Below are 143,483 nucleotides of genomic sequence, written 5' to 3'. Positions count from 1 at the left end.
TGTGTCCCTAGTTAGGTATTGTTCGCCGTTGTCCTTATTAATAGTCAGAAATGTAGCCCTGGCAGGTATACCGCCTGTGACGCGTACACAATGCAGCCACCCTGTGTTTCCGTGTATAATTGCGGAAAGTTCTTGCTTTTATAAAGCAATGACGATCAACACCATGAAAGACAGAACAAGAGCAGGGTGGGAGGGCCTTTATGGTAGGTGAAAGAGGATCTGCTAATGTATCTGAAGACTACAGTTTTCAATCGGTGCGTACGGCCATCTGTGACATGGATCAGAAACATGGACGCCGAATAAGAAAGCGGAACAAAAGCTGCCAGTTGTGCAAAAGAGCGTAGAGAGACGGCAGCTCGGATCGGCACCGAGAGGCACGTGTGGCCCAATGGGCCCGCGGCCGAGACCGGAGTACGCGACAATTGGCGCGTGTGTGCGGGTCACTTCTTCCCGTCGTAGCCTCAATTCTTCACTCTGTTGCTTTTGCTGCATTGACACATTAACGTATTGGCGGTACACCGGTGGGCGGTATTAAAATAAAACTACATTTTTGCAATAATTATTCATTTTTCCGCAATTCGCAACCCGGGTCAGAAAATCTTGCGGAGTTGGTGGTGGTGGGTCAAAATCAGTTCTCGTGATGTCGAAGCAGTCGGAAGACGAACATTACATGAGCAGCCAAACACGAAGCTTCGCAGGCTGTTGGCGTATCGCAGCACCCAGCCTGATGACGGATTGGCTTGCTCTGTGTTCCAAAGGAAGATTTCACTTCTCGTAACCCGAGAGTTGTTCAGACGGTTCCTCGATTCAACGGACCCAAATTAACGGTGAATGTTGACCGTTTTTAGCAAGTCTCAGTAAAATGAATAAACCTTCGAATCGCGTAACACTTGGCGACAGGGTCAATTAAAGACTGTTAAACAGATTTGCTGATTTTTTAGACTTTTCTGAGGACTGGTATGTTATGCTGCACTGGTGTGCTGCCAAATACGTCCACGTGTCAATAGCCCCGATTATAATTATTAAAATATATTTTTGTTAAAGTTATATCCATGATTATTGAGATGTACAAAAACACCCGTTGATATTTCTGAAGTCAGTTAGTATGATGATTAGATAATATTACGACGTTTGATAATTATTGTGTGAATATTAATCACTCAGTCAAATTGCCCTTGGGGTTAATATTTCCAGTTTACCTTTGTACAAGACAATATAATTTGTCTCGTTCTGTGCCCCTAAAGCACTTATTAACGAAATGCACCACCTATGCAATCACCAAACACCGTTGATGTTGACTTTATATGGTTATTAAATGATAATGTGTGGGAGTGTGCAAGCGAAATGCTAAATTAAGCAAGAGATAATAACATTCAAATCTACGTGGAACTTAATTACAAATCGGTACCTAACCGATTTGTAATTTGGTAACAGTAACCTATTAATAACAATTCCACTCATAGTACCATTATAAAACAAACATTCCTGATAACAATTTAGCAATAATAATAGTAACATTTATTTTAACATAACTCACAAATGTGAACAGTAAAATAACTAAAAACATAGTCATATCGTACTGTGATTTGAGTATCATGGTAATCTTTCACGGTTCCGGCACATTGGAGCGGAGGCTGCACCGGGCCTGCACGGTGCGGGCGGTTCTCCACGTCTGCCCGCCGTGCTGATCCGGAGCCAAACCTTGATGCACTGCTGGCCTCACAAGATGGCCGAATCTGTCTGGGGGGGGGGGGCCAAGCAGGGCCAGGACCGGGGCTAATGACACGTTCGTTACACGTGTCCACCAGTCGGTATATCAAGAGGCGTCACAGCGATTCGCAACTTTGCTGCTGCTGAGGCGGTTACCTGGCTTGACTACCTGAATGTGAAATTTGAGTCGTTGCTATGCATCTACATCAACCCTTGTGACGGGAAGAAGTCGGCGTAGGTGAAACACGGCGTCGCCCACGCGCGCGTCTCAACCCGTATATCGCGCTCGGGGCCTTGCAGTGGAAACACAGCTGGACGCCTCGCGAGCCACACCGGGGCTGGCTCGGCGAGGAAAGCCCTCGAGCGCCGTTTTGCCCCCAGTGCGTTTTAACGGCGACGCGGGGCCTCGTTCGCGTCCGAGGACGAGGGGGGGCGAAGTCGCGGAGCGCCCCGGCGCAGACGCCCGCTTGCGGTTTTGAGTTGGAGGCGTTGCCGCAGCTGGCTGCGGCTCGCAATTTTTCACCTTTTTTTCTGTTGCCCCCTCCCAAAACACTGGCTTCTCTGTGCATCTCAGGAGGGTGGCATTCAGGGTCGTGGCATGGTGCCAGTCTCATGTGGAAATTAAGTCACGTTTTAAAGAAAATGTGGCGCGGTCTCACCAGATGATGCTAACTTTACCAACCTTGCAAGAGAATACGAGGAAGATGAAGATGATGGGATGAGTTGACTCTTGCAGGAAATATGATTGCTGTCATGGTTGAGAAGATATGGCTACTAAATGGCAATGGCTGCAACAGTAATAATCGGTGTTTGTATACCGCATAAATGCGTCATTCATGAAAACTGCATCTCGCAACGCTGCACAATCCATAACACACGGAGGCACACACATATACTATATAATGAGCCAAGAATGTGTGTGTCCCGCGCGTGACGTCACTCCACATGAGCCCCCCCCCGCGTGACGTTACTCCACTTGAGGTACACCCACCGTCATTAATATTCATGAGTGGGTGGATTTTTACACTGATGCAGAGAAAGGTCGAACTGAATTCAATAATTTATTTCGCAAAGTCGCTTCAAATATGACGTTTCTTTACAGAAAGCGACGGTGAAAAATAAATCTACGCTACATCCGTGCTTGACATCACTGCAAAAGAGCCCCCCCCCCCATTCATTAATATTCATGCCCGCGTGAAAATTTACACTAACGCACAAGACCATTAGCAGGTGACGTCACTCCACATGGGGCAACCCCCACACCCCCCTCATTAATAATCATGAGCTGAACAATTTTTCTATTTAATATTTCAGATTTACTGCAATATACACCCGTCCTTGGACGGGCAAAAATGCTAGTATTTATTAAGATGCTGTAAACCAATTAGTGATTGTTTATACATGTGAGAGGAAACTAGAGAGAGCACCTGGATAAAAGCCTCATGTGCGAGGAGGAAACACTATATCCCATTGAGATGAACGTTAGTGCACCCTCGCTGTACCACCTTCTGGTGAACCAGGCTATGGTACCTCGGCACCCACGCAAAGGGAGTTTTGCCACGTTTGTGAGATCTAGCAACCTGCGTCTCCACTGTGCTGGATTGCAAGCCACTTGCATCGCAAGATCCGCCGGCATATTGACCGCTTAACCCTGCGTCATGGTGGAGGTAGCGGAGGTAGCACATGTGCATGGGTCGGCAACCAAAGTCACAAGAAGTTAAATTTTTTTTCTGATTCTGTGTAAAAAAAACCTAAATATTTTAAGAGCCGCAATGCACGTGAATATGGGACGGTGGATCCTTAATAAATTACTGTCACAAAGCAGTCCTTAAAGAGCCGCATGCGACCGGAGCCGTAGGTTGCCGACCCCGGCTGTAGTGTAACACAGGTTGGGGTGATGGTCCAACTGGCGTTTCGCAACGTCTGATCTCAGTGCAGTATATTTGATATGATGCTGCCACCAGCCTGTAATACAAAACATCCCCCTTATCAAAACTGTGTGGTCCTTCACCATGAGAGGAACTAGCTCAGCCGAGTGGCTCGGTAAACATGCTGACATCCTCTCCAGCCAAAGAGAATCCCAATCAGCTGCAAAGCATATGTGCAGTCCAGAGACAACATGTGTGCAGGCCAATACAAATAGTCCAGTACAGCGTGTAAGGAGGCCTCTTTAGCGAAGAAGCCTTCCTGGGCAAGATTGAAAAAGCAGTTGGTAGTTGAGTTCTGCGGTGGAGTGCTGGCACGGTGTCAGCGCATTGCACTGTGAACCCATTGACTCGAGTTCAATTGCGGTGAAGTATGGTCAAGCAAACCCCCATGACCGATACGGCGTGGGGGAGGCAATGGACGGTAGGAAATTTAAGTTCGACATTTACACCACCTACAGTGCTCACATTGTGACATTAGGGAGGCAAAAATTAAGTGTTTTTAGTTGTTAAAATATTTTGCCTTAAATCACTTGATAGAACATCCTTTTTACAAGGGTGTGCAGAGTGTCGAGCGGAAGAGAAATAGCAAACGCATAATAACACGAATTCAAACTCCTTTAAATGTACAATGTATACAGGATAAGTAGTTGCCTTAAAATGTAAACCAGGTGCGGTGTGTACATTCCAGCACTGGGGATATAAAGGCGGCCCAGGCGTGGTGCTGGCTAACCTCGTTGGGCTGTGCCGGCCTACGTAGGTGCTCGCTAACAGCCTTTGCCCCATCAGCCTGTCAAAGGCTATATGGGGGGGAACTTTGTGTTTTGGGAAATGTGTGGAGGACGCTTCAGGTTGTTGATGATGATGTGTGGAGGAGGTGGGGGGGATGGGCTACATGTGTTGTTTGTGCTGTCCATGCCCTGGGTCATGGGTCCAGAATACCCAACCCTCTTGTTTTGGGTTTCTGAGTTGTGAGATTAATGAGTCAAACGGGTGCCTTACTGTGGTAGTGTTGTAAGTGACGTTTATCCTAAACAACATTTTACAAAGCAGTTTGCTTGTAGAAATGTGACGGTTCTTCAAGTCGTCTCCTTCTTTGTAACCCGTTCCTGGCTCTCTTACCTCCTGATGATGCTGAGTGACTGAGCCAGCTCAAATTAACCTTTTCTGGCAGAATGTAAGCTATGGGGGAAAAAACCCTTAATATAATAATTAAACGGTGTTTAAAATGTTTGTAAATATTCATTGGTGTCCTTATTTAGCCAGTTGAACTTAAACGCCTGTTTTACTACTTTTCTTAGTGACATGTCCCCCTACTTTATTACCGCATAGTTAATTAAAAACAACTTAGTAAATTTGTTTACAAGTTTCTCGTAAAAAAAACATGTACGCGTGCATTTAGGTGACTCGGCACTTACAAAAGGATTGTTTACAGGGTCCTTTAATATCCGCTTTCTAGCGGGCGGCAACGCTTTGGTAATTTCCCCGTATGTATTTTGGGTCGCTGCAGGAATGAAATCTGTGTGGCTGTGGAAGCCAGCCTCGTCCACTATAAAACCTCTGGGCTGCCCGAAAAGGATAATGACGTTGTTTTGCCCTGCGCCATTTCAAGATGTGTCCTGTTTACCGCGCGTGGGCACGTCCCGGCTGCGGCGCTGGCACACCGACACCGAGCGAGCGCCGTGGTGCTGGTGCTGGTGGTGGTGTTTAAATGCAGACGAGCAGCGGGGTCTCCAGTCTAGCCAGATTGCCGATCCTCAGTCTGCGCAGAAGGTGACTGCAGCTAAGTTGGAATTGAAAGAGTAGTAATGTGCATTTGAAATTATGAAGAAGGGTTTTCTGGTTGTCCACAAACCAATTTTCTTTATATTTTGTACATAGCATAGGTTGTGTGGGAGGGAATATTTTTGGAGGTAGCAAAATCTATATTTTTACTTGTTATTTTATTTCCTTCCACAACTCGCATATCTACAACTCACATCAGGGTCAGCTGATCATGAGTTTATCCGGATGCATATAAAATGCCACACGTTTAGATTCCCGACCCCCAAAAGAATGGCTCTATGGAGGTTTTGATGGCTATCACTTTTGGTTGTTGGGCAGGTTCAGCCTAAAGGTCGCAGTTGGTCCCGTGCAGTGTGACGTTAAAGCCAATATAAAGCGAGCATTAGCAGTGAATGTTGTATTTCTAGCTTGCGTACCCACGTAAATTATACAGTGCACGCTTTGCTGCGATGATCATAAACACTGCCATGTGGCAGAAATGTGAAGCTGGCACTGCAGTTTATCACTCTCTGTTGTAAGGCAGTGTTATAATGATGATGATGATGACGGTGACACGTCTTCAATTTATACCTGTACATCAACTGCCAATTCAGTCTTCACAGTGCGCTTGTACTTTTGTGTTGAACAGGTTTATGTATATGTGTTAAAACGGGAATATGTTCCAGTATAGAACAAATATTGATTCGACCGCTGTTGGCCATGGCGATGTTTTAACGGCAAACTTTCCGTGCCGCCACACTTCAGCGGAGCCCACTGGAGCCCTCGATAAATCGCGGGCATCTTTCACGCGGTGCGTACACGGCGTGTGCTCGCGGGATGCGCAAAGAGACTCTTTGGACTAACGCGCGCCTGCGCGGACGCAAGCACCCGCGTGCTCTCGCCGTCCCTGGGATGCGTGTCACCGGTCACCACCGGGTCACGTGTAACTTGGCTCGCGTCAAAGGGGACAAACAAACCCCAGACGTTTTGTTCGCCCCGTGCCCTGTAATTGCTACGGCTGGCCCCGGGGGGAGGGAGGGGGGTATTGTTGGGGGGGAGGGGCTTGCTGGGAGGGGGGCTTGTTGGGGGGTGGGGGGCTAGCAGGGCGGGGGGGGCTGTTGCTGCTGCTGCTGGGGCCAAGCGGATATGGGGGCCTCCCAGCTCCAACAGCTGTTTTTGTAACCGGAGACGCACGTGGTACATCACGTGCCGGTGTTGTCCCAAAATATCAGCCGGCGCCGCCGCTGCTGCTTCTGCCTCTCCACTGCCTTGGGCAGGCGCACTGACTCACTCACTCGCGAACACTTACTCGATCATTCACTCGGTCAACTCCCAGCCTAACCACTCACTCAACCGTTTGCTCATTGCCTCACACACTGGCTTCACTCGACTCCTGACACAACTACTTTTGTATTCTTGTGTATGTTAATATGTTCAGGAAATAAATGCCAATGTTTGAGGTTTGCTAGCCACGAGAGGGGCTTCAAGAGAGTTTGTAGGATTGCTATTCTGCCCTTGAATGAGCGCAGACGACAGTGGTTTACTATACGGTTCAACCACTCGCTCAATCGTTCACTCATTGGCTCACTCATAGCTCACTAGCTCCCATCGTCACTCAAGCACTCCTCCAATTATTCGGTGCCCATCTCTTCACTCTCTTGCTTGCTCGCTTACTGCATGCTCGCCCAGTTTACAGAGTTTGGGGCACGGTGAAAGAAACTGCTGAGCCATCTAAATCCAGCAGTACTGTGTAGTCCGCGATCAAGCAATATTCGTTTAACTAGGTGAAAATCCTGAGATTCCTTTTCGCTTTTCAATAGAGACCTGTGTAACCTTAATTATGTAGTGTTGTTGTTTTTATTTTTTGTGACATTGAAGTCATAAGCATTGAAAGATTTAAAGCTCAAAATAGACCTTTATTTAGACACACGAGAGAGACTCATTGAGGCCTGAGGACTCGTTTTCCCCGCAGTTCATCAGCAGGTAATTGTGTACACTGTGTGTTGTATGCGCATACCTGTACACGGCGACCTGTGATGTCACGTAGCGTTTATATCCACTTTACGACAGACACAACATACTTTGGTCATTTTCAGCTTTGGTGGCTCGTGGGTTGAAAATTACTAAATTGGCGTTACCCACGCAGCATCAGTCGGCGCCCCCCTACGGGCAGACTAAGGCCCGCGTGGAGGTCAGGTGCTGAGTCACCTTGTGCCGAACAGGGACAACTGCCACTGGGGGTGCCCTTAAAAATGTTTGTGATGATTTAAGGCGCTTGCAAAATTCCCTGTACGTACGTGTTTATTTTGAACTTCTTTCGCACCGTCCGTAGCCAACCGCGCTAATTGTAGGTGCGGGGGAAGGACAATAAACTAAACACAAAAAGCAGTTTTAAAGAAATTGGTTTTCAATCTAGATGTAAAAGTGCACAGCTGCATCCTCTGATACTCCCGGCCGTAAGGAGCGTTCTACAAATATTATTAAACTAGTTCAGGGTAAAAGTTTTCAATAAATACAATAATTAACCTGATATGATTTGTTACAATTTTTATGTAAAAAAACATTGTTGACGACTTGATTCAACTTGTATTTAAAGACGTACCCATCATAAACCACTCAATTTAAAGATTCCGTTATTTTTCTATTATAAAGAACAAAAATTAATTAACGTAATACTCTGTGAAGGGAAGCTCCTGTGTTTGAACGTTTTCGTATTGTTCAGGTTTGGACATTTGAAAATGTGTTTTTTTTTGTTCAAACCCAATTTGATCCGAAATATCTCAAACAATAAAAAATTGAACAATGGTTCTAGTTTTAATTTAATTTGCTGTTTAACGCTCTAACAAACGAAAAGAATGGAATCTTATATTTTGAATGGTTTCTGAATGACACGCACGAACATGTTTATGGGGCACTTAAAATCAATATTTGGGATCCTTAAAATAAAAAATCTCTGATTTTCAGATTTTTCATGTTGTTTGCGTCCTAAAAGCTACCGATGTACCACATTTCAGCTATGTACCTTGTCGGGAAATACCCTAGACGTTACTGGATGTACAGATTAAGGTCTTTCTTTACATCAGGGGTGGGGAACCTTTTTTTTGCCAAGGGCCATTTGGATATATATAACATCATTCGCGGGCCATACAAAATTATCAACTTAAAAATTAGCCTGTTCTATTTGGTCAAACAGTTAATTAACTCACCCCTAATGTGATGGCTGGAACTGCTTCTGTTTGGTGAGGCGTGTGATGTTAGCTGGTATTGATGATGTTGCTACTCGCAGCTGCTTTTCCAGGTTTGCTCCTAGATTTATTGAATTTTGAGTCCCGTCTGCGGTTGCCTTGGCAGAGCCACACCAAATGATTTCGCGGGCCTCATACGGCCCACGGGCCAGACGTTCCCCACCCCTGCTTTATATGGAGAGATTTAGCGGCTATAAAATAGGCGAATCAAAACGCTAATATTGGGTATAATAATAAGTACAGATATCCTTATTGTGCTCCGTTACAACTGTGTGGTGTAAGTGACCACAAAGTGCATCCAACATAATAACCTTGTTCGACAGATTCTATCCATTGGGCACATATTTAGGTAAACAGCTTTCCCCTCTGTGCACGGCCTGAGCAAAACGCCGCGGTACTCCTCCGAGACTTACGCACCAAGCAGACACCACGAGTCACCGAAAATCACCATCAGGTGGAGAAACCTGTGCACAATATCGAAACCCTTAATACAGATCGAATTAAATGATGTGCACACACGCATTACACGCATACACTCACCAAGGCAAACACCTTATTAACTTACAGACTGGGGGAGGTGGGAAGGGACATTTTAATGAGCGCCTATTAAAGGTGACACTGCACCGTGGGGGTGGTGAGCCAGCACTCTGCTGCTGCTGCCCCTTCATCTCCAGAGTGCTGCTGCTGCTGTTTACGCTGGTTTATTTCAAGTATTTTTAAAATATAATTACAACAGTATATTTCGATACAGGCGTCCCTCAGTTGCCATGCCCCCCCCACTCCATAGTGCGAATTTGCAGTTACGCAATTCATCTTTAGGGACATATTCACAGTTTCGCCCTCAAAAAATGTTAGTTAAAAAAATATGACGGTTTTATTTCTATGATTACTGTACGAATGCAGCGTTATTTCCAATTCACTTCAGTGGCGGATTTGTTGTTATCGTCCGGTTTATGATGCCGATTGGCATGCAATCACCATTCTCTCTCTCTCTTTGCCCTGTCCAAACGTGAACCGCTGCAATGTCTTATTGCTTTGTAACTCGCAGATGGCAGTGAGGCGGTCGCGGTCGTGGAGCTGCCAGTTCGCTTTATGAAACGTTTTCTGGCCCCCCTTCCAGACTTTCCTGTTTTCGCGTTGTATGTTTGCACATTGAACTTCTTTCGCACGTTACGTAGCCAACCGTGCTAATCGGAGGCACGGGCTACCACTGTGTGGGCCGTGTGCTCGCCGCTACCGTTTAGAGTTTGTACATTTGGCATTGCAGGGTGTCGTGGTTTGAGTTGTAAAACAACCCGGCACATTCACCAATAACACTGTGGTCGTTAAAATAAAAAAATATACATAATGGGTGACGTTTTGGGCTGTGGCCCTTCTTTATAGCACAAATAGGGCGATCAGAGAAACATTGGATAGTTATATTACTACATGTAGCAATATGTTCATGAGCGAGATGCCAATGTTGAGAGCTTCAGGAGAAAGTTGGTTTAGTTTTGTTGTTCCTCCTCCGTTGAAGGTGCACAGACAGACCACAGTCGGTTACCAAGTGGTCGATTGTGGATAATAATCTGAGTTGGAGACTGCACTCTACACCATGCGGCCTAATGATACAAACATTACTGGATTCATCTTCAGTCATGTGGCATGAAGTCTCAGGTGTGATACCAGTATTACGTGAATTGGTCCCCTGTTAATTGGATTTTTTTGTTTATGTATAAAGGTGTTGCCTGTATTTCATCGTCCTCGTGATACTGTGAATGAAAGATTGTGGATTACGGGGTTTTCTTGGGACAGCAGGCTAACATCGCTGGGTCTGCCCAGGTAACACACTGTGTGTCTGACCTTTATCCAGAGAAGCCTCGCGAGGCTCCTGCATTGTGGCGTTTGACCAAATCCTTTTTAACGAGTGCTTTACACAAAGCAGGAAACCGAGGTAGCTAACCCACATAAAATCCACGCATTCCAGAAGATAACACTTAAGTTCACACAGATGGGTCCCTAACCAACTTCTGTACAGTTGGCTTACCATGGATATATATACCCTAGCTTATTGCAGATAAAAGGAGTTTCATTGCCTGTTCCTCGCGGTTTAAAAAAAAATATTTTAAAATAATGTAAACATTCACAATTACATATAGATGTTAAACACATGCAGTGAATGAGAATTCGTAAAGTCCATGATTAATTTCTCCTTAGTCGACGTGCTTTGTATTGCACCTTGTTGCTTGTGTTACCGGCAGCCGGAATGCAGGTCTGGTGTCCCGTAACCCCGCGGCTGTCGCCATGGGTGACGTGGAGTTAAAGGATTTTAAATAACAACTGTGTTCTGTCAGGAGTGATGGGCGGAGAGGGAGGTAGTGTAGGTAAACCAGAAAACAATGGATCTCGGTGGATATCAGCGTGTAAACACTTGGATCTTTTTGTAAACATGGGCATGGTGCCGATAAGACTTGACACAACATACCAGTCATGTGTGTATAACAAACCATAGCAGCCATGTGTATAACACCATACCAGCCATGTGTGTATAACACAACATACCAGCCATGTGTGTATAACACAACATACCAGCCATGTGTGTATAACACAACATACCAGCCATGGTGTGTATAACAAACCATAGCAGCCATGTGTATAACACCATACCAGCCATGTGTATAACAACATACCAGCCATGTGTGTATAACACCATACAAGCCATGTGTGTATAACACAACATACCAGCCATGCGTGTATAACACAACATACCAGCCATGTGTTTAGCGAGTTCAACTGAGTCGCAGACATACTCTTGGAGGCAACACGTTTATTTAACACCAACACACGGGGTAACTGCCCCTTAGAATGCCAACCTATGGTGGTGACCACCAGGCTAGCTACACTAATTACAACGTAACTATCTACAGGTCCACGTGTTGGAGACTCTGTAGAACGTAGGAAGTAGACGAAGGTTGCTTCAGGATGAACAACAACGCCGGTCCCTCTGTGGGACCCGGCTTATATCCTCTGTGACGTGGCTGCCTCCGCCCTTGGCCACGACCACCTTCCAGAATCCACGAGCAGGATCTGGACCCCGACCATGTGACCACCCCTAGCCCCCACTTGGGGCCCCTTTGTAGACTTAACCGATCGTGTGTCTTCTCGGGTCAACCAGAGTGCACAGCCTCCAGTAACCCCTTTCCATACGGCCGGCACTTCCACACCCTGTCCAGTAGGGCTGGCACTGCGCGCCAAGCGTGGTGCCATGCAGCGCGATCCATCAGCGTTGCCCGAGCCCCTCTAGGGCCGGTACTACACCCACACCACTAAGGTGTCCGCGATGTCGCTACACCGCACGCCGTGCCTCTCTAGGGCCGGCACTACACAGTGACTTCCCGTGATGTCACTACATCTGTGTTAAGCTTGGTAAAACAAGATTGCCAGCTGGGATAGCACAAACATGACGTTATCCCAATAGACACAGAGCAAAGTAATTCGTGTGAGTAATTCCTGTTGAGGCTGACATGTTACAGAGTCGATTCATCTTCATCATCTCTCTCTGCGATGAGTAAAGCGAGTATCACCTGGTGTATGTGTTTCTGTGTGGGGGTGGTGAAGGGGGCAGAGTCAACAGTGGTTGTTATTTGATGGGGCCTGAATCCCCCGTAGGGACACTCAGGTTCCAACATGGGCTCATGAACAACAAGAGAGATCCCCAGTGTTTGAAAACACAAGGCCACTCTGACTTTGACGGAGATCCATATATAGACAAGAGGACTAAAGGCGAGGTTTGTGCTTCAAGTCAGTTGTATGGGACAGAAAGGCCCCACATCTCTGGCAGTCTTGATTTCAACTGTTGAAGGGATGAGATGGTATACAGGAGGTTGTGGGTTCAGATCCCGACCCTGACGCCTGTATATTTTGAGTTTGCGTGTCTCTCCCTGTGGCCATGTGAATTTTTATCCAGGTGCTGCGGTTTTTCCCCTCCACATTTAGAATCAACGTGCGTTTTGGAGTATTTGGCTCCTATAAAAGTTCCACTTGATCAGCCACTCCCATTGAGCTATCATTTGTGATAGCCAGATCGCTTCTGGAAAAAGAGCTGCGCAACTCAGTGGGCCCTTACCCGGTAAAAATAAAAATAGATAGCAGTAGAGTTTCAGAAGAGAGGTTGAACGCCGCTCCATATCATGCGAGCCGTCATGACCTTAAGTGGTGATGACGAGCAGGCGGCGGTGGTGGTGGTTGCAGAGTGGGGAGAGAGTGGTGTGAAGGGCTCGAGCTGGTCATGTTGAGACCAAGGGCAGCGGCACGAGCCAGATTTACCCAGTGCTTTGAGAGAACTCATCCGAAGGCAAAGCGTTGTATACAAGGCGGAGCATCCAGTCTTTTTTTGTTGCAATCTTATAGCATTAAAACCACATGCCCCCAGTTTGCCTTTATATTCTGTGCGTTCGCAAAACATTCCAAGCATAGTCTTTCTGAAAGAGAGTTCCGTGGCTCGATTCAGGCTTTTTTTTGGTAAATCGAGATTCGTTTTTATCATTTATATTTTTAAGATCTGGACTGTCAGAAGGAGCAAGATGGCAAAATAGTGTATCCACTCATGAAAGATGGTTCTCGGGCCTCGGTCATTGAGATGATAATGCTCTGATGGCGAGTGATGGTTTAATAAACGTGATTTACTGCCTTTGCATCGCCATGGCACTGCTGGCTGAGCACCAACTCGGAATTGTAGTCATGAATTCAAATTGCACTCAGGGTTCCACTCAGACAATCATTTTTTCCAGAGCATCGCTTTGTGGTAGACACTAAAACCCAGTCAGGAATGTTGAATATGCTCGCCGTCGAAGAAAGAAGGTGGTCATGGCATCGCACGCTTTCCGGTGGCACTTCTGCGGCCGTCTGGAACGCTCTTCTGATATTAGGAAGCCACTGGAGCTGTGCATTTAGTTTTTCAATCACCTTTTAAAATGCTTTTTGTTTCGATTTAAAGCTTTCGTGACTGCAAGGATTCATCTTCTTTGGTTCTTTCGGTAAAGTCACGTAGAATGAGAATAAAATAAGAAATTGATAAAAAAAAATAACACAATAATATAGTCGTGAGAATATTATTGTGTTATTTTATCAATTTCTTATTTTATTCTCATTCTACGTGACTTTACCGAAACAAATAAAATGCTTTTTGTGTTTAGTTTTGTTGTCCTTCTCCCGCACCTCTGATTAGCGCGGTTGGCTACGTACGGTGCGAAAGAAGTTCAACATACATACATGCGCGTGTACAATATCCATCACTGCCGTTGACGAGTAGCGCCCCATCGCTCGCTGGAGCCGGGGGGCACTTTGACTGAACGTCACTACAACAGAGCTGGATCTGTTCTAGATTAGTAGTTTAAGATGGTTTGTTATTCACCCTTGGGCTTAACGATCGCGTGCTGACCATTAACGCGGCGTTCCCTTGAGCCTCGGAAACTCGAGCGGCGGCACATTTTGTCTCGGGGAACTCTTACGTAACTTTTCGTGGAAAAGCGGGGCCCGCCGACAGCGACACTTATTGCCGTGTTTCGAATCGCATCGGGTAGCCCAAAAATAAATAATATTAATAAAACGTGGTCGTCCCCGTATCGGCGGGGCGGCCCTTACATAAGAGGAGGTGGGGGAGCGTGCTCGCCAGGGAAGGGATGCGGCGGCGGTGAGTGGACGGTGAGCAGACGGTGAGCGGACGTTCGCCGCGCAGCTTTCTGGCAGGCCCGGGCAGGTCTCGGCTGACGTTGGCCCCAATTTTAGCCAGAACGACAACAGCCTCAGGAATTCTGCGCGGGGTGGGTGACACGTGGGGATGGCGGGGTGGGTGACGCAGTGTGGGGGTGGCGGGGTGGGTGACGTGGTATGATGGGTGACGCGGTGTGGGGGCGACGGGGTGCAGGTTACGCGGTGTGGGGGGTCGACGGGCCAAACGGTCTCGCGCTTGCTGCACGGCAGCGCCTGCTGCCGTGTGATCCGAACCTTTGACAGCAGCAGCAATGGTGAGATACTGCGCTTAAATGCTAGGCAGCGTTCTGGGTTAGGTAGGTGGGTGGACGAGTGTGGCTGGGCAGTAGTGGATAGGTCGGTGAATAGAGAGGCAGACATTAGTAAAATAGATAGGTGTGTCGTAGGTAGGTCAGTACATTTATGTATAGGTAGCTAAGTGCATGGGTTGCTAAGTGGGGAGGTGTGTCCAGGCAAGTTCGTTGATCAACTCTGTCTGCAGCACCAATCGGATGTGGAGTGGACACTGCAGCCGTCAGACTTCCGCCTTCCTCCTCAAGGTAGCCTCGGGGGGATATCTCTCGCGCTACGTAGGACATGGAGCCACACAAGTTGACTGTGACAGGCATTTTGGTTCCTTTCTCACGAAGGGTGAGAAACCCTCCTGGAACTCAAGGCAGTTGTTTGGCCTGCTAAGGGAAAGTGTCAGATGACTGCCAGCTTGTAAATCAATTAGCAGCGGGGTTAGAGAAGTGAGTTGTGGGGGTGGGGGGACAGGACCCTCGGGGGTAGAGCGAGGGGGGGGGGGTCCTACATAGCATGTTTAGGGAGAGAATTGCTTCAGTGTTGAATCGTCAATGTCAGCACCCATGCAGGAGCTGATAATGAATAATTAGTTATGACATTTAGTATTTGCACCATTCTTATCGCGCAATGCTCTCAGAGATGCACCGGGTTTCACAGACACGGGCTGCATTATCACAGCAGCGGGGGCAATGCTGCTGCTGTGTAATCCCAATTGAGTAATGTGCTGGTTATTTCTCAAACGTGGCAAATTTGTATCCATGGCGCCGGCATGCGACAGCCTGCTCGTTTCAAACTACGTCAGGGGGTCTTTAGCATCCACCTGGAAGCAAGACGACGCTTAATTTACGACCCGCGGTCGTAACTATGGCTAGATTCGACCTGCGAACATCTGCAAGAAGCGCCTCGATATTCCGAGCAAATAGCATCTTCCCAGGCGGCGGCGGCCGTCTGTCGTGTTTTTGTATCGTTTGTTGTAACTGTTCTTCCCTGCCCCTCCTGGATATCTCTGAAAAAGAGCTTTACAGATTGTCGGATTCCTCCACGATATATAAATATTCTGATTCTGCAATATTCTGATGCTGGCATAAACACGCGCGTAGCAAGTAGCCCCGTCACGTCACCTTGCCGCTACCCCCGTTCATTTTCCTTGTGCTGCTGTGCGTGAGCTGCTAGACAGAGGGGGGCCGGCTCTGCGAGACGGTGAGAGTTGTGCCTCCGTCGTGCGCGGAGATTGCGCTGGATGGGACCGTGTTTTTTCAGTTCCCCGTCGACTCAAGTAGAGCATTCAGACTTTAATCGGCGATAGAAAAACACAACAAAAAGCAGTTCCCTCCGGCTGTCAATTACAAAAGAGTCGATTTATTTTTTGCTCAAGAGCCCCATTTATGTTTTTTTAAATGCGCAGTCTCCAGCAACCTCTCCGTGCACGCCGCTGTCTGCGACCCCCCCTCCTCCGACGGTTATATATCGGGGAAGTGTTGTCCTTCATTTATTTGGACAGCATTTGTAAGTTATTTCAGTCGCAAAGGCGCCCCCCCCCCCCCCACTGGAACGATTGTTTTGGCCAAGTGAAGAGATTTGCGAAGGTAGGGTTTTGTGTGGAACAGTGGCCTACACCTCCTGTTTGCTGCAAAGATCTTTATCACTCTTTATCAGAGCAGGGACTGTGTGCGCGGTTAATACAAACACAACTTAGCCAGCACAAACCTGCAGCTCACCACCGTCATCAATGTACTGGACACGAATAATTAATCCCATCCCCCTCCAAATCCACACACCGATCCCACTCACAAACAACTGCATTGTGTACAAGAATCGCTGGTCAACTCAACTGCCACCAGTCGCTTGCTGAACGTCAGTGGCTCAATTGCGGCTCCAGGCAAAGTGCTAATGTCTGGAGGGAATGTCGGTCATATGTTGTCCGTTTTGTCGAGTGGATGTTAAATAATAATGGCATAATTTCGGAGAGTGTACAATACAGTTTTAATTGCATTTCAAGATGTTAAATCGCAGGGTAAAGCGCACAACCACCCGTTGAGCCAACGGATGGCTTGCGGATTTGAAAGGAGGCATTGATTGCATTAAAAGTGTTGCGTGCCAGTTTTGGAACAGAATACATAATGTCCATGATGGTTACGTGCATCTATTGGTTACCTGCTTAAAACACCATCTATCAATATGAGCAAACCTGCATTCATCTCAATTGGGAGCCTCGGATTCAATCTTGATCTTGGCCATGCCACTATAAACACTTTGAGACGAGCCTTATGGGTCTCCTGCTCCTTTCTTTTCAGATGAATTTGCAGCCCTGGCTTAGTGCCCAGATCGTAAAAATAACACGTTGATGTTGTGGCTCACCACGTGGAAAGCAAAGCAGGTTAAACTACGTCTTTAATATCCCAATGTCATTGACCATGGGCCTGTCTTGGGGTGAAGCAGAGAAAGCTGCTAAAGACCGCCCGGCATGGCGTGAGCTGTTTGCGGCCTTAAGTTCCACAGGGAGCGAAGAGGCGTAAGTAAGTAAGTACCGTCTCCTGTCTGCTTGTCGCAGCTCTTATTGGAGAAGTTGCGAGTGCACTCGTTCATCGTTCCCGCTTGTGGAATGTCCCCAACACTCGGTGTTGTCGGGGGGGGGGGGGGGGCAGTTTATAGCCCCCCCTCCCTCCCTCCCCTTTTCCGTCGTCGTGCTGCACACCGCTATTGATTGTTCCCTCGGCTGTTCAATCAAACGTGTGCGACATTGGGACAAAATGCCTTCCCCTCTGCACGGCGGCGTGACACCATGCAGCAGCTTTCTTGTACGCCGCACTTTGACCCCGTTTTATGTATTCGGTTGCACCAGGCGTGCTTTGCGTCGGTTTCTGCCCCCTGTGTGCGGTGAATGGTGATTGAGTTTTGCCCCGATAATCAAAACAAATCCACCGCTAATCAGCTAATGCACTTCGTCTTCCTGTGAGACCTGACTGTGAGATATATTTTGTCTACACAAGTGGCTCTTAATATCAATGTATTTTTTTCTGGTTTATATTGGTCAGAGGTGGGCTGTCTGATATGGGAATACTCCATTAATTCCTCCACAAGCAGAGCACCCGTTTTTATTCTGCTGAAGGTGACGTCGTCGCTCTTCTTCCAGAATTTTAAGTCGCCCGTCAAAAAAAAATAACTCTTCCGATTTGTCTCTTGAATTCATTCCCACAACCCCCTTGCATTACGCACATTGTGTTAGTCCCGGGTCGCCCTCGCAAAATAGGTGGCACGGTTTCATCGGTCTCATTGAAGATGCTTGAACTTGTGCGACCTGACTTCGGTTCAGAGCTGCGGCTTCCCCCTTCACCGATCCACACTGACCAGCGCGGTGAAGTATGGTCAAACAACCCTCGTGACTGACAGAGCACAGGGAGGCTTCATCCAGCAGTTAATGGACAAAGTATTGTATATCATTATTATTATATATGTATAAAAAATTTAAGTTACAATGTTCTTTGCTGGAGCGTGAAAAATAATTTCCAAATGTGGCTTGACGCAAATCGCCCACTATCTTCCTGCCAGAACGCTCATTGAGCAACATCAACATTTGTCTCAACGCTTGGCTAAGAATTGATGAGTTGATAATGAGGGCCCACCGTGGCAGGCGGCCGATGGGGTTGTCCGAGCGGTCCGTCCCGCATGTGCCACTTGGGCGACTGTCACCGAGACAGTGTCTCGTCCCTCCCCACTGCTGCTCGGGAGTTTTTCAGGGATTTCTGCAGGGCGCTGTTGTTGTTCTGAGACGTTGTCTCGTCCTTCCACATTTAGAAACCTGCGTTCAGAGCGTTTTAGAGTTTTTGGCTGCTATAAATGTCCACCGGATGAAGCCACTTTCGTTGAATTGTCATTTTTGTGGCCAGGTCCCTTCTGAAAATAAGCTATATATCTCAGTGGGCTTTACCTTGTAAATAAGAAATAGTTTTCTGAAGCTGGTGATCTGCCCTGTGATAAACGCAAATAACGCAATGATACTATACGAATCATAATCTTGTTTTATACTAGAGGAATCCGATGAGCTATAAAGCTATTTTCACAGACGTCCAGTACTATGGTCACTCACGAGTGTCGTACAATGTGTGCAGGCGTCACGGCCCAAATATTAACTTCGAACTCTTCCTGCTCTCTTACCCCTCCGTTCCGCGATCGATGCTTTGCACCGCGCTCGTGTTGAGTTGTAATATAAAAAAGATATACATTTAATGTTTAAACTTTATTAATGTGGTGTTGACGCAGACAAGCATTCTTTAGCTCTCTCAGAGTTTTAACAGATGAGTTAACGGGCCTGTCTTCAATTGAGCAAGGTTATAAGAGCTTGGGAAAAGAGCCATGGGAGGGGAAAGACTCCCAAAAATGTTCTGACCGTTGCCACATTTGTTGGAAAGATTGGCACATTCCTCGAGTATATTTGCTAACGGGGGAAGACAAGTCCCCAGGCAGGAGATGGGAAGGCGCTCAAATTCAAAAAGCAGGTTCGTGACTCACCGGACTTGCCCGCGGGCAGCAAATGGCCATTCCAGGGGGCTTCCCGTCATCGATGAAGGCGTGATCTCTGTGTGATCCGCCAATCTCACTGCCCTACGCATTGCTGGGTTATGGGTGTAGCATCGCCACCACACCCAGAGTTTTGCCTTTTTTTTGTCCATGTGTTTTATATTAAATACACGACAAGCATCAAATTATTCTTACCGGCCTAAGGGAAGGTACAACCAAAACACATTTGGAGTTCTTTTACTTATATTAATCCAAGGCAGTGGCAGTTGCAATCCGCTTGTGAAATTTGAAGATGTCCGATTAACGTCTCAAACCTTGGCACCCTGCTACAGGTTGGCGTGCAGCTATTACGATTTTCAGCTGCCCCTCTGTGCGTCGGGTTCCATTGACGAGCATGCATAGAGTGGGGCTCCCAGCGTGCACTGCATGTCGTCATGTGGTCGGGATCTTGTTAAGGCTGTACGGGGGGGGGGGATGTTTGTGTTTGGGATCTTGGGGGTCTCGTGTCATGCGAGGGGGATACCCGTGCAAGGCCACTGGAGGGCGCGGTAAGCGGTACGCCTGGAGGTCACAGGTCAAGAGGAAAAGTCAAAAGTGATTTCTGGCTCTAGTTAGTATAGAGATGGTGGTGTTCATCTCCAGTTTACGGCCCTCAAGCCAGTGGCGGAAATTCCACATTCCAGTGGCGGGGGACGAGGCTATCCATAGGACAGCCGCTGTTTACTTCCCCACACAATGGTAACCCCGGGTGACCCCGGGTGGATGATTGGTTGTCAACACCCAACCGTCCCTCCCGATTATTTAATTTAATGTTAAGTGCCTGATAGGTATGGATCTACCAAAGAATACGTAATTTTTATTATTCGTATGAACAGCCTAATTAAGCTTTGCTGCGGCCGTTTATGTGGAAGTGGTGGTTGTGTGTGTGGTTGTAGTGGTTCTCGCAATGTACTACGACTATTTACTATTATATACTATTTTATTTTAACAGCTGTGTAGCTCTTTTTCAGAAGCGACCTGGCCGCAAATGATAGCGCAACAAAAGTGGCTTATCATGTAGAAAGTTATAGCAGTCAAATATACTTAAGAGATAGAGTTTAGGAATCGGGTTTGGGGTCATAGGTTAGGGTTTTGGTTTACGGTTAGGGTTTAACTTAGAATGTATGGTTTGGCTTTAGCGATTAACATCCAGAGTTAGAACCTGGAGACCTGAGTTTGATTTCCGATCACGGCCACCACCAACGCCAGTGGCGATTATCTGACCTGGACCTGGGCCTCCTCGAGATTGACTCAGGCCCACATGCTGTGTAGTAAACATCGCCACTGGGTGGGACGAAGGCGGCCGAGCGGGCGTGGTGCTGGCCACCCACCACCTTGTGTGCTGTGCTGGCCTTCATAGGCGCTGATGCTATTCGCTCACAGCTCTTGCCCCAACAGTCTGTTAGAGGCTACACGGGGGGATATTTGAAAGCTTTGATGATGAGGGTTGTGTTGATAGTGGTGATGTTCTTAGCTACAATGATGTCATACTGCCATCACTGTTCACCCCGGAGACCAAAGTTCATTTCCCGCTCGCCATCAAAATCGGTGACAGATATCTGAACTGGTCCTGAACTTCCTGTAGGTCAACTCGGCCTTAAATGAGTACCAGGTGTGGTGTGTAAACAGCATTGGGGAGTCGAAGGCAGCCAGGTGTAGTGCTGGCCACCCACCCCCTCGTGCCGTGCTTCCTTAATAGGTGCTCGCTCACAGCACTTGCCCCAACAATTCGTTAGAGGCTATGCTGGGGGATATTTGTCTTTCTATGCACATTCACTGTGGAAGTGGTGGCACATGTGAGTGTGCGTGTCTGTATGCGCTACCACAGCTCGCTTGGTGTAATGCTCCGCTGCGTAGGGCATCCAAAGAGGACGTTTAATATCACGTTCATAACATAATTGGTGATAAAAAAAAAATCTCCTTAAAGTCGCCCATCGCAAAAAATAACTAATTACAGTCACACCACGTTTCCATTACCACCAGATTAACGATCAGATGGTGTGTAATGGTGTAGGTGATCCGAGCGAGCGTTAGCCACATTTTCACGGTGGCAAGCACCGTCCTCCATCCTCTAACGCCGCAACCAGGAATTACCGCAGTTCTGGCTGTTGCGGTTGATGGCGCCGTCGTCGCCGTTAGTTCACCATTGTAGTCGCCCCTTGCATCGTTCGGACTGACGCGCCTCATGGGAGGGCGGCGGGGGTTGCCGCTCTCTCCATTTTCGCCCGGCGCAACGCCAATCAACTGGGGCGACCCCTCGCCGCACTGCCCCGTCCGCGACGTCCGCAGGGCTGCGCGTCTCGTAACGCGGGCCCGAGAGAGCGTGTCCTCACGGCGCGTCTCCCCCACCCTGTGTCTCCTCGCAGGCTGGGATAAGTACTCGTACGGTTACCATGGCGATGACGGGCACAGCTTCTGCTCGTCGGGCTCGGGGCAGCCGTATGGCCCCACGTTCACGACGGGCGACGTCATCGGCTGCTGCGTCAACCTCGTCAACAACACGGCCTTCTACACGAAGAACGGGCACAGCCTGGGTGGGCGTGCATGCGCGCGCACGCACGCACGGTCTGTGGTGATGTGGCCCGCGTGGAAGTGGTGTGTGACGGGTTTGGTAGTTGCGTGGAGGTAATGCGGCCGGAGTAGTGGTAATATCGGACAAACAGCGGTGATGTGACTGACACGGTAATTGTGCAGAGGTAGTTTCAGTCTGGTCTACTTGGCTGAAATTGTTACCAGATATCGGTGTGTGGTTTTTACACAGTGAGGCCTGTTCCTTTAAAGCTATGTTTAGAGTGCCATAGTGTCGTACCACCATTCTGGCGCGTTTATTTCCGTTTCCGTACCAGGTACCGAAACTGGAAAAATCTTCGCGCATTCTGTGGTCCGATTCAATCGTGAGGATGTTGTTTCATTACTGAGGAGAGAGAGTTCGTGATTCCGTAACCCATCCCCGAGATTTCAGTAGAATTGTGTAACCGTTGGAGCGGCAGCAGCGGCGGTGGCGCCGGCGCCGCCTGGGTTTACGCATCGCGCGACAAACCCCATGACCCCGGTTGGTTTCCCAGCCACGGCTGATATTCGCGGCAGGTGATGTCTGAACATTTGTCTGGGCACCCCCCAAACACCCCCTCCCTTCACCAGCCGACACTGCTATGCGTGGACAACAAGGATAACCAGATAACTCCCACTCGAGGCTTTCACCCAGTAGTCGATTGAGCATGGGCAGTAGAAATAAAGTCCGTTTACGTGAATGAGTGATGGCTGTTTTGAGGCTCGGTGTGTCATGTAGTGCGTTTGTTTGTGTTGGTGGAGCGGTGTGTTTGTGTTGGTGGAGCGGTGTGTTTGTGTTGGTGATGCGTTTTGTGTTGGTGATGCGTTTGTGTTGGTTATGCGTTTGTGTTGGTGGAGCGGTGTATTGGTGGTGTGTTTGTTTGTGGAGCGGTGCGTTTGTGTTGGTGGAGCGGTGTGTTTGTGTTGGTGATGCGTTTGTGTTGGTGGAGTGGTGTATTGGTGGTGTGTTTGTGGAGCGGTGTGTTTATGTTGGTGGTGTCTGTGTTGGTGGAGCGGTGTGTTTGTGGAGCGGTGTGTTTGTGTTGGTCATGCGTTTGTGTTGGTGGTGTCTTTGTTGGTGGAGCGGTGTGTTTGTGTTGGTGGTGTGTTTGTGTTGCTGGAGCGAGCGGTGTGCTTGTGTTGGTGGTGTGTTTGTGTTGATGGGGTGGTGCGTTTGTGTTGGTGGAGCTGTGTCTTTGTGTTGGTCTAATAGCTGCTTTGGATCCCATCTGCTCCCGTGTGCTATGTCTTACACGGCACTTGTTCCTCCAGTTATTCTGATAAACAGGGATGAAGTGTGTGTTTGTGTCTGTGTGCGCGCATGTGTGTGTCTACGGTGCGGGAGGGCAGTGGATAGCGCACTAAGCTATGAACCTGGCGACCCGAGTTTGCTTCCCACTCATGGCAAACATCACTGATCAATATCTGAACCAATTATGGGCTTCCCCTACATCAAATCCACTTGAAAATAGCATCTGGTGTGTTGTGTAAACATCAGCACTGGGGAGACAAAGGCGGCCGAGCGTGGTGCTAGCCACACCGCCCCTTCGTGTGCGGTGCCAGCCTTTGTAGGTGCCCACTAACAGTACTTGCCCCAACAGTCTGCAAGGGCTATACTGGGAGTCTTTGCCTTTGTGTGTATGCGGTGGATGCTTGTAAGCCATCTGTGCTGACATTTCTTTGTCTTCCATCCACCTTCTTCCCATCCCTTCCGTAGGAATTGCCTTCACAGACCTTCCGGTGAGCAGCGTTGAACCTCGGCACAACTTTAGTTTAATTTCAGACGCCTTTATTATTGCAAATGGGGCGTTCAGTTAGACTGTAGAATACTGCAGGGTTTGCCACTCGTCTGAATGCGAAAGCCACTCAAAAATGACTCCCTAAAAAAATTCATAGTCGGTTGAAAACAAGCCCTAACTCGGGTAGTTTCCGGCACCATGTATAAATACGGAGCTCGCGATTCCTCAAAGGCCACTACCTAGGCAATGGAAACACCCCACTGATTGGTCGGTATTAAAAAAATGTGTAAGTGTTGAGTCATTGGTGTTAAATGTAATGACGTGTGTATTCGATATACCCTGCGCAGTGCAATGTGCAACTCCACTGCCATGTATGACACTGCTTGCATAACAACGTGTTAGCTCGATTGCCGCTTGTACACATCCCACTGGGAAACATTCATCTGCAAGCCCCATCGGCTAGTCACACCGAATGTGGTTTAATTTCAGCAATTAAATCGACGCCTTTTTACCTCTCGTCGTATATACCCCAAAGGAGCAAAACAAGTGACAGAAAAGTTGTTGAGGAGGCTAAATTGTCACATGTCCGGAACGTGCTTCTCACGGCGCATCTTGCAAATTCTGTCGGAACGTGACGCGGTTGAAGATCACCAGGCGATGGAAGTGGGGGGGGGGAATTGAAGGCCAGAGGGCCGTGGGGCTGATACTGAATCGTGACTTTTCACCGTCAAAGTTGAGGTCCAAACAAAACATGACTCCCATGGATCTTCGGTTAACCTGCCAACATTAACCCCTATTCATAAGAGTTTTTTTTTATTAAATCGCATTTGTTTTTGGGCAATCTTTGGAACTGTACGTGTATAGTGCACTGCAACTTTAATGGGGAGCGTATGTATTATCAGGATAAAAACATCTCTGCGTTTATAAGTTTGCAGGGCATTGCTCATGGAAGTAATAGTTTTGGAGTATAGATTTAAACAACAAAAATGCATATTCTTGGGTCGTTCGGTAAAGTCACGTAGATCGGTTCAAAGAAAATAATAAAAAATAACCAAAAAATTAAGACGACCGCTTGTGTTGCGATGGAAACGTAGTTTTTTGTTATTTTTTGTTATTTTATTTGAACCGATCTACGTGACTTTACCGAAAGACCCAAGAATATGAATTCCTGCAGTCACGAAAGTTTTAAGTCAAAAATAATTGTAGGAAATTGGTATCAACCTTCTCAGAAACTTAATCTGAGCAATTCTTTTAACAAAAAAAAATATCGTTAATGTTTTTCGTGGCAATACCTGCTAAATCCCAAAATCCATATACTGGCAATCTTCCACAACTTGTTAGATTGTTCTGGATCTATTTCTAGTGACATCACTCACAATTTGTGGACTTGTTTTTTGAAAGGTGAGAATAAAGCTTGGGGGGGGGGGGGTATCATCATCTGCTCACCCACAGACACTGGTTCAGTCATAGCCTGCCAGAGATGTTGTTGGGTGAAGCCGAGGGCGGTCGAGGAGTGCCCTGTCTGGCTTGTCCAGCCCAGTTCACTTCCTGAAGCCCAATCTTTTTTCGATTTAAAGCTTTCGTGACTGCAGGGATTCATCTTCTTGGTTCTTTCGGTAAAGTCACCACGTAGGATGGAAATAAAATAATTAAAATAAAACATAATAAAATAAAATTCTCATGACGTTTCGGCCACAACACAAGTAGCCTTCTTCAGGTGAAGGAACAGAACTGTCGGGACTACAGCGCTTCAATGAACACTGCTAAGCTTGGCAGCGTCTTTTAAGCTGGGTGGGAGGAGCAGAGCGCCTTGTTTTAGAGTCGCGGCATCTCTTTAGAAAGGTGAAGAGACTCGTGAAGCGATTAACATGGGGTGAGCTATACAGTACCACCACTGCTATTCATTGGCGTAAAATAAAATAAAATGTTTCGCTCCGGATGACGCTGCAAAGTATCATCTGTATTTTGATTTACCTTGCTGATCTTAAAGGTGCATTGAAAAATTTGATACAGCGACTGATGCTTCTGTTGTTGTGGAGTAACTCATGCAGCCAGCTATGGCTCTAGGATTTGGTGTTACATGTTATTTATGTAGTTTATTGTAAAAATTCGATCACAGTCCCTATGATCACTGTTACGTTGCAATTATGGCTTTATTTTTTGGTGATTTCGAAAAGTTTTTTGGTTTGGACATGTTTGTTTGTTGTAGTACGGAGTTAGACTGATGGCCTTAATCTAAGTTTTATTGTGGTGGTTGTTGTTATTTGACTTGCATCCCACTGGGATTTTTTGCACACAGCGTTGGTGTACGGTGCTTTTTTCAGGAATATTTTGCTGGTTTTTTCATGTATTTTCTGTTTGCACAGTCACATAGTCACATTAAGATGTTTTTCTTGTTCGTGTTTTTGTTTGTTGTTGCGGGTGCACCCGATTCAAGAGCCGAATGGCTCACAGGGCTATACCAAAATAAATAAACTGAACTGAACCACGAACACCTGCGCAGTCACCGTACATGTCTCCAACCTCCGTCTCTTCTCCATTCCTTCCCTTCTCCCCGCCATCCATGCCCTCCCCCTCCCATGCCTCTGTTCCATCCTGGCTTGCCCGGCCCTTGCAGCCCAACCTGTACCCGACGGTGGGGCTGCAGACGCCGGGCGAGGTGGTGGAGGCGAACTTCGGCTCGCGGCCGTTTGTCTTCGACATCGAGGACTACATGCGGGAGTGGCGGTCGCGCATCACGGCCGCCGTGGAGCGCTTCCCCCTCGCGCAGCCGCACGGGACCTGGCAGATGACGCTGCAGACGTACGTCACGCACGGCACGCACGGACAACAATCCCGGGTGTGGTCTGCATGGACTGTAGGTACAAATGCTGTTAGCGAGCAAATCATGAAGGTCGGCACGGTGTGCCGAGGGGGTGGCGTGGCTACTATCAACGCCTGGCCGCCTTTCCCTCCCCAGCGCCTGTATTGGTAGATGCTGACTTGACGCAACCAATGGGAGGCCCAGGACTGGTTCAGATAATCACCGCTGATGTTATCTGTGAATGGGAATCGATCCCAGGTGGCCAGGTTTGTAGTGTAGTGCACAAACTGCTATACCAGCACTTCAACTTGCACACACGTACACGCACTTATGCGCTCTCCTGCATGCACCGCAGCGATCGTAGACCGGCAGTGGTGCCGAGTGAAGCCGAAGTGGTCCTTAAGTGTCCTGGCCAGTTTGCCCAAATCCATTCTGCGCAGGTGGCGATGGGGAGGGAGAGGCGTGTGCGTGGTGCCATGTGTGCGTTGTGGTGCGCGGCCTGCAAGATGGCGCAGTAGTACCCGCACTGTGCTACAACCGCATGAACCTGGCGTGTACGTCGGTGATGAGCGATGTCTGAACCTGCCCTCGGCCTCCTCCCCTTAGTTGAATCGGCCTCAAAAGGGTTGTGCCTGGTGCGGTGTATCAACATTTTTCATTGGGAGACGAGTGACATCTGAAACCTATCTGCCTCCCTTTGCTTGGCTCAACATTAAGCGAGTGCCTAGTGCCGCATTTAAACATTGCCACTGGCCACACGACGGCGGCCAGGTGTGGTATTGGCCACGGATGATGATTGAAGGAGCGTGGAGATCGCAATTTCCCGGTTGTATTGTTTGCCTTGTGCATTTTCAAATGTTCGACGCGAGGTGTAACCTTGGGTGCTTTGAGTTGCCGAAGCGCCACGTAAACGCAACTGTTATTATTATTATTATTGTGTGGGCTGTGCACGGGCTGTGCGGTCCGGTATCGTGGCGCGTGTGCCATTACGCCGTTGGTTTTTCGCCGTGGTGGTGTGGGCGCTCGCGTGGCACAGCATGATGGCCTCCTACCTGGTGCACCACGGCTACTGCACGACAGCGGAGGCGTTCGCCCGCGCGACCGGGCAGGCCTTCCAAGAGGAGCTCTCCTCCATCAAGAATCGGCAACGTGAGTGCCTCCCAGTGCACAGTGCGCAGCACGGGAAATTGGTGGTGCGTGCACAGGGCACGCGTCTCACATGCAGTGTAGCGGTTAGTGCGCTACACCACGAACCCAGTCACCCGGGTTCAATTCTTGCTCAAGGCCAATTGTAAACATCGCCTCGAGGGAGACAAAGGCGGTCGGGCGTGCTGCTGGCAAGCCACACACCCTCATCATGCGTGCCGGCCTTCACCGGTGCTCGTTAACGGCACTTTCCCAAAAAGTCTGTTAGGGCTATACGGGGGATCTTGGTCTTTGTTCGTGTCTCACATGTTGTGTTGAACAGGTAGTGCATCTGCCAGTCATCTCACAGGGTTAACTCCCCCCTCCATGCGTACGTACTAAATGTATGGCCCCTCGCCTCAAAGTGCACCTAGCCTGGCACAAGCGCTGTGGTGATGTCACCACCACTGAGTGGCAAATGGCGGCAGCTTTTGCCTTCTCGAATGCAGCTGGTGCCATCTGTGTTGTGTGTGTCATGCGGATCGTTTGTGTTCTTCAACAAAGACTTTGTGCTGCTGCTGTCTACATGAATTGCACGCATTTTATTACAACACTCGTTGGGATAGCACACAGGCGCTATTGATTTCCGACCCCAGCCGTTTTTCTGTGAACCCCGTTACCCCGTGTACCCCCACCCCTACCGACCTGGGGACCCCGGGCTGGCGTTTCTGCAGGGAGCATGCATTCTGTCCCAGGGTTTATCGTCCACACTACTGCCTCGCTCTTTGGACACAAGATGCCAATCTGCTCGTGCGCGCACACGCACGGTGTATTTTTGGTCGCCTATTAAAAGCGAACGGCCTGGTGGATTATTTTAACGATGCGCGAGTATTCCTCGTTTGAGGTCATGCGGCATGCGTACGGATGAGCCTGCAAATTAGCATCCGTGTTTTGCGTGTGTGTGTATGTGTGTATGTGCTACAAACCTGCCGACCCGAGTTCGATTTCCACTCACGGCCAACATCAGTGACGATTATCTGAACCGGTTCTGGGCCTCCCCTAGGTCGATTCGGCCTCAAATAAGTACCTGGTACGATGCGTAAAAATATCGCCACTCGGGAGAGAATGGCGGCTGGGCGTAGTGCTGGCCCCTCGTGTGCCGTTCTGGCCTTCATAGGTGCTACTCGCTAACAGCACTTACCCCAACAGTCTGTTAAAGCTATACGGGGGATCTTTGTCTTTGTGCATGTGTGTGTGTTAACATTTCATATTCACCAGTTTGCTCTTGGTGGACGTTTGAACAAATAGTATCGTACCCTATACTCCTTGTATTGTGCGCGATCAGCTGATTGTGCCGGTGGCGAGGTCAGGCTGTGGTGGATACCTCAGCACCCTTGTGAGGCTTACACAGTGTTCTGGGTGTTCAGCCTCAGCATTGTTTTTAATCTTGGCATGCAGTGGTTTGCACTGCGTAGCCTTGGAAATGCAGCGTCTCATTCACATGAGACAATTTACCTTATTTAATCCGGAAGACACCGTTTGCTTGTTCTTGTTGTTTATATGTATATACGTTATGCTTGCGTGTTTTTAAATAACAGATTCTTAAGCCAAATGTATCCGCTCCTCTGTGCTCAATTATGGAGAACCCGGGTTCAATTATATTGTTTATTGTTGTAGCTTGCTGACACACACCCACTGCTTCATAGCTCATCGGATTTCTCCTTCAGTCTAAATACTGATTCCGATTCTGAATTCCAGCAGACAACTGATCACCAGCATTGGTTGGGCCTTCCAACCGCTGTGCAAGTGGTAGGCCTCGCATGTCAGCGGGCCAGATGCAACGAAGGCCCGGTCACGGCCTCCGGGTGGTGGGTTCCTCGCCCGCAGTCGGCGAGACTAAAGCGTGAGACGTTGGTCTGCGTGCGTGCGTGCGGGTCACGTGCAGGCATTCAGAAGCTGGTGCTCTGTGGGAGGATGGGAGAGGCCATCGACACGACCCAGCAGTGCTACCCGGGCCTGCTTGACCGCAATCCGGAGCTGCTGTTTCGCCTCAAGTAAGGGGGCACGTTGCGTCTCTCCACCGCGCCGCCAGATCCCGGCCGCGCGCAGGCCATCAACGCTCTTGGTTTATCTGCGGCCTCCCGAGGGTGGAGACTGTTTTCACGAGCTCTCGGCCATGGGACGTTTGGCTTGTGTCCCGCCGAGCGATTTCTCTGTGCGAGCGGCAAGCGTAGCGGGGTTAGTGCGCTGCGCTACGAACTAGGCGACCCGAGTTCGATTCCCTCTCACGGGCCACCCACCGCGTCGTGTGCCGTTCCGACGCTCAGACGAACAGCACTTGCCCCATCAGTCTATTAAAGGCTACACGGAGGATCTTTGTCTTTGTGTGGCAAGTACATCCGGAGGAAAACCCATTCAGAAGTGGCGTTTGCAATATATTCCATGCGGATTGGCTTCTGCTGTCTTCACATTAACCCTGCCCTCATCTTCATCCGATCGTCGCTCCAAAACGCCACTCAAACGTCTCACTGGCTTCCCTCCCCACGGAATCGCGAGTGTTTGTTGCGTAATCCATGCCTATGCTGGGAGGCGTCCGCCGGTTGTTTAACTTACTGTGGATGAGAGGTTTTTCTCATAGCCGAAGGTACATTCTGCAGAAAGATAGGAAGACATTAGGATATTGTGTTGAAACAGATTATACAATTGTGTTGTCAGCCCAATTATTATTGTTGTTGGACGGGTGCTGCAATAATCAATTTCTCATTGTTGTTTGTGCCGTCGTTGCGGTTAGGGGGAGAATCCTACGCCCACACCGGATCCCAGCAGTGTCAACTCATTGCTTAGCATTAGCCTCTTCTGGCCATACAAAAATAATTGTATTTATAGAAGGAGAACTTAATCCTGTCAAATTGTTTTCCTTTTGCCATCATTAGTATTATAGGATAGTTGGTGTAAGTTGTAGACTGGTGTTTTGAGTGAAAAACACAATTTTAGAACCAATAATCCTGGTCTCACAATGGACTCTCCTCTTGTTGATTAGCGCACTGTCCACCAGTCCATGACGGGCCTCCAGGTGGTCTGTGGAACAATGGATATCCAGCTTGATCCCGAAATAATATTTTTGCTTCGGGCATTAATTCATATTTCACTCATTTAATTTAAAAAAAAATTAACTCAGATAAAGTACGCTGATTTCCACCACGGAGGCAACTGTAGAGATCCCGTATAGAGGGTATTTGGCCTATTCTTTCACGCCGGGATACATCTTCCGTCACGTTGGAGCTAATTTAGCAACGGCCTTTCATGTGGGCAGCACTTCCAAGTGATGTCTGCGTCTGCCAAGAGATCCCCGTAGCCTCGGCAAGCCCCCGCGGCTTCGTAACAACCGGTCCCACGCGCCGACCGCCGTGGCTCCAACCACGTGTGTGTGTCCCCATCCCGCGTGCCGTGTCCCCCAGGGTGCGGCAGTTTGTGGAGATGGTGAACGGCACGGACAGCGAGGTGCGCTCCCTGGGCGGCGTGCGCAGCCCGAAGTCGCAGGAGCCCTACCCGGCGAGCCCTCTGCGCTCCTGCCACACGCCGGGCTCGAGCCCCGCGCACGCGCAGGTCGCGCCCGTCACCGCCGCCGCCGCCGCCGCCGTGACGACCGCCGCGGCCGCCGGTGCCGCGCCGGTGCCGCGCCCGGCCACCTCCTCGTCCTCGTCCTCCTCTTCGTCGTCCTCGTCGTCCTCCAACGGGGCCTGCACGCACCCCCTGAGTACGCGCCTTGGCGCGTGGGCCCGGGCGCACGGGGCACGGTGACGTAGGTTTGTGGGGAGCTACGGCGCAGGCCGCGCCGGTGGAGCTCTGAGCTCCGAGCGGGAGTGGTGGCGCAGCGCCAAGCTGTGACCGCCTAGGTTTGATTCCTGGCTATGCGTAACATCGGTGGCAAGTGCGGCCGGGCCTCTCCTGCGTCAAATGGACCTTGAGTAGGTTCATGGCGTGGGTTGTGAACAACAGCACTGGGAGACGATGGTGGCCGGGCATGGCCACACCACTTCCCTTTTTTCCATGTCTGCACTCATAGTTGCCGCCCCCGCTCACAGCGGTTTGACCCTCTTGTCGCTCTTTGACCCTCGTGTGCCGTGCCGACCTTCGTACCGTGCTCGCGAACAGCACTTGCCCCAATAGTCTGTTAAGGCTATACAGAGGATCTATGTCTTTGTGTGATAGGTGAGGGGGCGGGCAGCAGTAACGGTGTGTCGGAGGGAAAGCCGCCCGGCTCTGCCCGGCACGGCAAGCACACAGCCAACCACAACGGCAGCTCCAACACAGACGACAGCAGGTCAGTGTCGCCGGCGTTCGTGTGCGCGCGGTGGCTTGGCTCCTCGGCGCCCTGGCGGGGGGGGGGAGCCGCGTGCCATGGTGACCTGTAGAGCGGAGAAGCGACGTGCGGAAGCCGTCGTGGCAGCCCGCGTGCCCTGTAAGCTGCCAGCGGAGAATTGAGAATTGCCAATGTCTGTGTGAATACGAGCTGATTTCAACCGCAGCGGGTCAGTGTTATTTTTTCGCGATGAAATATAATAGCCACCCGGTCGTTGTCTTGAGTGTCCATCTCGCTAAAGTAGAAGACTCGGGGGCTGGTAAAAGCGTCTTTGGATGTTAACTCTTGTCAGTGATCAGCAGCGACGCCTCCCTTCTTACGTGGCTCACTCCACCTCTCATTTAATGACACGTAGCCAACCCCCCTGTTCTCCCCCGCCGCCGCCCCCCCCCCCCGTGTGCACGCCCGCAGCAACGGGGATGACGACGATGACGAGGAGGACGAAGAAGAGGACGAGGAGGACGACGAGGAGGAGATGGACTACTACAGCAACGGCGTGACGGAGCCCGCCGAGACCAATGGCGTTCTTAACGGCAGCTGTAAGCACGACGGCGTGGTGACAGCGCGCCACGACGAGGAGGAGGAGGACGAGGCCGACATGGGTACGGCGCGTGGGTCTCCCGTCGCCCCCGTAGGGTTTTATTAACATTGCTGTTTAGCTATTTTTATTGTACCAGATAAGGCCTGTTGAGGATGTACAGCTCTTTTTCAGAAGCGACCTGGCCACAAATGATAGCTCAACGAAGTGGAGCTTCGTTACTATTAATGCGTGTTCGTTATAAATTTCGAGGGAAAAACCGGAAGACCCGGAGAAAAACCCACGCTCCCCACAGGGAGAGAGACACCGCAAACTCCAAATATACAGCAGCAGGCGTCAGGGTCGGGATCGAACCCACGACTTCCTGTATACCGGGCGAGGTAGTTAACATCTCACCACTGTTTCCCAGCGTGCGGAACCCCGCGGTGGATTCCGCATCATGTACTCATCCCGAGTGAGTCGTGAGCGTCGGCCGTACTGAGGGTTTCCCACAGAAGGCGATGGCGCCTGCGAGTGTCGCCCGTAGTTTTGTGTTGCCCAGAGTGAGTGTTGTTCCCTTTCGCGAGTCGCACGTAGCGAACATTTCCCGTCGCCAGTGCACCATGCTGTGTTCCCCGCACCAATTGTTTTACATGAGTGTGTTGCGCGTGGGTGCCTTGTGCACGCTGTTTGTGTGTACCTGTGCGTGTGCCGGATGCGGTCTGTGCAGTGTCCGGTCCGCATGATGTGCATTGTAAGTGCGGTGGATGTGTTGTGTCTGTGTGTGTGGTGTTGAACTGCCATTTGTCCGGTGCGTGTGCTTCTTGCGGTTTGGGTAATGTGGCGTGCGCGGTGTGTTCCAGACGTGGACGTGGCTGGCGTGCGGAGGCAGCTGTGCGGGGGGTTCCAGGCGGCCGTGGAGCGAATGATCCAGTTTGGCCGGGAGCTACAGCTCATGTGCGACACGCTAACCCGCGAGGACGGCAAACACACCGCCGACAACGCGCGCACGCTGCAGGCAAGCCCACACACGCACACACAACAAGAAATATCCCCACGTATAGCCTGAACAACGGAATGTTGGGGCAAGTGCTGTTAGCGACCATCATGTATGAAGGCCGGAACGGCACACGAGAGAGAGGGGTGGCCACCATCACGTTCGGATGCCTTTGTCTCCCTAGTGGCGATGTTTACACTCCGCACCAGGTACTCATTTGAGGCCGAGTCGACCTCGGGGAGGCCCAGGACCGGCTTAGATAATTGTCACTTTTGTTGCTGGTGGCCGTGAGCGGGAATCGAACTCGCACCGCCGGGTTCGTAGTGCAGCAGCGCCAACCTACCACACGACGTGCACTACGAGCACGGCGATCCCCGCACTCTTGCCGTTCAAGGCGGCATTCGCACTGGAGAGAAAGCGTCCGGAGACTTGGTCATGAGCGGAGCTTGGAGATCGGGGTGTCGACTGCAACAACTTTTCTGGGATCTTTGCAGAAGGCAGGAAGCGATGGCAGCGTGGTGGCATCACAAGCATTGATCATAATGATTTAGATTTTTTGTTTACTCTTGTGCAGAATGTTTGGCGTCTTCGACTGTGGATTTCATGCAAAACTGCGCGTTATAATATAACTTCCCCAAAAATTATTTTCAATTTCACGGCTAACAAGTCACTTGTGTGTTTACTTTGTTGTCCTTCCACACCTCGAATTATCACGGTTGGCTACGAGCGGGGCGACGGAAGTTCGACGTACATGCACATTTGTTTGCAAAGAGCACGAGCCTCGAGTGCCACTGAGAAGGGGATAGACACCAATGTCACTGCTGAAACACAATTTGCCATTAAACCCACACGGGGTGACGCACATGCAACATCGGGATGGGGAAAACACATCACTTGGTAAACTTTGTTCTTCCATTCGCAACGGTATTCTTTAAGTCGTCAAATTAAAAATATTTCACTTTCTTTTTTGTAGAAATTTTATCCAAATAGAAAAACACAAAACCTTACGATTGCTTTTTTACAGCAGAGAAATGAATAACGGATCAAGACTTTAAATGCCGAATTAGGATTGTACGTGCAAAAGAATAACATGGTGTGATCAATGGTAATTGCGAATGGTGTGAATCAGAATCAGAAAGGGTTTTATTCGCCATGTAAGTTCACACCGACACGGAATTTACTTTGGCAGGATGGTGCATACATTCAACATATAGGAATCTAAAATCTTAAATAAGTTTTAAACAAGTCTTACTATAATAAGGGTTAAAAGTCTAACACCAAGGGGCTGAAGTATATAAAATTAAATAAATATCGAATATAAAACAGCTTTAAGATAAATTTAAAAATAAAAAATACAAAAAATATATATAATATCACGCCCTTTCGTTTTCAGCCGACGCAAGTTTCAATCGGTTGCCTTGGGCATCGTGTGGCGTTCGGGGGGGGGGGGGGGGGGGGAGGCTGGAATTTTTTTGGAGCTGTTGTATTGGCGGGGCGGGGGCTAGGAGCGTTGTGCATATTGCCTCTGTAGACCGAGTGCCATGCGTGGCGTTTGCGTGCGTGCGTTGGTGCAGGACGCGTTCAGCTTGCTGGCGTACGCCGACCCCTGGAACAGCCCTGTGGGCTATCAGCTCGAAGCCACGCAGAGGGAACAGATCTGCAGTGCACTCAACAGCACTATCCTAGGTGCAGCATTCGGACACATGCGTGTGTGGACACAAGTGGCCTTGACATTCCACTGCCAGGATGCGTTATTACAATGTAATTGGTGGAAAAATTTAGCATCCTTTTTTTCGCGTGAGAGTCTTCTGAAGAATAGGTGACCACATTTGCTATGCTTGGTCTAGCCATGTGGCCAGCCATGTGGCCAGCCATGTAGCTGGCCACATGGCTATGTTCGAAATGCTTGGTGCAAAATTGGGAATATTCAAGTTCTCTTCCTTTTAGGGGTCAGTTCATCTCTTCATCTGTTTGTGGTCACCGTGGGCATCGACAGTCAGTAGTCATCCTACGTTGGGGGGTACTAGCCAGTTGCGTAGGAATGTGAAATTTCCATCACCAGCTCAGGGCTGCAAAAGTAAATGTTGAGTACCGGTCCGTTGCCAAATTGATCAGGATTATTACACTGTGGCTTGTCGAATGCGAGACCCGCGGCCGAGTGGCGACGTCTGACCACGTTGCCTGTGTGCTGCTGCTGCTGCTGCTGCCCTTGTCTCTGCAGAGGCTCAGGGCCTTCCCAAGCAGCCGGCGCTGCTGCTGGCCGTGGGGCAGGTGACCGAGTGCCTGCGCCTCATGTCCCGCTCCAGCCTCGGGGCGTGCGCGTTCGCGCGGCTCGAAGACTACCTTTAGTGTCGCACGCAACGCACGGGGGGGCGTGTGCGTCGTGCGCGTGGTGCGTGCGTGCGAGTGTTTTGGAGCGAAGAAGAGCCAATGCATGCGCTCCGGAAAAAATACGACCCAGCCAACCCGACTCACTATTATTTTTGTTTATTTTGTTGCACACGCGCATGATGCACCCGCGCGCTACGGGCAGCCTGCCCCCACCGCCCGGTGGAGCTTCGGGGGTCGCGCACAGAGACAAACGCCACGAGCGCTCGGCTGCGCTCGTGGCGCTCGCCGAGACGCGGGCGATGGGGGACGAGTTGCGCGTCCCGCCGTGCCCCGCCGTGCCCCGCCGTGCCCCGCCGTGCCCCGCCGTGCCCCGCCGTCCACCTCAAGCTGCCCGGCACAAACGGAGCAAGGCTCGCCGGGGTTACAGCGGCGATGTTAACCACCCACGGACTAAGCGTGTGTTTTAAAAGAAGTTTTTATTTCATTGTTGTGTTTATTTTCTCCCCCCCCCCGCCCCTTCCGATATTGTAAACGTTTTGCTTTTGAGTGAAATAGAAAGAGAAAGTGAGAGAGAGAGATGCATACTTAAATATAAAACTAAATATTTGCAGGGCATTTCTTCAACTCGCCGTCGCCTCGTTCGTGACAACTGGGTATGGGGATGGCTCTACACGGGGCGGCTTTAACGAGGGTGTTCATTAAACAAGTGTGTGTGTGTTTTAAAGGAGATGAGATGCCGGTGTTGAGGTAGTGGAAGTGTGGAGATGTGGTGTGCTGGATGGCTTTGCAGTCAAACTGCTCGCCACGCTCGGCCTTTGTGCATTCAATGCGTGACGCCGACCGTCACTGCCCGCTAACGACCCCTCGTATTGGTAACGCCGAGAGCGCAGCGCGAACACCGAAGGTGAACGCCGGCAAACCTGCAGCGCCGGGACTTGGCGATCGGGGAAAGAAGACAACTATTAGGCGACTGAGCGAACATAGCCAGCCAATCATAACGTGTAACCCTGTCTGCAATGCTAACCTCACCAGCCAACCAGACCTGCGCCCTACCCCCGTGTTCTTAACCAAACAGACTAACACGACCCCCCCCCCCTCCCGGCACACGCTCCACTTGGAGCACATCCATCATTGTGACCCAATCCTCGCTGATGCTTCGTGCAACTCCCATTTTACTGTTCGTGGTCTTTCCACTCGTGGTGTTTACAGCGCCCCCTGCTGTCACGTGGAGTTTTTCAATAAGCTCGGCATTCGTGTACCAAGATCGGAGCCCAAATCCCACGTTGACAGTTGCACACTACTTTATTGCCACACCAGACTGCCCGACCCCGCAACGTATCTGTACCAGTTGTCCAAGTCTCCGTTTCAAGAGATCGATGAAAGTCGTTTGACTTTCATCGTACGTGGCCAATTAGTACATGGAAATCGATTTGGTCTGTGTTTGGGGCAGCCCTAATTCAGGCCGTGCTTCCATTTCTTCTGACAGAGGGTTGGGGGGGAACGAGAGCTCCGTGCGTCTCGTCGGGCCTCCTAAAGCCTCCCCCGGTGCCAGCGCGTAGAGGGCAGTGGCAGATGCATTCATTCATGAAGATTTTTTTTTATGATGGGGGAAAATAAAAAGCGCGTACAAGTCGTATTTTAGCAAAAAAACGACTGTGGACTTGCTTCAGTGCACAGAGTATTACTATTGTTGTTAGAGAGGTCGGCGGGTGAAAGAAGACGGGGGTGTTTGATTTTAAGCGAATTTGCGGTTGTGTTTTTAAAGCGAGTGTATTGCCGAGAAAAGTCGCGGCTGAGACGTGCGCGACGAGCAAGCGAGCCGCGTGTGAGCAAGCCCACGAGTGAGACACGCAACGAGCGAGCCGCGTGTGAGCAAGCCCACGAGTGAGACACGCAGCGAGCGAGCCGCGTGTGAGCAAGCCCACGAGTGGGACACGCAGCGAGCGAGCCGCGTGTGAGCAAGCCCACGAGTGGGACACGCAGCGAGCGAGCCGCGTGTGAGCTCGGCCGTGCAGCGCGCCTCCCACCAGTGCTGCGTCGGAAACAACAACGCCTCCCCCCCCCCCTCCACTGTGCGGACCGCGCAGACGTGTGGGACGCTTTGTGTTCGTTCACACGGTGTCATTTATTTTTGTCCATGACCGTATCCATGACGGTATCACCCCCCACCCCAATTAATGGAAACATTAATTCTGAAGCATAAAACTTTAGCTGCAGGAGACCGGGTTTCGCTTAATGGCACACGGGCGACGCGCCAGGAGAGACTGAAAGGAGGCGGCGGCGGCGCATGGTGATGTGACGCGACGTGATGGCGGGCCGTGGGGGTGAGGTTCGTGTAAAAGCGGCGGCGGCGGCAGCGGCTCATCCCATTTGTTCGCGGTGCGTCTTCCTTTCCCATTTGGCTTCTCAATATGAAATTTAACGCCGAGCAAATGAGCGGCACTCCGGTCGGAGCGCTCGCCATCAGTAGGCTGCGATTCGGGACATCAACAGTGGGGTCATCCAATTTGAATACACAGGCCCCTGTCATAGGAATGTGAAATGTAACGCAAAATCAACTGCTTCGCCACCAGTGGAGGTCAGTGCCCACCCCATTGCTGTTGATGCTCAGAAAACAAAAACCTCGTCTGGAGCTGTGCGCGCGTCCTGACAGTGGGTCTCCTGGAGCAGAGGTTCACAGCCACCGATCGCAGTCCCAAAGCTGGACTACAACCCAAGTCCAAACCCTTAAATAACATACACCTCGAGTTGTACTTTTCATGAGTTTTACAAAAGCATTTACCATAGCAATGAAACGGCAAATGTTGTAAACCTCACTCTTTCCTTGTTTTCCTTTCTATGTTGTGCCCAAAATATCTTGCGTTGGTCCTTTATCAATAGTGCTGTGGCCTGGAGAAATTTGCATTTGTAACCTTCGGCGGTGAGAACCAGCGGTGCATCGCTTGGTGTTAAAGAACTGCCTCTCGGAAGAAGATGCCGTAGGACTACTTCTAGGGGCTCTTCACGATGCCTCTTGCACACACTACCACGTGCCCTGCACAAAGAGATGCAATCCGCCAAACGAAATGACAATTCAACCGTTGGCGTGTGGCCGACGCGAGACCGCTTGCCGTAACCCGCGAGATCGGTTTAACCGTGGGGCGGCTGCCTTTGCGTGGTCCCAGGCTCTCGGCAATGCCTCCCTCCTCGGTGCTCTTGACGTGGTGCTGGCTCCCCGATCCGCCTGGGGCCACCTCTACATTTGCCTGTTCCATTTAAATCTCGGATAACGTTTTGAGCGCACGGGGGTCAAAAATCCGACGATTAGCACGGTTGGCTACGTACGGTGCGAAAGAAGTTCAACGTACATATGCATAAAAAAACAACTCAACTGAGGCTGCTCAAGGATGTTGACTGGCTCGCCCGTGGCGTTGCTCGCCGAGTCCATGGGGCTGTGTACGAATCAACTTCTCTTGAAACTGGCAGGGGGCTTGCAATGCCACTGGGCTCCTTGGAGCCTCGCCGTGCTCTGATTGGATAGGCGCGGACACGTGGCTCGTATCTTATGCGAGTGGCGATTGCACATTTGATTTTAAAACTTACACATTTGAAACATTTCAAATTTACTCATCATGAAGTTCGATCAGTTTGAACCATGTTTGGTGCGTTTTGAATATATTTTTTTGCGTGTAATGCACCAAATTGCTTGTGCGCATTATCAAAGCGTGTTGGTATAAAACTCTTTGAACAGCACTATCTCCTTCATTTGTGGGTTTTGGAAATGCGCATGGCCCCGATGTTACTCGCCGCGGCTCCAAGTGGACGTTGCGGCCCTCCGTGGCCATGCTGCCTAAGGTCCCCCGCGCCATGCCGGCTGATGATGCTAGCGGCGGTGACCACACTTTGTAAGCTAAACAATAAGAGGTAAAGTTACGAGCATCAATTAGTCATTTTTATTTTCAATGATTTCATGTTTTTTATATATATAAAAATAAAATATTCAGCGTATAAAAAGTACCAAGTTTTTACGTGCTACGCGACCAACCGCCCTTGTCTCTGTACGCCTGACCACGCCGAGACGCTTTGCCTCTTAAGGGGGGGGACACGTAACCTGGGAGAGCCGTCTAGCGAACGGTCGAGAGAGGTGCGGGAGCCACATCGTCCCAAAGAGAATGGGAATGGTTGTCTGGCTCGGCCAGGCCCAACACCGCACGGAGACACGAGAACATTGCTTTGGTGAACGTTTACCGCGCGACACCACGGCGTTGTGAAGTGTTGCCCGTCGTGTGTGTAACTGCTGCTGCTGCTCCTACGCGTACTTCGTGAAGGACCACCTGCCAATACCGACGTGCTGGCGTTATCCATTGCTAAGTTCCTATTTTCATTTGTGCCTAAAAGGTCCCCTCTGCGTGTAAAGACGCTGTTTTGTTCCAAAGGGATCCTACCTAGGAAGACCGACGGGCATTCATTGATGAGGTCGCTGTTGGTATACGTGGGAGAAATCCAGAGTGGAGAATGAAAATGCACATACAGTACACGTGTAGGTCAGAGACGGGCTCACTCTGCTGCACCATCCCGGCTCGACTTGAATGCCCCAGCGTCTCGGGCGCGTCATATTCACCGCCCTCGTCACGCCCCGACGATTTCAGTCTCCCACAACCCTCCCCCCGGCCCGTGTGCCGCATGGTTGGCCGTGACCGTGCGTGACCCCCGGCAGTCACGACGGCATCGTCAGGTGTGGCCGTGACCCCCCGCCCCCGCCGCCGTGTGTGGTGACGCTCCGCACAATGTTCGCCACCGGGCCCCGCGTCCCCTGGGTGGTGCCGCCTCTCGGCGCCGATTTCTGGGCTGCGCGCAGGGCCCCGATGCAGGTAGCGCAGAGACGGGCGGCCGGTGCAGCTTCGCGGAATCCCATGTCCACGAAACGTGAACCAAACTTTTAATCGATGCAATAAACTCGAACCTGAACCGGTTGAGTTTAGAAAGATCTTTCCCCTTCGGGAGAATTCCGTGACTTGTAAAGTGGACTTTTTTTTCTCCTTTCCTTTCCTTCCAGTGATCAATATATGGATACAAAGTAATCTCACTTGTACTCGGTGTCCGTCCGCCTGCCTGTTGTAAACACTTTTGCACATGTGTTGCGCCATCACATGCTCCACGGTATCCTTCAAGCAAAGCAACCTCTTAATTTCAACAATACCCAGTACACATCGGAGGTTGTAGAAATTGTCCAAAATATATTTTTTTAAAGATTGGGTAGGATATAAATTGAATTTGTTAAACTTATAGATAATTGGAGTAAAGCAAACTTAACTCTGTTTTCATATATTCTACAATGCATGCGTGAAAAAACCGCTCCTGACTTGAGCTGATTGGCCCACGGCATCGCTGCCGTAAAATCCGATCGATTCGTGGCGGGGAATGCGTCTCGCCGTGGCAGTGCCAGCTCAAGCCGAGCGGTGGGCTCCCGTGCGTGGAAGCCGATTCGAGAGCACCGATCCCCCGTTGTGAACCTGAGGTAGCGTTGTGTCGCCGGCGTGGCGTCACCTGGCAGTGAGCATCCTCGAGAACCAGCGCGGACTGGCTTTGCCAGCCGACTTGTTCTTCTCTCCTCCAGGTCCAGTTCAGGTTTTGGTGTTTGCAGCCCCGTGAGTGTAGGGACCGCATCCCGTGTCGGATCTTTTCCAGGGCGTTCAGGCTCTCGTGTGGACTCCTCAATGACCGCCTGTTTTATTTGAACGTCTTCCCTTTCGGTTTTTTTGGCATTCGTTATCACGCGGCTGCTCAGTGTGGTTCCGGTTTCCTTGGCCTGGCCACTTTGTCGCCATTCCCTCCAAGCAAAAGTTGCTCTCGAAGAGTACCGCTGTCGCCCGTCCAAGATAAATTAAATAAGTTCTCGGATTGTGCCGTCGCTGACGATCTGTGCTGCTACGCGTTGTTTTTACGTGGGGCCCGGCGGACCGCTGAGGCATCGACAAATTCACCAATTACGAGTCGCCAATCGCAAAGCATTTCCGACGCTCATGATGATGATAATGCTTGCATTAGAATCTGCTTTGATTTATGCAACAACATATGCTCGTTACATACGCCGGTGTAATGTAGGCTAATGCAGAGAACGACTCCAGTTGAGAGAACAAATGGAAAACGAGACGCAAAATGGACCACTGAATGGCGAGCCCAGATTTGTGACAATCCGCGAGACCGTGGCGACGATGCGAGACGTTGCTAGGGCAGCGTGATGCTCCCTTTGACTACTTACACCCTTCGGGTGCTCGTTCTGCGCTGTTGGTTACGTATGGTGTGGAAGAAGTTCAACATACAGAGCAGAAGTGGGCGGAGGGGGGGGAGGGAGAAGCTCAGCTGGGCCTGAGCAGTGATAAAGTCGGGCAGAACGTGCGCAGCGCTTGCATTTAGGTGTTGTGTGATGCAAGTTCAGGTGGCGAGGTGGCTCGGAGGTCAGTTCGCCGAGCCCGAGACCGTTTGTAGTAAGTTGTTGGCCTCAGCCTGGTGTCACCGATGACTGCACGAAAAAAAAACAGTCATTGTGATGTGGTTCTGAAACTTAATTGGGCTACATTCCATAACATTGGTTTTCAGTTTGACTGTTATTGCTGTCAGTAGCAGGGCAGGTGAGAAAGTGATCTTCCCTTGCATATGGACTAGAGGTCACTCGAAGGGATCTCGAGGTGGTTCTGTGTAATCTGCTTCTGTTGGCTGTTCTCTTAACGCACTGTTCCGTGACAGATCCGAATGAACGCTTTTGTCTCGTGACATGACGTCAATAACACAATTTAGGTAGAAACGATGTTTGAGGTATTTTTAACAAGATTTTTTTTGGGTGAACAACACTCAGCGTACCATCTTTGTCGGCTCAATTTCATGTCGGCCGAAGGGCCCGGTGTAAATCCAGCTGCTGCATCTCGAAGTTCGATTAGTTTAATATTCAGGCCACAGTGGGGAGAGGGCTCATAGCTTCATTGCAGCCAAGCATAGGCGAGGCATTGGTGAGTTTGCGTCTCCATTTGTCGCAATGAGTGAAGCGTGCGGAGCGAAAAGACGCTACCCCAAATTGTGTCAATTCCTTGCAAACTGACGGCGTCAGCCCTGTCGATGATTGAATCTTGGAATGTTGCTGTGCCGCGCGTCTCCCAGTGGTGTTACTGTAAAATCAGACTTTGAGCCATGAAATCGGCCCGAATTCTGGTCTCCCAGAAGCTATGTTTGAAAATGTCGATCCTGACTGAATAAGTGGCCTTGTGTTGTTAAAGGCTTTAGATGTTACTGTGCACGGGTGTGGTGGGGTGAAATGCAGAAAGGCATTCGATGTAACGTTGTAGTGTAATGTCGGTGAGGGCAAGTATATGGCACGTGCCTCTGTCCCGCTTGATGTTACCGCTCTCAATCCGTCTGTCGTCAATAACACGTTTACACTTTAGGTCAATGTGCAATGCTGGGGGAATTTTCACCGCTACAGAGTCGTGAACAGACAAGGTCTAGGGGTGTTTCAAGAGGCGCCGAGTCAGAATTGGGAGGTTAAACGCGGATGGGGTGTCGCGCGCGCTCGGCTGAGAAGGCGCTCGCACGTTCAGCATCAGTTGCCCACGTTCAGCATCAGTTGCCCACGTTCAGCATCAGTTGCCCACGTTCAGCATCCGTTGCCCACGAGCCCCCGCGTGATTTGTACGATCGCAGCTGCCGCTCTGCTCTTGCCCGAGTGGTGGTTGGGGCTGTCTGTCGGGTCACCGTCGGCCCTCTTGTTCGGGTCGCCCATCACTAACTCTGGCGGGTTTTGGGACGCCCTCGTGCGTGCCATGACAGGCACCTCGTGCCGCGAGTTAGACTGCGACGCAAACCATAAACCACATTGCTTCTATGTCGATCATGGACACGATCTATGCGGGGCAATGCGTACATATAAAAGATAATGTGTTTGCACGTTAAACATTCTGCTGCTCCAGGACGGTGCGATGCCCTCGCGGCTATTGAACGCCGCCCGGACGTTCCGAGCGCTGTGGACTCGCTTTGTGCGGCTCCTACTGTGCGTCATGACATCGTTGGGGGGGGGGGGGGTCACAGTGGCCCCAGCGTGTGGCTGCGCTTTCGTCTTCAGCCTGCACGACGCGGAAAGAAGCGTGCCTCGTCGCGAGAGTGCGGTATCCCGTGCTGCGGTGCATGCTGGGCATTCTGAACCCAGTGACGTCGATGGAGGGAGGCAATTGCGGCGGCGGCGGTGCACGTGAATGTCGCGTGGGGTTTTTTTTCCCCCCTCCCATTTTAAAATTAAAATGCACGTGGGACGGCCCCACAATACACAGCTCGCCTACAAGGCAACCCCCGTGTGTGCTCCCTTAACATCAGCGATGATAACGTGCAAAGGTGAAAGGTACCCGTGCTGCAAAGAATCATGGTAAATACCACACAGTCAGTTTGGAGTTCGATTTCCCGCAGCGGCCAGGTAATTTCCGCAGGGCATTATTGGAACCAAAGGTGTTGACCGCTGCCAGGCGGATTCCGACACGGAGCGCTAGACCACGATGTGCCTTCGTCTTAGCTCAAATGTCTCCGTGTGAGACTGCCCACGACTAAATTGTTAAATTATTATATTTGTTCCTACGGAACAACAGTATGTCCAGGTATCCTATGCAGCTAATGATGAATCGGGCTCTCATTCGGTTAAATGGGTCATTGTTGGGCGCCGTTCCCCGCATTTGCCGATCTGCTAAAAAGAAAGTTTGCATTATGAGACCTCCTTTGCCAAAAACAAGATATAGTAATAGGCTTTACCCTTTTAACTGGCACAAAAACTGACACCTTTATTCAAGGCATCATGTTTGCAATAACCACAACACAAGCAGTCAAAATGCATTTTGAATGCTTGTGTTGTGGTTATTGCAAACATTTTGAATGCTTGTGTTGTGGTTATTGCAAACATGATGCCTTGAATAAAGGTGTCAGTTTTTGTGCCAGTTAAAAGGGTAAAACGTATTACTAGAAAGTTTGCAGTTGTCATTTGGAAAAGCTGCGGTGACGGAGAGCACCGCGGGCCGTGCGTCCAGAACCACCCCTCCCCCCGCCGATTGGGGGTCGCACGCAGCCAGCAGAGCACTGCCTCGAACGCCACTCGCTGCAGCGTGCGTGCTCTATCCACCTTTAGCAACCTTCGGTATAACAACAAGAAGTCCTCGTGAACGCCCATTGCACCTGATGATTGCTAAACCCGCACTGTTGCGGTGGTCCCTGGCACCCGGTGTTCGAGAAGCCCTGTGCTGCTGCGTGTTGCCACAGACGGTGGAACTGGAAAGAAGTTTGTCCTCTTTCCTACACGGCTTCAAATTGTAGACAGCCGCAATGTAGCGACAAACATAGCCCGCTATTATAATGGTCGCTTTACAAGAACGGGGCTCGCTATATTTGTTTTTGTCTTGCGAGTCTTGCAGCATTGTGGGTATTTCCCATGATGCCTTTTTAGCTTGCACACCTTTTACCGACAGCAGCGGTTCTTAACCTTTACAACAGCCCTCGTTACAAAAAATTATAGAGGGTTTGATGGAATAAAGTAAGTTGTAATTTATGTGCCCGTGCTTAATTTGTGTTTCGATTATTTACCTTCTAAACAAATCTGGCCATGTCTCGCACCCCCAGGGGGTGCCTGATGCACCCCAGGTCAAGAACCACTGACCTAAAGGAGTCGTACAACATTATCGAACATTGCCGAGAGGGTTCACGGGAAATTAATTTACCACATTTCTCGTAAGAAAACTGTTCTCAGAGAATTCCGGGTTTTTTTTTCCTCTCAACCATTTTGGCGATGTTTAAAAGAGGATTGAACGTCGCCGCACTCACGAACGTTTGGGTATTCTTGTGGTGCACGTTGTTGATGTTAAACAGACCTTTCAGTGTACAAAGTACATTTTTGTTACCGGTTCAAGGGGTTGTTGTTATCTTTGGCGCAGAGAAGGGGTCGTTTCGCCGCCAGTGAAGGAACTCGCGTCGCCGCTTGCGCGTTGTGCAGTTCGGTTCCACGCGAGTTCTGCTGCTGCTGCTCTCGCTTACACCACGGCCCTGTGCTGCTCACCTCCGAACCCACCCAGTGGCGGTGCCGAGTTGTGTGTGGACCGGCACGGCTCGCGTAGTGGACCGGCACGGCTCGCGTAGCGGACCGGCACGGCTCGTGTAGCGGACCGGCACGGCTAAATGCCGTGCGAGCGGTGAGGGTGCTTCGCACGAGGGTTGGGGAGGCAGGGAGAGTTGGGGAGGAGGAGGGGGGGGGGTAGTTTTGCTTGCCGAGTTCCGTTGTGTCCTCCAGGCGCGTCCACCACACCCGGGCGATCCGTTGCGCAATGTGGGTTGCATGCAACCGAATCGCTCGTGCGTGGACGTCTCTGGCGCCATTTGCGAGCAGTTGCACAAAGGTTGCTTAAAGTAGAGAGGCAACGATCCGCTCGGCGATTCGTCGTGACGTTTTACCACCATGTGCACGTTTACAAACTCCGATTGATCGGTCGTTACGATCCACGGCACACCAAACGCTGCCGAGTCTCCAACTCTACTCGATCGGATGTCGACAAAGCGGTTGCAGGGCTGGCGATGGTCGAAGTTGCATGGTTTTCAGAGGAGGCGGTATGGTTGCTGACCGCTCGGGGCACGGAGCCGACGTCACTCGCCTGGTCACATGGTGGAGTCGCAGAGCATTTTCCTGAAGGATGGAACGGCGGGTGGCCTCTCGTTCCCGTTTCGCTTCCGTCCCATCCCAGGATCCACTGGATTTGCCGGTCCATCCACTCCGATTCTGTTCGATGTTTCTTCAGCTGCGAGTTTTTATTTTACTTTTTTTTTAATGGTGAAGTGGGCAATAGAAGCAAGCCTGTACAATGCAGTGTTACTTTGGGTTTCAATTATATATTTTTTAGTTTAAATGAAACAGTTGAAGTCAATTGCATTTTCTATTTTATCTCTGTTACGATTTTCAAATATGGTTTTCGCCGGGATTTTTCGTCCCATGGAAATGTTTGTTTGATGTTGGCTTTCCCCTTGGTATGCAAGTGAAACGTGTGACGTGATTTATGCATTTTTTTTGGGAGACTGCCGAGGTCTGGAAGGAGAGAGCTGCTGAGATGTAGAACTCAATCTCATGAAACCAGACCAAAGTCAGAATTTGACTTTCGCCTTTTAATCTTTTAACCTGAATCCTAAAGCTAATAATTCCTTCTTGGGATTCCAGAACTCACACTAACTACCTAGTAAACTCGAACCCGTGCTATTTCCACTATGAAGAATCCTGTGCTTTTTCGTAATCCATTCGTATTCATAATCCTGCACTCATGCCACACCGATATATGTTCAGGAGTTGTCAGCTTCTGTTGCACCATCTCCCGGGATATCTCGCGCAAAAGTCGCCATCGCACGCGCTGGCTTCCACCGTCTAAGCCAGACGTCACGTCACGTGACGTCAGGCTGAGCACCAAACGTCCATGCAGCATCTCGGGCTTTTGCGGTTTATAATTACAGTCAACTAGCCTACAGCGTGTTTGAGAATTAACAGTTTCAGTTAAACTAACAACTATAAACATTTTTATTTATCCAGGTAAGGCCCACGCTGAGTTATATAGCTCGTTTTTAGAAGCGACCTGACCACAAATGATAGCTCAACGAAGTGGCTTATCGTGTGGACATTTATAGCAGCCAAATACTCTAAATGCATGTTTCTAAATGTGGAAGGGAAAACCGGAGGACCCGGATTTAAAAAAAAAAACATGCGATCACGGGGAGAGAGAGACATGCAAACTCCCAAATATACAGCAGGCGTCGGGGTCGAACCCACGACCTCTTGTATACCAGGCAAGGGAGGTAACATCTCGCCTCCGTGGCGCCCAGTTGGTGGAGCAATGTTGAATCAGAAATCGGGCATTGTCGTTTCGAGAGCTGCGCTATCCGGTTGTGGAGGTAATAGATCGCTTTCGTGATTATGGGAACGGCTACCCGATAATCGAGTAACACAAAATTAGTTTGGGGGTGTGGGGGGAACTCACCTCCGTGTCCAGGTGTGCCGCTGGACGGGAGGTGATGAGCGTGGCTTAGTAATGTCATTGTCATCTTCCATCAGCAGTGTCGCGTGGGTGTGACTTGTAAAGGATTTCCCGCCTTCCTCTTTTTAAGACGGCCCGAGTAATCGACCACAGACAAAAGGAGTATTAATTGACTAAGTGTACCGGCTCTAGTCACGTTCAATGAATGCCACACTCCGGACAGCAGCACCTTCCCTCGCAATCACGTTGCAAACGTCCTTCACTGCGTGCTGCGGGAGTCAGTGTGCGGGATGGTGAAGTGACTGATGACAGCAGCTGCCCACCTGGTGGGAAGGGCTGGCTGTTGAGGGCGTGCTGCCCGCGTGTTCACGCGCCGCACCGCCCACGTGTTCACGCGCCGCACCGCCCGAGTGTTCACGCGCCACACCGCCCGCGTGTTCACGCGCCGCACCGCCCACGTGTTCACGCGCCCCACGTGTTCACGCGCCCCACCGCCCACGTGTTCACGCGCCCCACCGCCCGCGTGTTCACGCGCCGCACCGCTGGCTCTCGTTTGTAAATCGACGCAGCGGCTTCGCACAGGGGAGCAGACAGAAGTCAGGGAGTCCTTCACTGTTCACTTTTGTTCATTATTCGCAATTGCCATTGATCACACGACGTTTATCTTTTCCACGTACAATCCTAATTCGGAATTTTGATGTCCTGATCAGGTATTTATTTCACTGTTGTAACAAAAAAAAACACTCATCAGGTTTTGTGTTTTTCTATTTGGATTAAATTTCTACAAAAAATAAACCTCGATATTTTTCATTTCATTTTACGACTAAAACAATACCGTTGCCAATGAAAGAATAAAGTTTATGAAGGAATGTGTTTTTTTTTTTCCCCATCCCGATGTTACATGTGCGGTCACCCCGTGTGGGTATAATGGCAGAATGTGTTTCAGCAGTGACATTGGTGTCTCTCCCCTTCTCAGTGGCACTCGAGGCTCAGACTATTTGCAAACAAATGTACATGTACGTCGAACTTCTGTCGCACCGCACGCAGCACACCGTGATAATCGGAGGTGCGGACAATAAACTGAACACGAATTCCACAATTTCTATTTAAAACTTTCGTGACTGCAGGAATTCATGTTCTTGGTTCTTTCGGTAAAGTCACGTAGAAGGGAAACAATAAAAATATAAAACAATACATTTTATTGTTTTATATATTTGAATAATCCTGGCTCTCGCAACCTCTCACTTTTTAGAAGATACAAACAAAGCGTAAGCTCGACGATGCACGTTCCTTCAATTACTAGTCCAGAAAAACAAAAAACTGCGCCTAAAAATGTAACTTCGTCGTTTATTTGAAGTAGAACGTAAACGTTGAAAACGCCGCTCTTGATTCGCTGTGGGTAGTCCATTGCGCTTTGTTTTTTTTTTCATGTGGCACAGATTTAACAATCGGACCTCAAATCACACCCAGCAGTTGGCCGACCCAGTAACCCCAGAGGCTTTAGAGTCTAGGCACCCGGAGAACAATCGCACTTTGGGGGGCCAATCATTCCCAATCGGTGGCCCCCTCTTTTCGACGATCGGCCTGGAAAGCGGCGGCCCTCGGCCCGTAGCGCGGAGCAGCAAACACCGTCCCAATTCTAGACGGCGGAGTCATCCTGCCCCGATGGTATATGCACTTATTCGTCAAAATTCTACACACTTTATTTCTATGTATACATACAAAATGAAAAAAATATATATCAAATACAATTAAATAAATATTACATTTAAAATCTTAAAGAGTTGTAAAACAATTGCTGTCTTGTGTACTTTATCAGTTTGGAAGAACACCTTAAACATGCAGGATATTTATAGAACGATAAGCAACATTTACAAATAATGAAAACGTAAATAAAAAATGTAAATGGTATCAAGGATGAAGTGTAGTGTTAGTGATGTTATAACTTTTCCTGTATTATTTCCTATTTACTTTGACCGCGTAATTAACACGTTGACATGTTGAATTTCAGCAGACGGCAGTAGTGCGTGCCTGGCGCACGGGCAACCCACGTGTGCTTTGGGTTTTGTGTTTTGGTTCCACAATCAAAAACGACAAATATACAACCGTGTTATTATTCTTATTGCTGTTGTACATTAGGTTCTGCGAGTTAACTGAAGCGGTTGCTCTTGCACCGTTCGCTGGAGTCGTCCCCCCACTTCAATACATGGACTGAAAACATACGCGCGCGTGTGTGTGTGTGCGCGCGCGCGCGTCGCTCCTCTGCACCCTCTGCGTGTACACGGATGGCATTGTAATAAAAAAAAGGCTGCCAATTAAAACGTCTCTGCTGGTCGTATGGGAGTAACACCGCGTTCACGGGTGATTGTTGTGTCGGGGAGGCTGACCACCGGCTCCTCGCTCACGTGGGATCCACTGCTCCCCTCTTCCGTGTCCTGGGGAGGGTTACTGCTCACCGACTCCCCCCCCCCCCTCCTTCGCTGCGGCCCCTTGGGGCATGATTCGTGGCTGACGCTTAGCCACCTGGGATCAATTTGCACAATCTCTGCGCACACTCACACCCACTCACTCGAAATCCGACGTCGCTCCTCTCCCGTGCCACGCACCAATCGCGCGCGCGGGACTCGGGGTCGGGGGTCAGAGGGCAGGGACGCCACTCGCACATGCGCAGCCGATTGGGGGGGTTGTCTCGGAGATTTATTTAAAGGTCTGTATGAACAAACTCACGGGTACGCCGCCCGTTCACCCCACGCACACGCTAACCAAAAGGCCGCACAAATAATCTCGCGTGTACGCTGCCGTTAGCCTCACGCACACGTTGAACGAAAGGGCATATGAGTAATCTCACGTGCCCCTGTACGAGTCCGCCGTCGCTCCCCACACGCTAACCACGAGATACACGCATGGGCGAGCGCAAACATGTGGGTAAATAACAACCGCCATTCACCACTAAGTGGCGGTGACGTCACCACGACGCTTGTGCCAGGCCACACACGCACAACACACAGGGTACAACGACGCACACCAACTTGCATCCGTTCCACCCTCGCAGAAACCACACGACAAGGTTTATTGATCCCCAACAGTTTATTCTCAGCGAGTCCGAGGCTAAATTATCCGAGTCAGTTTGAGTCAGCAGGGCAGGTCTAACCTATCTCCCGATGGCCTAAGACCCAATATGTATCGCCTCTTTCAAATCACTCTCCTAAGACAATCTCACAATGGCCTCAATATCTCACTCTCGGGTACTCACGGTTCGACTCGTACGGAGCTGCTGGGTCGGATCCTCGTTGCACTTCGACTCGTCACACGGACGTTCGAGTGGCTGGGAAGTCGACGGCCCCGAGCCTGGCTTGAAAACAATACGAACCAACTCTCCCTACCTTCTCTACCCTATATTGTCCTCTACATCAAAGATAAATTGGCGCTGATCCGCTGGCCTCCCGTCCAATCAGGTGGCTCAGGTTTCCCGCCACTCTCCCCGGACCGGTGCTCTCTCAGACGTCCGCTTTTCACCCTCTAAACAAGTGCATCTGTCCTACCAATCAGAGGACCGGCCCTGTTTTTTCCGCCGTTTATGACTCCGTCCCCCCCTACCTGCCTGCTGACCCGTGTGTGTTGTGGGTGTTTTCTATCCGCGGTGGCTCAGCAGGCCCGTCGTGACCACGTGATTACAACCCAAGTCACGGCGCCGCAGTGCGAGTTAGCCTCGGGGGAGGTCGCCCAATTCCCTGGTCGCAGGAAACCGTGAAGTTTGGTCCCATGAGAGGGCTTCTGGGTGAAAACCTGTCGGCCAGGTGACCTCCCCTTGGGGCTCTATGTGGGGGTGTGTGTGTCTGTTCATGTGGGGGGTGGTGAGGGAAGAGCAGCGTCGGCACCGTCGCTCGGAGGTGGCGGCGTCGCGGCCACGGAGTCGGCATTACGGCTTCGCTGCTGCGGCATCACAGTGGCAGGCACGGCTCCGACGGAGCGGCTTCGCTGCTGTGGCACCACAGTTGAACCTAGAATTGATTAAACAAGGTTTGCATGCTATTCGCTAACTATATTTGCACTTACGATGAAACACGGTAGGTTACGTATGGTGCGAAAGAAGTTCAACATACATACATACATTATTTTGTCCATGATTCTGTGACCAGCTATCATGGATTACAAGAGTTTGTATGTTGCACGATTATGAAAATGTGACCTCATGTCTTTGACAATTGGAGGCCAAGGGCACAACACCCAGCTCGCTATTTGTGACAACCGCAGTGACTTTTCACGAGTTTGAGCAGAGTAGCCAAGCAGCGGTGGGTACACTGCTGGTGCTGCACGTGTCTGCTGCCCGTGACCCAGCGCTGTGGAGGCAGCAGCAGCAGCGGGGGCTGGTGGATCGCCGCACAGACGGTGTTGTGAAACTCCCTTCTGCCCGTGGGTGTCGAGAAGATGCCCATTCCATGATTCACTGTGAAAAGCCGGTACGGCAAAATGTGAACTAACATCATCTGTCCTATCTGTATGGGATATAGTGTTGCCCCCTCGCACATGCGGGTTTTCTCCGAGCACCCCGGCTTGCCCCACACGCATAAATGCTCATGAATTGCCTGAAACCATCTTAGGCTATGCATCTCCGTGTTTGCGGATTGAGCAGTGCTGTTTGATGCAGTTATTGTAAATGATGCTACTGCATACAAACTCAGTAGTTTGTATCGCCAAAGCAACTGGAGGATAACCATCTCACTTTTTTTATTTTTGCGTATGATGGCAGCAGAAATATCTTGAGCTATGTGCCAATGTCGAAGTCCGCTGGCCACGACGAGAGGGCTTCTTTGTTGCATAACAACAATACCTCGCTTACATTCACGAAAAGTAGAGTATGCAAATGAAATGTTCCATTTGGATCGTGAAATGAAAATTGTACAACCGAGATGCATAGAAATGGGAATCAAAACTAAGAATTGCGTAAAAAGGAAACAAGAAATTTGTAGAATGATTCGCGCCCCGGAATCTTGAACATTTATTCTGTCATAGTCCTGCGTATGGTAGTGAGTTGTTCAGGAGCTAGTTGCCAATGTCGATGAGAGGGCTTCAGTACAGAGTCCGTGTCGTTTTGCTGTTCCTCCTCCGTTGAAGGAGCGCAGACTCTACAGTGGTTGACTGTACGGTGCATTGTTTGGGTTGCATGGCTACAGTCGCACCTCCTGTGTCTTGGCTTTCATTTTCCATTCATGAAGGAGATGTACGCACATCGACCTGCCCATGTTCTGATGCGGTTGATGGTTTCCGCCAGTTTCTTCGAGGAGCGTTTTGCTTTTCCCACAGCCTCAACACGAGGCGCGCTCAGGCGAATGATCGCGCGATTCGATGTTCCATGTTCCAAACGTATCAAATTATCTGGCGTTTCATGACATTGCAATTGTTATTGCAATCTCAGGTCTAAATTTCACTAATGCGGACATCAAGAGCATGTTTTATTGAGTCATGATAAAAGTTATTTTGGGTTAGAGCGCGTAAGATATGTTCTTTGAGTCTTTCGGTAAAGTCACGTAGATAGCAAGAATAATAAAAAAAATCACGACGTTTCGATCGCAACACAAGCGGTCATCATCAGGAAAAGTGGGGTTAGCATCTAAAGACGACTGCTAAGAAAGGTTTGAAATGGGCGTAGCCCAAATGTGAGCAGCCAATGCCAAAACAAGTGGTGGGTAGCGACCGCGGCGGTGGTGGGCTTTCCACCAATCACAGGGCGGCCAGGCAGAAATGAGCATGTCAATGCAAGATCGCCGAGCATCCTCCACGGCAAGTGCGCCAAGGTGGCTATGTTAATGTGAGAGATCAGCATGTTAACGGAAGATCGTGAAGCAGCAGCCTCGAGGATGGCGCGCGAGGTAGCTGTGTAAGTGAGAAATTTAATCTGTCAATGTAACAAATCAGAGAGCCGAAAATAACAACTAACATCGGAAGGTGGTAGACTGGGAACATCACAGCCCGTTATGACTTAAGTCATCTGACTTCGTGATATTTTTATTATTTTTTCTATCTACGTGACTTTACCAAAAGACCCAAAGAATATGAATTCCTGCAGTCACGAAAGCTTTAAGTCAAGATTTAAGTATAAATTTGTCATTAACCCACCACAACCCGACACAGCCAACCAGTAAGATTTGTCACGTAAACAGAAAGTGGCAATTAGGTACTACTTCAACACACCGGTGTATTGGCGAGTAATCCCACAACTCGCTGGTTCTTTCGGTAAAGTCACGTCCACGCAACGCTCCCCTCCCCCTACCCTCCCTTACCCCCTCCCCCCTCTCTTTCCTATAAAACCTCTTACCACGGCATCTCTCTCCCACTTTAGCAAAAAACATCTTTCTTGCTGTGGTTTCCCACCTGATGATGATTGCTTGTGTCGCAATCGAAACGTCGTGATTTAATTTTATTTTATACCTACGTGACTTTACCGAAAGAACCGGAGCGTATGGATTCCTGCAGTCACAAAAGCTTCAAATCAAGAGTAAACCCACAACATTTAAAACCAGCCTTCTGCTCGTCCAAGGACGTGTGTATTGCAGTAAGTCTGAAACTTGCAAGCGAAAAGCAGTCCGCGACTTGATATATTCATTGCATCAATTCGTGTGCAATTAGTAAGGCCGCGGTGACACAGAGCTATTTCATGTAAAGGTTATAATCCCTTGTTCATCACGACGTCCTTTTTACTTTGATGTCTCAACAACAGCGTTACAGAGATCACGTGACCTGAGGGTTCTGCCTTTGTAGTGAGGGTTGTGAGTTGACGCCGAGGAGGGGGGAGGAGGTGCCCCGCCCCCCATGTGGAGTGACGTCAGCCGCTAATTAATATTAATGGTAGAGGAGTGTCTACTTGGAAGACGTCACCTGCTCATGATTATTAATGAGGGGGGCTGTTCGATGTGGAGTGACGTCACCTGATCATGATTATTAATGAGGGGGGAAGGTTCTCCATGCGGATTGACGTCACCCGCTCATGATTATTAATGAGGAGGGCTGGTCGACGTGGAGTGACGTCACGGGCGGGACCCAGACATTCTTGGCTCAGTAGTTAATTTATATTTACGCGACCTAACCCAAAATAACTTTTATAATGAATAATATTGCTCGCGAAAGCCTACGTGTTAAAGTATATTATGGAGTTAACATTAGTAGGTGTTGGTCACGCCCGAGGAACCTGTATGACTACCTACAGACTGACTCAATCTCGTGGCTATTTGCGCTTATTAACACGAACTAAATGATGCAACTGAATACAATGATCCTCGCCTTGCGATTGGCAGAGCCGCCTTCTTGTGGCCCCACCCCTCGGCCGGTGGCGCGCGCTCGTCTCTGCTCTCGCGCCTCTGATTGGCAGAAGCCGAGGGACGGCTCCGCCCCCCACCACCGTGACCAATGGACGCGCGCGTTGGCCCTTGCGTGATGGGGGGTGGGGAGGAGCGCGGCGCTGCTGCTGCTGGACGCGCGCACCTGGACACGGGCAGCAGGGGAGGAGGAGGAGGTCGCTGCTGCTCCTACTGCTACATCTGATCCTACTGCTACAGCTGCTCCTACAGCTGCTGCTACAGCTGCTGCCCCGCGTGTTGGCTCCAGGACTCGGGGAGTGTTTTGCTCAGCTCCTGGGGCTTTCATAGGGGGGGTTTATCCCTGCAGCAGCAGCAGCGCGACATGAACTTGCAGCCGAGGCCTAGCGCGGAGGCGAGGCGCGGGGGTGACGCCGCTCGCCTAGCGGGCCCGCCGCGCGGGGCGGCTGCCGCTCGTTAGGGCAGCGCCGAGCCGCCCGGGGTGCTGCTGCTGCTGTGGTGGTGGTGTCGGGGGTGAGGAGGGGGGTGGGGGACACGCGGCGGTGCTAGGGTCGCAGTGCGTGGCCGAGGGGAACGGGGAGGCACCGCGGAGTGGAGCGGCGAGAGAGGAGACGCGGCCACGGGGTAGACGGAGCCGCGAGCGAGCGCGCGAGCGCGTGGTGGCGGTGAGTGCGGAGTCGTCCCAACCCGAAGGGGGCGAGCCGGAGAAGTGAGCTCCTCCCGGGGAGAGGCGAGCCGGGCAGATTGAGGTAAGCCCTGCTCATGGCTGGGCGCTTCCTCGTGAGACAGCACCCCGCGTGAGACAGCACCCCGCGTGAGACAGCGTGAGACAGCACCCCGCGTGAGACAGCACCCCGCGTGAGACAGCGTGAGACATCACCCCGCGTGAGACAACACCCCGCGTGAGACAGCACCCCGCGTGGGACATCGTGAGACAGCGTGAGACAGCACCCCGCGTGAGACAGCACCCCGCGTGAGACAGCGTGAGACATCACCCCGCGTGAGACAACACCCCGCGTGAGACAGCACCCCGCGTGGGACAGCACCCCGCGTGAGACAACGTGAGACAACACCCCGCGTGAGACAGCGTGAGACAGCACCCCGCGTGAGACAGCACCCCGCGTGAGACATCACCCCGCGTGAGACAACGTGAGACATCACCCCGCGTGAGACAACGTGAGACAACACCCCGCGTGAGACAACGTGAGACAGCACCCCGCGTGAGACAACGTGAGACAACACCCCGCGTGAGACAACGTGAGACATCACCCCGCGTGAGACAGCACCCCACGTGAGACAGCACCCCGCGTGAGACAACGTGAGACAGCACCCCACGTGAGACAGCGTGAGACATCACCTCGCGTGAGACAGCACCCCGCGTGAGACAACACCCCGCGTGCGTCGCCTTGCAGAGAGAGAGGGGCCGGTGGAGCAGCGGGGCCCAGAGTCCCGGGCCTCTCGCCGGCGCCGCGGCTTCTTGCCGAGAGAGGCGAGGGGGTGGTGGGTGGTGGTGGGGGGTCGTCATGCTGCCCGGCGTGGGGGTGTTCGGCACGGGGCTCACGGCCCGCGTGCTCGTGCCGCTTCTGCGCGCCGAGGGCTTCAGCGTGGAGGCGCTGTGGGGCCGCACGCGCGACGAGGCCGAGCAGCTGGCGGCCGAGATGCGAATCCCCTTCTCCAGCAGCAGCATGGACGACGTGCTGCTCCACCATCTCGTGGACCTCGTGTGCATCTTCATCCCGCCGGCGCTCACCCGCCAGATCGCCGTCAAGACCCTGGGTGAGCAGCGGGGACTTTGGCGGCGGCGGCGGCGGCCGGGGCGGCGGGGGCATCTCTCCGTTTGTGGCCCGGCGCAGTTGCACCGCCTGCGCATTCAAGTAGCTGCATTGTCTTGGTGCTGTTCGCCTGTGTGGCGCTGCCCTCTGGTCTAACACTGCCTTTGAATGGAGGCTTTAAAGAAAGCCGTCTCTGGTGTGGAACAATCAGTTTCAAAAACAATGCATCATCTCGTACTACCAGAGCGTGTTGTTTGTTTGCATGTTCACCGCAAATGTGTGGGTAATGCGGACAGGATTCCTTGCAGTTTGGTATTTTAACATCTTAACACAACTGTGTTATTGCCAGAATGGGTAAAGCGTTCTCTGGAAACGTCGGCGGCTGATAGACGCGGGCACCTCCCATTCACACGCTTGGCTACGCACGGTGCGAAAGAAGTTCAACACACTGTACATGCATACACACTATACATGCATGCACATACATTCGGCCGCAGGCATCCTGTCGGCTGGCTATCAATGAGGGCGCCACGTGGGCTAGGAGATGTTATCTCCCTCGCCTAGCATACAGAAGGTCGTGGTTTCGGTCCCGATCCTCACGCCTGCTGTATATTTGGAGTTTGCGTGTCTCGCTCTCTCATCATCATCATCACGGTGGCCAGGAGATGTTGACTACCTCGCCTGGTATAAAGGAGGTCGTGGGTTTGAACCCGACCCTGATGCCTGCTGCTGTATATTTGGAGTTTGCGTGTCTCGCTCTCATCATCATCATCATCACAGTGGCCAGGAGATGTTGACTACCTCGCCTGGTATAAAGGAGGTCGTGGGTTCGATCCCTACCCTGACGCTTGCTGCTCTAGATTTGGAGTTTGCATGTTGCCTCTCTTTCTCTCCCCGTGGTCGCGTGGATTTTTATCCGGGTCCGTTTGTTCCCTCCACATTTAGAATCGACACGTGTTAGGAGAATGCGGCTGCTATAATTGTCCACATTTATAGCTCGTGATTTGTTGTCATAGCCCCGACGACCACTAACTCAGTGCGCCTTACCTGGTAAAATAAAAAAAAATGTTTAGTTTGCTTTAGTTTTAATTGTCCATCATTGTCAATTATATAACAGGGGCACGATGTGAAGATCGTTGTTTTTCCAGCAGCTCTACTGATTTATCAGCGAGCATCACCATCGTCATTGTCAGCTTGGTTCTTCATCAGATCATCACCACCATAGCCTTGCCAACAAGAGTATACCAGCGGTCATTGGCAGCGGTCCTGTCAGAATCAATATGATATTTAAAGCCACCGTCAACAACATATTAGAATCAATATCACCAGCGTCATCATCATCAGCAGTACAAATGTCTTCAACCTGAGACGCAGTATTATGACCAGCAGAAAAAGTACTGCAGTGCTATTGACATCATGACAGAGATCAGCATGGTTAGCATCATTTTCCCAATCGTCAGCATTATCATCAGTTGCTGCAGGAGGATCCACCTGAGTAACATCGGTGTGGGCTCAGTATTATTATATTTTTATGGGTTTAAGACATCACTATGATGGTTCACAGCAGCAACATCAGCGCGATGGTCGACATCATCAGCAGTCACCATGAGCATCAACATTGGCAGCATATTGTGAGTGCATAGTGGCAGCGAGATTGTCGTATTGACGTGAGAGCTCGACTGCTGTGGGTAGCGCCAGTGCTGCTTGGTTTTTTGTGATGTCGTCAGCAACTGAGTGCCGTTGTTAAGCGGCACTAAATCTCTCCGCTGTGTTCGGGCTATCGGCCGGTGCCATGGGGAGGATGGCGGTGGCGTGCTCTGTCGAGAGGCCTCCCCTTACGTTGGGGAGTGCTCATTGTGTTTCAGGAAGGAAGGAAGTTTTTTTTTTGTCGTGGCCACCAGCAGACATTGTCGTTGGCATCTGTGCGCTTGAGAGGGGGCAGCCACTGCCAAAGGCGACAATAAAACTCCATAATAAAAGGTTATTTGGGTTAAATGGCGTAAATATAAATGCGTCGTTTATATTTACGCGATCTAACCAAAAAACACCTTTATTGTGGATAATATTGTTCGGGAAAGCCTACGTGTTAAACCGACAGGAAAATGTATGAATTTGTGACTTGGACATCGTGAAGCCAACCACCGTAGATTTGGCAGACTGGGCCCCAGCGTGAGGACGTGAACCCCCATGGATGGCTCAGGCCCTGAGTGCTGTTGAGCAGGAAGTCACCGAATTTGAAATTCCGTCGCGCCCTCGATAAAGGAACACTTTAGATGCAGTGCTTAATCATTGTAATTCCTACATGCATCTTCTTTTTACGTTTCCACGTCAAGTACAAATTGTCCATCCATAACCTTACGCGAGGTCACCGATGTCACCGAGCGATTGCGCTCGGTGCATGACACGAATGAGTCCGGGTCATGCAAGGCCGAGTGAGCCTGGATGTGCCGGGGTTCACTGCAGGGCACGCGAGGTCAAGGGGCTGGTCCGTGGAATTTCACGGGCAAAGTCCGCCCGTAGGGAGGGAGGGAGGCGTTCGTTGTGGTTGAGGCGGTGGCGAGTGGACTGCGAAAGATGACGGGCAAAGGCTTGTCGTTGAAGGTCGTCAAAATGTGCTCCAAACTGCACTGAAATGAACACCCAATTAAAAAGGCAGGTGGTGGGGTGGGGTGGGCTTGAATAGTGAACACCTTGGAAAGTGGGATGACAGTGAAACATTTGTGTTTGGCAATCTTTGGAACCGTACGTGTATAGTGCACTGCAACTTTACTTTAATGGGGAGCGTATTATCAGGATAAAAATATCTCTGCGTTCATAAGTTGGCAGGGCATTGCTCATGGACGTAAAGAAGTTTGGAGTATAGATGAAACAACAAAAATGCATATGAACATGTAGGCTATCGCGGCCTATATTATTAATACATTTTTTTGGATTAGATCGCGTATGTATCAATGTGTTGTAACCCTCCATCACCCGACACAGCCAATAAGATTTGTAACGTAAACAAATCGCGCCAATTAGTTACTAATTCATTGCACCGGTGTGTTGGAGAGTAAACCCATAAGATTTACAATTCGAGTACGACGTTTCGCTGGTAATTACAACCAGCTTCATCAAGCTATTTCGGTCTTAAATAGAGGGGTTAAGGTGATGTAGTCACTGTAAGTATTCTTTTTACTATTAGGTAAGGCCAACTATATATATATTTTTCAGAAGCAACCAGGCTACACCATGATACCTGAACGAAATGGCTTATAATGTGGAAATTTAAAGCAGCCAAATAATCTGAACGCATGTTTATAAATGTGGAGAGAGTACCCGGAGAAAATACACGCGACCACGGGCAGAACATGCAGTGAAAGATGGCAGCTTCTATCAGGGTGAAACTACGACAAAGACACACACACCGTGCGTGTATCAGCAGGGTGCCGTGGAGGGGAGAGATCTAACCCAATCGTTCTTGAGCCGAAGGTGAGAAGGAAGAAGGGACTTTAGATATCGAGGGAGCCATGGGGAGGCAGCGGAGGAAAATGAGCCACTGTCATGGAAGTGAAGATCCTGAGCCACCTTAGTAGTAGACATCATGGAAGTGAAGATCAGTGAAGATCAGAGCCACCTTAGTAGTAGACAAGCCAATAGCACAGAGGTGCAAAAGAGAGGTAGCAATGAGCAGAGCTGTACATGAAAGTTAGAGATACTTAGTTGCCTGTTGTTACACTTTTATATGTTCCTGTGAATCTCTTTATTATGTAGTCATGTTTATGGATGTATGTATGTTGTATTCTATTAGTGTTTTTTATGTTTGCACGTGCTGTAAGCCATCTCAGTTTAGTTTCCACTTTCATATTTAATATCAACTCGCTGAAATTCGACCGTGCTCTTTGTAGGTTGTTATGGAACTGTTAAATGTCTTGGGTGACCACCTCTGGTGTTTTGACATCACGTTATGGAAGTAAATTGCGGTATTTATGTTAGTTTTTTTTTCCCACTGGCAGATGCCACTGTGTGCCCATATATCTCTCGATAGCCTCCTTAAACGTCAGCTCGGCTGCTCGGGTAAGGGTCTCGTGAACTCAGCCCATCATATTTTCGCACTTTGTGAAACGGGGTACCACTTTGTAGTAAAGAGTCATCAGCGGTTGTACTCGGGAGATGTTTTGCCCTCGCCATGTAAATTATGTCTGCGATTGTGGAATCCCCTTCCTCGGTCCATTAGGGATTCCGAGTCAGTGATTTACAAAGTGATACAGTCTTAAAACGCACCTATTTGTACTGCAATCTTTCCCTGTAACTAAATATTTTAAAACCAATTCTGTTATCTGATTGGTTTAGCCTGCAATTATTATGATTTGCTTTTATCATACTTAATTTTATTGGAATTTCGATAGTGATTGATATTGTTATTATCAGCTTTCTATTTCGCTTAGATTGTATCTTTATTTGTGAGTGTAGTTTTAGTTGCATGTTTCAGCGCTACCCGACGGCAGCAGCCTCCGCCAGTCGCCACGTCAAAGCGCTTGCCACATGAACCGCAATCACCTCGTTGCTGATCGCGTTAAGGAGCATAAACCATCATAACGCAAACTCCTGTCATCCTCGCAGCAGCAGCAGCGGCTTTTGGCTAATCATCAAACAAAGATGGTCACCGCATCGCGTGGTTTCAGATGCACTTCTGCGGCCGTCTGAAGTGCTCTTCCTTCTGATATTAGGAAGCCTCTGGAGGTATGCACGTCTAAATCGTCCTCGAATTGCTTTTTGTGTTTCGTTTGTTGACCTTCCCCTGCACACTCCGATTAGCACGGTTGGCTAAATACGGGCTAAAGAGGTTCAACGTACACTACATACATACTTATATCACCGTGATAACGAGGCGTCTACCTGGTGACATCACTCACCTCTCTCAAGCAGAAAAGTTTTGTCTCGGTGTTGTGCCTCGGTTGTCCATATCTCAAGTAGGTTCCTGCCCAGCAGAGATAATCATGATGATGATCTCTTACCAGGTCAGTTGCCATGCTGCGATGGGTAGCTTAAGGGGTGGGGGGGGATGGATGGGTTTGGCTTGTGGAGAAGGAATGGGTAGAGGGGACTGAGTGGCAGGGAGAGGCTCGGGGCTATGGACCTGCATTTGCATTTGCACAGGGGGTGTGGGCGCAACAGCCCTTGTCCGGCACGGAAAGGTCACATCCCCAAGGATTCTCGGACATTGCTGATGGGGAAACGTTCCATTGCAGCTGCGTGTTGCAGCTTCACTTGAACCCTCGTCACCATGATCCAACTCCATACACAGCACAGGGGGTTTTAAGTTCCGTGATGGAGTGCACTGTTGTGACTTCTTCCACGCGTTTGTCCCACTCACGTGGTGTCTGCTGTCCTTGCCAGCCTTCTCCACGCTGCCCTATCCTGCACCATCTCTCTTTTCGCTCCTCATGCCACCATGTCCGATCACACCACATCGCCCCTCCCCACCTCTTCTTCTGCCTATCGCTTGATCTCTTACCTTCCACTTGCATTACTTGCACCTTCTGACCCACACAATGTTCCTGTTTTCTCTCAACATGAACGAACCACACCAGCCTTTTCTCTCTCATCTTCTATTTCGTGACTCTTAATCGTTATAAACATTTCCCTTTCTAAATCGACTAAAACAAAAGCGTGCGGGCACGGTGGTGCGTGTTTGACTGCAAAGCTGTGTCACGATAAACACCTACAGATATCCCTTCCAGAATTCCTTCCAGAATCTTCCTGCGTTGCCCAAACACCAGGCCCTGAAACCAGGTTTCTCGGAACAAAGTTGAGTGGCAAAGTTTCTCCGTGGTTCCCATACATTTTCAGAATCACAATCAGAATCTTTATTTCCACTGGAGAAATCCGATGAGCTATGAAGCCCTTTTTCACCAGCGCAGACTGTGATCCTTGGCAAGGACACGATTCACGGGCCAGGAAATCAAATAGCCATGCCCAGCCACACATCCCCCGTTGCTCATTCCATGAGCCCCGTGACGCTAAACCCAAGCTGCGTTTTGGCCAGGAATAGATGTGAACTGCGGATAACTTTTTTCCGAACGACGTAAATGGGCGACCGAGTGATATTTCCCCCTCCCTTAACAAGGGCGATGCGTTGCCTGCGGGGTGAGCAAGGAACCCTGTTGGTTCAGTCACGACCGGTGGTGCACAGGTGGTCACGGTCGGTCGTGAGGCGTTTGTGAGCCGACCTCGTGCGCCCCTCCGTGTCTGCGGTGGCTCACTCGCAACGCCGCGTTAGCTTCTTCATCGCTTTGCGAGTGGCACAGGTATAGCTCGCACGTTCGTGAACGTTTCTCTCGTCGTGGTCACGTGGATTTCTTTTCTCCGGGTCCTCCGGCTTTGCCCTCTAGAAACATGCGTTGAGATCATTTAGATGATTTTGCTGCTGTAAATTTCCACGTGATAAGCCACTTTGTTGAGCTATCGTGTGCGGCCAGTTCGCTTCTGAAAAATAGGCCAATACCTCAGTGCGCGTTACCTGGTAAGATGAAACTAATTTAGTTTTATTTGTATATTTTTAAGTGATGTTTTTACCTTTCCTAAACTTAGCACTCCGATCGTGTTTTTATAGTTTGTTGTTGGAACGTTCTTACCTGCCCCGACTGGACAATCTGTGGAAAAGAGTCTTAGAGCTCATTGGATTTCTCCAGTATAAATACAGATTCAGATTCTGAACATTGTTGTCCAGAAAATCCTCGCGGACTTTAAATACTTTCAGAATGGTTCCACTTGTTTGCTTAATTCGTTTTAAATGCTTTTAAATTTGAGCACTTTAGAAAGTGACACATTTGGCAAGAGGGGAATCCTCCTGCTTTCTTTTCCCCAAATACTGACAAGAAGTTGAACGTAAAGTTTTAAAACGGTCCAGTGTTGTTGTGGAGGATTAGCCACATTCGTGAGAGATTCCATTCACGACTGTCACACCGGTTGAATCCAGCCGGATGTGTGCATTCAATGGGGGGGGGGGGACCCTCTGCTGCCTTCATAATAAACCCCTTGGCAATTTTTCGGACCCCATTTCAGATCTCTCTTAACCAGTCACAAGCCGATTAAACTAAGCTATGAAAGAAAACGAAACAATTTTACTTTTACCAGGTAAGGCCCGCTGAGCCATGTAGCTCTTTTTCAGAAGCGACATGGCCACAAATCATAGCCCAACGAAGTGGCTTATCACGTGACAATCTATAGCAGCCAAATACCCTAAACACATGATTATAAATATGGAGGGAAAAACCGGAGGACCCGGAGAAAAATCCACGCAACCACGGGGAGAACATGCAAACTACAATTATACAGCAGGCGTCAGGGTCGGAATGGAACCCACGACCTCCTGTATACCAGGCGAGATAGTTAACATCTCACCACCTTGGCATTAATCATATCCCCAGGATGTAAAGGGCCTTCAGACTCCTAATTCAGAAGCCCAGCGCGAGATTAAACTTGACAACAAGACGGCACCTGAATGGAATAGTTCATAAGCTTTCAAAACAAATACCGGTTTTGTTGTTGCTGCTAAATGGCAGCTGTGGAGTGGAGGTATCAGAATCTGTATGTAGACTGGAGGAATACCTAAAAGTTGTGAAACTCTTTCACAGATGTCCAGTATGGGCGGGTCCGCTAAATTGCTGAATTTGAAAGACCGGGTTTTCTGGTTAATGCCCGGCGTGGTTGTTTGAGCAGATACCCGAAAGTTGAGAAATCTGCATAGTTTACCGAACTTGTCTGATGCTGGTGAAGAACACGGAACTGAATGCAGGGGCACCACGGTGGCTAGGAGATGTTAAGTACCTCGCCTGTTATACAGGAGGTCGTGGATTCGGTCCCAATCCTGACGCCTCATATGTATTTGGAGTTTGCATGTCTCTCTCCCCGTGTTGGCATGGATTTTTCTCCGAGTTCTCCGGTTTATCCCTCCACATTTAGAATCAACATCACGTGTTTAGAGTATTTCGTTACTCTAAATGTCCACGTGATAAACCACTTCGTTGAGCTATCATTTGTGGCCAGGTCGCTTCTGAAAAAGAGCTACGTAGCTCAGTGGGCCTTACCTGCTAAAATAAAAAATAGTTTATTGTTTAAATAGTTTATCACATTGGCTACTTGAAAATAATAATACAACTTAGTTTACCTCAGTATACTGCGATGCAACAATCGGTTTGGAGCATCGACGTCATTATTAGGCACCTCCTTCTGATGCACGACATTCGATGCAAAAAAATCAGTTCTATCTATGGGACCTCTTTGCTACTATCAAAAATGACGAAAAATAAGAATAGATTTCAAGCATAATGCATACATTATATCTGTCAGAGGGTGTTAGTTTGCATGTTTTGCCACAAGTACGTGTGGATAATGCAGACTTGATGCCTTGCAAAAGGTACTTATTTGGTGTTTGAACATCTTAACGCTTGTTTTATTGCCAGAAAGGGTAAAACCTATTCTTATTTTTCATCAAGAAGTTCTGTGTTTAGTTTGTTGTCCTTCCCCCGCACCTTGAGAAAGTGCGTTTGTATCATTGTCTTTAGAAGAAGGGTATTGTTTCCTGGTGTAGTTCAGTGGCTGACGAATTCAAGGAATCCAGCCCAAAGGTAGTCTGGTCAGAGCAGGAATTCAGCAAGTTTAAGAGACTTTCCCGTTCTCTTCTTCAGCATGGCAGTGTGTTCGGGAGCTACATACCAATGCAGACGTCTGCTTTGCACCCCTGATTAGCACGGTCGACTTCGTACGGTGGAAAAGAAGTTCAACATACACACACATACGATTGAGGGGACCTCAGGAGAGAGTTCGTGTGATTTTTTGATTCCTCTTCCGTGGAAGGAGCACAGTCCCTAGTTTGGGTTGCATGGCCACAATCGCGCTACTGTGGCCTGCCACTCGTTGTCCATTCATAGAGGAGGTGCGGTGCATCGGCCTGTTGGGGTTCTGGTGCGGTTGCCGATGGTTCCACCGGCGTCTTTGTGGGGGTGGAATGTGAAAGTGACGTGCGATGTTTGGGTCTCGAACGAGGTGCTTTTTTTTCTGGACGTTCATGTGAGTTCCAGTCTGTTCACAGTGATTCACTTTGTAGCCATGGGTAAATATTCAGTTGCGAACGAGGTACACAGTAGCAGGTACACGCCAAGACTCGAGGAATTTGGGTGTGTGCACCGAGTTGGCAAAGAGCATATCCTCGGCTTGTAACGATTCATTGTTTATTCAAATAAAACCGGGTTCACACGCTCACAATATTTGCATTTGATCACGCACGTGAGAACCCAGTTGATGTAAATGAATGAACTTGATGATGATGATGTACTGTTTGTTTAACACGTAGGCTTTTGCGACCAATATTATTAATAATAGAGGCTTTTTCGCGATCTAACCCAAAAACCTCTTATGGATATACTGTTTGTTGTTGTAACGTTCTTACCCCGTGCCCCTACTGGACATCTGTGAACAAGAGCTCTATTGCTCATCGGATTCTACCATTATAAATTAATATTCTGATTCTGATGAATCCTTCAAAGTCAGAGTGGTGTCACAGTGCCAGCGTTGCCACTTGGCAATGTTTCTGTGCCGAGTTAAAACTCGCGACCCCGAGGTCTCGCCCCACGGCACAACCACCGTGTAGAAACTAAATCTCTCCCGGATGAGAACAAACAATGTCCTTGTTATTGAGGGCTTCCAGATCATTCGCGGGGAGAGGGCTGTGTTCCGTTGCAGCATTGCTGTCAGCGCGGCCAAAACCCTGCTGGTGTTCCCATCACCGAGACGAAATCTCAGTCGGCTGTCGTTTATTTGCTTGCATGAGAAGCGAAAGGCTTTAGCTCTTCAACTCGATCGCTCTATTAAACTGCGTTTTTGTGTTTAGTTTGTTGTCCTTACCTCAGATTAGCACGGTATGGCTACGTACGACTCAAAATAAGTTCTACATACATACAATGCCTGGGATCGGCCAGAATTGCTTTTCTGCCCATCTAGAATCATGAATGCTTTTTGCTAAGCTCAATTCACGACAGGTTCTCGGTGGAATCCAATTTTCTTGTACAAATCTCGGTTCAGTTCCTATTCACATGAAAGTCGATTTTTTTTACGTGGTAATTGCCCACAGAGGAATCGTGATTCGTGCAGGAATCGTCACGGGAAACCCCCAGCTCTTGTGTAGCCCCTATTATCATGGTTGGCTACGTACGGTGCAAAAAGAAGTTCAACGTACGTACGTTGAGCCACTGCCGTACGTGCGCGTGTGTGCGCTGTGTGTTGGAGTGCCTGATGAGTTTTGTACCGCTTACACACCCCCCCCCCCCCACCGCGTTGTTTGGCTTTCGCGGTAGCAAGAGTTACCTTTTCCCAGCAATAATAACAGGGCCGTTGTGTTTTAACAGCATTGTAAAACTGTGCCATAAAATGTAACTACGTGGGGTAGAAGTTGAGCGTATGGTTTGTGTGGCGACGATTATGACGACGACAATGAGGATAACGACGATGATGATAACGATGACGGCGACGATGATGATGATGACGACGACGATGATTACGATGACAGTGACTCGCATGTCGAGGCCATCGCACTGTCCAGGATACCCAGAATGCAACTCTTGTTTTGTCAGAGGAGCGACTGCACAGCCCAAAAATTGGCACGTGTGCCACTGATTCGTCCCCGCTGATCAAGGTGGAACTGTGAACCCGCGTCGTTATGTTTAATTCCAATTCTAGTTCATCAGAGTCATTGGAGACTCTTTGATGCGGTGTTCTTCACTCATTTTCAGAGGGGGGCCAGTTTTGCTGACAATACATCATCAGTGCAAGGGCTGCCACACATTTAAAACCATTGGGGTTTGACTGCAGCACGATGATGATGGGGGGGGGGGGGTTCACTATCTGTGTGTTATATTCTTGGTTCTTTTGGTAAAGTTACGTAGAAGAGTGACTTACCGAAAGAACCAAAAATATGAATCCCTGCAGTCACGAAAGCTTTAAATCGAAATTTATCTGTGTATTGTTGGGGGCCGCACGTCAGGGCCCGCACTAAAGGCCACCAGGGGCCGCCAGTGACCCACGGGCCTTTAATTGAAGAACAATGATTGTCAGGCTGCTGTAGACACAATTGAGATACAATTTCATTTAAACGCCCTATAACTTGAAGATCCTACAATGGAGGAGGAACAGCAAAACTATTTAAACCCTCTCCTGAAGCCCTCTCTCACACCTCGACATTGGCATTTAGCTTCCGAGCATAACTTGAATTTGTGATTGCTAGTTTCCCTGTCAAAGCTACACCCGTAAGCGCTGTTCATCCTGCGAGTGGAGTAAGATCCACTCGTCAAGGACTCCCAGCAAAGTGACTCAGTCCTGAGTTCACCGGCTGCTGGGAGATATTCAGCCGACTTAGCCGGTGCCGTTTTTAGCTCCGTGAAGTTGGTACCGAATGCCAACGAATCATCTTCTTTGCTTCTTTTGGTAAAGTCACGTAGAATGAGAATAAAATAATAAATTTATAAAATAAAATAACACAATAAAATTCTCACGACGTTTCGGCCACAACACAAGCGGCCACGACACAAGCGTGAGAATTTTATTGTGTTATTTTATTTTATCAATTTATTATTTTATTCTCATTCTACGTGACTTTACCGAAAGAACCAAAGAAGATGAATCCTTGTAGTCACGAAAGCTTTGAATCGAATGGCAACGAATCATATTTGTTCAAATGATACAGGAACGTATTCCAATGGAAGAGTTTGTTCCGTTATCGAAATATCTCGGGCTACGCAACACAAATACCCACTGCATAGTAGCGTGCAAGCGTGTGTTTGCGCAAGTTGTTGTGAGGCTGTGTGTGTGTTTGAGTGCTGTACAAGGGCACACTTTATCAGCACCGTGCACGGCTCAGGAAGCGTGTGCAGTTTTGGAATCCCTGTGGTCAGCGCTAGGGAAATGTCAGCACTACTTGCCTTACAGATAAGAGAGGCAGCAGAGTGTTTTCGCAGTGATAGGTTAAACGGGCAGCGTCAGGAATATTAACTACACGTGTTTTAAATGTGTACGCCCAGATAAATCTGGAACAACGCATGATTGTAAATCGATAGCCGGTATTTTAAATGTGTGCCTGGCAAGGTGTTTGGTGCCCGTTGCATCGGCTGATAAGCCCCATGGGCCAACAGCAGTCGCTAATTGTTCGTGCCAAATGCGGTCACAAATGTGTCACCGAAACTCTGAGCGTAAATAAAATGACCTAATCCGGTGTGGTTTTAAGTAGCATTGAAAACAGCCTCGCTTAATGGCTTGGCTCGGCAGCTTGTTGGATATCTTGATGAGGGTCGAGGTGGATCTCAATTCCAGCCGTCTTCCACGTTTCGAACGCGAGTAATGCTTTTAAATACACATAGGAGCTCAGTGCAGCTGCCTCACCGTGTGTTGATGTGGAGTCTGTTGTGCAGCTGTATATACTCAATTATTAACATTACGATGAATATATCCCTTTTATGAATGCACTGATGGATGAAGGCCTCCACACGATTGTGTCAGACATGAGGGTTGTTTGACCATACTTCACCACGTGGGGTCAGTGCCAGTTGGTAGAGGGGGTGGACTGAGGACCCATTCAGATGTCACTGTGCCCATAGATGGTGATGAGATGTTAACTACCTCGCCTGGTATACAGGAGGTCATGGGTTCGATCCCAACCCGGATGCCTGCTGTATTTTTGGAATTTGCGCATTCTCTCCATAGTCAGTTGGATTTTTTTCCGGGTCCTCTGGTTTTTCCCACCATATTTAGAATTGACGTCACGCGTTTGGAGTGTTTGGCCGCGATCAATGTCCACGTGATGAACCATTTCGTTGAGCTACCATTTGTGGCCAGGTCACTTCAGAAAAATAGCTACGTAGCTCAGTGTGCCTTACCTGGAAAAATAAAAAGTTTAGTTTATAATTTAATAGTTTAAGATGTTAACCATGGCTGGGAATTGAACTCAGGGCTCCAGCTTCATAGTACACTATGCTAATCTCTCCACCCCGAAAATAACAAGAATAATAATAACGTCAGGGTGTAACTTTGGAAGCTTGTCTCTGGGCAGGAACAGAACGACATGCTGGCAGAGAGCAAAGTCTCCTCGCAGTCCGTGTCAAATCCACAAAGCTCGCCCCAAGAGCAACAGGCATTCTGGGAAACCGATCAAACATCTCTTAAAGAGAGACGCTTTCAGCTACAGCGACAGTTGCTTGTCTCCGTTGGGGGCTGGTTACTCCGTTCCAGCAACAGCGTAGCAACCATGCTAATCGCACCTCCGATTAGCATGGTTGGCTATGTAGGGTGCGAAAAAAGTTCAACGTACGTACCTACAGCGTGCATGGTAAAGCTGTCGGGCCAAGCCTGCACAATCACGATGTTTGCTCGGCACAGGGAAACGTGCACACCATGCAGCAGGAGACGTCTTGGGCCGTGCAAGATGTTAACTCCCTCGCCTGGTATACAGGAGCTCGGGGGTTCGATCCCGACCCTGACGCCTGCTGTATATTTGGAGTTTGCGTGTCTCTCTCTCCCCCGTGGTCGTGTGAATTTTTCTACGAGTCTTCCATTTTTTCCCCTCCGCATTTAGAATTGACATCCGTTTAGAGTATTTGGCTGCTATAAATTTCCACGTGATGACAAGGCACTTCGTTGAGCTATCGTTTGTGGCCAGGCCGCTTCAGATAAAGAGGTATATAGCTCAGTGGGCCTTGCCCGGTAAAGTAAAAATAGTTTAGATTATATTTTAGTTTTATGTATCTTGAACTTCTTTCTCACCGTACGTAGCCAGCCGGCTAATCGGACAACTTCCACGCACGATGCTGAAATGTGGTTTAAACCGGAGGACACATCTTAATCACAGTCCGAATCGGTTAATACATATATACTGCGCCCAGCTAAAAAAAACCCGAACCCCGCTTCCCCGCTTCCGCCCGCAGGAATCGGCAAGAACGTTCTGTGCGAGAAGGCGGTGACGGCGGAGGCGGCGCTGGAGATGGTGCTGGCGGCGCGCTACTACCCGCAGCTGCTGAGCCTCATGGGCACGGCGCTGCGCATGCTGCCCGCCTTCCAGCGCATGCGCGAGCTCATCGCCGCGGGCCGCGTCGGCCGCGTCATGGTGTGCGAGGCGCGCGTGCACTCGGGCAGCGTGCTGGGCCGCCGCTACAGCTGGCTGTGCGACGAGCTCATGGGCGGCGGCGGCCTGCACGCCTCGGGCGGCTACATCGTCGACCTGGTGACCTTCCTGACGGGCCAGCGGGCCGAGCGCGCGCACGGCCTGCTGCGCACGTTCGTGCGCCAGACGGGCGACATCCGCGGCGTGCGCCGCGTCACCAGCGACGACTTCTGCGCCTTCCAGCTGCTGCTGAGCGGCGGCGCCTGCGCCACCGTCACGCTCAACTTCAACCTGCCCGGCGCCTTCGCGCACGAGGTGACGGTGGTGGGCTCGCTGGGCCGGCTGACGGCGCGCGGCGCCGACCTGTACCTGCGGCTCAACGCGGAGGGCTCGGAGGAGGAGCTCGTGCTCCGGGACAGCACGGCCGTGCCCACCTCGGAGCTGCCGGAGCGAGCGCTGCAAGACATTCCCTCCCTCTACCTCAAGGTACGCGACTGACGACGACGACGACTGAGCGTGCTTGATGCCCGCGTGACCATTCTTGCAGCGTGCGGATATCGTCGCAAGCCCGCTGCGTTTCAAAGGCGATGTTGCTCAGTGTGATCCCAATTGAGTAATTTGCAGGTAATGTTTTATCGTTTTGCTCATTTGGACCGCGACGCCGGAACGCCATGGGCCGAGTCGTTTTGAATGCCCCTCCGTCGCGAAGCTGACGGCGTGTCGTAGTGCATTGTAGTTGATACACACCGCAGTGATAACCCTTGCGCACTCTCTCTTTCGGAAGTTGATGAAGATATGAACCGCGGACATTTATGTTCCTGCATTGCGGAGTGACTGCCGATCTCCTGCCTGCGGTTGAACCAGCGCCAGGTTAACCGGGCGCTCTGACGGCGTGAGCTCACACTGGAGCCGTGTTTGCGTTTTGGCTGTTGTGCGCGGTGGCGTGTCGTTGGCAGTGGTTGTTTTGCAAAATGTTTTCTCCGGAATGCGGGGAAATTATTGCGCGTTGATTCAGGGGCGACGAGGCTCGTAATGGGCCTCATGAATTCCCTGTCTTGGGACTCGTTATCGGTAACACGTAGTCTCCAGCACGTGAGGACTCTTCAGCAGTGCGTAGCCGCCAGCACGTGCAGGACTCGTCGGAGGCGCATAGCCTCCAGCGTGCGGGGACTCGTCAGTGCCACAGAGCCTCCAGCGTGTGGGGACTCTTCAGCAGTGCGTAGCCTCAAGCACGTGGGGACTCATCAGTGCCACGTAGCCTCCAGCTTGTGGGGAATCGTCAGTGCCACGTAGCCTTTAGCACGCGCGGCTTTCTCAGCGCTCGTTCGCCCGTAATTTTCCAGCATCTCGACGCCACCCTGAGATACAGTGAGGGAAAAAAAGTATTTGATCCCCTGCTGATTTTGTACGTTTGCCCACTGACAAAGAAATGATCAGTCTATAATTTTAATGGTAGGTGTATTTGAACAGTGAGAGACAGAATAACAACAAATCCAGAAAAACGCATGTCAAAAATGTTATAAATTGATTTGCATTTTAATGAGGGAAATAAGTATTTGACCCCTCTGCAAAACATGACTTAGTACTTGGTGGCAAAACCCTTGTTGGCAATCACAGAGGTCAGACGTTTCTTGTAGTTGGCCACCAGGTTTGCACACATCTCAGGAGGGATTTTGTCCCACTCCTCTTTGCAGATCTTCTCCAAGTCATTAAGGTTTCGAGGCTGACGTTTGGCAACTCGAACCTTCAGCTCCCTCCACAGCTTTTCTATGGGATTAAGGTCTGGAGACTGGCTAGGCCACTCCAGGACCTTAATGTGCTTCTTCTTGAGCCACTCCTTTGTTGCCTTGGCCGTGTGTTTTGGGTCATTGTCATGCTGGAATACCCATCCACGACCCATTTTAAATGCCCTGGCTGAGGGAAGGAGGTTCTCACTCAAGAATTGACGGTACATGGCCCCGTCCATCGTCCCTTTGATGGGATGAAGTTGTCCTGTCCCCTTATCAGAAAAACACCCCTAAAGCATAATGTTTCCACCTCCATGTTTGACGGTGGGGATGGTGTTCTTGGGGTCATAGGCAGCATTCCTCCTCCACCAAACACGGCGAGTTGAGTTGATGCCAAAGAGCTCCATTTTAGTCTCATCTGACCATAACACTTTCACCCAGTTGTCCTCTGAATCATTCAGATGTTCATTGGCAAACTTCAGACGGGCATGTATATGTGCTTTATCTTCTTTGGTTCTTTCGGTAAAGTCACGTAGAATGAGAATAAAATAATAAATTGATAAAATAAAATAACATTATTATTTTATTCTCATTCTACGTGACTTTACCGAAAGAACCAAAGAAGATGAATCATTGCAGTCACGAAAGCTTTAAATCGAAATTTATATGTGCTTTCTTGAGCAGGGGGACCTTGCGGGCGCTGCAGGATTTCAGTCCTTCACGGCGTAGTGTGTTACCAATTGTTTTCTTGGTGACTATGGTCCCAGCTGCCTTGAGATCATTGACAAGATCCTCCCGTGTAGTTCTGGACTGATTCCTCACCGTTCTCATGATCATTGCAACTCCACGAGGTGAAATCTTGCATGGAGCCCCAGGCTGAGGGAGATTGACAGTTCTTTTGTGTATCTTCCATTTGCGAATAATCGCACCAACTGTTGTCACCTTCTCGCCAAGCTGCTTGGCAATGGTCTTGTAGCCCATTCCAGCCTTGTGTAGGTCTACAATCTTGTCCCTGACATCATTGGAGAGCTCTTTGGTCTTGGCCATCGTGGAGAGTTTGGAATCTGATTGATTGATTGCTTCTGTGGACAGGTGTCTGTTAAACTGGTAACAAGCTGAGATTTGGAGCACTCCCTTTAAGAATGTGCTCCTAATCTCAGCTCGTTACCTGTATAAATACACTTGGGAGCCAAAAATCTTTCTGATTGAGAGGGGGTCAAATACTTATTTCCCTCATTAAAATGCAAATCAATTTATAACATTTTTGACATGCCTTTTTCTGGATGTTTTTGTTGTTATTCTGTCTCTCACTGTTCAAATAAACCTACCATTAAAATTATAGACTGATAATTTCTTTGTCAGTGGGCAAACGTACAAAATCAGCAGGGGATCAGATGCTTTTTTCCCTCACTGTAAATGCAGACTCATTCCCAGTGATGTTGACACGAAGACGGCTCACGTTTAGTGTTTTTGTCGAGTGCCTACCAAAACAAAGATCCCCGACATAGCCTATACAGACTGATGGGTGCAAGTGCTGTTAGCGAGCACCAATGAGGGGGGGTGGTTTGAACAGCACCGTGCCTGCCCGCCTTTGTCTCCCCGGCGCTGATATTTTATCACCACGCCAGGTATTAATTTAAGACTGAATCGACCTCGGTAGAGGATCAGAACCGCTTCAGTAAATTGAACCCAGGTCGACCATCTTCGCAGCACAGTATTATTAGCTGTAACTACTGTTTTTATTTTACCAGGTAAATTATAGCTCAACAAAGTGGCTTATCACGTGGAAAAATGTATCGCAGCCAAATGCTCTAAGCGCGTGTTTTAGAGTCTTTGTGGAGGGGAAAACCGGAGTACCCGGAGAAGAAGCCACGCAACCACAGGCACCCGGGTTGGGATGGAATCCACGACCTCCTGTACACCAGGCGAGACGGTTAACATCTCGCAACCGTGGCCAACCAGTATGCCGCCACTGCCCACACGCATCAACACTTACCCCCTCCACGCAGGAATGCGTCTTGCGCACAGCAGCAGTAGCGCCGGCGCCTGCAGCTTCTCACCCCCCCTCCCTGCGCCCCATTGGCTCTCCCACCCACCACCTTCCCCATGTACAAAGCGGCTGGGGGCTGTGTGCGGTGCGTGACTGGACGTGGTGGATCCTGGTCAGGGAGCATTCCTACGTTGAAGCTTCCACTGTAAAAGGGACTTGTGGTCTAAATAGGGTCTTAGCCGCCTATAGCTGAAGGTCATCTGTCTGTTTGGGTGGCTAAGAGGCCTAGGAGTTGGTGTGCTTGCCACTAAGCTACTGCGTCTGTAGTTTAACTCTCACTACTGCCATGTTGTGGGTTTACTCTCCAACATACTTGTAACGAATTGGCATGTTTTGTTTACGTGACAAACCTTACCTATTGGCTGTGTTGGACGGTGGCGGGTTTAACGACACAATTATAGTTCCGCGATCTAACCCAAAAACCTCTATTATGGATAATATTTAGTCGTGAAAGCCCACGTGTTAAACTCACTACTGCTACACAGTACTTTTGTTGTACATATGTATGTTGAACTTCTTTCTTGGAAACCACCACCAAAGTAGGAGACCTTTTGATATGTGGATGTCAAAGACCCTGTGATATACCAATGTCAAGGGTCAGGCTATTGTGAGCTAGTGTTCTGGCAGTGTCTCTACAATCTCCCACCATTACCACTGTGAAAGTGCCCCGCATAACGCCATTTCCTTCGCGTAGATTGTTCTTGGGAGTCTCGCGTAGTTTCAAGGATCCTTCGTCAGAATGGTTTTGGGCAGTACCTACTTAAGGAGTTGCTGTGAGTGTGCCTTGTTTTGCGAGTGCCTGGAGAAACCTCCGCGCATTCCAGGGGATGATGCTGAAAGGGGAACCCGGATCCAGGGTTTTTTTATTGGAATAACCCCAATGCTGCTGAAATAATTCACTCCCAGAAGGCCGTGTTGCCGATGACAGGCTGTGTGCACTGGCAGAGCCAGTGGGGGGGAGGGGGTGTGGTGGCACGTGCCCCCCCCAGTGATCCGATCGAAATCCTTAATTTTTATCGGATCATTTGGGTTTATTAGTAATACATCGGCATTTTGCGACCCCCATTGCCACTGTGTAGCATATTATTACGTGCCAGGGACTATGAGTTGATAGGACAATAGTCTGGGTCCATAATTGGCAATAAGTAATGACAAAGCATTTATAAATGACTCACAGAATTGTGCGCAGTTGCGTCTACAGCACACGACTTCCCTGAAGGCATCAACACCTTCAGTGTGGGCGATGCCGATCACACAACGCGGTTCGAATTCGACCCTCGATAGATGGCTGCGCCATCGCCGCACATGCGTTGAATATAAAGCAAAGGGACAAGTTCTTACTTACTAACAGTTCCTTACTTACTAACAACTCCTTACTAACAACTCCTTACTTACTAACAACTCCTTACTGACAACTCCTTACTTACTAACAACTCCTTACTTACTAACAATTCCTTACTTACTGACAACTCCTTACTTACTGACAACTCCTTACTTACTGACAACTCCTTACTAACAACTCCTTACATACTTACAACTCCTCTATCATTTATCATTGCTGGAGGGGTTGCCCCCCCTACCTGAAAATCCTGGCTCCGCCATTGGCGGGACACGTATGTTCCACTTATTTTATTTGATTACTCATTCTCTCCACGACAATGCAAATGATCATTAAAGGTGCGTGAACCGCACGAGTGCGGTTCACGCACTCACTTGCATTACTGCCATCTCCTGGCCAACGTGAACCCAGTGGGTTTAGAAGTTCCCATCGGTTTGCGTGGTCCTCGGGCCCTCGCCTCCAAAGCGGTGGCTGCCAGGCGAACGTCATCGCACCTTGCTTGTAGCAAGACTTTGTTGTCACACGGCCGTGGCTGCTCGAGCAGTGTGTGTGTTAGTTTATCTGTGAGTGTGTGTCTGTCTGTGTATGTGGGAGCGGTAGTGTAGCGGTTAGCGCTGCGCTACGAACCTGGCGACATTGAGTTCGAGAACCTGGTGCAGTGTGTAAACATTACCACGAGGGAGACAAAGGCGGTCAGGCGTGGTGCTGACCACCCATCCACATCGTGTGCCGTGACGGCCTTCATAAGTGCTCGCTAACAGCACTTCCCCCAACATTATGTTAAGGTAATAGGGGGATCTTTGTCTATTTGTCTTGTGTAGCAGAGTAAGGGGCGCAGCTGGTGTATCTAGCAGTAAGCTCAGTCGGTCAACTCATGGCACCTGCAGGACCTGTCCCGTGACCTCCTGTCAGCGAGCCTTCGACACTTCAAGTGGCCTCAAAGTGCACCTGGCCTGGCACAGGCACCGTGGTGACGTCACCGTTGCTTAGTGGCGAATTGCGGCTGTTGGTATTGGTGGTTTAATGTTGCACTGGTGAGGCGATGCGTGCATCGTGATTGACAGCTTGTGGTCAGGCACCTGTGTGTCACGAGGCATCTTGAAGCAGTATTTACAACAAAGGATGTGGTGTGAATGTGATTTACAACACAACTCCCATTAGGTGTTGCGGGGGTGTGTATTGATTAACGTGGCTCTAATGCGTTAGCTCCTGCTCTTGCCGTTGGGTCTGTTAAGTTGCCCCACTTAAAGGAGATGTTATCAATACTCTTTGGTTCTATTCGGTAAAGTCACGTAGGTAAAAAATAAAACAACAAAAATCACGATGTTTCGGCCACAACACAAGTACGTGACTTTACCGAATAGAACCAAAGAGTGGATCCTTGCAGTCACGAAAGCTTCAAATCTGGAAGAGATGTTATCAAGTTTCTGCTTCGGTGAATATATCAGTATCTTAGAAGGTTAATTAAATATAATAGCGTTTTAAGACTGTCGGGCACATAATGAGAACTCCTCAATGCAATTTGTTCAATCGAAGTCCACATTCACTCCGTGCCTAACCCCACCTAACGAGGCGGCTCAATCCAACACTGTTATGTGTTGCTGTATAGTAATAATGTTGTACAGGCACTCCTCTACTTACGAACGAGTGAGGTTCCAGAGGTTTGTTTGTTTGTCCAACTGGATTCCAAATATGTTCTACGGCATGTACAATAAACACGGGGAATGGCTTTAAAAGTTGTACAATCTCGTGTAGATATGGATGCCACCGTTTCTTCATGTTCTGTAGATGTAGATGCCACTGGTTCTTCACCTTCTGTAGATGTAGATGTCACCGGTTCTTCACGTTCTCTAGATGTAGATTCCACTGGTTCTTCACGTTCTGCAGATGTAGATACCACTGGTTCTTCACGTTCTGCAGATGTAGATGCCACTGGTTCTTCACGTTCTGCAGATGTAGATGCCACTGGTTCTTCACGTTCTGTAGACGTAGATGCCACTGGTTCTTCACGTTCTGCAGATGTAGATGCCACTGGTTCTTCACGTTCTGCAGATGTAGATGCCACTGGTTCTTCACGTTCTGTAGACGTAGATGCCACTGGTTCTTCACGTTCTGGAGATGTAGATGCCACTGGTTCTTCACGTTCTGTAGATGTAGATGCCACTGGTTCTTCACGTTCTGCAAACGTAGATGCCACTAGTTCTTCACGTTCTGTAGACGTAGATGCCACTGGTTCTTCACGTTCTATAGATGTAGATGCCACTGGTTCTTCACGTTCTGTAGACGTAGATGCCACTGGTTCTTCACGTTCTGTAGATGTAGATGCCACTGGTTCTTCACGTTCTGTAGACGTAGATGCCACTGATTCTTCATGTTCTGTAGATGTAGATGCCACTGGGTCTTCACGTTCTGCAGACGTAGATGCCACTGGTTCTTCACGTTCTGTAGATGTAGATGCCACTGATTCTTCATGTTCTGTAGATGTAGATGCCACTGGTTCTTCACGTTCTGTAGACGTAGCTGCCACTGGTTCTTCACGTTCTGTAGACGTAGATGCCATTGGTTCTTCACTTTCTGCAGGAAGTAGATGCAAACTGGTTCTTCACGTTCTGCAGACGTAGATGCCACTGGTTCTTCACGTTCTGTAGATGTAGATGCCACTGGTTCTTCATGTTCTGTAGATGTAGATGCCACTGATTCTTCACGTTCTGCAGATGTAGATGCCACTGGTTCTTCACGTTCTGTAGATGTAGATGCCACTGGTTTTTCATGTTCTGTAGATGTAGATGCCACTGGTTCTTCACGTTCTGCCGATGTAGATGTCACTGGTTCTTCACGTTCTGTAGACGTAGATGCCACTGATTCTTCACGTTCTACAGACGTAGATGCCACTGGTTCTTCACGTTCTGCACATGTAGATGCCACTGGTTCTTCTGTAGATGTAGATGCCACTGGTTCTTCATGTTCTGTAGACGTAGATGCCACTGGTTCTTCACGTTCTACAGACGTAGATGCCACTGGTTCTTCACGTTCTGTAGATGTAGATGCCACTGGTTCTTCTGTAGATGTAGATGCCACTGGTTCTTCATGTTCTGTAGACGTAGATGCCACTGGTTCTTCACGTTCTACAGACGTAGATGCCACTGGTTCTTCACGTTCTGCAGATGTAGATGCCACTGGTTCTTCACGTTCTGTAGATGTAGATGCCACTGGTTCTTCACGTTCTGCAGATGTAGATGCCACTGGTTCTTCACGTTCTGTAGACGTAGATGCCACTGATTCGTCATGTTCTGTAGATGTAGATGCCACCGGTTATTCGCGTTCTGCAGATGTAGATTCCACCACAGCCGTCTATTGCGCGGCGGTTAAACTTGCGACTCTCGGTCCGAACGGTCAACTTGACGTACGGACCAGGTTTGTCCGTATCTCTGAAAGTTCAGAAGTCGAATGTACGTAAGTAGTTGAGTCCCTGTACAGGCCTACCTCTTTTTGTGCTGCCTCTTATAACGCTGTTTTGTTATGACGCTCTTTGTCCTAGAGGAAAATTCCTGCGTGGATCAGCCCCCATATACAGAAGGAAGTTGACGTGGTCTCTGCCCATCGTGCTCTTGTGGAACCTGAATGGAGGGGTCTGTTGTATCGATTCTGCTCACAGTCGATCCGATGGCCACATTAGAGTGGCGATCCATCGAGGGTTAATCGCTGCATCGATCAATTGGCGATCCATGGAACGAGTAATCCCATGAGTATAGCTTCCCACAGATCGTGTGTTTACGGCAGACGTCGTCATTAAAAGCTATTTTTTTTTATAAAATGCTTTAATACATTTATCACGTGTATAGTATCATTATGAAGGCTGTCACTGGTATCCCATATAGGTGTCGCTCATAGCTAAAAAATAGCGCCGTTGGTAACGCATCCCCATTGGAGCCACGTTATTGTGGCCTCCTGGGCCGCTGTTTCGCACCGTGCTCCGTTTACCAACAATGTATGCCGAGCACTGTAAGAGGGGTACGCCTGCACTGTATAGTGCCGTATTGTGTTGTGTTGCGGTGTATCGCGCCGTATTGCCCCGTGCCGTATCGTGCCTCTACCTTGCCGTGTGTGCGCTGCAGGGCCTGGTACAGACGGTGCGGGCGCTGCGCGCCTCGTTCGAGGTGCGTGCCGAGCGGCGGGCGTGGGAGCGCGGCCCCCTGCACTCGGCCGCCACCTTCGAAGACGGCCTCTACATGGCCAGCGTGGTGGAGGCCGTGCGCCAGTCCAGCCGCCTCGGCGAGTGGGTCGCCGTGCCGCCCACGCCGGGCCCCGAGGGCGGCGCGGCGCCGGCGGAGGCTTCTGCGGCTTCGGCGGCTTCGGGGGCGCTCGCGGCCACGTCGACGTGCACGAGCTGCGACGGAGGAGCGAGTGTGAGCGACGGAGGAGGAGGAGGAGTGGGCGATGCCGAGTCCGAGAGAGACGGCCTCCCTTGAGCGACTTTTCGAACGGCCGGAAAATTCACCTTTGAGACCCATTGAAATCGATCTGATGGCTGAGCAATGGCGGTTCACGTGACTCGTTCAAGAATATTCAAGTTTACGTAATTTAAACACGACAGTTCCCATCTTTAATTTGTTATTTTATAAAGAGGACGTGGATAGCCGTACTTACCGATGGCCGATTTTTTTTGCCTTTGTAAGTTTCCAGGTAAGCGTCTTGGGTTGTGACTCAAGCAGACGGACTTGCATTTATTTGTGAACGATCTCACAGGGTGTTTAACGTCAACTTTACAACATAATTTTTTTGTCGTGCTAACAGAAACTTCCCGAATCTGTTTCGTATTTAGCTGAGTGTGGGCAGCCACTCACCAGTCGGATCCTCGTTAACCGCCCAGTAATTTATGCACGGAATTACCAATACGTGACTTTTGTTACCAGATTGGCTTTTAAGATGCCCTTGACATCACTCTCAAGAGATGGATAGTGTCCTGGTGTCATAGCTGCCAGCTCAAAATCTATATTTTTTTAACAACTATTCGGAATTTAAAAACTCCTTATACCGGCGCTAGATATCCACTCACAAGAGACATTGTGTCCAGTTCACTCTCCCCGTGTGTAATACATTTAATAACTAATGGTGTCGCAGACGAGGGGCGAGGAGGCGCCGCCGCAGCCGGTGTGACGTCGCGAAACCGAACGTCCGACGCGGTCTCGGCACCCCAACGTCGACCCCCCCGCGTCGACCCGCGTTCTCCTCCTAGCCCACGCGGCTCGACGTCACCCCTCCTCACCCCTCCCCCCGGCCCCCGCCCTCCCGTGTGGAGCGTGCCGCGTGGGAGTCCGGGGAGCTGCCGACGGAGAGAAACTTTTTTGTCTTTTTCGGTGACGATGGCAACGGAAGAAAGTGTCCTGAGCCGCTGGCTTGGGGTTTGGGGTGGCCTTTCCAACTACTGAACCGTATGGGGGGGGGGGAGTAGGACAATGAATAGAAATATGCGAAAGCTTTACTTATATTTAATAAAATATATGAATTTAGCTTTTTTTTTCGGCTAACAGGTTTTAACTACTGTAATGTGAAGAGAGTGCAGGTGCTGCCCTCTCTGCCTGCGTGATTGTGATTGGTTGTCAACGCTTCAAAGGTCAGCTCATGCTGCTCCCTGATTTGCTGCAGGCGAATCGGAGATCTCAGTCTTACGTTTTTAAACATGCAGTGTTGTTTTGTACGTTTCACGGGTGAACTATTTTTAACTTTTTTTGCACGTTTCATCCGGGGGGGAGGGGGTACTGCCGATTGTAACACGATGCTGGCACGTTGGTCAATGGCACGGAATCAAAATTGCCCCCTACGCTTAATGTATGTGATGTCACGTGTTGTAATTACATGTGTGTAGTGGGCAGCGGTGGTGTAGCGGTTAGCACGCCGCGCTACAAATCCGGCGACCCGAGTTCCATCCTCACGGCCAACACCAGTGACGATAATCTGTACCGATCCTGGGCCTCCCCTAAGTCGACTCAGCCTCAAATGAGTATCTGGTGCGGTGTGTAAACATCGCCACTTGGGAGACAAAGTCGGCCGGGCGTGGTGCTGGCCACCCACCCCCTCGTGCGCCGTGCCAGCCTTCATAAGTGCTTGCTAACAGCACTTGCTCCAACAGTCTGTGAAGGCTACACGGGGGTTCTTTGTCTTTGTAATGCAAGCTGGAGCTCTCAATTCCGAGTCTGAAGTCATGATTCTTCTCTCAGAAATCGGATACAGTTCCCAACAGCATCGTGGGTTCAGCGAGATAATGGAATTGTGTGGGTGCCGAGCTGGGCAAAGCCTGGTGTGTGTGGTAAAGAGAGGGCAGGGTGGCTGGCCTGGGGGGTGGAATCGCCTTTGAAACACGCGGCCGATGTCTGCGTGATTCATTTCAACAGCAATTCTGGTCGGCCTGTGCCAGTTGCGGCCTTAACTCGTCCATGCAGCCCTCAAGGACCTTCTGTTTTTTTCTTTTGTCAGCGCCAGAGTTTGGGTGAGAGCGAAGCGATCTGGTGCGCTCGTTATGTGGGTACGTATGTTGAACTACTTTTTCGCACCGTTACGTAGCCAACCCTGCTTATCGGAGGTGCGGGGCTAACTGTATTGCCACTGTAATGAATTGCAATGGCAATACTCATTTCTTTAGAACTGCTTTTTGTGTTTAGTTTGTTGTCCTTCCCCCGCACCTCTGATTTGCACGGTTGGCTACGTACGTCGCGGGAGTAGGTCGCGACGTACATACGTACAATGGCGATTCTAACCCTGCCTACAATTTAAAATAATTTATTTCCTGGCCGTCTGGAATCATCGATGCTTTTTGCTCAGCTCAATTCACAACAGGATCTCGGTGGCATCCAATTTCATGATACAAATTCCAGGTCGTCCAGGTCGGTTCCCATTCACATGAAAGTCGATTTTTAACATGGGAATCGCCCACAGAGGAATTGTGATTCGTGCAGAAATCGTCACGGGAATCACCCAGCTCTTGAGCAGCCCCTATAGACGTGCTGTCAATTACAGTCCTACTTCAGTCGTTGTACAGATGCGGATTAAACAAAAGAGAACTGGATTTATTTAAACAATTTAAACTACACTTTTTTTATTTTACCAGGTAAGGCCCACTGAGCTGTTTAGCTCTTTTTCAGAAGAGACCTCGCCACACAAATTATAGCTCAACGAAGTGGCTTATCATAGCAGCCAAATACTCTAAAAGCATGTTGATTCTAAATGTGGAGGGAAAAACCGGAGGATCCAGAGAAAAATCCACGGGACCACGGCGAGAGGCATGCAAACTACAAATATACAGCAGGTGTCAGATTTGGGATGGAACCCACGACCTCCTGCGTACCAGACAAGGTAGTTAACATCTCGCCACTGCGGTGCCCTAACTGTTTCTCTAATTATTTTATTTCATTCACCTCATTTTGTAAATAAAACCCTCCCTGTTTCCTCGCTGGGGTGACGCGGGTGACGTGACTCTGTATAATTCCTGCACTGATGGGCATTAGTCGTGTATCCAGGGCATAACTTCACACTTGAACATGCTGCTGGCAGTCGACCTCAAGTTAACTCCAGGCATCATCTCCTCTGTGCACAAGGACATGGTTATGAAAGCAACTGGTATCCGCGTGTATTCGCGCAATTGTAAAATCATCATCTTGGGGTTACAGATGGAGTCGTGTGTTCTCAATCTCCCCGGACAGTCGTGCCGAGTCCTGACACATGGTCCAGGAGATCGCCGATTGAGACGTTGGGCCGATTTTTTTCAGAGTCTCTCTGCACTCAGAAACTGGAGAGCCTACAGGAAACTGCGTACAAGGGTATATGCATATGTAGGCATGTATGTATGGGTGAACTTCTTTCTCACTTTACGTAGCCAACCGTGCTAATCTGAGGTGCGTGGGAAGGAGGAAGTAAGAGATGCGGCTGAAAGCTACCTGCTGTACTGCTGCCCATGGGCGCATTACTTCCCAGCATGCCTCTCTTTCGCCCAATAGCACACGTGTCCCAATCGCACGTGATCGACAAATGTTTTCGGTGTTTCATTTTAGCATCGGGAACTTTACAATGTCGGTGACATCTGTCACCTCAGGAAATCATTTAAAGCAACCCTCATGTGACTGTTGGCATGCCGCGTAAACGAGAGTGTATATGTGTGTGTGTATATAATCTGTACGTCTGTATAAATATTGTACAGGTGTTCAATTCAAAGTAAGAGGTCAGGGACTGCATTGGCATTAGTTTATAAGCACAGACTGGAAATACTTTACCACCGTCGTCGTGAACACTTCTTCTTAGCTATCATAAAATAATATATATTATAAAGATAATAGCCCACTCAAACAATATGCAGCACAGTCCCTTTCGAGATCACACTGTAATAATTGGTAGTAATTAAAACGATTTAAAAGTTAACTTTTTATTTTAGCATGTAAGGCCCACTGAGCTATATAGCTCTTTTTCAGAAGCTACCTGGCCACAAATGATAGCTCAACGAAGTGGCTTATGTGGAAATTTATAACAGCCAAATACTCTAAACGCGTGTTGTTGATTCTAAATGCGGAGGGGAAAAACGGAGGACCTGGAGAAAAATCCACGTGACCACAGAGAGAACATGCAAACTTCAAATATACAGCAGCAGGTGTCAGGGTCGGGATCGAACCCACGACCTCCTGTATACCAGGCGAGGTAGTTAATATCTCGCCACCATGTCGTCCACAATTAGAAGATGATTTAATTTAAAAAAATCTCGAGATGTCTAACCTCCCTTGTGAAACATTTGAACTCCCTCCTTGTAGGCAGGGAAGCTGTAGCTTCTACGATGCTCACTCAACCCGTTGACAAGGTGAGCAAAGGTGCTCAATAGATATCGGAGAGTTCTCCATAAATGGATCACCTGGTATAATAAAACAAACGGGGGGGGGGGAAGGACTTTTGTTTGTCTGCTGTGAAGAAATGGGCATCGTCTAAAGCGCAAGTTAATTTGGGTTTTTGGTGATGGGGGGGGAGGAGGGTCGGTGTTAATGGCAACGGTGGTAATGCGTTTACGGCGTGTAGCGCAGGTGGTTCGACACTGGCTCGCTCGCTCGTGGGCACCTACACCGGCTGTCGCTGCACACACCTGGCACGTGTGCTGCGGCGCTATCGTCTATATTATTTACAACATTGTTCTGTCACTGTGGGGGGCCACCCCCCCCCCGCCCGTGCCCCGAGAGTCCCGCTCCCGAGTTATCCGAAGGGGCGTAAGACCCCGTGCTAAAAAACCGGCGGACGATACGTCTCCTTCACCACCCGCCTGGCCGCCCCGCGCGTACAAACCGCAAAAGGACTTTGCGCCTTCCGTGGGCCGCAAAGGCCGGAGTGCGTCGTTTCGGCAGCGTTGATTCAATGCAAACAAAAGTCTGGACTCCTTTTTGACATCCGGTGTCTCTCATCTGGGACGGTGGCACGGCGCTGCGGTTCGCCGCTTGTTCGCCGGGGTTCACGGTTTGTGACTCCGGCGGGCGGCCCTGGTAGCCACCGCGGTGTGAGGAGTGACCACACTCACAGTGTACGCTGCCATCTGCTTCACAGTGGACGTTCAAGGTCCCATGGCATCATTCACAAGCACAGGTCGCTGCGTGTCCAGCATCGTGCTCCAATTTTTTGCCGAATTTGAAAAAATTACACCGCAAAAATACTCAGTCGGAATATATTCGTGGAAAATCGTCACCAACCGCGGTCAGAACTTGGCAGGACGCTCCTGACAAAGTTATGCTTGAAACCGATGCAGGTGAACTTTAAGATGGTTATGGGCAAGGACCCTCTCTGTTAAATATGGGTAATGGTTTGACGGAAAATTATGTAATCGATTACTTCAAATAAGTGGCGTCATTGTGGAGAATATAAGTAACAACATAAACAATAGCTCCACGTTAAAGTTGCTACCTGGCAAATTGCTTTACATCGTGGTGTTTGGAGTCATGGGGCACTGGCCATTCAGCGTTAGAGAATAGTGTGCTGAAGCATAACCCATAGAACTACTGAGAGAACTTTCAAATGACGTTTATTCACGCCGGTGAGTGCCCTTTCCCACGAGTCCTTCTATAGAGGGATTTTTGTCACGTGGCAATAAAACCAATATATATTTATTCTCATAAAATGTTGCCAATTTCAGTCGACACCCAAATTTAATGTGATTGGGTTTTTTTGTGTGACGTTGGTGACCAGGCTGAGACCATCAACTTACTACACTTGAACCCAGTTTAATCACAAGCAGCTAAAACCTGGATTTGAACCGAGGACCTCAGCAGTGCTGGCTCGTTGCTTTGACCTTGCGAGCCACCTGACCAGGTCACTTTTGTGTTCCACCACACATCCCCATTAGCCAGTGATAAACTAGAACCTTTTGGCGTCTTCTGGTCCAACACCAATGGAGACTAGGCTCTAAGAAAAGCTGTCTCGGGTGTGGACCAATCAAATTCAAGGACAGTGCATATTATTATCAGAGTTGTCTTTTTTGTTTGCATTTTGACTGCTTGTGTTGTGGTTATTGCAAACATGATGCCTTGAATAAAGGTGTCAGTTTTTGTGCCAGATAAAAGGGTAAAACCTATTCCTAGAACCATTTGTTTAGATTGGAAGCCAGGATCTTAAATTTAGCCATGTATCTTAAAAGGCCGATGCTCGTCCAGTGCCCTGACGTGGGCATTGACATCAGCCCGTTAAGCCAATTTTTTTAATCGGTTAATCCCAGATACGTTTTACCAATTTATATTTTCCTCCCCCAGAATGAGCAGTTAACTGATTATTTTTGTGGCGTTTATAAATGTTTTATTTCGATCACCCGTTAACTAGCTACTGTATTTCCAAGTTGCTTTAAACCAACTGTAATGCTTTCCTGTCTGAGCCCGTCGCGGCACTGGTGCTGATTGGTGTTCACGACACTTCAGGGATTGGTAGTCGAGTGAATGGTGCCCTGTGCGACGTTCTGTGCTTGTGGCGTTGGGTGCGCGCTAGTGGCACTGGCTGAGGAGCGCACCGTGCGTGCGGGGGATACCTGTCGCGCTTTGGGCTGTGCGGACGCGGCCTCTTGCGACTCAAGTTCACATTGTAGCGTGCACTTTATTGCTTGAATGAAAAATTGTATTGGTAGCGTGTTGTTTTTTTTTAAATTAAAACGGAAGCGCATTTTAATATACATTCCTGTGGCCCTTTAAAACCATGCACTGACTCCATAGTTTATGCGGGTGCCGTGATAGTCGGCTCGCAATTGATGTGGCAATTCGCTGTGCATGAAGCTTGCGCTACGCTGTCAGGTAGCGTACGGTGCTGTCCTCGTTAGAGAAAACCCCACTATCGTAGTGGCCGCGAGGTAGTATCGTAGTGGTAGTATCAACGGTGGCGATAAGGCTGCAGTCATTCATGGCACGCCACGCTAGCCACAGCGGTGCCGCGACACTGCCAGAGTAATATATTAGGGATGCGCGCGTTGTTGTTGTTGTTGTCGTGTTCATATTGTTAATTAACGCGGGATTATGCCGTAGGCCGTAGCGCCGAGTGCGAGTCGGAGTCGTGAGGTTGTCGTCCCCACGCTCGCTTCGTGCCCAGGTGACGCTGCCGTGCTGCCAGTCCTCCCTGCGGTCGGCACCGTCGACTCAACGCACCTCGTCACGTTGAGGCCATTAGGATGCTCACCGTCTGCATTTGCCTCCAGAAATTGTGTCTGTTCTTCAAACTGCCGCTGGAAATCTAAGCCATCATTGGATGTGCTTTGGGCTTGGGACCAAATTCTTCGCATTCTTAAACGGACAACGTCAACAACTCTTAACAGGAATGTTTATCGATTTGCCTTTAACAACAAGGTAACAAGGTAACTGCTACAACTGGTTTAGCCCGACTGTTAGCAGTCCGCAATATGGTTTGCTTGGCAGTGTGTTGTGTAAATCAATGCATTTGCTAGTTTGCAGCAGGAATACACTCATCTGGCAGCAAATACACAGAAGGCATGCCTCCTAATGTTCTCGAATCTATTGACATCAGTTTTCCCCGTTAGTCCTTTGGGTAATAATGCGTAGCAAGCCGGATGGAAATGCGGCATGCAGCATGTTGTTGTTGTTGTGTGTGCGTCTTCTGTCTCATCAACTGTGGTGTTCGCTGTAAGGTCAAATAGGCGCGGCAGTGTTTTGCGCGCCCCTTTTGTTTATTCATTATCAATTCCAGGTGTGGACCGATGTTTTACAGCAAAGAGTTCCCACTAATTCACGCAGCAGGCTCCTCACCCACGCAGCACGCTCCTCACCCACGCAGCACGCTCCTCACCCACGCAGCACGCTCCTCACCCACGCAGCACGCTCCTCACCCACGCAGCACGCTCCTCACCCACGCAGCACGCTCCTCACCCACGCAGCACGCTCCTCACCCACGCAGCACGCTCCTCACCCACGCAGCACGCTCCTCACCCACGCAGCACGCTTCTCACCCACGCAGCACGCTCCTCACCCACGCAGCACGCTCCTCACCCACGCAGCACGCTCCTCACCCACGCAGCACGCTCCTCACCCACGCAGCACGCTCCTCACCCACGCAGCACGCTCCTCACCCACGCAACCCAGTCGGCTGCAGGGTTTGGCTCGAGGATGTTAATTCTGTCCCCCCCCCCGAGTCACTTTGTTATTCTGCACCGTCATCGCTGGCAATGAAAGGCGCTAGGGTGTCATTTGCAAGATAATTACTCTGACTACACAGATCAGTTCCAAAATAGAATATTGTCGACAAATAATAATAAAGGTTGTACACTTCTTGGACCTCTCAGGTCTTCCTTGCAATAAAGGAATCTCAAACAGGCTGTCACCTGGTTAAATACAGGACTTGAATAGATCTGTTATTGGTAATAAATAAATTGCATAGCAGCCTGCGCTGTTTGTGATTCTGTGTGCGTGTGTAGTGACAATCGTCTCTCTGTGGCCTTTCTTTTGGAGATTGTGATTCCGCACTCTTACAGGACGGTGAATGCACTCGTATAATTGCAATGCGCACAGCATTCACTCGCTCGAAGATGAAACAACGCAGAGGTGTGAGGAACCACAGAGAACAGGACTGACAATTTCCCAAATTCTGCAGTCCTCTATTTCAGGGGTGGCCAATCTGGAACAGACCAAAAGCCAAAAATTACCCATGTGCTCTGCAAAGAGCCAAGTGTATATATTGACAGTTTTCGGCACAGCACGAGAAACATTCACTATTCTTTGCTACTTCTGTGATAGTGTGTTCAACGTTGTGCCCCTTCGGTAGAGCCGCATGTGGCTGGGAAGATGCCATTTGGCCACCGCTGCTCCATCAAGGTGTTAGATGTCAATGAGTCTTTCCATATGGAAGGAAACCCACGTGTGCAAGAGGGCAACACTCTTTTCCATGCAGACGGAACAGGTGGGGTCACAGTTTGCTGAATTGCATTCTCCTGGCGAGCCAGGGTATGGCACCTCGCCACCCACGGGAAGGGAGTTTCACTTTTGTGCGCGATCCACCAACCCTCACTGCTGCCTCCATGTGTGCTGGATTACAGGCCACGTGCATAGCCTTCACCACCGCCCGGCTCTGTTTAGGATGTGGGTCCAACTGGTCTGCACGTCGTCACACCACTGCTGAATGAGGGCGCCTAACCCCCCCACCACTTAACGATGACCACCGCGCCAGATCGAGTGTCATCCACACTAAATGTGCCGTGCATCACTGTCACAGATGTGCCGGGCCTGCTGCCAGTAAAAATGTATATGGCTAACGAGTGGTGAGAGACGCCAAGCGGAATCCTCCCGTTTGACCAGCGAAGCGTTGACACGGCAGGGACTAGTCAGGTTCCAGGTGGTACTGGCAAAAACAGTCGTGCTGCCGCCGCGTTTACAAATACTTGTGCCGCTGACATTCGGAACGCCAATGGTGACCCCGAAGGGAGACACCGCTGCTGAGCTCACCCATAGGCGGGGCATTGGGAAGGCGTTCACTTGTTGCGGTGGACACGGTGGATTAGACGAAATCAGACTACACGAGGCAAATCCGGAACGTTTCCCCCACAGCGTTAAAGCCACAACCGAGGACATTGATGATGCAGGTCACATCGTTGGAGGAGGCAACAGCAAGAGCCGTCAATGTTGCATTAAGGGGGAAGATCAAGGAATTGGAGATGAATCGTGTGCAGGAGTTACGCAAGTTGATCACTGGATACAGGGACGTTTTCAGTTAAGGCAAATCTGACTTTGACGGGACGGACATTGCTAAGCATGCCATTGAAATCGTGAATTCACGGCCCATTCGCCAACACCTAGAACAAATACAGGGGTCCCAGACGAGGCGGTTTTCTGGAATGTATCGATGGCTGAACAGAGGTACTGTGCCACTCGCAAATAACTTCCGGCATATTCTTTGAGTCTTTCCGTAAAGTCACGTAGATAGGTCCAATTAATAAAAATCAAATAAACAAAAAACTACGACGTTTCGAGCTTAAGACATGCGATCGTCATCAGGAGGAAAGAAAAAGAGGAGGAAAGCTGCTGAAGGCAGGCTGTTTTTAAAGGTTTCAAATGGGTGTAGCCGAAGGGCCATAAATTAAGTGGGCGAGGGTAGTGATGTTAATGTGAGAAATTAGCATGTTAATGTAAGATCGGAGAGCGCGCCGAGGTGGCTATGTTAATGTGCGTTTAGCATTAGGAGACGTGACAGCAGCAGATGTCAGTGTAAAGGAGATCGGTAGTACCTTAGAGTCACGGCATCTTTTCAGAAATGTGAGTGACTCAATCAGATGAGATTTCCTGTCTCGAAGTCTGTTGAAAGATCTTATAGTTAAGTGGAAACCCTCCCCGTTGTGCAATCCTTTTAGAGCAGTGGTTCTTAACCTGGGGTGCGAAACATGGCCATTTGTGTTTTTTTTTAAGCTAAATTATCGAAAAACAAATTAAGCACGGGCACGTAAATACAACTACTTTGTTTCATCAAACCGATGGATTTATAAACATTTTACTTTTTCTTACGATTGAGAACCAAGGGAGTGCACGGCTGCGGTAAAGGTTAAGAGCCACTGCTCTTGACCATATTTGGTACAGTCGTGTGTTTATCATCCGGACAGACCACGCGGCCCTGCAATATGCGTTGAAATGTAAGAATGCGTCGGGGACCAGTTGGCTAGATGGCTGGAACTGTTACAGGCCTTTAGATGTATGATTCCAGCAGAGACCAGGGTACGGCACACGCGGACGGCCCGCCGACTCCCACCAACGTGGAGGGAGTTGCGCCTGCGGGGAGCGGCAGTCGCACCACCGGCAGCGGAGCCCTCCGGCAAATTTGCTTGTGCCCGGTGCAACAGCCACCGCCATCGAAGGACCGTGCCGATTTCACGTCAGGTATTGGTGCCTCGGCACAACGCGCAGGACCCAGGAGATAACCACGCCAATCTCACAAACGCTAGCCTTAGATGGGAATGAACCATCAAGCTGACTGGCCACGGGTAACCGTGTGGGAGAATGACCGGGTACGGAGTGGCCCCATTTTTATGAAAGATAAAAACACCGTGCAGATTTTGGCCCTTAAGAGGATTGTCGAAAGTGATTGTCCGAAGGCACCGTGACGAAGCGATGGCAATGCACCAAAGAGGTGCGGCGCACGGGTGAGATGGTGTGTCAGGGCCTCAAACGAGTACCTGCTGCTGTGTGTAAACATATCAGCACTAGGGAGACAAAGGCGGCCGGGCGTAGTGATGTGTATCGTGCCGGCCTTCATAATTGCTCGCTAACAGAACTTGCTCATACAGCCTGTTAAAACTACATGGGCAATCTTTGGTAGCGCTATTACATGGCGGGAATTGACAAGAGACGTGGCCGTGTATATTATACGACTTGCCTTTTGCCCGTCCAAGGACGGGTGTATTGCAGGAAATTTGAAACTTGCGAGCGAAAAGCAGACCGCGACGTGATATTCATTGCATCTATTCGTGTGCAATTAGTAAGGCCGCGTGACACAGACTTGTTTCATTTAAAGGTTATAATCCCTTGTTCATCCTGACGTCCTTTTTACTTCTATGTCTCAACAACAGCGTTACGGAGATCACGTGACGTGAGGGTTCAGCCTTTGTCGTGAGGGTTGTCAGTTGACGTTGAGGAGGGGGGCGGAGGTGCCCCGCCCCGCCCCCCCCCCATGTGGAGTGACGTCACCCGCTAATTAATATTAATGGTGGGAGTGTCTACTTGGAAGACGTCACCTCTTCATGATTATTAATGTGGGGGGCTGTTCGATTGATTATTAATGTGTGGGGGTGCTACATGTGGAGTGATGTCACCCGCTCATGATTATTAATGACGGGGGGGGGGGGTCCATGTAGAGTGACGTCACCTGTTCATGGTATTATTGAGGGGTGGGGGGGGGCTGGCCGACGTGGAGTGACGTCACGCACGGGACACACAGACATTGTTGGCTCATTGTCGTAGTGAATGCCACGGTTGTAACCACCTCGACGTAGACACAGGGAGCCCCCAGTGCAGCCTGCCGCAAGTCACAGGGCTTCGGTGAAATGGTCGCCGCCATAACGACGTTCCGGGACCATTGCCCGTAAGAGAGAAAGGGCACGAGTATAACGACCGCGTGGCCACGGGATACTTGACACGGTGGCCGATGGCGTTGGCCACTGTGAGGACCAGAACACGGAGACCATCGGTGGTGTTTGCTGGACGTCTCCTGACAGCTCCAAATGCGACAGCACAGTGGAAAGGTTCAGTCGGACTCTTTCTGCCACGCTGCCACATGCAGTGAATGGTTTGACAAACGGACTGGGACGATCATGGAGAGGCTGTTTTAGACGCGTTTAGTACAACATCACATTCAGCGACAGGGTTCTATTCTCCTTAATGTATGGTCGGGAGGCACGTCGTCTTGTTAGGGGGCCGGGGTGAGGGGATGGGTACGGGGGGAGGCCAGCCAGAGAACTACACAGTGGGAGAAGCTTCCAAGGGTACACGCCTGCACGTGACCACCCAGCGGACAACTTTGGGGGCAAGCACGGACACATGACGTTGTTCAGGCACGGGACGAGGTGGTCAGTGGGAATGGTGTACAGAGGGGGCGAGGTTTGGCTATGGTCCATACTCTTTAGTTCTATTGGGTAAAGTCACGTAGGTAAAAAATAAAATAACATTTAAAAAAATAGCATTTTACCTACGTGACTTTACCCAATAGAACCAAAGAGTATGGATCCTAGCAGTCACGAAAGCTTTAAATCTAGAATTTGGCTATGGTGCTTGCCACTACGAAGAGGCGTGTTCAGCAAAGTTTACTCGCCCATGGCGAGGCCCGGTGCGGGTAAGTCAAGGTTGTGTGAGACAAATCGTTTACAATTCTTTCGGGGAAAGATAACCTTGGGTTGTACATAGGGAGCAGGTGAATCCATGGTTATGGCTCTCAATCAGAGGGCACGGAAGTGGCGGTAGGGGCCGAGGAAAGGGAACTAAATGGTAGGACAGGGAAAGAATGGGGCCGATTACAGCAGCACACGATCTGGCCGCTTGGTTGCGACTGCCATGCCCCTACAGATAGGGCCCCCATGCTCAGGACATCGTAGAGAGGCCCAAGGTCGGGCCTCGGAGACAGTGGGGGGACAGTTGAGTGAACCCAGGCGAAGGGGATGGATGGGAGAGGGGGGCCAGACAAGTTTTGCTGGTTGCCAAATAATGGCAACAGAAGGAAGGGGGGGAATGGAAACTGGGGGGTGGGGGGGGGGAGATTTTGGCTGGAATATGGGGGAGGGGCCGGACTGCAGCTGGGGGCTGTTGAGAATAAAGTGGAGAGAGGCACGGCAAGAGCAGGGCCAGGGGGGAGCAGGGCCAGGGGGAGCAGGGCCAGGGGGAGGTGGTGGGGGGGGGGAGCAGGGCCAGGGGGGAGCAGGGCCAGGGGGAGCAGGGCCAGGGGGAGCAGGGCCAGGGGGGAGGTGGTGGGGGGGGGGGAGCAGGGCCAGGGGGGAGCAGGGCCAGGGGTGGGTGGGGGGGGGGCACGGCGAGTGGGAACCCGACGTCGCCTTGTAGTCGGCGTGAGCCCCCCCGTGATTAATCGCGCCTACAATTTGTGCACTCTGCTCATTGCTACGGGTAGCCGAGGCGCGTGACTTTATTATAAGTGAATGCAAATGGGAAATCAGCGATTGGACAGCGAACCCCACGTGCACTTGAAGAGTGGGAGGCACGCTGACTTGGTGCTGACACGTCAGGCTGCGATGTTTGTGACGTGTTGGGGGGGGTTGGTCGCTCTCCGATCGCTGTCGCAGATTCGCCACTGCCCTTCCCAAGAAGAGCCTGAAATGAAGTGTCGCCCCTTCACAACAACCCCCCTGGGTGCTCAGCTGTTCTGGAGTCGCCCCACTTCTCCGGAGGACAGAACACAACGCGGAGTCTCTACGCATCGTCTCAGAACGTCATTATTGTTTCTCGTCGTTGTTGTTGTCCATTGAGCCCACCAAGAGAGGGTCAGGGCGGGCTGGATACACAGGGGCGCACTCAAGCACCGTGTACACGTCTGTGCTGTGCTCATGTTTCATGAAGACACGTGCCATTGAAGAGTGCCGTACAAGACTATGCTGCTGTTATTCGTTGATACCTATTGCCGGAAGATACCTTGCATTGGAGAGCGATGTACGAGCTGGCCCTGCATTAATGAGGGTTTATTGACGATACCACTGGAGATCGCTGTACGAGCTGGCGCCGTGATTCTTGGGAATCATTGACAGAGGTTAACCGCTGAAGAGGGCTGACCTGGTCAGCGCTGGTTCAGTGGTCGCGTGTTGGAGCGGTTCCCGGCTTCGCGAAATTCGAGGTGCAACTACGAGGCAATCAAACAAAGCGCTGAGCTCCAAGCGCCTTTGTCTCGGCCTGAGTGGCTACTCACGGACTCCATCGGTACTCCCGCTGATACTGGGGGGCGGGGGGGGGGCAATGCACCACTGCTGCCTGCCTGCCTGCTGCCTGCCCTACTGCTGCCTGCAGTCAGACAGGCAGCAGGCAGCAGCCAGCAACAGCGCCACTGTGCTCCAGTAGCCCTGGCAATGGAGCAGCTCAGCGAAATCCATAATTTATGGAGCTGTCTGGAGGCCAACGCTTCACCTGCGTGGAATGCTGATGAATAGAGGGAGAGGGGGGGTCCATTAACGTGGCTTTGCCTTGGCAAAACCGGCGAGATAAATAATGCAAGCGCAGCACGTGAGTCAGACAGAAGGCGTTTAGGCTGCAGGGAATCGAAGCAATTGCGCACTAATCATTTTCAATCCTTCTGGTTTCCCTCCCTACACAATAACTGTCATACATCCACATGGATGGGATGGCTGGGTGATTGGTTGGGTGAGTGACTGAGTATCAGGGTGAGGGGCAGGGGGGATGGCTGCATGGGTGACAGCGTAGGTGGGTGGATAAAAAGCAGGGTGGCTTGGGTGGCATTGATGGCGAAGTGGCAGTCGGGCTGAGCAGGGGCGCCTGGGTGCCATGCAGCTGGGTACCGGAGTGGCCGGGCGGTTGGATGTCTTCGTGGGTAGATGAGTCGGGTGGCTGCTGGCTGCGTTGCTCTCGGTGCGTCGATGAATGTGGTGCGTCAGTGGCAGCAGGAAGGGCCAGGCTTCCCGAGGTAACGGAGACCTCCTGGCATCAACGTTGACCCCGGGCGCTTCAATCTGCAGGAAGCAGCCGGCGGTGCCCGTGCAGGCAGCAACAGGCGGGCAGCAGCGGGCCCCCTGACTTGGCACCACGTGTGAGAAGAGACTGCACAGTATACACATTGTGCATATACACACACCGTGCCTGTATCTACAGCAGTGTGAGGTGCATCCGTATGCGTATATGCACATTTTTTATGTGTTTATATAATGTGGTATGTGTGCAGCCGTGTCTGGTATGATACTACATAGCGTGCATACTATGACTGTCTGGTTTATGTCCGTGTGAGTATGTGTATATCTGTGTCAATGACTGCGTGTGTTGTTAGGGGAGCGGTACGGTAGTGGTTAGCGCGCTGCGTTCATGGCCAACAACAGTGAAGATTATCTTAACCGGTCGTGGGTCTCCGCTAGGTCGACTTAGCCTCAAAGGAGTACCTGGTGCGCTGTGTAAAACGTCGCCACTAGGGAGACAAAGGCGGTAGGGCGTGGTATTGGCCACCTACCCCTCAGCTCTTGAGAGCCACTCTGAGAGAGTTACCGGGCCAGGCGTCTTGGAACGAATACCCCCACATTTAGCCTCGCATTCGTACTGCTGAGGTTGATGGAGGCGGCGGTGCAGAGGGAATTCACAAAATGTGCCAATGTCTCAACTTCGGCACCGAGGGATGAAACACCCGACGTGCGGGTTGGAAGTCCATGCAGTTTGCTGGCCTTTAGCGATCTCTAGATTGCCTCAATGGAGACCAATTTTCGCGAACAAAAAAAACAACGTACGGTTAAGTATGTCGATCTTTTTTTCCATGTAAATTTTTGTGTGAAATGTCCCACTTTGTATTTTATAGCATCCTAAGCCTCAAGGGCAACGGGAGAGATTTCCCTTTTCGTTGAAAAAGAACACTTTGGAAATGTGTCCGAAATTCGCAAAAAAACTACGAAGGTTATTGTTGTCGATTTTTTCCCACGTGAAGCAAAGTACAGTACGTCAAATTTCCTTTTTTAATTAACGTATAGCGCAGTAAGACTAAAGGCAATGGAGGTAATTCCCTTTTCGTAGACATTTTTTACTTAAAATGTAATACATTTTCGCAAAAAAACAGGTTAGGTGCGTCGATTTTTTCCCCACGCGATAAAAAATGATACCTTGAACCAGTTTGGCATTGACATAAACTGTACATCATCAAAACAATGATCAACTCCCAACCCTGCTGGCCGCTATGAATAAAAAAGCCACCTCGGGGCTTCTGGTTAATATCTGCAATGAAATCAGGGTGAGACAGGGTCCTGTGTGTGTGTGGGGAGCGGTTGTGCAGTGGTGAGCACACCTCACTGTGGACTTGGCGACCCGAGTTCGATTCGCATGCCACTGCTAAGAGTGGCGATATCTGAATGGATTCCTGGATGGGCCTCCTCTAGGACGACTCAGCCTTGAAGGGAATACTTTGACTGTGATCTGTAAAGACATGGCCAGCCATGGCACTGGCCACACCATCCACTCATGCGCCGTGGCGGCCTTAATAGGTGCTCGCTTTACAGTATTTGCATCAATATAAGGTTATCATCGAGGGTATTTGTTTTTGGTTTGGTGTGTGTCGTGGAGTTCAATGAAAAGGGAATTTGACATTTATTTTTTTATTTTTCCACAATTGTAAAACATCATTTTACAAGCATCATCATTTGTGTGTGCATGCGCACTAAGTGTTTGCATGTTGGTCCGGTCCACGATACTCGTCCCCTGGGGCGCGCGTGCATGTGCCACCGTCACCATCGCGCGCTCTGCACGAGGTTGAGATCCTCCGATGTTGGCGAGATGCTCGTGGTAGAAGCGACCGATACGCACCCCTTGGCAACCTCCACTCGGGTGGCAGCGAAGACTGCCACCGTCTTCCCCCCCGCCCCACGCACACCACAGACATGTGCCCGGGTTTGCAATTCGCCCGCACCTCACGTGCGCGCGTCTTTGCTCCGCGTGCATAAGGTGCTCCCGAACTCCACTCGGCCCAGACGACCCGTGCAGGCTATGCAGGGGCCGTCTTTGTTACATGGCACACCTTGCAAATACTCGACGCTTCAGCGTGCTCCGATTGCGACTGCCGTCCACTGGGGTCCACGGGGGCCCTCGCTCTAGAGAAGGTGCGGAGGTGGATGTATAATCTTCCCAGGGGACGAGGAGGTGTTGGGGAAGGGGGGGGACGCGGAGCTGAGAGTTCATGCTTGTTAAATAGGGCCCTGTACTAATATTAAAACTCAACGTACGTTCCAGTGAATATCAATAAAATACCTCTTTCGGGCACCTCAAGGGAGTAGGAGGGAGGGGGATTGTCCACATCGGGAGACACCAAAGGTGGCACTCGGATTTTCTGCGTTGACCCCGTGACATCATCTAGACATCAAGATCTAGATATCTAGACATCAAGATCCAGACATCTAGACATCAAGATCCAGACATCTAGACATCAAGATCCAGACATCTATACATCAATATCCAGACATCTAGACATCAAGACCTAGATATCAAGATCCAGACATCTATACATCAAGATTCACACATCTACATGTCAAAATTCACACATCTACATGTCAAGATCTAGACATCTACACGTCAAGATCTAGACATCTAGACATCAAAATCCAGACATCTATACGTCAAGATCTAGACATCTAGACATCAAGATCCAGACATCTAGACATCAAGATCCAGACATCTATACATCAAGATTCAGACATCTAGACATCAAGATTCAGACATCTAGACATCAAGATTCAGACATCTAGACATCAAGATTCAGACATCTAGACATCAAGATCCAGACATCTAGACATCAAGATCCAGACATCTAGACATCAAGATCTAGACATCTAGACATCAAGATTCAGACATCTAGACATCAAGATCTAGACATCAACATCCAGACATCTAGACATCAAGATCTAGACATCAAGATTCAGACATCTATACATGAAGATTCAGACATCTACACATAAAGATTCAGACATGACACATCAAGATCTAGACATCTAGACATCAAGATCTAGATATCTAGACATCAAGATTCAGACATCTATACATGAAGATTCAGACATGACACATCAAGATCTAGATATCTAGACATCAAGATCTAGACATCAAGATCAGTCACGAGGGTGGCTTGGGTGAGTGTAGCCTCCTGTGGCCAGCTGAGAGTGAGCCACGTGGCCCGCTAACAGGTCGCGTGTCCCGCTAAGGCCACCATGGAAACAATCTCGATAAGCCCATTTGCCTGGATGCTAAACTGGGCCGTCCGGTGTGGTTTTAACAGGCCTAGGAAATGACCACTTTGAATCCAGCACAATTATTTACATGACACTATTTGCTATTTACGTTGTACTGTATATGATGGCAATTTTTCCTTTACGACACTTTTTTCATTGTTAATGATTAAGAGCGTATTCTTCTACGGAATGGTTCCACACCTGGTGGGATCCTAACAGCGGAGTAAGATGCGATTTGACCCCAATCAGAGCACATCTCATCCTAAGCACAGTGGAGACTAAACTAACAATGTTACCCTTAATAAGTATAAAAATACTCTATTATATATACATACACAGTACATATGCCTGCACGATTACAATAACGTTCCATCCTTGACAGGAAACATAACACACATTACATTTCAATAAAAAATATTAATAATGCCGCTTACAATATTATGTAAAAAACACATGACTGTATCGGATCTGAAAACGCAAATATTGAACATTGACACCGTTCTAGAAAAAACATAACTTAAAACAATAAAAAAATTTATAACTTAAAACAATCAATTAAATTCCATTGCGGGCATCATTGCAGCCTGGACGAAACCTACGCAGGAGACCCGCTGAAACGCACGGGGGGTGAAGCAGGGTTTGAACCCAGGATTCAGAGGCGCAGGCTTGGATCTCAAGATTTGGGCGTCAAACGCCAGAGCCACGTGGCTCCCTTGAAGAGGCCCTAAGGCTCACGGTGGCCAATCCGTTTCCGGAGAGAACCGAGCCGGCAGCACCGAGAATCCCGGACTCAGACCCGGGCTTCAGCCGCCTGAGATTGTCACTTCTTTTAACTTATTCCTGCTCCGAGGCCTAAAAATGTCGGCGTATTATGACATCGCCATTTCCTGCAGCAGGGAATATAAAAATCTGTGCCACCTAAAATATGGCAGCCATCACCTTCTGAGGGATGTTTATTTGACACGGGCTGGCGCAGCTACCCTGCTACGCGAGTTGCGGAGAGTTCCGTTGTCTTGCGACACCGATGGGGGCACTGCTATGAACGTCGGCACAGAGCGGCGAGTTGCTCCCCTGCAGGTGGCAGGGGCGGCGTAGCAACTCGTCACGCCGTGCGGTGGCCCAGGGAGGGAGACTTCAGGACCTTGGCCTGGCACCACCCCCGCTGGGCCGCCTGCTCTGTCCCGCTGCAAGCGGCTCGCTCGGTGTCTCTGCCACGCGGCGACCTGTCGCTCGCCCGGATCCAATTAGAGACGAGTCCCAAACAAAACAAAAACAAGATCAACAGCAATGCAGCAGGTTTACATTCGTTTCTTTAAATAAGAAAACTGCCGAGTCGCAGGACGTGCTTTTGAATTCCCCACTCTCTGTAAAGAAACCACCGCGGTGCGCTTCCCACCGCGCCCCGGCCTCGCCATGGCCACCGAGAGAGAGCGCTTCCGCGGTGAGTCTAAACACCGCGTGGGGGCCACTTTCCCATCGTCCCTTGCTATTCACTACAAGCTCAAAGCCTGCCACAGATGGCCTGCGAAGCACAGCCTAGGTATAGAGGCGAACAACAGTGACGTGCTTTGTTCGGGCTGAAGATTTCTGTGGATTGTTGGCTGAACTGGCGTGGGCAGCTGCGGCAAGAAGTGCTGGCGCTAGCGCTGAGCGAGCGAGCGAGCGGTGGGACGTCTCCACCGGGAGCTCCGTCAGTGGCCCGGCCCGACCTTGTCACACTCGCTCCGCTGGTCTTGAGTTGACACTTGCATATTATTTTGGTGCCATTTGCATAAAATGCATATTCTCGCACGCAAGATTCAGTGCGAGTAGCGCGAGCGTGTGACTCACCTTCGAATTATAAAATCGATCGACTGTCGCGTGATTTACTCTGTGCACTCGTGTGCGCCCTACATCCGCTAACAAATCTCATTGCGACGTTTTACCAAATGTTGTACACGTTAGACTCGATAACCGATTGGCTCTCAACTGTGCGACGGGCGCTACGGCGTGGTGGACGACGCCGCTCCCTCGTCCGGCGGGGGGTCCACGCCACGAGCGGAGAAACACCCCCAAGCAGGACCCTCCTCCTCCTCAAGGAGTCTTTTCAAAGTGTCCGCTTGAACTGACCCTAACGAGCCGCTAATTTCCGATGATGTGACCCGGCACTCATAACCAGAATTCGAATTCACATCCCGCTACAACGACGAATAAATACGACCCGATTTCAGTGCCGGTATATTCCACGCGTGGGCCGGCTGGCATAGCATTGCATTCCGAGACAGCCACTGTTAACTTTCTAGTAAGTGGGGCTCACCTCAATGACACCAGAGGCATGATGAATGACGCTTACTGAGAGTGGTGGTGGTGCTTGTGGTAATGCTAGAGGGGTGTTGGTGCTGGTGCTAAGTCTTCGTCGACTCGAGCTGTGATGCGAATGCACAATTCCACCACTAGGCGCGCTACTGCTCTACCACGCAAGCGACGTTCCATGCAAAACTACTCGGACGAGCAATCGGGGCGCGGGGGGGGGCAACTCAACTCTCTTCGTTGCCCCGAGCAGGTGGTGGAAATTCCCCGACATTCAAGAAACACCAAACGTCCCGTTAACCCTTCCCCCACCCCACCCCCCCGGGGCACGAGCCGTGCGTCCTCACGCCGTCACCAGCGCGCTCATCATGGTCTCGAACAGCAGCACCTGCTCGGAGAGCCGCACGAGGCTGCGCTCGAGCCGCGCCACCGCGAGCCGGGGCGGCGACGGCGCCGCGCCGGCCGTGGCGGCGTCGCGCGTCGCCTCCACGAGGTCGCGCAGCGCGTCGCACAGCGGGGCGCCGAACGACGCGAAGGGGGCGAGCGGGCGCTCGGTGCCGCCCCTGGCCACGGCGTCGCTGGCGTAGGCGAGGCGGTGGCCCGCGATGACGGCCGCCTTGCTGTGCATCACGAGCTCCTGCGGCACCCAGCGGCCGCGCCGCACGCACGCCGCCAGCGCCGCCAGCGCGTTCGCCATGCCCGACACGAGCTCGCAGCGGCCGCGCTTCGACAGGATGCGCGCCAGCTCCGACTTTGCGCTGGCCGGCTCCGGCGCCTCCTGCCGCTGCTGCTGCTGCTGCTGCTTCTTGATGTCGGCACCCTGCAACAGAGGAGGTTACCGTTTAAAACGATCAGAATGGTTCGGTGCACGTTACACTCTGGCATTCAACTGGCGATCCATAGCTACGTCTCAAATGAAGGACAGGTGATTGTTTTACTTGGATAACTTCATGTACCTGTTTGTGTGATATCTAAAAGCTGCAAATTAAAATCTGTCCACGTCAGCTTCTTTCACCCTTCCCAGTTTGTTTCGAAGCACCGAACTGCCATGGTGCGACGAGCGTGCCGGGTCTCGCCAGTTTTCCGTACTTCCAGCGAGCGTTTCTCCGGCGCATGAAAAGGACGCGTTTACAGCGATCTACAGGTCACAGCGAGCTCAAGGGTTACAACAAGCGTCACATGGTCGGAATTCCGATGACAAAAAACTATGAAAAACAATTTTTTATTTTACCAGGGAAGGCACACGGAGCTACGTAGCTCTTTGTCAGTTGCGACCTGGCTACAAATGAACGCTCAACGAAGTGGCTTATTACGTCAAAATACATAGCAGCCAAATAATTTAAACGCGTGATTGTTGATTACAAATGTAGAGGGGAAAACCAGCGGACGCGGAGAAAAATCCACGTGACCACGGGGAGAGCACGCGGACTCCAAATATACAGCAGGCGTCAGGGATTGGGATCGAACCCACGAGTTCCTGTATACCAGGGGAGGTAGTTTACATCTCACCACCGTGGCGCCCCTGCTTACAAGGTAAGCGGTGGCCGCCTTTGCCAGAGAAATTTCCGCCCTCTCGCAATGGGCTCTCAAGCCCCAAGTGATTGTAAACCTGCAGAAGGTGAGGTTCCCGATTCCCTGCACTCTTCCCAAGCCCCACCACCATCAACACTGCGACCGGCAAGCGAGCGCACGCATGCAAGCACGCACGCATGCACGCACGCACCCGCTTGTCTGGGCGTGTTGTGGCTCAAGTTCAACATTTTTTATTTCTGACATAATTTCGTTAGGCAGCCGAATGTCAACGAGGCCGAGGGCGTGACACCGGGTTACTCAGGCAACCCGGGAGGAGTCGGCTCGGCCGCTACACCGGCTGCGACTCATTTTGAGTCTCGTCAGCGGGGTGTGTAGCCCTGCGAAACGCCACCGCTGCACCTCACGTCAAAAGGCACGCCCTGCGGTGGCGGCTACGCTGCATGTGACCCGCACGCCAGAGCTGTGGAGGCAGCAGCGAGGGTCGGTGGATGGGACACGAACTGCTGAACTCCCTTCTCGTGGGTGTCGAGGAGCAGCCCTACCCTGGCTTGCCAAAGGGCGGAACAGTAGTCACAGTTGGAATACGGTCACGTTTGGTTAGACCACAGGTTTTGTCAGCGTAGAAAACACTAAATTCCATTTCCGTGCACCTCTGTTACTTATTAAGGACCACTCAAGTGGAAACATTTTACTGCCAATTTAAACAAATACCAGTCAGGCCTTAGGTGCCTCAAATGATCGCCCAACGTAAAGTCACGTTCCAGAAAGCCGCTAATTCAGTGTCGGCCGTCTGAAGACGTCCAGGACGATCGCGGTGCGCAAACAACAGCAGGGAAGAGGGCAGACCGCGGAAACCGCTGCAACGCCATGGCAGGAGGCGGTGCTCCTTCGGTTGCCATCGTCCAGTTGGGAGCGGTGGCGCACAAACCGCCGCTCGGCGATTTGTCATCGAGACCGGCGGTGGGCATGCTGCGACTCTTGTTCGGGCCTTCTTCGTACGGCTCAAGTTCATGTAGAGCTACAACTGTAATAATGTTACGTGGAGGTGGTCAAGCCAGACGATTGCGTCGGGAGCAGTGGAGCGTTGCTGTGATGGCGCCTCCTCCTTCGTGTTTGTGAATTCGGGCAGCGAATCGTCTTATTTTCTCGACCACTGAGACATTTAGTCATCCGAGGCCTGCCTGACAGCTGACTCGGGGCTTGTTAGGCATTGTATTAGAAGCTCTGGCCTTGGCTATTGCTGGGAATGCAAACTGTACGACGCTATACCCAGCAATGTACAGTAACCCAACACCTGATCAGAGACCTCGAGGGAGAACGAGACGGCGATGGACGAGAGACACGAGCGAGCGGACCGGGGGTGCAGATGAACAACGCCGAGAGGACTCAGCGGAGGGAAGAGGGGTGCAAGCAGGTGTCACGGAGTGAGCCGGATAGTGCCCTCGAGGAGCTGCCAGTGAGCGGAGGAATCACGTCATGCCAACAGACGGCCCCCAGAATATGACTTCACAGAACTGCTTCTGGGTTTTGGACGTTACCAGTGAGAGCGCAAGTTACCGGCACCAATGTTCCCGAATGTAACCACTGGCATTCGTATCTGGTTAGATGCTGTTATTTTCCATGGAACCATTTGAGGGTTTGAATAACAGGAAGAGTGGACAATAGGCATCTAGTTGCACATTGGAATTATGGGATACGGCACGAGTAACAAACAATTGGTGGGAAGAAATAGGAAATACAAATGACAAAATGTGTGGCATTAAAACTATTAACTATTTTTTATTTTACCAGGTAAGGCCCACTGAGCTATGTAGCTCTTTTTCAGAAGAGACCTGGCCACAAATGATAGCTCAACGAAATAGCTTATCACGTGGCAATTTATAGCAGCCAAATACTCCAAACGCACGTGGATTCTAAATGTGGAGGGAAAAACCGGAGGACCCGGGAAAAAAAATCCACGGGGAGAACATTCAAACTGCAAATATACAGCAGGCGTCAGGTTTGGGATTGACGACCTCCTGTGTACCAGGCGAGGTAGTTCGCATCTAGCCACCGTGGTGCCCCTTGTCGTCCTCAGCCACGGTCAATCCACTGCTTCATGAGGGCCTCACCAGGCCACCGCCATCTCCTCACAACCTTGCGATATTTAATTATAATCCTCCACCTAGCACCTGCACACAAGCTGATTTCGACATTGTAGGGGTGCGTGGTCTGCAGGTGCAGAGATCCTCCGTGGGGCGAGTCCCCGGGCTGGAACCCCACGGTCGCCCAGTGGTTTTAGTGGAATGAGGATCCTCGCCGCGTGGACGCGGGAGGCTCCCCACACGTCATGGCTGCCGCGCGTTGGGAGCGGAGCGGCGAGCCCGCAGTACCTGCTCTGTCACGGAGGGAGAGGTGGAGGCCTCGTATGGATTCCACCCGCCCTTCTCCTCCTCCTCCTCCTGCCGCCGCCGCAGCAGCCACGGCTTCTCCAAGTCGGCCTGGCCCTGCGGCACGACACGCGGGCACCCGCACGCCCCAGCCACGGGTGAGCCGGCGTCGCCTGGTCACGACGGGGCGGCAGAGTGCGGACCGGAGAAACCCCCGCGAGGCAAACCGTGCGTGCGCGATGCACGCATCGTTCTGCCTTCCCGCAGGACGATGCGTGCATCGCGAGGCCGTGGTACAGCGGGTAGCTTTGCGGCAGGCTATTCGGGCAGAACTGGCGCCGGGTCAGCCCTTCCGCCCTCTGACGTTAACACGGCGGTCAACGTGAAGCGAGATCCGCCACCGTGCCACAGAAATGTGGAATTTCCAACGAAGGCTTAGGGCCAGAGACGGAGGCGATCACCACCCGACACGCTGCCTGTGCTGCCGATCGTCATCTCCTCTTGCCACGCGGAGGATTCTCCGGGCAAACGTTCCGACGAGTTCCTGATCGGTGCTTTTGCGTGCGCGAGGGGGAAGCCAGAACACAAAAACCGCCCGGGACTCGGCGCAACATCCGAGTTGACAAGCTTATACTGTACGAACAGTGCGATTGTTATTTAAATGTTGTGTCGTATCGAACAGAGAAGGTCCTGGCTTAGGAATCTCTGGCACTTGACACTGAATGTCAAAACCAGTCCAGAGTTTGCTCGGGTTGCATCAGACGGCCGTGCGGCTGATGGGATTCGTAGAAAATAAATGATGTGTTCATGTGGAGGGGCAGACGTGAAAAGGAGGCGAATTCTCCGCTTGTTCAATTTGCCTCACGCATTATTGTAAATTTAAAAAGGGGAGAGAGCTCATCAAAATTCCGAACGTGATTTCAAATGGAAGTCGTGGTTTTCCTCCGGACGGACGCCGCTTCATTATTTTCCCCCACTCGTGCCAGGATTCGGGCGTCACCTTACGAGCCACGTTCCGGGGAACGTTGAGCGTGCAAACGGGCTCAGCGGTGGTGAGGGAATCGACCTCTAACCCTCACTGAGCTGCCCGGGATGAAGCGTCACAGACCGTGCACGGATCACGACCCACGCCACTGCGATCCCCCGTGGTAATCGCGACCACCGCTGTACCTGTGCTGACAACCCCGGACCGGCGACCGACATTCCACCGACATTCGGCGTCTCTAGAGCAGAGACCACGGCGTGTCTACAGCAGAGACAACGGCGTGTCTAGAGCAGAGACAACGGCGTGTCTACAGCAGAGACAACAGCGTGTCTACAGCAGAGACCACGGCGTGTCTACAGCAGAGACAACGGCGTGTCTACAGCAGAGACGACGGCGTCTCCTCCCACTCCCGTAATCAGGAGCTCCACTGCTCCTGATGCCGAGGTGCCGAGGTGTTAACTACCTCACCTGGTATGGAAGAAGTTGTGGGTTCAATCCCGACCCTGACGCCTGCTGTATATTTGGGGTTTGCGTGTCTCTCTCTCTCCCCGTGGTTGTGTGGAATTGTTTCCAGGTCCTCCAGTTTTCCCCACCACATTTAAAAATATGCGCTTGGAGTATTTGGCTGCAATAAATTTCTACGCTTTGGAAAAGGAGCTACATAGCTGAGTGGGCCTTACGCCTCAAATGGCGAAATCAGCTTGTGTGCAGGTGCTAGGTGGTTATTGAATATCGCAAAGTTGTGGGGAGACGACAGTGGCCTGGAGATGCCCTCATGAAGCAGTGGATTGACTGCGGCTGAGGATGACAAGGGGCACCACGCTGGCTAGGAGATGTTAACTACCTCGCCTGGTATGCAGGAGGTCGTGGGTTCGATCCCGACCGTGACGCCTGCTGTATATTTGAAGTTTGCATGTACTCCCTGTGAATTTTTCTCCGGGTCCTCCAGTTTTTCCCTCTAAATTTAGAAACGTGCGTTTAAAGTATATGGCTACTATAAAATTCCACGTTGTAAGCCACTTAGTTGAGCGATAATTTGTGGCCAGGTCACTTCTGATAAGGAGCTATACAGTAGTGTTCAAGCCATGTAAATAATAATCTGGCCAAATTTGTGTTGTGAGAACCTCCACCACTCGACAAATTAAACAGTTGCGCAGTGTACGAGTGTTTTACAACGCGACAATTGTTATCGTCTCACGGCGAAGAATAATTCTCACAATGCGACGCATCGAGCACATTCAGGAGAGAACCCAGGAGGTCAAGGGTACCGCTGACATTTCTTTTTCCACCGGCGCCACATGCCGAGCCGCCCCTGATCCAGCCACATTTATTTAGTTGAACCCGGCCGAGGACTCGAGAGACCAGGACGAGTCCCGGCACTCTGTCGCGACAACAGAGAGCGACGCGACGGAGCCGCCCGTTCACCTGCAGCTGCGCGCTGTTGCAGTCGCCGACGGCGTCCGCGTCGGCGCTCGGCACCACGCTCGGCGCCACGGCGGGCGCCACGGCGGGCGCCACGGTCGGCGCCACGCACGTGAGCGGCGGCACCTCCCTGCGGCGTGGCGAGGCGGGCCCCGCGTCCACCCGGGCCCACGGCTCGGCCGCCGCGAGCCGCGGGGTGCGGTGCACGGCGTCCAGCACGGCGCGCGCCGTCTCCGCGATCCGCTCCTCCCCGGCGCGGGCGCCGCCGCCGCCGGCGTCGCCCGCGCGAGGGCGGCCGTGCGAGGCCCTCGCCGCCAGCATGACGCGACCGGCTCGCTCGAGCGACACGCACGAGTCGTCCAGGCCCCGGAGCAGAACCCGCAGCTCCGCGGCACCGCCGCCGCCGCCGCCGGCGCCGCAGACCCCGCGGGCGAAGTCGACGAACTCCCGCAGGCAGCTGGCGGCCATGCGCACCGCGTCGGGGGAACCCGCCATCTCGCCGCCTGCCAGCGGTGTCACGGCGCTCTCCACGGACTCGCAGAGACGCGAGAGCGCGCCCAGCGGACCCTCGGCGGGGTGGGGATACGGGGGCGACGACGAGGACGACGACGAGGAGGATGACGAGGATGAGGAGGTGGATGCCGGGGATGGGAAAGACGAGCCGAGGCCAGAGTCGCGTCCCGAGCTTGCGGCGATCGTGGCGCCGGTGGTGGCGTTGATCGCGCTGGTGGCAGTGGTGGCGGTGGTGGCGGTGGGGACTGGGAGCCAAGAGAGTTCCGTGCAGGGGAAGCGGTCGCGTGCCGGGCCGTCTCTGCTCACCTGCGACATGGTCAGAGGGGCAGACCGTCATCGCGGTGGTCGCAGATGGCGACGCTACTGCACGTGGTCATCGCTTCCTACTCCTTCCCTCTGGAACATTTCACAACTGTGGCCAAGTGATGCAATGTCACCAGACCTCAAAACATGGCGTTAATGCAACCCTGGCGACGGTGATAGGTTAGGGAGGCCTTCAACAAGCAGTGGATAGATCGTGGCTGATGATGATGACGTAGGTCAGCAGTTAGGTCCTTAATTTTAGAGCCCACAAAGAGTTTTTTTTCTGTATTAAAAAAAAACAAGTCTCTGTGACAAAGCACACAACATAAACATTAGGCACACAAAACCCGCAGCCGATAGTTAAACATCAACACTGAGAGACGTCTATTGTCGTGGATAAAAACAGTGGAAACATCTTTCAGACATGCGCTCCTTTCTTCACTCACTCACACCGTGCTTTATAAAGGAATCGCTTTGCATTCCTTTATAAATGGCCCCAACTTTAAATCCACAACGACGCCTCTCCCCCCCACATTCCTCGTCCTGTCCCAACACCACCCCAGCCATCGCAGCGACGTTACACTCACAGCGGGCGTGCCCGCTGTGAGTGTACGCACGCTGTGGGTGTACCCGCGCCACCGGGGCTCGCGAGCTCAAAAAACATTTGGCTTGCGTGTTGTACGTAAGTTGAACTTCTTTCGCACCGTACGTATCCATTGCGTGTTAAAATCGGAGGTGCGGGATCCTTGACAATAATGCTGCAGCACAGAGTCCTTACGGCCGAGCAAGTGTGCCAGACTGTGCCTTAGCAAGAAAACCAAATTGTGTTATCATAATTATTATGCCGCTCGTTTCCCCAGGAAAGCCCCACCGAGTGTCCAGGCTCTTTTTGGGGAGGGTCCTGCCAAGCTTCCACGGTGAGGGGGGAGTGGGGTGGGGGCGATGTTGCTGCGCTCAATCCCAATCCAGTAAATTTGCAGGAAATTGTCCAGCATTGGGATGTGGGGTTGAGCCAACAGCAGTTCCACCGGGATGCGGCTGGAACCGGAGGAGACCCACGCAGCAGCAGCAGCAGCGTCTTCATCGCGATCGTACCTGGGGCGGGATGTCGTACATGTAGCCCGCAGCCGCCCTGCCGCCACGGCCGCCCGCGCCGTGCCCGTTCTCAAAGCCGCCCACGCCGGGGCACCGTCGCCCGGCCCTGGGGCTGTCGTAGAGCCCGCCGGAGAACGGCACGGAGGCGGCGGCGCACGTCCCGGCCGCGGCCACGCGCGCCCCCCCGTAGGGCCGGCAGCTCGGCACGGGGACGTCGTAGTCGGCGTCCGGCCGCCGGCAGCAGCCGCCGGCGCCGCCGTGGGTCCGTGCCGCCGCCATCATCGCCGCAACGGCCGCGGCGGGCTTGGGGACGTCGTACTCGGCGCGGTCGCCGCACGCCGTCGTCCTCACGGGCTTGGGCACGTCGTAGTCCTGGGACGGAGGGAGCGGGGGGAGAGGGACGTCGGCACTGCCGCTCAGGGAGGCCGCGGGACTGCAGCCAACCTGCGGTCGGACACTGCACGGCCGGGGCACGAGCGAGTGTGCAGAGTGAGTGCGAGTGAGTGTGAAGGAGTGAGTGTGTGCAGAGTGAGTGTGAAGGAGTGAGTGTGTGCAGAGTGAGTGTGAAGGAGTGCGAGTGAGTGTGTGCAGAGTGAGTGTGAGTGAGTGTGTGCAGGGTGAGTGTGAAGGAGTGCGAGTGAGTGTGTGCAGAGTGAGTGGGAGTGAGTGTGTGCAGAGTGAGTGTGAAGGAGTGAGTGTGTGCAGAGTGAGTGTGAAGGAGTGCGAGTGAGTGTGTGCAGAGTGAGTGTGAGTGAGTGTGTGCAGGGTGAGTGTGAAGGAGTGTGTGCAGAGTGAGTGTGAAGGAGTGCGAGTGAGTGTGTGCAGAGTGAGTGTGAGTGAGTGTGTGCAGAGTGAGTGTGAAGGAGTGAGTGTGTGCAGAGTGAGTGTGAGTGAGTGTGTGCAGAGTGAGTGTGAAGGAGTGCGAGTGAGTGCGCAACGCGAGAGTGATCCGATGCCTTCCACTCACACTCTCGGGAGGGCAGTGATGCGTCCAGTACAGCGCTGACGAGGGGACGTTGTACATCTGTGACGAGGCGAGGCTCTGCGCTCGCAAGGCGCCCGGGGGCACCTCATAGTGAGAGTGCTGTAGAGGGGACACAGAGACAATACGTCACCATCACCGCCATCACTGCCTCCGTTAACATTAACAGCACCACTGAATCCACTTCTGTCATCATCGTTGCCACCAGCACCACCGCTAAAAGACCACGTAAACACTCATTAACTGGCCGATGACGCTCTAATAGAGGACCGCAGAGCTTGGGCAATGATTTGTTGGCCACACCGGCTCCTCACCGCGTAGCGGTTGCTGTTCCCGCTTGTCCGTGGTTCCTCCCCCCGGCGTGCCCCTAGTCGTTCTCTCTCTCTGTGCGCGTTACGAGTTATTATTATTACTATCGACCGGGCCGGATCGTTGCGCAAGACCTTTGTGCGGACACGTCGCCCCGAAAACTACTTTGACGTTTGGCGTCCGCGGTGCGGGGGGGGGTGGGGGGGGGGCCCCCCTCGCTCTCTCCCGCCCAACCGGCGCGGTGGAGCGGCACGCTCGTCCGCAGCCAACGACAGCGGCGGAAGACGACCGGACGCCGAGTTCGCGTGGCGGCTCGCACCGTCGCTTCCGCGGCTCCCCCGTCTTCGCCACACAAGCAGCATCATCCTCCCGCACGGCGTACCTTCCCGGCGAGGCGAGCGAAGCCGCCGCCGGCGCCGTCGTTCCACGCGGCGTCGCCGTGCGGCAGCGGGGTCGGGGGGTCGCCCTGGGCCCCGAGGCCCGAGCCCCGGACCGGCGCGGGGCCGGCGCCGAGACAACCGCACGGCGAGCGCGACGGCGACGGGCGCGGCGAAGACGCGGAGGGCGCCGCGACGGCGGCGGACGCGGGGGAGCCGGGGCCGGGCGGGGACGAGCCGCCGCGGGACCGGGCGGGGGCCAGCAGGGCGAGGCGGTTGGCCGGCACGAGTCCCCGGTGGCCGCGCAGCGAGCAGAGCCACCAGCCGGGCAGGGCGGCGCCGTCGCGCGCCACCACCTCCAGCACGTCGCCCTTGCGGAAGTGCAGCTCGTCGGGAGACTCCGCCTCGTTGTCGTAGAGCGCGCACGCCAACACGCGCTGCCGGGGGACAGGGCCACGGTCATCAGCGGCACGTCATCAGCGGCACCATCATCATCAGCACCAGCACCATCAGCAGCACCGTCATCAGCACCATCATCAGCACCATCAGCAGCACCATCATCATGTTATTGAAGATCAGATCAGCGGGAACGCCGTCATCATTGTTTTTACTTCAATCGTCATCATCATGACCCTGCTGCAAAGTTCTCTGCCAAGTCCACTCGGCTGCAGCTCCCTCCTGTGCCTAATCCCCCCGCCTGCTGTGCTGCAGCAGCAGCAGCACGTGCGGTGACTCTGTAGCCCCTGCCACCAACCTGCTATCTGCGATGTTGGCTATGCACGACCACATCGAGAGCAAGTGATTAGATAACGCGATGAAAGATAATGTGGGGGAGAGAGAATATGATGAGATAAAGTGACGAGAGATAGTGGTGCGTTATAAAGTGATGAGAGATAGAGTGATGAGAGAGATGCATTATTTTCATCTGGACCTTATGGCGGGACCCCGGGGTCCGATAAGCCCCCGGCTCTCGCATAAACTGCGTTGCGACGTCATTTTGTGTCTGTTGAAGGCGAACGACACGGCGATCTATTCCTCTCGACGAGCTCTACACGATGCGCTAATCAAAGTTTCAAAGTTTTGTTTATGACTACGGCTGCGCTTGGACGACACGACAACAGAATGATCCGCGCCAGGTGGGTGGCGGTGTTTATGTGCGCGGTGGGACGTAGTCGCCACAAGGTTAATGTATGTAATAGTTTATTTACGTCTTTAAGGTACTGTACTGCATGAGAGCAAAATCATCATCCGCGAAATTTGCTACTCGCGAGCATCTCCGGAACGTATCCCTCGCCGTGAACAAGAGGAGATGCCGTAGCTACTGCAGACCTACGGTCCTCGCCTCTCACTGGGCCTCCAATGGGGCTGTCCACGGCAATTCAAGAATCTGCGGGCTGCTCGCACAGTGGCAACAGGGGTGGGCCCAGCATGGCTCACGGTGTGAATGGTACATGGCAATCTCAACAAAGACAAAGATCCCCCATATAGCCCTAGCAGACTGTTGGGGCAAGTGCTGTTCGCGAGTAGCACCTATGAAGGGTGGCACAGCACACGAGGGGGTGAGTGGCCAGCACCACGCCCGACCACCTTTGTCTCCCCAGTGGCGATGCTTTTACGCACCGCACCAGGTACTCATTTGAGGCTCAGTCTTTGTTCCGCCTGCGTATGCATCTCGCGCGTTATCGCGTACTCTGCTTTAACCTACATTATTTTTTATATTTAATTTATAAAAAATTATTATATTCTATTTGTTATGTTCTATTTATAAATTGCGCGATTTTTTTTCGCCAGAAACGCGGCGGTCTTCAGGAACGCGACGCCCGCCGTGGCGCGAGAGGAGAGCCGTGACGTGCCCCCTACCCCTACCCCGCTCACTCTCCTCCCTTCACTTCGTCTTCCCTCGCCTGCCCCTTCCCACATGGGACTACAAAAACCCCGCTCGCGATCCCCGCTCGGTGGGGTCGGCGGCGAGCCGGGTCTCTGCGTCCGGGACTTCTCCCCGCGGAGTTTCTGTAGCTCCCCCCCCCTCCCCCACCTCTCTATCCCGTGACGTTATTCGCAAGAGGAGGCCGTCCGTTGCCTGCCGACGTCTTGGTTCCAAAATGTGTTTTTTTTTTAAATGACTCGCGGGGCACTCGATTGGACCGTGTGTGGAATTCACTGCCCGCCTCTCTCAGGACCCTACGGAAAATGAATCACGACACTCCGAGAGGCTTTCCTCTTATACTGAGTACAGTAACCTACCCCCCCCCCCCGCCGTGACACCCCAGCTATACTGTACGAGAGTCTATTCACCGCGGCTAGTAACGACTAAGGGAAAGACTAAACATCGGAGAACACAACACAAACATCATCGAAGGCATCACAACAAGCAACAAAGGAAGTCAATGATTGAGTGAATCACCGAGGCGTACGGCCATCAACATGCGATAAGAGACCGAACATAAAACCGGTGGAGGAATTCATCACACACCTACGGAGCAAAACAATTCAAGGCCCTGAGGAAGAAAGCCAAAATGAATGGCACTGCTCTGTTATCTCATCATGTGGTGCACGCGAGTAGGCAAGAGGGCAAATCACTTGGCACAGGCGACGCCACTTCTCGCTGTGATGTTAAACGGCTTCTGCAAGTGCTGCCCCTGCTACCCGCAACGGTGAACCGGGATGTGGGTGGGCGACTCGGGAGGAATCCTGAGTTCGCGACGGGGTCACGGCCGAGCTACCCCGGGTTCACGACGGGGTCACGGCCGAGCTACCCCGGGTTCGCGACGGGGTCACGGCCGAGATCCCGGGTTCGTGACGGGGTCACGGCCGAGATCCCGGTTTCGCGACGGGGTCACGGCCGAGCTACCCCGGGTTCGCGACGGGGTCACGGCCGAGATCCCGGGTTCGCGACGGGGTCACGGCCGAGCTACCCCGGGTTCGCGACGGGGTCACGGCCGAGATCTCGGGTCCGCGACAGGGTCACGGCCGAGATCCCGGGTTCGCGACGGGGTTACGGCCGAGATCCCGGGTTCGCGACGGGGTCACGGCCGAGCTACCCCGGGTTCGCGACGGGGTCACGGCCAAGATCCCGGGTTCGCGACGGGGTCACGGCCGAGATCCCGGGCTCGCGACGGGGTCACGGCCGAGCTACCCCGGGTTCGCGACGAGGTCATGGCCGAGCTACCCCGGGTTCGCGACGGGGTCACGGCCGAGATCCCGGGTTCGCGACGGGGTCACGGCCGAGATCCCGGGTTCGCGACGGGGTCACGGCCGAGATCCCGGGTTCGCGACGGGGTCACGGCCGAGCTACCCCGGGTTCGCGACGGGGTCACGGCCGAGATCCCGGTTTCACGACGGGGTCACGGCCGAGCTACCCCGGGTTCGCGACGGGGTCATGGCCGAGATCCCGGGTTCGTGACGGGGTCACGGCCGAGATCCCGGGTTTGCGACGGGGTCACGGCCGAGACCCTCGCTGACGCGAGCCGATACTCCCCTCCCGGCCCCAGAGCCGGTGGGTCATTCGTCCGTTCATCATGCTTCGCGAGGGACCGCTGTGTCAAACGTGCGACCTCTTGCGACAGCATTCGAAAAAACTGCTCTTGATGCCATACACCGGCGTCTCGAGTGATTTGTTTGATCACATTGAGGGTCGCAGTTCCACTTCTAACCTCGACCGCCAACTCATGCGCGCAAAATCCTAAAATGCTGGAGTTTGCGCATCAAGACAGGGTGACGTGTCCACAAAGTGACAGCCGTTCTCCCTCGAGCTGAGCTTTCGATCGCTAGCAGACCTGTCGCAGATGCAACGGTGACATTTCTGACGAAGTCGAAGCATCAAGATGCCAAGAAGGCGCCTTTGGGCATTGTCGATGGCTGCACAGAAACTATCGCCACATTGGAGTCGGGTTTTCACTTGCTTCGGAAAATTTCCATCTCTGAGATTACGAATTTCTAGGCATGACTACCAAGTGATGCACACGTCTAATGTCGGATAACCTGGGCTCGATTACAATCGTAAACGCGTACTTTTCCCTTCAATGAGCATTGTTAGCGATTTCAGCTCACGATGCTGCTTTAATTCGAATTCTACTGTGGCGTAGGTCTGACGGAATGTTGGTGCGAGTGCGGACGGCGGGAAATCGAAGGGAGCTCAGAAGTAGTTCTGTAATATCATCTTTCACCGCTGAGTGCGAGGAGTTTTGGATGTAAATTCCATATTCTTGTGACATCACACACCAACAGCATAACCAGGGTAGAATTTTTTTCCAAATAAGACTATTTTTTATATTCTAAACATTCACATGGTGCTCTGAGATCTAAAGGGTGCCTTATAAATTATATACTTTAGTCGGACAAATTTAAATTAGGTCATAGGGTTCCGTTGTAAGGAGTTGTGTCGCTATTCCTCATGGGCACTCGCATACGACAGCGAGGGCCCCCACACGTTCACCACGACAAGGGGTCCCCCCCCTTGCCAGAATGTCATTTCCCTGAACGAACGCACGAGCCAGGCACGCGCGCACGCACGCCGGAGGTCTCTGTGCATACCTGCTGATGATGCTGATGCTGCTCGATGCTCCGTGCGCGCGTTCCAGAGCGGTTTGAATCCGCACTTTTTTTTTGACACGGGCCACGCCGACCCGGCAACTATTTTACGGAGCGTGTCTCGGTATGCCCAAGATTGGCTCGTGCCACAACATCCGGACACACCTTAAAAAGGAAACTGTACGAGTGTATAACAACGATAATAACGGAGTCGATTTCGTGTTCGCCCCGTTCGTGTAGCACAAGGCTGTCACGAACGAAGGCGCTGTGCTCCAACGATATGGTCGGCCGTAGTTTTACGGGGGGGGGGGGGACGATGTTACGATGTTCCCGTGCGTAATCCCAATGGCGGAATCTGTAGGCCATCAATCAAATTTGGAAACTTTGGACAATGTCTCCTTTATCCAGGAAGCACCCGTATCCCACTATTCCGTGTAGCGTCTTGGAGACGCGATTGCATTTAAATCCAAATTGTAAGGGGTCATTGTGCGGCATTCATCAAGTGTTTAAACGCAACCGCATCTCTCAGGAAGAGGTACACGCAAGGAGGACGCGTGCATCGATGCAGCTCGGGGAGGAGAACATTCGATTGTCTTTTTAGGCGAGGAAAAAAAGCATGGAAAAGTTTTGTGCTGGGCAGAGGGGGCAAACGACGGTGGTCGAGTTGCCCAACTTGGTAGAGAGAGAAAGTGACCGAGCGGCGTTCGGAAAGAATGCCGCTCGGATTACCGGGCAGCTGTAATGGCAACTCTACAGCCAACGCTGCACAAAGTGGCTAAAGTGGCCCACGCGCCCACTGCCAACTCGCCCGGCTACCCGAACGTTGTTAAACTTTCAGGCCTGCAGACACCACCGTCGCCATCACGTTGCGTTACGGCCAAAATGAGCGATGCCGGTTGGGGACCCGAGAACCCGGGAGCGTTGCCGGGACAACCGGGGAAGAGGAGGGGCGGTCGCGGCCGTGAACCATCCCTGCTGCCCGACGTCGCTCGGTTTCCCTTGCCCCCCCCCTCCCCCGGCGGCCCGACCCGGCCCGGCCCGGCCTGGCCTGGCCCAGGCCGCAACACCCAACCCAGCATGCAGCAGCCTAAGTGGCTTTAAACTAAACGTAAACATTATCTGGCCGCACAGCTTAAGAATAAAAATGAGGCATTCACCCATTGCCGGATGAATGCCTACCCCAAGCCACGGCCACTTCTCGTGATCCTGCGCTGTAACAATGCACCCAGCGCCTGAACCGATTTCATCGCTCCATCTCCACGGTAGTCGGCCTTCTTAGATGGGCTCCATTCCTTGGACGCCACTCCGTGGGTGCCTCGGTGGCTAGGAGATGTTAACTACCTCGCCTGGTACACATGAGGTCGTGGGTTCGATCCCGACCCTGACGCCTGCTGTCTATTTGGAGTTTGCATGTTCTGCCTGTGGTCCTCCGCCTTTCCCCTCCACATTTACAATCAACATCACGCGTTTAGAGTATTTGGCTGCTGTAAGTTCCACGTGATAAGCCACTTCCCTTGGAGCTATCATTTGTGGTGGTCAAGTGGCTTTTGAAAAACAGAGCTATTTAAGTTCAGTGGGCCTTACCTGGCGCGGCACTTCAAACGATGCCCCACTTTCTAACACAACCCCCACCCCAACCTTCTCTCTCCGCCCAGCAGTATGGACGGGGGGTCACCACAGCGAGTCGATTGGCGGGTGGGGTAAAGAGTGGGTACTCCCACCTCTTCCAATGCGTCCTAACGCGAGGTCAAGGGCAGGTTACCGCTGGCTAACGGCTTGCCGTGGCTGTCAATTGAACTCAGGATGCGGTACGTGCAGTACAGTGTGCTAACCACAGTGCCACAACTTGCCACGCTATATACAGTAAACAGAGACAAAGGTCCCCCGTGCAGCCTGAACAGACTGTGGGAGCAAGTGCTGTTAGCGAGCACTTATGAATGGCCGGCACGGCACACGAGGGGGTGGGTGGCCAACACCACGCCCGACCGCCTTTGTCTCCCCAGTGGCGATGTTTCCACACCGCACCAGGTACTCAGTTGAGGCTGAGTCGACCTAGGGGATGTCCAGGACCGGTTCAGGAAATCGTCACCAGTGTTGGCCGTGAACGGGAATCGAACTTGGGTCGCCGGGTTCGTAGCGCAGTGCGCTGACCGCTACACCGCCGCTCCCCTACACTATGTATGGAGTAAACACACACACAGACACTGGTGGCACGCGTGTGTGGACACATTTGCAGCTGTCATGTAAACATAGCGGCGTGACAACCGTGCGGTTTTATCTGGCGAGAGAGAGAGAAGCGCTGCAGATGCACTGCGATTCCGGCGTTCCCCCTTTGCGGAGAATCTTCCCCCGGCCGTGGCTCCGGTTGCAGCCTCCACTCCGCTGGGTTGCATGCCAAGTCACCCCCCCCCCCCACAACCCAATGGCAGAGTGGCAGATTCTCCGATTCGGAGCTCGCAATCCGACGCAAATCATTCTCGCTCCCTCTTTTTTCTCTCTAGCCCCCCCTCTGCCTCGCACGTTCCGTCTCCTTCGTTCCTTAGCACGGAGACGCTGCCGGGGTCTAACGGTTCGCGCCCGATGCACGCGCACGCGACGTTCAAAGTTTGATGGGAGGGGATAGGGGAAGAGACAACTTGGATGGAGACGGCCAAGCGGGAGGCTGCCCTATGGCTTGGGCGTGAACGGCGCCACAGCTGATGAAGCTGGCAGCAGGAAGGACGCGATGGCAAGGCATGGTGGCATCGGCTCTGGTGACCTCTTGATCTCGCATAGGAATGAGGTGACTGATGAAGTATTCGTTCACCTTGATAGAAGACGCCAATTGAGGTTTTCCGCGATCTGTTTGTGTCAGAATCATATGTATTTATACTGGAGGAATCCGATCAGCTATAGAGCTCTTTTTCACAGATGCCCAGTAGGGGCACGGGGTAAGAATCTTACAACAACAAACATTAAACACGATAGAAGTGCAAAGTACAAGCAAGGTTAACAAATCACCCAAACACAAACAAATACAACACTAAATCATCCCCATCTTACCAGGCAAAGCCCATGGAGATACAGTATTACCTTATTTTTCAGAAGCGACCTGGCCACAAATGATAGCTCAACAAAGTGGCCCATCAATTAGACATTTATAGCAGCATCATCATCTGAATAATATCAATGCACGTTTTCTAAATGAGACTAGTGTAATGAGACTAGGGGGAACACTGGGGTTCCACGAGATCACGTAAAACAATGCAGATGCAAGTAATTTATCACACTTGAGAATTTGGCTTACGATCTTGTGGCAAATGATGAGGAATATATCACAGGATCCCAATCCGGTCTGCGCCGGATAGCACGCTGGGCCGGCGAGCACATCGCTCTAAATATTTACAGCAATGCAGTGGCAGATAAATTATTTAAGCGCCACAACATTCAGCCCAGTTCTAAACAGTGCACTCTGTTGAAAAATATTTAGACGGGGCACGGAATCCAAATTCAGTAATTCACTATTGACGATGGAATGTGACGGCGATTCTAAACAAAACGTGGCAGCATTTTGTAAATGTGGTTTTGTTTTTGGTAAATAAAATAATTAAAATGCTTAATCGGGCCGCGGGTTCGTTGAGCCGAGCGGCGCGCTCAGCCAGCGCAATCGGCGAGGCTGCCGAGTCGGCGGCGGTTCCCCTCCGGAGAGACCGGTCGCTCTTGGGCGTGCAACGGCTAAGCGGCCCCCGTGATGAACAGCAATTCTCACGCTTTGTCAGAATTGACCATCGAGACGTGAACGAATTTTCTGTACGCGCGCGTTACGATTACGCGCCAATGTTAGGGTAATGGAAGGAACGAGGTGAAACTAAACTATTTAACTGTTTTTTTTTATTTTACCAGGCGTGGCCCACTGAGCTATGTAGCTGTTATTCAGAAGCGAGCTGGCTATCACAAATGATGGCTCATCGAAGTGGCTTATCACGTGGAAATTTACAGCAGCCAAATACTCGAAATGAATGTTTCTGAATGTGGAGGGAACACACAGAGAACCCAGAGAAAAATCCACACGACCACGGGGGGAACATACAAAGTCCAAATATACAGCAGGCGTCAGGGTTGGGATCAAACCCACGTTCTCTTGCATACCAGGCGAGGGAGTTAACATCTCGCCACCGTGGCGTTGTAATCTGTGGGGTTACACTGCCCATTCAGGCAAAAGTCCAGGATAACTGTAAGAATTGTCACGGGCAGAGGAGGACGTATGCACACCTTTCTGGGGGGGATGGATAAGAGAAACATCGCAGGCATAAGTGTTCACTGGAAATATATTAGGTGTGCGTATAGAGGATATGCAACAAATTATGAGTGGCTGATGGTCAAAAATAATCAAAGTGGCAGCCAAGGAATGGAAGGAGCCTGAGAGTACGTCTGCCGGGGAGATGGTTCAATGAAATCGGCTCGTGTAGGGGCAGTTGCTGGGTGGATCGTGAAAGGTGGCTTGGGTAGGCTTTCATCCAGCAGTGGATCGACCATGGCCGGCGAGGATGTTGACCGTTGAAGCGGATCTCACAGTCCCGCTTTGCCGCTCGCTCCAGACGGCCACTGGGCGCCAACTGCGCTCACAATCGCGAATTCCCGAGGTCGGCGAGGCGGTGGACGCCGATTAAACTTTCTCACCCCGGATCGGGGGAACGGCCGGGCTCGCCACAGGCCCCGGGGCGCCGAGCCGGAACGTTTGGGTTACGAAAGCCCCCCTGCCCCCCCCCGTGAGTCTGCCCAGCTGCGAGCGAGACTGCCATGCTCGGCACGAGGGCCGATCGAGGTGGCAGGCAATGGCGAGAGGGCTCCGGCAGAAGCAGCAGCAGCAGCAGCCTCATGGAGAGAGACGATGAGGGAGCGGAGGGCAGGGAGGATGTAGCGAGAGGGCGCCGTGCCAACAGAGCGCCACGTCCGTCAATAACATTTAACTATCGATATATGGGTGAGAATGAAAGCTATGTTCGTCACTGGTGTCGGCCGTGAGCGGGCACCTGAACGGCGCCTACTGCTGCTGCTGCGCGGGCAGCTGACCACGGTCGCAGCTCGGAGCAATTTTCATTTCGATGTCTGCGCCGCCAGCCATGAAATTGGTTAATGGCTGCGAAATTTTCTGTGACCGCGAAAATGTTCATCGGGGGGTGTGGGGAAAGTGGGGGGGGGGGGTGGGGGGGTTGCTCTTTCCCACAGCAACAACAATTCGTGTTAACAGAGGGCCCCGTCTCTCACGACGTTCCGCCTCATCTCTTCACCGCGAGCCGAGCCTCGCCGACGTTGCGCCGAGTTTCCGCTTGCAGGCCACGCGGCCGCGGCGCCCTGCGCCTCAGAGCGCTCACGCACGCGCGCAGAGACCCTCCCGTGCGAGACCACACTCCTCCACCCCGCACTCCTCCACCCCGCACTCCTCCACCCCGCACTCCTCCACCCCGCACTCCTCCACCCCGCACTCCTCCACCCCGCACTCCTCCACCCCGCACTCCTCCACCCCGCACTCCTCCACCCCGCACTCCTCCACCCCGCACTCCTCCACCCCGCACTCCTCCACCCCGCACTCCTCCACCCCGCACTCCTCCACCCCGCACTCCTCCACCCCGCACTCCTCCACCCCGCACTCCTCCACCCCGCACTCCTCCACCCCGCACTCCTCCACCCCGCACTCCTCCACCCCGCACTCCTCCACCCCGCACTCCTCCACCCCGCGGCACCGTGGACGGATCCCCACGTCTGGAGCGGCGTCGCCACGGGCACGGAGATCTGTGCCCCAGATGGAGCGATGGGCCATCGCGTCACGGCTGGACGAACACGAGCACACGGCCCGCTCTCCCTCCCGCTCTCCCTCCCGCTCTCCCTCCCGCTCTCCCTCCCCGCTCCCCGCTCGATGTTCGATCTGCTGCCGTGCAATGTCACGAAGTGCGCTTGCAGTTCTGGCGAGATCAGTCGGATGTACAAAAAGACCCCATTTGGGCAGCAGTGGGCAGTGCAGCAAAGCCCACGGTTGTGTGTACATCTATGCCCCCCCCTCCCCCCACATCTATGTTCGTCCCCAGCCTTCACGAACACTCACGGATCAGCGTGATGATGCATGGCCAAACGGACCGCGCGGTGTGGACACGAACTCATCCAGCGGTGGACTGAGCACGTTGGGCTAGCGGGGGAGGGGTGCTCGAATCTGTATTTAGTGAGAAAAACGAATCGCGATATAAACCACGAGAAATCGCGTCTCCGATTAGCACGGTTGGCAACGTACGGTGCGAAAGAACTTTACCGGAGTACACACGGTGCAGAAACAGGGCCCACGGCGTCGGAGACAGGCCACGGGGGCCGCCACGTGCGCTGAGCGGCACGGCGCGACAGCGCGGTTCTACAGCGAGCTGCCGTGGGGGGGGGGCTGTCCTGCCGTGGGGGGGGGGGGCTGTCCTGCCGTGGGGGGCCGCTGCCGTGCGTGCCGCGTGCGGTCCGTTTCCGCCCAGGACAAGCCGCTTGCCGTTCCATCTCGCCGTGAGCCGACACCGGGGTAGCCAGAGAGGCATCATCCATTATTAAAAGAAACACAATTAGACAGCAGCTTTGAGGTGGGTCGATAAATCCGCACACACTCACAAGACAAAGACCCCCACCCCCCTAGACAGATCTTTGGGGTGAGTGCTGTTAAGCGAGCACCTATGAAGGTCCGGCTCGGCACACGAGGAGGTGGGTGGCCCGGCCACTCTCGTCTCCTCTCGTGGCGATGTTCGCACGAGTCACTATCAAGATACATTCTCAGGCCGGTCACGTTCACTCGCACTCATTGTGATGGTGACCCGAGACAAGAGGCCCACCCACAATGCAGTCGTTTTCCTTCATGACGCACCGTGGCCGTGCGCTTTTGACGCGAGTTGTTGTTGACGCGAATCGTTGGATGCGGCCGTGCTGCTGGACAACTCTCTTCAGGCACGACCGCAGCCCCGATGAGGCCCAGGAAGGAACCCCCCCCCCCCCCCGCGTAGGGGGGCTCAACGTTCTAGCACGGTCGGCAGGGGCGTGTGGCCACGACGGCCACTGCATGCCGGCTTGCTCGGGCCAAGATTAATTCCCCCAGCCACGAGAGTGAAATTGCTCTTTAATTTAGTCAATTTAGTTACTTTAGTTAATTGTAAAAGCGCGGTCGTAGGGGAACGTCTCAGAGCCGTGCACCATCCACGAATAAAGACAATACGAGATGACTGTACAGTCATCTCGTATTGTGAATGCGTATTAAATCAAAAATTATTTACAGCCCTGCCTACGCCATGTCGGCCGTGATGGTTGTTTGACCGTACTTCACCGCGCCGGTCAGTGCGGGTTGGTGAAGTGGGGGGTGGGACTCAGGACCGGTTCGGATAATCGCTCGACCACCGATGTTAGCCGTGGCCCGGAATCGAACTGGGTCGGCGTGGCCGGGTTCAGCGTGGCCGGGTTCAGCGTGGCCGGGTTCAGCGTGGCCGGGTTCAGAGTGGCCGGGTTCAGCGTGGCCGGGTTCAGCGTGGCCGGGTTCAGCGTGGCCGGGTTCAGCGTGGCCGGGTTCAGCGTGGCCGGGTTCAGAGTGGCCGGGTTCAGCGTGGCCGGGTTCAGCGTGGCCGGGTTCAGCGTGGCCGGGTTCAGCGTGGCCGGGTTCAGCGTGGCCGGGTTCAGCGTGGCCGGGTTCAGCGTGGCCGGGTTCAGCGTGGCCGGGTTCAGCGTGGCCGGGTTCAGCGTGGCCGGGTTCAGCGTGGCCGGGTTCAGCGTGGCCGGGTTCAGCGTGGCCGGGTTCAGCGTGGCCGGGTTCAGCGTGGCCGGGTTCAGCGTGGCCGGGTTCAGCGTGGCCGGGTTCAGCGTGGCCGGGTTCAGCGTGGCCGGGTTCAGCGTGGCCGGGTTCAGCGTGGCCGGGTTCAGCGTGGCCGGGTTCAGCGTGGCCGGGTTCAGCGTGGTCGGGTTCAGCGTGGCCGGGTTCAGAGTGGCCGGGTTCAGCGTGGCCGGGTTCAGCGTGGCCGGGTTCAGCGTGGCCGGGTTCAGCGTGGCCGGGTTCAGCGTGGCCGGGTTCAGCGTGGCCGGGTTCAGCATGGCCGGGTTCAGCGTGGCCGGGTTCAGCGTGGCCGGGTTCAGCGTGCTCATTGCCGCTTCGCAGCTCCCGCCCGGCGCGGGCGCACTCACACAGGGTGCTGCGTCGTGGTCACTCAGATCGCTCGTCATCGCGCGGCACTCCAAAGTGTTCCTTTTGCTCCCGCGCGGCGCGCATCGTGATCAGAGGCCTGTGCTGGATGCAAATGGGGGTTGAGGTAGTCCAAGACGGCCGTGGATGGACTGTGTGACCAAGGGGATAGACTGTGACTAAGGGGATAGACTGTGACTAAGGGGATAGACTGTGTGACTAAGGGGATAGACTGTGTGACTAAGGGGATAGACTGTGTGACTAAGGGGATGGACTGTGACTAAGGGGATAGAATGTGTGACTAAGGGGATAGACTGTGTGACTAAGGGGATAGACTGTGTGACTAAGGGGATAGACTGTGTGACTAAGGGGATGGACTGTGTGACTAAGGGGATTGACTGTGTGACTAAGGGGATAGACTGTGTGACTAAGCGGATAGACTGTGTGACTAAGGGGATAGACTGTGTGACTAAGAGGATAGACTGTGTGACTAAGGGGATTGACTGTGTGACTAAGGGGATATACTGTTTGACTAAAGGGATAGACTGTGTGACTAAGGGGATTGACTGTGTGACTAAGGGGATTGACTGCGTGACTAAGGGGATATACTGTTTGACTAAAGGGATAGACTGTGACTAAGGGGATAGACTATGTGACTAAGGAGATAGACTGTGTGACTAAGGGGATAGACTGTGTGACTAAGGGGATGGACTGTGTGACTAAGGGGATGGACTGTGTGACTAAGGGGATAGACTGTTTGACTAAGTGGGCGACTGGTAGGACATACGCCCAGCTCAAGCAATGGTTGCAGTTGTTTTTTTTAAATCACTGTCGCCGTGCGTGGCACCCAAAGGCCCTAAAACGCCAAGCAGCGAACAACAAACGGCACTCTTCAAGTAAACGTTTTTTTCTCTTTTTTACGGAGCAAGGTCATAAAGAGACGACGGGAGGTCCCACAGCGGGGCAGTGCGACGAGCGAAACGGAAAGAGAAGCGGTTGAACGTGGAAGGCACTGGGCAGAAGGCGAGGCTTGTTCCGAGCGGTGAGCCAGAATGTTGAAGAACCGTGAAGTGGCCGTGGAGATGATGGCTCGGGACAGGAGGACTGAGTGGTGGAGAAGGAGGAGCAGGATGGAAGTCAGCACACGAGTGGGAAGAATGCCAGGAAGGAGATGGCAATATTACGGGCATAAACTACTCAACCTCACTGCCATTTATTTAGTCAACAGCCCATCGAAATTCAGAACCTATTTAAACGAGAGAGAGAGCGAGATCTGGGACGTGAAATTCAGTACAAAAGGTTATTACCATTCTCTGACATTTTCAGGTAATTGTAAACAGTGTGCCGAGGCGGAAGTCGTATATTTGGCAGCGAGGTTGTGAAGCTCGCTGGGGTCGAGGCGGCTCTCTCTCTGTGTCCCCGCGGCATCGACGGGAGCCGAATGTCACCGCCGCCGCCGCCTCCTCCGGCCGCCCACACACCCGCCGTGCGCGCCGATTTCCGCCGCAATCGCCTCTCACTCTCGATTTCCTGGGATTTCAGCAGCGGATCGCAGTGCCGTGACCACGATGCGATGGAACCCCTGCGATGGAATCCCTGCGATGGAATCCCTGCCCGCCACCAAAAATACTTTCTTTTCTTACGTTTAACCGCGATGCGTCTGGGCCACCACCGCAGAGTAGCGGTCGGCACGCCGGACAGGCGATCCAGACGACGCCGGTTCGATCTCCCGGCGCGGCAGTCGAAACAACAACAACAACAACGGTGCAGAGGTCTCTTCGAGCCCTCCCACCGCCGCCGCCGCCTCTGCCCCACCCAGCGGTGCGAATCGGTTTGGGGGGCCGCAGCCCGTCGATGGGCAGGTTGCGTGTGTGGTGGGGAGAAGCGTGAGGTGCTGGCACGCCTCTTCAAATAGATCTGGCCAGGATGGCGCTGGCAAGCAATTGCAGGGGCTGCGCCTTTACTTTGTGTAACCTCTGCAGAGTTACAGGTGGCAATGTAGGCAAGGGACATTTGCGGGTCCTAGGCTTGTTGTTTTACCGCGTGCTGTAATTGTATTTACGTTCACGACTCTTTTTTTGTCGCCAATTGTTTTCCCAATCGTGACGGCTGCCGCTGTGTGGCTGGGTTTCACAATCGGCCGCTACAGTTCAAATTCCAGTTGGGCGTTGGACAAAGTCATAAAATATATGAACCACTCTGTGGAACGTCCTCCACTGTTGCTGTTTGCAAAAACCGCACCATGCCATGGGAATGTGGAATTTCCTATCCCGGCTCAATGCCTCAAAAAACGAGAACGAGTCCAGCCCCGCGCAATCGGAGGGGTCCCTGAGTAACGGTGGAAATTCCACATTCCCATGGCAGCGTCAGCGTAGCGAGCACCACCTGGTGGAAAGTGCCTGAGGGGTGGGCCTGTCATGGGAACGTGGAATATTCCCCAAGGGATCAGGGCACACGTTAGAGATGAGCAGAATTGTATAATTTGATCGATTAACATTTCTTATCTATGGGACTTTTATTCCCAGTCTCAAAAATTATGAAAAAAAATATTTAGGTTTTACCCTTTCTGGCAATAAAACGGGAGGTTTTTAGATCTATTTTGCTGTTTGAACATCTTAACACCTCCTGTTTTATTGCCAGCAAGGGTAAAACCTACTCCCATTTCTTTTCATCATTTAACATTTCTTTACTTATTCTTTGGGTCTTTAGGTAAAAGTCACGTAGATAGGTTCAAAGAAAATAATTTTGGTATTTTGTTATTTTCTATAATATTAATTCCTGCAGTCGCAAAAGCTTCAAGTCAAGATTGATTAACTTCACCGACTTGACGCTCGGTGAAGTCGGTGGAGTTCTCTGCCCTCGCGTTTGCTCACAGACGAGCCTCTCGCGACCAACAGCACTTGGGGAGTTCTGCCGATTAGGGGTGCACATTTCCATGCGGAGCATGAACTTTGCACTTTGGACATAAACAAGCGCGGTTAATTGATTTTGCATTTCTTGTTGCTCTGCTTGCAAGGTTGTTGGCGCCTCGTGGCATCACAAACACGGAGCCGCGCGGGCCCTGCTGCGACTTGCTCTCTCATTCGCCCTCCTCCTCCGCTCGCTCGGCTCTGCTCGGCTCGCTCGCTTCTACCCGCCTCGACCCGTCTCCCGCGGTCGTGTCACAATGGCTCATCCAACAAAACGTCGCTCTGTCAAGAGAGCCACAAAGCCACCCGGTGACCTCGGTCACTATTTCGAGGCGTAAAAGGAGAAGCAACAACCACTTGCGGGTGGACGGCGGTGGTGGCGTTCGTGACGAGCGAGGCGATCGGGCCCCCTTGAGCTCCCAGGCCCCCCCCCCCTCGCTCTCGATGCTGGACGTCGCCCCGTGTCCGTCACGCACTCCCTGCCAGTGGCGCGAGGGAGATCCACGAGGTCCTCTCGGGAAGATTGTCTCGTTTGCGACTAGACCAGCCGAGTTTGCCACGCAAAAACAGTTTCGTGTCATTCCGTGAACGTGCTTCGATGTGCAGTCACGATGGCGTTAAGAAAATATTAAATATTGTTGCGCGTCGTCTGTTATAGAAAACGTTGAAGCAAATATGAGGAAAAGAAAACGCTGAAATAAAACACGTGTCACTTGTAGGCAGGCAAGCGGACAGAGGCTTGGCGATTGCTGCACAGTGAACCTGTAAATCTCAGTTCGATCCCTGGCCACGGCTAACACGACCGGCGAGTGGTATCTGAACCGGTCTTGGGCATCGCCCCCCTCTTAACTAACCCGCAATGACCAGCGGGGTGAAGTATGGTCAAAATTTCATGATCAACACTGTCTAGGGAGACTTGCATCCAACAGTGGACGAACAAGGGGCTATACATTTAAACTAAACTATAAACTAAGTACTCTTTGGTTCTTTCGGTAAAGTCACGTAGTTAGAAATAATCTAGAGATAGAGGGTACATGGGCACGAGCTTAGCTCTCTCGCTTTCTTCAGCAGTTGTTTCTCGCTGTAGTTGTCCCACCTGATGACGATTGCTTGTGTTGCCATCGAAACGTCGTGATTTTTTTGTCTACCTACGTGACTTCACCGAAAGAACCAAAGAGTATGGATTTGTGCAGTCACGAAAGCTTCAAATCAAGATATAAACTAAGTAATTTATTGTACCAGGTAAGGCCCGCTGAGCTATGTAGCTCTTTTTCAGAAGCGACCTGGCCACAATTGACAGCTCAGCGAAGTGGCTTATCGTGTGGAAATGTATAATAGCCACATACTCTAAACGCATGTTGACTAAATATGGAGGGAAAAACCGGAGGACCCGGAGAAAAATCCACTCGACCATTTGGAGAGGGATACACGCAAACTCCAAAATACAGGCGTCGGGGTCAGGATTGAACCCACGACCTCCATGTATACCAGGCAAGGTAGTGAACATCTCACCACCGTGGCACCCCGACACACTCGGGTTGGAGACAACAGGTCCCCACTGCCGTCAAGACTGAAATCTTCTCCGCCCGCCATTCACGGCCATTCTCTAGCCACTGCTGTACCAAGGCACGGAGAGACAGGGTCACATTCTTTGCTGCCCAGGGCGTGCCAGTTTACACACACACACACGAGCCGATACCGCGAAGTCGAGTTCACACACAAGGGGCTTTCATGTCGGTTTTGGCCCAGAGCCCGAGTTTCTGTGAAGTTGTAACTCGCGGGGGGGGGGGGGGGGGGAGAGGTGTCTTCAGAGTGCCACCTCACCCCACCCATCCGGCACGGAGCCTTTACTCATCCCGCTCGCTTGGCACGGGGGCCCCGTTGTTGCCCCGTTAGCCGCCAAGCCCGATCGCCCACGATCGCGCGGTTAACCAGGAGCGAGGCCAGTGAGTCTCCCTGCTCTGCCGTTGCTCTCACGAGCAACGGCATCTTTGGTGGCAGTCACGGCCGGAAGCGGACATTCTACATGCCGATGGTAGGGGACAGACTTTGCACAGGAGGATTGCTGCCGACTTCGCACGAAGGGGCCCTCGCGTTATCGACCTCACGGTGGGCCATTGGGCTGCTGTTTAAACACGAGGCCTTCTGGTTGGGATTCAAGCGGCACAGCTTGGCGAGAGCTAAGAGCCTCCCGACGGGCAGTGCCGGATTAAGCTAGTGCGCGGGGCCTGTAGCATGATGTTATAAAGGGGCCCTAAATAAATAAAAAACACAAATACTAAAACACAATTTTTTACTTGCATAGTAAAGTCATTGTATTTTTTCATTTGCTACACAGCCAGATAATACGACAAATCGCTAACCTTAAACACCCAGTCGTTCATAAAAGTTGAAGGCAGTATAGTACTATAGTTATAGAGCAAGTGCAGAAACAGTGAACCGGAATTGATAGCTTGAAAGCATTTATCGCGGGGCCCTGAAAGTGCGGGTCCTGTATAGGACATGTAGCTACTCGTGCTACGAGGATCATCCGGCACTGCCGACGGAGCGTGCGAGCGTGCTCGGTGATAAGGCAGCGTGTTCAGCCTCGAGCCAGCTAATAAAATCCCGGCTGAGCCGCCCGGTCGTTTGTGCGGGGATTGACCGGAGCGTGCCGCCTGGCTGCACGGCAGATATATCAGGGACCCCGGCGGCACGGCCATTCGCAAAAGTCGTCCCCGTTAAAGGTCAGCGTCGCGGCCCAAATACCACGCAGTGGTCGAAACCTGCTCGGCAAGCTGACAAGCCAGTCCATTGAGAGAGCCTTCATTTTGTCGGCAAGGGAGTGGCAACGGTGCAGAGGAACGTGCCGGGGGGGGGGGGGGGGGGCGAGCGCTGGGTGGGTGCGCACGGAGCCACGCGCACAGAGCCACGCTCGTATGCAGCACAACCTTACATTTCCTTTACATAAAACAAGTTACGTATGTAATGTATCTTCAAATTACTTTTTTCCGCAAATTCTACAGGTTCGGTAATCGGGAGCGGCAAGCTGTGCGTTGCGACCAAATCACCCGCAGTGCGCACGGCCTCGTCAGACCTCATCAGATCGAGACTGCCGGGCCGGCTGTGCGCCCCGAATAGTGCACTAATGGGCAACGGGCGTGGGTCCCAGGTGTTGGGGGCTGTGTGGAGCCGCGGTGGGCAACAGAGGAGCGGTGCAGCATCGTCCATCGCTGTACTGAAACGTCGTCGGTCCCACAGCCACGCTCCCTCCCTCCCTCCCTCCTCCCTCCCCGAAGCCCGCCGCTGACCGACGTGGTGAAATACGGTGGAAATAAACAGCATGCAAACGGTCTTCACCGCACACACGCCAAGCGCAGCGATCGGACGTTGATGTAGGAATCTCTTTCTAGTAGCGCGCGTTGCGGAAAGCAGATAAAGCGGTGTGCCGCTCCCACGGAATCCAACCAACGCGGGCCGTTTCGCGGTGCCGCACGATTACTGGAAAGGAGGAAAAATGACGCGGCGGAGCAGAAGGGCAAGCGAGGGGCAGAGCGCGACCCCTTGGCGCCCCGAGGACACAGAACAAAGCGCGGCCACGCAAGGACGCGTCCGCCGGCCTGCGCTACCTCACGGAGACCCTACGCCGCTGGCGTCCTGCCCGCCGACGCGCGCCCCGAGCGGCAAGACGCGTCCGCGTAACGTCATCACTGCCTTCGTTGACCGTTCCCGGACCAGTTACGAGATCGCCTTCCCCGTCGTCGAGGTCCTCGCGGACTCGAGCCCGGACCCACGGCACACGTCGTCACGGTCGTGCCGCCGTGCAGCACCGCCGACGTGCTTCGGCGGTGCGAAACGTCGGACGCCGTGCGGAGAAACACGCGGCAACAACCCCGCCACGCATCGGAGAGCGAAGGCCTTCTCCTCGCCACGCCGCGTCGACCAGTCGCTCGATGGGAGGTCGCTCCTTCTCCGCTGCCGCACCTGTTTGACGGAATTCCCTCACCAGGGTTGTCTGCACTGCCAATTCATCCTCACGGTCAAGTTCACCGAGCTCCTGACCGACCGCTTATCCCGACAAAAACATCTTCTTTGTCATCCAGACGTCACCACAGCCCTCTCTACCCTCTCTGCCACAGACCTCCCCATCCTGCCCCTCTTGAGATGAGGTAGCATTAAGACACCTTACAAATCCGATTGACACTATAACGTCCCATGTGATTTAAGGAAGGCCGTGTGGGTGTGAAGCCTCCGCTCAGTGCGAGAGCCAAGACGCTGCCACGTTGGAACAGGAGGCCGAGTGGCCGAGGGGTCAGCCACTGACTGAGCCACCATGCCCGGTCACTGACTGAGCCACCATGCCCAGCCACTGACTGAGTCAGCATGCCCAGCCACTGACTGAGCCACCATGCCCAGCCACTGACTGAGCCACCATGCCCAGCCACTGACTGAGCCACCATGCCCAGCCACTGACTGAGCCACCATGCCCAGCCACTGACTGAGCCACCATGCCCAGCCACTGACTGAGCCACCATGCCCAGCCACTGACCGAGTCAGCATGCCCAGCCACGGACTGAGTCAGCATGCCCAGCCACTGACTGAGTCAGCATGCCCAGCCACTGACTGAGTCAGCATGCCCAGCCACTGACTGAGCCAGCATGCCCAGCCACTGACTGAGTCAGCTTGCCCAGCCACTGACTGAGCCAGCATGCCCAGCCACTGACTGAGTCAGCTTGCCCAGCCACTGACTGAGCCACCATGCCCAGCCACTGACTGAGCCACCATGCCCAGCCACTGACTGAGCCAGCATGCCCAGCCACTGACTGAGTCAGCATGCCCAGCCACTGACTGAGCCAGCATGCCCAGCCACTGACTGAGTCAGCTTGCCCAGCCACTGACTGAGCCAGCATGCTCAGCCACTGACTGAGTCAGCATGTCCAGCCACTGACTGAGCCACCATGCCCAGCCACTGACTGAGTCAGCATGCCCAGCCACTGACTGAGCCAGCATGCCCAGCCACTGACTGAGTCAGCTTGCCCAGCCACTGACTGAGCCAGCATGCCCAGCCACTGACTGAGTCAGCATGCCCAGCCACTGACTGAGTCAGCATGCCCAGCCACTGACTGAGCCACCATGCCCAGCCACTGACTGAGCCAGCATGCCCAGCCACTGACTGAGTCAGCATGCCCAGCCACTGACTGAGTCAGCATGCCCAGCCACTGACTGAGCCAGCATGCCCAGCCACTGACTGAGCCACCATGCCCAGCCACTGAGCCACCATGCCCAGCCACTGACTGAGTCAGCATGCCCAGCCACTGACTGAGCCACCATGCCCAGCCACTGACTGAGTCACCATGCCCAGCCACTGACTGAGCCAGCATGCCCAGCCACTGACTGAGTCAGCATGCCCAGCCACTGACTGAGTCAGCATGCCCAGCCACTGATTGAGCCAGCATGCCCAGCCACTGACTGAGTCAGCATGCCTGGCGAGGGCAGAGTGGACTAGTGGCAAAAACAACTTTCGCTAATGTATAAAACAAAAGTCAAAGGGTTTTCCCCACCGAATGCGAGCAATCAAAGGGGTGGGAATAATCTCTGATGTTAACCTCGAGTTAGCGGTGGAAATTCCACATTCCTATGCTGGGGGGGGGCGCTCTTTTCGTAAGATGACCAGTGTTGACTTCCCATCAAGCGGCACTCATTGTATTCACCCACGAAACATGATGGGTTGAGTAAAACCCCAACCGAGATTTGAACACGCAACCACCATCAGATTAGACCAGGCGCTCTCACCGCACGGCAGGTGCCCCCATCAGGTCCGCCGGGCTTCATCACGCAGGCAGCGGAGCAATGACTCAGCTGCCAAAATCCCCACAGCCGGAGCACAGAGCTACTGCCGCAGAAAACCACCAACTCGCATCACATGGGAAATGCCCCCGTGGCATACATTCATTGCAGGAGCGGATTCCCCCCCCCCCCCCCCCCATCTTGCTTGGCCCACATTCAACGTTAAAAAAATGTTCTGCAATTACAGCACGGCACAATAAAATACCCGATGGGTTAAACACCTTTGCCTGCTCCTTTTCTGCTGCTGTCCGTGGGGTCTGGAATTCCCTCCCCAGCCGACAGTGCTGTAGACACGCCCCCCCCCCCCACCCCTGTTTGAGTACAGACACTCAGTCTCTAGGCACTCAGTCTAGGCACTCCGTCTCTAGGCACTCCGTCTCTAGGCACTCCGTCTCTAGGCACTCCGTCTCTAGGCACTCCGTCTCTAGGCACTCCGTCTCTAGATATTCAGTCTCTAGATATTCAGTCTCTAGACACTCCGTCTCTAGATATTCAGTCTCTAGGAACTCAGTCTCTAGACACTCAGTCTCTAGATATTCAGTCTCTAGACACTCCGTCTCTAGACACTCAGTCTCTAGGCACTCAGTCTCCAGGCACTCAGTCTCCAGGCACTCAGTCTCCAGGCACTCCGTCTCCAGGCACTCCGTCTCTAGACACTCCGTCTCTAGGCACTCCGTCTCTAGGCACTCCGTCTCTAGGCACTCCGTCTCTAGACACTCCGTCTCTAGACACTCAGTCTCTAGACACTCAGTTTCTAGACACTCCGTCTCTAGGCACTCCGTCTCTAGGCACTCCGTCTCTAGGCGCTCCGTCTCTAGACGCTCCGTCTCTTGGCGCTCCGTCTCTAGACGCTCAGTCTCTAGGCACTCCGTCTCTAGGCACTCAGTCTCTAGGCACTCCGTCTCTAGGCACTCCGTCTCTAGGCACTCCGTCTCTAGGCGCTCGGTCTCTAGACGCTCAGTCTCTAGGCACTCCGTCTCTAGGCACTCCGTCTCTAGGCACTCCGTCTCTAGACACTCCGTCTCTAGACACTCAGTCTCAAGGCACTCAGTCTCAAGGCACTCAGTCTCTAGGCACTCCGTCTCTAGGCACTCCGTCTCTAGGCACTCCGTCTCTAGGCACTCCGTTCTAGGCACTCCGTTCTAGGCACTCCGTCTCTAGGCACTCCGTCTCTAGGCACTCCGTCTCTAGGCACTCCGTCTCTAGGCACTCCGTCTCTAGGCACTCCGTCTCTAGGCACTCCGTCTCTAGGCACTCCGTCTCTAGACACCCAGTCTCTAGACACTCCGTCTCTAGGCACTCCGTCTCTAGGCACTCCGTCTCTAGACACTCCGTCTCTAGACACTCAGTCTCTAGACGCTCCGTCTCTAGGCACTCCGTCTCTAGGCACTCCGTCTCTAGGCACTCCGTCTCTAGACACTCCGTCTCTAGACGCTCCGTCTCTAGGCACTCCGTCTCTAGGCACTCCGTCTCTAGGCACTCCGTCTCTAGACACCCAGTCTCTAGACACCCAGTCTCTAGACACTCCGTCTCTAGGCACTGCGTCTCTAGGCACTGCGTCTCTAGGCACTGCGTCTCCAGGCACTCAGTCTCTAGGCACTCAGTCTCTAGGCACTGCGTCTCTAGGCACTCCGTCTCCAGGCACTCCGTCTCCAGGCACTCCGTCTCTAGGCACTCCGTCTCTAGGCACTCAGTCTCTAGGCACTCAGTCTCTAGGCACTCAGTCTCTAGGCACTCAGTCTCTAGGCACTCCGTCTCTAGACACTCCGTCTCTAGGCACTCCGTCTCTAGACACTCCGTCTCTAGGCACTCCGTCTCTAGACACTCCGTCTCTAGACACTCAGTCTCTAGGCACTCCGTCTCTAGGCACTCCGTCTCTAGGCACTCCGTCTCCAGGCACTCAGTCTCTAGGCACTCCGTCTCTAGGCACTCCGTCTCTAGGCACTCCGTCTCCAGGCACTCAGTCTCTAGGCACTCCGTCTCTAGGCGCTCCGTCTCTAGGCACTCCGTCTCCAGGCACTCCGTCTCCAGGCACTCAGTCTCTAGGCACTCCGTCTCTAGGCACTCCGTCTCTAGGCACTCCGTCTCTAGGCACTCCGTCTCTAGACACTCCGTCTCTAGGCGCTCAGTCTCTAGGCGCTCCGTCTCTAGGCGCTCCGTCTCTAGGCGCTCAGTCTCTAGACACTCAGTCTCTAGGCACTCCGTTCTAGGCACTCAGTCTCTAGGCACTCCGTCTCTAGGCACTCCGTCTCTAGGCACTCCGTCTCTAGGCACTCCGTCTCTAGACACTCCGTCTCTAGGCGCTCCGTCTCTAGGCGCTCAGTCTCTAGGCGCTCCGTCTCTAGACACTCAGTCTCTAGGCACTCAGTCTCTAGACACTCCATCTCTAGGCACTCCGTCTCTAGGCACTCCGTCTCTAGGCACTCCGTCTCTAGGCACTCAGTCTCTAGACACTCAGTCTCTAGGCACTCAATCTCTAGACACTCAGTCTCTAGGCACTCAATCTCTAGACACTCCATCTCTAGACACTCCGTCTCTAGATACTCCGTCTCTAGACGCTCCGTCTCTAGACGCTCCGTCTCTAGATATTGTCTCCAGATACTCAGTCTCTAGACACTCAGTCTCTAGACACTCAGTCTCTAGGCACTCAATCTCTAGACACTCCATCTCTAGACACTCCGTCTCTAGATACTCCGTCTCTAGACGCTCCGTCTCTAGACGCTCCGTCTCTAGATATTGTCTCCAGATACTCAGTCTCTAGACGCTCAGTCTCTAGACGCTCCGTCTCTAGACGCTCCGTCTCTAGACGCTCCGTCTCTAGGCGCTCCGTCTCTAGGCGCTCCGTCTCTAGGCGCTCCGTCTCTAGGCGCTCCGTCTCTAGGCGCTCCGTCTCTAGGCGCTCCGTCTCTAGGCACTCCGTCTCTAGGCACTCCGTCTCTAGACACTCAGTCTCTAGGCACTCCGTCTCTAGGCACTCCGTCTCTAGGCACTCCGTCTCCAGGCACTCCGTCTCTAGGCACTCAGTCTCTAGGCACTCCGTCTCTAGGCACTCCGTCTCCAGGCACTCCGTCTCCAGGCACTCCGTCTCCAGGCACTCAGTCTCTAGGCACTCCGTCTCTAGGCGCTCCGTCTCTAGGCACTCCGTCTCCAGGCACTCAGTCTCTAGGCACTCCGTCTCTAGGCACTCCGTCTCTAGGCACTCCGTCTCTAGACACTCCGTCTCTAGGCGCTCCGTCTCTAGGCGCTCAGTCTCTAGGCGCTCCGTCTCTAGGCGCTCCGTCTCTAGGCGCTCAGTCTCTAGACACTCAGTCTCTAGGCACTCCGTTCTAGGCACTCCGTCTCTAGGCACTCCGTCTCTAGGCACTCCGTCTCTAGGCACTCCGTCTCTAGGCACTCCGTCTCTAGGCACTCCGTCTCTAGACACTCCGTCTCTAGGCGCTCCGTCTCTAGGCGCTCAGTCTCTAGGCGCTCCGTCTCTAGACACTCAGTCTCTAGGCACTCAGTCTCTAGACACTCCATCTCTAGGCACTCCGTCTCTAGGCACTCCGTCTCTAGGCACTCCGTCTCTAGGCACTCCGTCTCTAGGCACTCAGTCTCTAGACACTCAGTCTCTAGGCACTCAATCTCTAGACACTCAGTCTCTAGGCACTCAATCTCTAGACACTCCATCTCTAGACACTCCGTCTCTAGATACTCCGTCTCTAGACGCTCCGTCTCTAGACGCTCCGTCTCTAGATATTGTCTCCAGATACTCAGTCTCTAGACACTCAGTCTCTAGACACTCAGTCTCTAGGCACTCAATCTCTAGACACTCCATCTCTAGACACTCCGTCTCTAGATACTCCGTCTCTAGACGCTCCGTCTCTAGACGCTCCGTCTCTAGATATTGTCTCCAGATACTCAGTCTCTAGACGCTCAGTCTCTAGACGCTCCGTCTCTAGACGCTCCGTCTCTAGGCGCTCCGTCTCTAGGCGCTCCGTCTCTAGGCGCTCCGTCTCTAGGCGCTCCGTCTCTAGGCGCTCCGTCTCTAGGCGCTCCGTCTCTAGGCGCTCCGTCTCTAGGCGCTCCGTCTCTAGGCACTCAGTCTCTAGGCACTCAGTCTCTAGGCACTCAGTCTCTAGGCACTCCGTCTCTAGACACTCAGTCTCTAGACACTCCGTCTCTAGGCACTGCGTCTCTAGACACTCAGTCTCTAGACACTCCATCTCTAGGCACTCCGTCTCTAGACACGCCGTCTCTAGATATTCCGTCTCTAGACATTCCGTCTCGAGCGAGCCTGCAGGCCAATGGCGGAATCATTCATCCATCTCCTGCAAGTACATAGGTCATGGTGCCACACATGAGTCTGTGTTTTTTGTCTCGTCTGTAGTGTCTCGCGAACCGAAGGGCACCACAGTGGCGAGATGTTAACTACCTTGCCTGGTACACAGGAGGTCAAGTGTTCGATTCCGACTCTGATGCCTGCTGTTTATTTGGAGTTTGCATGTTCTCCCCGTGGTAGTGTTTTTTTCTGATTTTCCACGTGATAAGCCACTTCGTTGCGTTATCATTTGTGGCCATGTTGCTTCTGAAGAAGAGCTACATAGCTCAGTGGGCCTTACCTGGTGAAATAAACTAAAAATAGTTAAGTTTAGATTCCAAACGCATCGATACCCGGTGTACCAGTCATTGTCGTGGTGCAACAATCCTACCAGAGACCCCGTGCGTCTCTGGTGTCTGCACGGGCTGCCGGAACGTGCGTGAAGTCACCAACCTGAAGGCAGTATATATCAGTGTGAGCGCACATATAGCCAGTCACACCCCAAGCAGGCCTTCTCTGGCAAACATCTTTTGAACCCAGGGAGATGTTCGAGTAAAAAAAAGAAATCCGTTAAACTTCACCACAGAGTGAAAAAACGTTCTAACGCACGGTCGCATTTCTCAGACACAGCCGGCATCTGACTACCGCCCTTCACATCTTGATTGCTCAAGGGGCTAATATTTTATAGGTCGGAGCACCGTGTTGGCGCACCACTGGAACCCCGTGTGCAAATGCCCCCCCCCCCCGACCCGTGATTAAAACGCCAACAGGGTTCCTCACCACGTGATGGGGAAGCGGTGACCTCAGCCAGGTCAACAATGACTGCACGAAAACACCACCCAGAGCCCTTTTGTACTCGGCTCTGTCCAACCCGGGCTTGGACAGCTTTACTCAACGGACAGCCACGGCTCGTTTCCTCCCCCCTCTTGTCCGCGAGGCGGAGGAGTGCGCAGTCTCGTCTCCGGGAGACATCTGTGAAAAAGAGCTTCACGGCTCATCGGATTCCTCCACTGTAAACATTCTGATTCTGACGTCGGTCGGCCAGTGGCCACGAAACGTCTCTTCCCGCAAAGGTTTTGCAACGCGGCGTGTGGTCGTGGTTGTATGCGTGCCCTTCCTGAGAAGGCCTGCAACTGATAAAGAGAGAAAAGCAGAAGCGTATTTAAATAACTCGCGCTGGTCATGAAATTTGTGCCAATTGCACACCAACGTGCAAATAAACCTCCCACGTGTGAGCGTTGGCAATTTTCGCCGAAATGGCACAAGCGAGCGTGGGCGGACGGGTGCAGCCCGACTCCCGGAGAGTGGGCGGGGGGCGATGAGGGAGCGCGGGGCCCCCTGGGGGTGCGCGGGGCCCCCTGGGGGTGCGTGGGGCCCCTGGGGGTGCCTGGGGCCCCTGGGGGTGCGCGGGGCCCCTGGGGGTGCGCGGGGCCCCTGGGGGTGCGTGGGGCCGCGGTTGACACCGCCACAAACGCGGCCCCGCCCCTGCGGGCGCGCGTGCGGAAATCTCGCGGCCACCGCCGACAATGCACCGGGGACCCCGACATGGGCCCTGTCCCCACGAACAACAGTCACGGCACAACAACAGCCACGGTTCAACAACAGTTACAGTTCAACAACAGTCACAGTTCTACAACAGTCACAGTTCAACAACAGTCACGGTTGTACAACAGTCACGGCTCTACAACAACAGTCACAGTTCAACAACAGTCACGGTTCTACAACAGTCACGGTTCAACAACAACAGTCACGGCTCAACAACAACAGTCACGGCTCAACAACAACAGTCACGGCTCAACAACAACAGTCACGGCTCAACAACAGTCACGGCTCTACAACAGTCACGGCTCAACAACAGTCACGGCTCAACAACAGTCACGGCGCTCGCGACCGAGGGAGGGGAGTAGGGGCGCCAGCGCATCGCACTTAAGAACCCGACCGACCACCTGACCTTGATTCCTGGCCACGGCTAACAGCAGTGGCGAGCGATATCCGAGTCAGTCCCGCGCCACCTCTTCTCGTTAATCGTCCCACGCCCACCGGTGCGATCGGGGTGGCCGATCCTTGCTCCGGGACCCACCTCGCTCATCACCGAGCCCAGACTAGGGGCTGTTGCTCTCCAGTGCGGAGACTGTGGTCGCCCAGATGAGAACCCTTGCATGCAACGACTCCATACCCGGATCACCAATACGGAGGGAGTCAATGTTAGGCTACTCACGACGCGATCGTCTGGCTCGTTAACCACCTCAATGTAACATTCTAGTTTGCTGCTCGACATCCATATCGGCCATGTGAAGAGCGAGTGTGCTGAAGTATGTTTTTATTTTACCAGCTAAGGCCCACCAAGCTATATAGCTCTTTTTCAGACGCGACCTGGCCACAAATGATAGCTCAACGAAGTGGCTCATCACGTGGAAATTTATAACAGGCAGATACTCTAAATGCATGACGTTGGTTCTAAATGTGCAGGGAAAAACTGGAGGACCCGGAAAAAATCCACGCCATCACGGGGAGAGAGAGAGATACATGAAATATACAGCATGCGTCAGGGTCGGGATCAAACCCACGACTTCCTGCATACCAGGCGAGGTAGTTAACATCTCCTAGCCACACCGCTCATGTAATGGGCCAATGAGTGCGACAACGACGGACTCGGCCCTAGAGACGGCGTGTCGAGAGATGGCGTGTCGAGAGCAGCTCGCGATACGGAGCAGCGTGGCGGTGCCGGAGTAAAACCGACACAGTGAGAGAGCCGCATGCTGGGCTCGTCGGGAACGGACGCGCACCTCCGATTAGCACGGTTGGCCACGTACGGTGCGAAAGAAGTTCAACGCACGTACATACGAAGCAGAGAGGTTAATCCTCCCGCTGGCTAAAGACCGTGGCACTGGAAGGACAAACGCTCTATTGTTGTTTCCTCTAAAGTTGCTCGAATGCATTCGTGTAACGTTTCGTCCTCCAGGAGCTTTAAGGTCAAAGCATCAAACGCACGGACCCGTGACCTTGTGTTGATGCGTGTTTTTTTTTTCAAGAGAGAACGGCGTCAAAGCCAAGAGAAAGCGGACGAACGCCACTCGGCGTACGGAATGCGCTGCGCGCAACATCCTCGTTCGTTTAACGTGGGCACGGTAAGGCAGCCCAACGGGAGTGGAGCGTGCGATTCCAAAGTTCATCTCGCATGCTCATCTCAGAGGGCTTGGTTACTCGGTGGGCAGGTCTCGTGCGGCGGGGTAGCGTGTGGGTGGGTGCCTCTTGAAAGGCTGAAGAGGCGGCCACAAAACCCCCCTTTGGAGGGTCACCCCTCTAGCCCCCTCGTGTGCAGGCCCCTTCCGCCAGCAGTGGGGCGGGTGAGCGGTTGCAGGGCCGCGCCTTTACCCCATTTGACAATCACTCCGCTATACACAAGCACACGCGTGTAATCACGTGCACAGCCCAGTGTCAATCCAATGCTGGATGAACGTCCCCCCCCCCCCCAGTCCGTGCTGATCATGGGGATTGTTCGAGCATACTTCACCACGCCGGACAGTGGCGGGTTGGCGAAGGAGGGGGGGGGGGGTCCCAAAACATATTCAGATACCCAGAGCCGTCCCGAGGGTACACGGTGAAAGGGGGCGACCGCCTCGGGCCCCGCACTTTGGGGTGAGGGGGTGGGCACGCTTCGACGTCACGGTGTCAGGTGCCATATTTCCCCCGGTTTAGTTTGAAGGCGTTGGGGGGCCGCCCACGCAGTGGGGTTTACCCCGGGTCCCGCGGGGTAGAATTTCCATCACTGGTTTAAAAATCAAAAACCCCGTCCCGTGATGGACGGCCCTGCAGACACCCCTCTGCCGCTGTAGATCGAACGCGGGTCGCCAGACTCGGGTTCGAAGCGAAGTGAGGGGATCGTCACTACGCAACTGCTCCACACACTACACAACTCCTACAGCCATAGGCTCGTACGCACACAACAACCGCCATTCGCCACGACGCTTGTGCCAGGCTATGTGCACCTTGAGGCCACGTGAAGTGTCGAACGCCCGCTGGCAGGAGGTCACGGGGCAGACCCAGGTGCCACGGGTCGACTGACTGAGATGACTGAGCTAACTGGCTGATGCACCACCTGTGCCCCCTACTGTGCCAACCTGCTGTGCTTAACAAACACACACTCTCACAAAGATCCCCCGTATAGCCTGAACCGTCTGTTGGGACAAGTGCCGTTAGTCCCTATGAAGGCCGGCACGGCACACGAGGGGGTGGGTGATCAACAACCACGCCCGGCCCCCTTTGTCTCCCCAGTGGCGCACCAGGTACTCGTTTGAGGCTGAGTCGACCTAGGGGAGGTCCGTGACCGGTTCGGATAATCGTCACCGGTGTTGGCCATGAGCGGGAATCGAACCCGGTTCGCCGGGTTCGTAGCGCTAACCACTACACTGCCGCTCCCCACACACTCACACACACAGACAGACACAGACAGACACAGACAGACACAGACAGACACACACAGACACACAGAGAGACACACACACACAGACACACACACAGACACACACACAGACACACACAAAAGACAAAGATCCCCCATATAGCCTTAACAGACTGTAGGGGCAAGTGCTGTTAGCGAGCACCTATGAAGGCCGGCACGGCACACGAGGGGGTGGGTGGCCAGCACCACGCCCGACCGCCTTTGTCTCCCTAGTGGCAATGTTTACACACCGCACCAGGTACTCATTAGAGGCTGAGTCGACCAAGGGGAGGCCCGGGACCGGTTCAGATAATCGTCACTGGTGTTGGCCGTGAGCGGGAATCGAACCCGGGTCGCCAGGTTCATAGCGCAGCGCAACGCTAACCGCTACACTATCGCTTCCCTTACAGACACACACAGACACAGACAGACACACAGGGCTGTTGGACACCGATGTGGCATGGCAATCTGCGAACCCCAACACATGACCTTGCTGCTCACAAACATATGACCGTTACATATATACCATTACACATTTCATATACATAGCGCACAGGACTGTAGCGATTGCTATAGAAGCAGTGGTCAGGGCAACTCTGACACAGGATGAGTTTATTGGAGCGTGAAGGCATCAGAAGTTCTGCATTCAGCGGGACCAGGTGCACCGTGTCTGCAGAGGGCTACGATGGTGGTGACGGTGACCCGGGGCGGAGGGAGTCGAGCAGGGCGAGAAACACGGCCCCGACACGACTCGGGGCAAGGTCAAGGCCAAGGTCACGCGCATCGATCAGGGGTCGAGAGAGCAGAGGTGACGGGGTGAGGCTGGTGGTGACAGGGGCGGTGATGAGGCGGGTATCGGTGTGGGGAGGGTGGAGATAGCGGAGGGATGCAGTCGGGAGTTCCAGGGGATGGGAGAGAAAAACAGAGAGAATAGAGAAAATAGAGATGCAGTAGGGCGCAGGGAGTGGAGCAGGGAGGAGTGAGTGGAGCAGGGAGGAGTGAGTGGAGCAGGGAGGAGTGGAGCAGGGGGCAGTGAGTGGAGCAGGGAGGAGTGAGGTGGAGCAGGGAGGAGTGGAGCAGGGAGGAGTGAGTGGAGCAGGGAGGAGTGGAGCAGGGAGGAGTGAGTGGAGCAGGGAGGAGGGAGGTGGAGCAGGGAGGAGTGAGTGGAGCAGGGGGAATGACAGGAGGAACCAGATCATTTGGATTTTAATTCTTGGAGATGCGAATGAATGCTGCAGTGAAGGAGGGTGTCTACGGGGGTGCTCGCTCCGCCACTTACCCCGCACGCCATCATCCCCGGGCCGAAACTTTCTCCTCTTCTGACGCCAAACAAAACAAAAGCCCCCAGAATAATCAAATAAAAACACGGCGACGCAAAGTGCCTCAAAGATCCCGGGCGCCTCGCTGGAATGCCGCGATCCCTTTAAATCCCGGAGCAGCACGTGGAGGGTGAGGACCAGGAAGGGGCAGCTGCGGGTCGCGACTGAGAGGGGCAGCAGCAACTCAGCGGCCACGGCGTGCGGCGAGCCCCGCGTGTAGGGGGCCGCGCGTGCCCGGCGCGGCTTTTAAAAGCGCGGCCCCGCCCCGATGTGAGGCTGGCCCCGCCTCTTCGCAAGGCAGTAGCCAATGAAGAGCCGCCGCTGTGCGCTTTGAGGCGGGGCCAGCGGTGAGATATTGTGATGTGTCTATGCTGTGTCTATGCTGTACGTGTGTGTCTGTGCTGTGTCTATGCTGTGTCTATGTTGTGTGTCTGTGCTGTGTCTATGCTGTGTCTATGCTGTACGTGTGTGTCTGTGCTGTGTCTATGCTGTGTCTATGTTGTGTGTCTGTGCTGTGTCTATGCTGTGTCTATGCTGTACGTGTGTGTCTGTGCTGTGTCTATGCTGTGTCTATGTTGTGTGTCTGTGATGTGTCTATGCTGTGTCTATGCTGTACGTGTGTGTCTGTGCTGTGTTTATGTTGTGTCTCTATGCTGTCTATGCTGTGTCTATTCTGCGTCTATGTTGTGTGTCTGTGATGTGTCTATGCTGTGTCTATGCTGTACGTGTGTGTCTGTGCTGTGTCTATGCCGTGTCTATGCTGTACGTGTGTGTCTGTGCTGTGTCTATGCTGTGGCTATGCTATACGTGTGTGTCTATGCTGTGTCTATGCTGTGTCTATGCTGTACGTATGTGTCTATGCTATACGTGTGTGTCTATGCCGTGTCTATGCTGTGTCTATGCTGTCTCTATGCTGTGTCT

At 52.1% G+C, this 143,483-nt stretch overlaps 3 protein-coding genes across 5 annotated transcripts in view; 2 read left to right on the top strand and 1 right to left on the bottom strand.

The window, feature by feature from the left end:
- Positions 1-49,991, top strand: part of LOC116952127 (ran-binding protein 9-like) — a 67,637-nt gene extending 17,646 nt beyond the window's left edge. For both annotated transcript variants that reach the window (XM_032971181.2, XM_076074034.1), the window contains exons 4-14: positions 21,604-21,771; positions 23,505-23,527; positions 26,144-26,328; positions 27,366-27,478; positions 29,400-29,508; positions 30,913-31,211; positions 31,667-31,778; positions 32,229-32,419; positions 33,198-33,352; positions 34,906-35,017; positions 35,553-49,991. In XM_032971181.2, coding sequence (XP_032827072.1) covers positions 21,604-21,771; positions 23,505-23,527; positions 26,144-26,328; positions 27,366-27,478; positions 29,400-29,508; positions 30,913-31,211; positions 31,667-31,778; positions 32,229-32,419; positions 33,198-33,352; positions 34,906-35,017; positions 35,553-35,680 — 1,595 coding nt within the window. In that variant the 3' untranslated portion in view covers positions 35,681-49,991. The remainder of the gene's footprint in view (positions 1-21,603; positions 21,772-23,504; positions 23,528-26,143; positions 26,329-27,365; positions 27,479-29,399; positions 29,509-30,912; positions 31,212-31,666; positions 31,779-32,228; positions 32,420-33,197; positions 33,353-34,905; positions 35,018-35,552) is intronic.
- A 5,095-nt stretch (positions 49,992-55,086) lies between these two features.
- Positions 55,087-88,883, top strand: GFOD2 (Gfo/Idh/MocA-like oxidoreductase domain containing 2). 2 transcript variants are annotated; one of them, XM_032971136.2, is made up of 4 exons: positions 55,087-55,732; positions 56,398-56,759; positions 70,708-71,369; positions 80,115-88,883. In XM_032971136.2, exons 2-4 carry the CDS (start codon positions 56,507-56,509, stop codon positions 80,466-80,468), a joined length of 1,269 nt encoding a protein of 422 aa, XP_032827027.1. In that variant the 5' UTR covers positions 55,087-55,732; positions 56,398-56,506; the 3' UTR covers positions 80,469-88,883. The 2 variants fall into 2 exon arrangements, with proteins under 2 accessions (XP_032827027.1, XP_032827026.1); XM_032971135.2 differs by having other exon boundaries at positions 55,087-56,759.
- Positions 88,884-97,260: 8,377 nt separating this feature from the next.
- On the bottom strand, positions 97,261-142,800 carry LOC116952109 (uncharacterized). The gene is made up of 7 exons (XM_076074033.1): positions 142,523-142,800; positions 111,079-111,510; positions 110,373-110,489; positions 109,406-109,777; positions 107,498-108,313; positions 105,091-105,204; positions 97,261-102,005 (listed from the first exon to the last, which is right to left on the bottom strand). Exons 1-7 carry the CDS (start codon positions 142,535-142,537, stop codon positions 101,529-101,531), a joined length of 2,343 nt encoding a protein of 780 aa, XP_075930148.1. The 5' UTR covers positions 142,538-142,800; the 3' UTR covers positions 97,261-101,528.
- Positions 142,801-143,483: the final 683 nt, after the last annotated feature.

Source organism: Petromyzon marinus, chromosome 45, assembly GCF_048934315.1.
Source record: "Petromyzon marinus isolate PM22_M1 ecotype Great Lakes invasive population chromosome 45, UKy_Petmar_22M1.pri1.0, whole genome shotgun sequence".
NCBI classification, from domain to species: Eukaryota; Metazoa; Chordata; class Hyperoartia; order Petromyzontiformes; family Petromyzontidae; genus Petromyzon; species Petromyzon marinus.
Note: the sequence above shows the minus strand (reverse complement) of the source record. Positions and strands in the feature narration are given on the sequence as shown.

Excerpts from the sequence above, each read along its gene's own strand:
- LOC116952109 (XM_076074033.1), bottom strand. Across the intron at positions 105,205-107,497 it reads GCAACAGCGCGCAGCTGCAG|GGCCAGGCCGACTTGGAGAA; the intron begins GTGAACGGGCGG and ends GTCGTGCCGCAG. Across the intron at positions 102,006-105,090 it reads CTCCCTCCGTGACAGAGCAG|GGTGCCGACATCAAGAAGCA; the intron begins GTACTGCGGGCT and ends CCTCTGTTGCAG.
- GFOD2 (XM_032971136.2), top strand. The coding sequence starts at position 56,507 with ATGCTGCCCGGCGTGGGGGTGTTCGGCACGGGGCTCACGGCCCGCGTG. Across the intron at positions 56,760-70,707 it reads GATCGCCGTCAAGACCCTGG|GAATCGGCAAGAACGTTCTG; the intron begins GTGAGCAGCGGG and ends TTCCGCCCGCAG. Across the intron at positions 71,370-80,114 it reads TTCCCTCCCTCTACCTCAAG|GGCCTGGTACAGACGGTGCG; the intron begins GTACGCGACTGA and ends TGTGCGCTGCAG.